The 140,475-nt window shown below is 46.2% G+C and overlaps 11 protein-coding genes across 16 annotated transcripts in view; 5 read left to right on the top strand and 6 right to left on the bottom strand.

The window, feature by feature from the left end:
- Positions 1 to 1,133, bottom strand: part of LOC108034701 (leucine-rich repeat-containing protein 15) — a 2,454-nt gene extending 1,321 nt beyond the window's left edge. The window contains exons 1-2 of the mRNA XM_017109642.2: positions 577 to 1,133; positions 62 to 516 (exon numbers count right to left, since the gene is read on the bottom strand). Of these exons, the coding sequence (XP_016965131.1) occupies positions 62 to 516; positions 577 to 1,133 (1,012 nt within the window). The remainder of the gene's footprint in view (positions 1 to 61; positions 517 to 576) is intronic.
- A 787-nt stretch (positions 1,134 to 1,920) lies between these two features.
- Positions 1,921 to 3,174, bottom strand: LOC108034835 (uncharacterized oxidoreductase YjmC). Its single transcript, XM_017109954.2, has one exon. It carries the CDS (start codon positions 3,172 to 3,174, stop codon positions 2,017 to 2,019), a length of 1,158 nt encoding a protein of 385 aa, XP_016965443.1. The 3' UTR covers positions 1,921 to 2,016.
- A 38-nt stretch (positions 3,175 to 3,212) lies between these two features.
- Positions 3,213 to 21,664, bottom strand: LOC108034833 (dynein heavy chain, cytoplasmic). Of its 4 annotated transcripts, none has more exons than XM_017109950.3 (14): positions 21,288 to 21,664; positions 18,755 to 20,164; positions 18,090 to 18,693; positions 17,930 to 18,035; positions 17,188 to 17,343; positions 14,477 to 17,131; positions 13,009 to 14,409; positions 12,680 to 12,706; positions 11,469 to 12,621; positions 9,295 to 11,403; positions 8,810 to 9,005; positions 7,403 to 7,520; positions 3,746 to 7,344; positions 3,213 to 3,686 (listed from the first exon to the last, which is right to left on the bottom strand). In XM_017109950.3, exons 1-14 carry the CDS (start codon positions 21,529 to 21,531, stop codon positions 3,521 to 3,523), a joined length of 13,944 nt encoding a protein of 4,647 aa, XP_016965439.1. In that variant the 5' UTR covers positions 21,532 to 21,664; the 3' UTR covers positions 3,213 to 3,520. The 4 variants fall into 4 exon arrangements, with proteins under 4 accessions (XP_016965439.1, XP_016965438.1, XP_016965441.1 ...); XM_017109949.3 differs by lacking the exon at positions 8,810 to 9,005 and adding an exon at positions 7,897 to 8,095; XM_017109952.3 differs by lacking the exon at positions 12,680 to 12,706.
- Positions 21,665 to 21,837: 173 nt separating this feature from the next.
- Positions 21,838 to 24,977, top strand: LOC108035446 (leucine--tRNA ligase, mitochondrial). Its single transcript, XM_017111081.3, has 4 exons — positions 21,838 to 22,007; positions 22,060 to 23,851; positions 23,906 to 24,147; positions 24,203 to 24,977. Exons 1-4 carry the CDS (start codon positions 21,918 to 21,920, stop codon positions 24,686 to 24,688), a joined length of 2,610 nt encoding a protein of 869 aa, XP_016966570.1. The 5' UTR covers positions 21,838 to 21,917; the 3' UTR covers positions 24,689 to 24,977.
- A 6-nt stretch (positions 24,978 to 24,983) lies between these two features.
- Positions 24,984 to 28,997, bottom strand: LOC108035445 (uncharacterized). The gene is made up of 2 exons (XM_017111080.3): positions 28,205 to 28,997; positions 24,984 to 28,130 (listed from the first exon to the last, which is right to left on the bottom strand). Exons 1-2 carry the CDS (start codon positions 28,995 to 28,997, stop codon positions 25,027 to 25,029), a joined length of 3,897 nt encoding a protein of 1,298 aa, XP_016966569.1. The 3' UTR covers positions 24,984 to 25,026.
- A 6,313-nt stretch (positions 28,998 to 35,310) lies between these two features.
- LOC108034583 (uncharacterized) lies at positions 35,311 to 38,151 on the bottom strand. Its single transcript, XM_017109515.3, has 2 exons — positions 37,789 to 38,151; positions 35,311 to 36,299 (listed from the first exon to the last, which is right to left on the bottom strand). Exons 1-2 carry the CDS (start codon positions 37,909 to 37,911, stop codon positions 35,913 to 35,915), a joined length of 510 nt encoding a protein of 169 aa, XP_016965004.1. The 5' UTR covers positions 37,912 to 38,151; the 3' UTR covers positions 35,311 to 35,912.
- A 10,683-nt stretch (positions 38,152 to 48,834) lies between these two features.
- LOC108034600 (uncharacterized) lies at positions 48,835 to 51,655 on the bottom strand. The gene is made up of 2 exons (XM_017109533.3): positions 51,614 to 51,655; positions 48,835 to 51,537 (listed from the first exon to the last, which is right to left on the bottom strand). Exons 1-2 carry the CDS (start codon positions 51,614 to 51,616, stop codon positions 48,973 to 48,975), a joined length of 2,568 nt encoding a protein of 855 aa, XP_016965022.3. The 5' UTR covers positions 51,617 to 51,655; the 3' UTR covers positions 48,835 to 48,972.
- A 10,582-nt stretch (positions 51,656 to 62,237) lies between these two features.
- Positions 62,238 to 103,407, top strand: LOC108035417 (dynein axonemal heavy chain 3). Of its 2 annotated transcripts, XM_017111039.3 has the most exons (52): positions 62,238 to 62,594; positions 62,650 to 62,853; positions 64,251 to 64,292; positions 64,371 to 64,640; positions 64,725 to 64,897; positions 64,959 to 65,059; positions 65,130 to 65,277; positions 65,881 to 65,997; positions 66,826 to 66,992; positions 67,049 to 67,340; positions 67,398 to 67,817; positions 67,872 to 68,037; positions 68,095 to 68,309; positions 69,507 to 69,697; positions 69,885 to 70,069; positions 71,349 to 71,466; positions 71,546 to 71,693; positions 71,981 to 72,138; positions 72,425 to 72,491; positions 73,534 to 74,424; positions 74,490 to 74,594; positions 74,651 to 74,821; positions 75,164 to 75,311; positions 75,712 to 75,810; positions 75,880 to 75,994; positions 77,175 to 77,343; positions 80,420 to 80,613; positions 81,396 to 81,598; positions 83,365 to 83,552; positions 83,868 to 84,038; positions 84,605 to 85,810; positions 85,868 to 86,011; positions 86,138 to 86,320; positions 86,921 to 87,126; positions 87,189 to 87,503; positions 91,990 to 92,221; positions 93,470 to 93,595; positions 94,031 to 95,418; positions 95,477 to 95,624; positions 95,894 to 96,104; positions 96,166 to 96,300; positions 96,361 to 96,533; positions 97,166 to 97,333; positions 97,980 to 98,539; positions 98,746 to 98,920; positions 99,003 to 99,175; positions 99,445 to 99,927; positions 100,241 to 100,420; positions 100,475 to 100,634; positions 100,690 to 101,099; positions 102,019 to 102,229; positions 102,715 to 103,407. In XM_017111039.3, the coding sequence occupies exons 1-52, from the start codon at positions 62,375 to 62,377 to the stop codon at positions 103,036 to 103,038; spliced, it is 13,167 nt and encodes a 4,388-aa protein (XP_016966528.1). In that variant the 5' UTR covers positions 62,238 to 62,374; the 3' UTR covers positions 103,039 to 103,407. The 2 variants fall into 2 exon arrangements, with proteins under 2 accessions (XP_016966528.1, XP_050742088.1); XM_050886131.1 differs by lacking the exons at positions 93,470 to 93,595; positions 94,031 to 95,418; positions 95,477 to 95,624; ... (11 more) ...; positions 102,019 to 102,229; positions 102,715 to 103,407 and adding an exon at positions 92,292 to 92,379.
- Positions 103,408 to 104,593: 1,186 nt separating this feature from the next.
- Positions 104,594 to 106,357, top strand: LOC108034692 (uncharacterized). Its single transcript, XM_017109633.3, has 2 exons — positions 104,594 to 104,648; positions 104,722 to 106,357. The coding sequence occupies exons 1-2, from the start codon at positions 104,646 to 104,648 to the stop codon at positions 106,165 to 106,167; spliced, it is 1,449 nt and encodes a 482-aa protein (XP_016965122.3). The 5' UTR covers positions 104,594 to 104,645; the 3' UTR covers positions 106,168 to 106,357.
- Positions 106,358 to 107,027: 670 nt separating this feature from the next.
- LOC108034568 (uncharacterized) lies at positions 107,028 to 108,964 on the top strand. Its single transcript, XM_017109499.3, has 3 exons — positions 107,028 to 107,182; positions 108,377 to 108,460; positions 108,524 to 108,964. The coding sequence occupies exons 1-3, from the start codon at positions 107,137 to 107,139 to the stop codon at positions 108,799 to 108,801; spliced, it is 408 nt and encodes a 135-aa protein (XP_016964988.1). The 5' UTR covers positions 107,028 to 107,136; the 3' UTR covers positions 108,802 to 108,964.
- A 3,574-nt stretch (positions 108,965 to 112,538) lies between these two features.
- On the top strand, positions 112,539 to 124,151 carry LOC108035513 (ammonium transporter Rh type A). Of its 2 annotated transcripts, none has more exons than XM_044094968.2 (9): positions 112,539 to 113,071; positions 115,121 to 115,289; positions 116,037 to 116,202; positions 116,791 to 117,052; positions 121,137 to 121,327; positions 122,195 to 122,389; positions 122,455 to 122,548; positions 122,723 to 122,825; positions 123,463 to 124,151. In XM_044094968.2, exons 1-9 carry the CDS (start codon positions 112,903 to 112,905, stop codon positions 123,620 to 123,622), a joined length of 1,509 nt encoding a protein of 502 aa, XP_043950903.1. In that variant the 5' UTR covers positions 112,539 to 112,902; the 3' UTR covers positions 123,623 to 124,151. The 2 variants fall into 2 exon arrangements, with proteins under 2 accessions (XP_043950903.1, XP_016966665.1); XM_017111176.3 differs by lacking the exon at positions 123,463 to 124,151 and adding an exon at positions 123,082 to 123,343 and having other exon boundaries at positions 112,556 to 113,071.
- Positions 124,152 to 140,475: the final 16,324 nt, after the last annotated feature.

Below are 140,475 nucleotides of genomic sequence, written 5' to 3'. Positions count from 1 at the left end.
CTAAAAATAATTTTCGTTTAAAGGCAGGCAGCAATTTAATTTTTGTATAAAACCCACTTACCTATTTGGTTCCAACCAAAGTCCAAGGTCTTCAGCTTGGCCAAATATCGAATGCTGCCCGAGCTGAGCTCAGTGATTTTATTCCTGGACATATCCAGCTCCTCCAACATGAGCTGATCTCTGAGGAGGTTCGGTGGAAAGTTCTGGATCTGATTGTCGCACATATTGATCACAGTGAGCCTCTGGGCATGGTAAAATATGGATTCGGGCAGCATGCCTATCTCATTCTTGCTCAGATCCAGGATGTTCAAATTTCTCAGCTTCCAGAAGGTGCGATGGTCAATGTCCTCCAGTTGATTGTTCTGAATGCGTAGAACCAGCAGACTATCCAGATCCTGGAACAAATCAAAGGGCAGAAAGTCCAGGACATTGTGTGATACATCCAACTCCTTGAGCACCGTCAGTCCGCGGAAGGTGTCCTTGTGCAGGGTGGACAGGATGTTGCGCGAAAGATCTCTGGGGGTTTAAGGGAATCTTATAAAAAATATATTCTTTAAAGGTATTCAGCTAACCCACATGTTCACCATGTTCATGGGTATCACCTGAGTGACCGGCACCGATTTCAGGTTGGTGTTCCAGCAGGTGAAGCTCTTGGTGTCCGGATTGCAGCGACACACGCCCGAGGTGCAGTGGTTCCACTCGATCTGGCTGCCGGTGGCCAGGTGCCAAATGGGCTGCTCCACGGATCGCAAGCGACTCTCTATTTGTCTCACCCGCTTGACCAGATCGAAATTGGCCAAGTGGGACATGACATTGACCTCGCCGCTGTTTCCATCCCCATTGCCCTGCCCACTGACCTTGGCCTGGGAGGGTTTCTGTTTGTTCGCTACCGTTTGGGTTCCATTTGGCATCGAGTTGATGAGCATCAAGAGCTGCGACACAATGCCCAGTGACTCACAGGCGTTCAGACTGCAGTTTCTGGTGTCCGAGGAGATGAGGGGCAGCAGATACCTCTGCCGGAACTCATCCAGACTCTGGGCGTGCAGATCCTGGGCCTGGGGAGGCCCTGCGATCACCTCGGCTGGATCCATTAGCAGGATGAAGCTCAGTAGTTGAAAGATTCCCAGCGACATGTCTTCGGCGACTTCCAGCGACGTTCTGAGATGTCTCCCAGATCTGCAGTCCCTTTTATAGTCCACTTCAGTGCGATTCAAATCGTAATTCAAATAATTTGCGAAAATTTGCATTTACTGCAATTACGCTTAAGTAGCTCACAGCGCCACATGGGAGCCGGCGAATTGCAGCGCATCTTGTGGTCGCCCAGGCCTCACCAGAATCACCAGAATCGCCGGGATCCAGAGTCCGGACTGAAACTGAAAGTCTCTCTTTGCACGCCTAACGATCAACCGAGTGTCTAATCAGCCGAAGAACTCGGTTGGGAAACCCCCCAGAACGTTGACTCGTCTTCCTCGTAATTGGACAGACATTCGAGTGTTCTATGGTGAATGTGTTATAAAACAGCACTTACAATATTGTAATAAAATTATCTAAAAAGATATCTTTTTCTGATCAAAGTATTGAAATTTAAGTAGTATTATTATAACAAGCAATAAAAATTACTAAATCAAATTGATCAAATCAAGTCAAATAGAAAACATATTTTTATTTTAAAGCAAGGATATTTAGATTCATAAACGAATATAATATTTAAATCATTACTATAATTTTATTGTAATACATTTTTAGTGAAGATTAATCGTCAAACGTGCAACTAGTTTATCAACATTGATATTAAAGGATAAAATCTTTAAAAATCCCTCTAAAAATCGCCATCTAGTGAGGGAATATCCATATACTTACAAGCAATCTGTTACCACTATTTCCAGTCTGCAAAAAACCCACCCTCACGAGTCGGGTATATTTGCAAACTCAACATATAGATGGCGCTTTTCGAAAACCACCCCCGAGATAAACCACGTTTTATTGAAATTTTCCCAACATTTAACTGGTATAAGACTAAAAGCTCTTCCTGGACTGACACCGGTCGAAAGCCAGCTCGATGGGCCTCACACACAGCCTGTCCGCCACATCCTTGTACTTGGTCAAAAGAGTGTTGGGATAGGGCAGGGCCCGCAAATCCTCCACGTAGTTCATGTGCATTCGCTCCAGTTCACCAGGCAGCCGGATGGGTACCGACTCGTCCGCTGGCTGGCTATTCTGGATCCGCCCACAAAAGTCATCCAGACGCTCCATAAAGTTGGGCAAAAAGAATTCCGGATCGAGGGCAACGAATACTTGACCCAGGTTCGAGGGTTGACTCTGGTCCAGGGGTATGTGGGTGGCATACTGGGCGCCGGAGAGCACGCCGCACAGTAGATCGATCATGGCCGACAGGCAGTATCCTTTGTGGCCTCCGGCGGGGAAGAGCAATGGTGTCCGTAGGGCCAAGCTAGGAAAGCACGTGGAGAAGCCTCCCTCATTGGCCGCCCAGCCATGCGGTATATACTCATCGTTGGCCCAGGCCCATTCCACGGCTCCTATATCCCTCACGCTGGTGGCCATGTCCAGCACAAAGTGGTACTCCTTACCCTTTACGCAGAAGGCCAGGCAATTGGAGCCGATACTGGCCGACTTGGAGTCGGGAGCCATCATCGTGGGAGCCGCATTGGACATCACCAACCCGGCTAGACCCTTGACAGCGGCTCGGAAGGCAAACCAGCTGGCCATTCCAATGTGATGGGACTTCTGGGCCACCACAAATCCAATACCCGCACTCTGCGCCTTCTTCACCGCCAGATCCATGCATAAGTTTCCCACGAGGACGCCCAGGGCGGAGTTGCCATTCACATGGGCGGTGGCCACAGTTTCGCTGATAATCGACGGCTCTGCATCCAGCCGGGCGTGCCCACGCTGCAGGTCGCTGAGGTAGTAGTCCAGCCGATTCAGTCCGTTGCCAAAGTTCCCTCGATAGTCAGCCACAACCAGGAACTCGCTGATGCAGCGCACCTTGGAGGGGGAAACCCCAACCCGCAGCAGGCAATCCTGAATGAATCGACGGGCCTCGTCCACCAGAACCAAGGAGGTTTCGTTCCGGGGCTGCGGAAAGGCCACCGGCATGTGGTAGCCACGCAGGGAGCTTCCAAGCCACAGAGCTGGCCGAAGGAGCGCCCACATTGTGAGTAGCCGGGTTTCATCCAATAGATAGATTTGACTGGGGTTGCTAAGAGTTTTTATATTTTAGAAAACTTTAAGGGGATTGGGTAACACTATAAAACAAAATTCAAAAGATACAGCGTTTTTAAAAGTAATTAAAATTTTAGGTTCGATATTGAAAGTTTAAAATTTTTTCAGTTTTGCGAAACGATTTGTAATCTCAAGATTTTTTTAAGTAATGACTTTAAATAAAAAATATAAAAGATTTCATTGACTTTTAGACACTTAAAGGAAGGTTTTTAACTGAAGCGCTGTAGTATTATGAGGAGTAACATAAGGGTCATATAAGATAGTTTGTGCTGAGCACTTAGTTCAAAGCTGTGGAGGTCAGAACGGCCACTCCGCGCTCGTAGAAGCTGTGCGAGTCCTGTCCTGCAGCCACGGCCAAGTCTACGGTGAAAAGAAGTTCTGTTCGCGTGGAGTTCAAGTAAACCGGCAATGTCAGCTTGCTGATGCGCGGCTCCGAGGAGATCCTATAAAGAATTTAAGCGTATGTAAGGAACGATTCTGTTATTGACAAGGGTAAACTCACTTCATCCACTTGAGAATAGTGACGGGCAGATCCATCATGATGGTGGAGGCCAGCAGCAACTCGTTGTTCTTGCACTGGGCGCCCTGCAGTTTCAGTCCAGTGACACCGAAGCAACAGTCCTTCTGATCGGTCTTGAGTCCAGCATCCGTAATGGTCACATCCAGAGCGAGCTCCTCCAACGACCAACTGTTCGCCTGGGCCACACACTGCCTGGTGGCCGTGATGTAGGCCTCCGGATTGAGCAGACCGCCCAGCCAGACGGGGAAGCCCTGCAGCTCCTTGGCGCCAGCCTGCGACACCAATTGCGATACCTTCTGCAGCTGCTGCACACGGTTGCTGAAGTCCGTGATCCACTGGATCACTGTGCATCCTGCAGGAACGGTGTAACGCTTCCAGCCCTTCGGGATAATGCCGCGCACCAACTCGGACAGCATGGAACGATGGTGGTTGGTCTGCTTCTTTTCGCCCTGGCAGATGAGAACCACGTCCTGCAGGTCCAAGATTACTGTCTGCAGTAGCCGGGAACCACTGGTCACCTCGCGCTCAAAGTATCGGTACAAGGGATCCTTGATGTTTTCCACCGTACGCTTCAGCACTTGCAGATTCTTCGGAAGCAGCTCCAACCAGGCGGTAGCCGAGTTGTGGAGCGCCTTCATCCACGATGGTCGTCCATCCTCGCCGCGTACTACTCCAGATTGCTCCGACTGATCCTCCACGCTGTAGGCCAACTCATCGTCGTCCTCCAGCTGCTGCATCTTGAGCAGCTTGCTGACCAAATCGGTTCCACGCGTGGTAAGCAGCACTTTCTCCGCATTGTTGGGCAGTCCCAGCCAAGATGGAGTCTGACGGTCAGTTAGGTTCTCAATCCACTTCAAGAAGTGATCGCGACGCGTGCCATCGGGCATGGTGATGTGACGCAGTCCTCCGGAGGCGCCATCAACGTTAGCCACCAGGGCAAAGTCTGCCTCGAAGCTGCGGGCGGTAAAGAGCTTCTTAAGGAAAGAAGTCAATAGGCGCTGATCAAAGTCGTTGTCGATCTTTCCTCCGTAAATGGACTGCGAGAGCAGGGTGACCAGGGCATCCCATGGCACCTTCTCTGGTGGCAGGTTGGTACGTCCCATGGCAGTGGTGTCGATCCAGGTATCCAGGGTATCGCAGGCCACGCGCAGATCGGATTCGTTGAACTCGTACTTCTTGGCCCAGCCGAGGGGCACATATCGAAGTCGCTCCTGGACGATGGCGTGGAACCAAGCCAGCAGGAAGTAGAGGCGAGCTCGCTCACTTGGAGTCTTCATCATGCGCGCCGCCGGCACCGTGGAGAAGGTGCGCAGAAGGTTGGCCCTGATGCCTGGTGGTGGCTCAAACACGAAGATGCGGCCAGCACGCAGTAGGTTAACCGGAACCTTGGGATTAATCTCCATAGTGAGGAAGAGCCGGAAGCCGGAATGAGGCTGCAGCGAATGCATCTTCTTCTCCAGCTGCACAAGCCACTGAGGAGCCAAGTGCACGTTCTTCAGCAGCACCCAGCGACCTGTCTTGCAGGCCATGTTAATGGCCCTTTCGGCTTGGTTGAAGCCCTCGGCGGAACCGATGGCAATGCTGGAAATCTGCTTGTTCTGCTCCGCAGCCAGGTCATCCACACGACCGGAGGCATCGAATCCAGGCACCGAGCAAAGAAGCGCTGGAGTGTTGCAGTTCAACTGCTTGTCCACCACGGAGGCGAAGTCCAGTTCCTGCTCGGCGTTGGGCATGAAGTCCTCGCCCAGCACAGTGTTGACCACATTATGGGCGGCGGCTATAACGCGATCCGGCCGGAAGGCCTGAATCAGCAGCAGCTGGTGCACGGAACTGGCAATTGGACTGAGTGCCTTGGACTCGTCCCACAGCTGGGGAACAACCTGTTCTGGCGAGCTCTGCTGCAACCAGGCACCCAGCTCGGGAATGGAGCGCACCTTCTCCAGAAGTTTGCGGAAGATGGGAAGACGAGTGGCCAGACGGTTGACACTCTCGATTTGCTCAGCGGAAAGTCCTTCCACATGAGTGGGATTGGCAAGCAGACCCTCTCGGCTGCGCAGGAAGAAGTTGAACTCCGCATCCAGGTTAGACTCCGAGGTGCCCTTTAGGTGGATCTTGCACATGAGCAGGGCAAAGGTCAAGCGATCGTTGTGGATCATTCCACGAGCCACCCGCTCATAGCACACCTGGAACAGATCCCTGGTCACAATGCCCAGACGCTCGGAGTGATCGGTGCGGCCTTCCAGCTTGGTGTTATTATACAGCACAGTGGAGAATATGTCCAAGAACATCTTCAGCGAGTACTGGTAGAGGAAGTGCACCTGGTTAAGGCTGTCCATGGTGAAGTAGATGTTGCTGCAGGCCACCGAAAGTGGCAGATACTGCTGCGACACTGTTTCGATCTCGGCTATGACCTTGTCGGTTTCGTCCACCTTCTGGTTGATGTCGTAGGCCTCCTTCTTAAGGGTCTCCAGCGTGGTAATCACCGAGTCGTCGTCCAGGATCTTGCCCTTGGCGTCGTTGAGCGCCTGCAACAGACTCTTCTCCAGCTGGCGCAAGCGCAGTCGGAACTCTCCCTGCAGCTTCAGCAAATCGGAACGCTTCTCATCGATATCCGGACGCTCGGCCTTCAGCACCTGGTTGAGGCACTGCGACTGCAGGGAGCTGCGTGTGACCGTAAAGTTCACGAACGTCACCCTGGAGCAAATGTCCGGCGGGAATTCCACGGTGGGATCGCGTGTGGACAGGAAGATGACGAAGGACGGCGACAGATCAATGTCCTGGTCGCCGAGGGTGATAAGCACACGACCGCCAGTGCGACGCAGCTCGCGGTTGAGCACCGGATTGAGGATAGGATCGTAGTTCTCCACATCCTGAACCAGCAGGGGATTGCCGAAACGCAGGGCGGACTCCAGATTTTTGCGGAACGAGTCATCCAAGAACGAAGTCTTCGTGATCTTCTTGCCAGCGTATTCATTGAGCAGGAAAGTGGTGGCCTGACCTGAGGGATCAATGATCAGCGGATAACGGTTGAAGCGCTTCAACATAATGGCGTTCTCCGTGCACAGGTCATCCGTGGGCAGGGCATTTGCCTGCCAGCGCAGTCGCTCGTCGGGATTGGAAAGGTATTCGGTGCGAGCGATATCCGCGCGGTACTGAATGCTGGCCGCCTGCAGATGCTGTGACCAGGTGGTGAACAAGTTCAACCGATAGTGCTGATCAAAGTAGCCACCGTAGGCGATGAAGGCGGCGGAGAGCAGCACATCGCCAACAATGGTGGACATTTGGGACTTGAAAGTCTCGCTGGTGGACTCCCAGCGCTCGCGTTCGATATTCAAACTCTTGAGTAGAGCAATGGAGCGATCCACCTTGGCCTGGACGTTCTCCAGATCGGTTTTGATGGCCTGGGCCTGGGAAATGAGCTGGGCGTACTCCTCCTTGTAGGCAGCAATACTGCGCTCCAGTTGCTCCACCAGGTCCTTGGTTTCCTTGGCACTGGCCAGATTTACATCGGCCTGCTCCTCCAGGGAGCGCAACTCCTCGCGCAGGGGCTCCACACGCTTCAGCATGTCAGCGTACTCGATCTGGATTGGCATAAATTGGGTTTTAGGATGCATTCAGCATATTTCATTTGAACATTACCTGAGCAATGGCCCATTTCACCATAGGACCGCAAGCCATACTGGCGCGATTAACCTTTTCGAAGTTGTAGTCCGGATTGCTCAGATACTTGGACTTCATTTTCTCGCGCACATCATCGCTGTTTCAACACAATTTTACATTAGTCAACGATACATTACCCAGTTGAATAGGTTATTTGAATGAATTAAGCAAGCAAAGCAGTCGGATTACTATGAAACAGCGATAAATTTGACCAAAACCAAAAGAGAAATCAACGAAGTTAGAGCCAATAACCAAAATTAGTCTGAAATTCAGTTAAATCATTGGAAAGTTCAAATATTTACAAACCACAAGGCAGCTCGCTTGAACAATTCAAACTAGAACTACAAAAAAAACGGAAATAAAAACGAATTTCTACACTCGAAACTAAAGCATAACATCAAAAACATCAACAAGAACAGGAGTTAAGGTCGATAACAAAATGGTTTGTGGGTAAAAATTTGTTTCATGCTTACGTTATGTTCTCGGTACCGAAGTTAGATACAATTGAATTTATGAAATTTTCGCGCATGATCACGGCGCGGATCGATTTCCAATCGGTCGCATTCTCGCCCAGCAGCAGGCAGATCGATTCGAGAGCCAATTTGACCACCGACGGCGGATTAGCCATGGTTCGCACCTCAACGAGCTGTTGCTTGCGGATCGACTTGACCGCTGCACGTCGCCGATTGGTTGATTGATTGGTTGGTACATTGATTGATCGATTGGTGGGTTGGTTAACATGGGGGATCAGAATTAATATACGGTTTGAGCACAACGTGGCACTTATCTTAGGCTTGTTATAAAATTAGGCTAGTTTACCATCTAAAGTTAAACACTAAGGACCGATCGGTTCCTTGCACCTGGACCTGGATCAGGGTTACGACTGCTGGTTAAAATAAGTGTACCCTTGCAAGGACTCAAAGATCGGGTTTCAAATGAATAATACGTCGAATATTATTATATATTATAAGATAAACTAAAATTTTGAATTTTCCCGCAAGAGTACAAAGAATCCGGGTAACCGAATATACCTAAACCTATATTAATCATATTCTACCTTCATATTTCTGTCCTTAGTTTCACACACACAGAAGAGACAACGTTATACACATCATATAGTATATCACCTATCAGAATATTAGGGATATCATAGGGTGGTTAAGGGTTATGGTAAGTTGGCCAGTGCATTGCGTATGCTTGGTGTTTGCTTGTTTATGTATATAGAGTATATTGTAGTTATGGGTGGTTCGAATGGAGATTATATTCAAATGACAAGGATCGTGGGATCCATCGATTCGATTAAATATGTTTAGACAACAGACTGATTAGGTTCGGTGGGTGAAGTGCTGGATGATATCGTGATGCTAGAGAGAAAGAGTTGCGTACGTGATCTTGTCTGTCTCCAAGTTAACGATCGAGGAGATGAAGCTGTCTTTAACGAGGATGCCCCTAATGGCCTTCCAGTCGGTGGCACTCTCGTTGAGCAGCTCGCAGACCGACTCCAGGGCCAGCTTGACCACGGCCGGCGGATTAGCCATCGACCGCACCTCGGCCAGGTGTTTCTTTTTAATCGAGCTAACGGCTGTCGGATTGCGAACGTGAATGGAGAGTGGATTGTTCGGTGGGGTCAAAATTAAACACAAGTAATTAAATTTAATGTATAGGTTCCCAGGTAACAAGATTTGGGTTCGGGTGGGCAATATATACATTTCTTTGGGACTTTATATAAGTTATATTTGCTGATCACCCAACCCCGACGCAATTGATCTTGGGTTTTTGCATTATCATTAGGTATAAAGAAATATAACTAATTCTAGAATTAACTAGTTTTAACGCCCGCCCTTTCAAGCACTTCCGCCCGATGGACTCACCTGCTTGTGCATCAATAACAGCCGGTTCAACCTGGGCCAAGTCGGCCATCACGTATTTGCGCTTCTCCTCGATCTTCACAGTTTGATCGGCCAAGCGGATCTGGATCTCCTGCGACTGGATCTTCTTCTTCTCGGCCTCCTGCTGATCCTGGAACATTTGCTTCAGCTTGGCGTTGGCAGCCTCGTTCTTGGCCTGCAGCTCCTGCTTCTTCACGGCCAGCGATTTCTGCATCTCCTCCACCTGCTCCACGGTTTCGGCGATCTTGTTAAGACCAACGTTGAGATGCAGCTGCTGCTCCTCGAGATCGCTGCGCTTCTCATTGTACAGCTTGACAAAGTGGTGGATAAAGTCCAGGTAGTGACGGGGAGTCACCGCCATGGTGCGACCGCCACGTTTGGCCAGTCGAGCGTTGGCCTGGTGCAGGGTCTGGTGGACATACACACACGAGTTGATCACGGCATCTCGGTGCGTGGGACTGGCCGGCACCAGGTGGCAGACGGACGGGAAGAAGTCGGGCGCATGCCAATTGGGCTTCTCCAGGTCTACACGAGTGGTGAACTCCTTGCCCACCTGGAACAGAGCCGAGTCCGACCAGTCGCCAAACCAATTCAGCACGCAACGATTGAACAGAGCCGGGGAAGTGGCAGCGCGATCCTTGAGTCCATCGGTAGAGGGATTCATGGTGAAGACCACATGCAGATTGCGCATCACCTGCTGAGTGAACCACTTGTACAGCTCGTCGCTGGAGTCCAGCATAAGACCCTCGCGCTGGGCGCCCTCCTTGCACTGGGTCATTAGAGTGGTGTACTCGTCACCCTCGAACAATCCGGGCACCTCTCCGTTGGCCAACAGCGTGTTCATGCGCTCCAAGAAGCCGGAGTCCAGCACGTTGGATTCATCCAAAATAAAGGCAATCTTCTCGTCCTTGCATCCGGAGCGGCGCAGCACGCAGCGCAAGTCCTCGTCGAAGTCTTCGCTCGTGTACTTGTTGTGCACCTTGATCTGGAAGATGGACAAGCCATTCATCCAGGCCACAAAGCGGGAGAGCGTAGTCTTTCCGGCTCCCGAAACTCCAATCAGCAGCAAGTGACCCTGTGGCTGGCGGAAGATACGATCGATACGCAGCACATGGTCGAGAACTTCGTCGAAGAGTACGAGAGGCACATCAAGCTCCTCCTCGTAGAAGACCTTCAACCGAGCGCGCACATAATCACGCAGCTCCTCGCGGTTCACCGGCATGTAGTCCTTGCTCAGCCAGTTGCTGTACAGGATTGGCCGCTGTAGAGCCTCCTCTTGGTTGATTCCAGGGAAGTGCTTCTGGCCCACCAAATCAATGTTTTCATTGGTCCATCGGCGCTCCGAATCATCCACCAGTCGATCTTGGAACAATCGCAGAGCTTCGTGAGCCCAGAGACGCACCAGACCTTCAACAGGAAGGGAATCCAAGGGACGGATGGCCTCGCAGATACCACGTACCCAGCGGGTCATCTCACGAGGCGAGTAGACGTAGTGCGGTTGCATGTCCTGCGTAAATCGATCCTGTGAGGCCAGGTAGAACTCCACCATGGCGTTGGTCAGAGGCTCTGCGTAGCCACGAAGAGCAGGCATCAATCGCAGCATGGCACGCGAGAAGGTGCCGTAGATCTGCTTCAGCGATGTCTCTCCAGGGTAGTCCACATAGATGATGGGAACGTGTCTCAGGAAACGATGCGACAACGGCTTACGACCCGGATCGGTGGGCGGATTACAAGCACCCACAAACTGAATGCGCTCCAGTGAAACCCATGCCTGATCGCTGGCCCTGTAGAAGCCCTTATGCTCCACCAGCTGGCGCAGGAAAGAGATAACGCGCTGTGTTCCATAGCTGTCCATGTCCGGCAAATTGATTTCATCGCAGAACAGCACCAGCCACTTTCCAATCTGCACCGGTGAGAGGACCACTCCGTTCGGTGTCTTGCGGTACTCACAGTAGTGATCGAATGTCTTGAGCAGCAGCTCCGGAGTGGTGGCCGAGGAGAAGTTCAGGCCCACCACTTCCATATCGGGCAGAGCTCGGAGAGCCGAGAACAGGGTCATAGTCTTGCCAGAGCCAGGTGGACCGCAGAGCACTGGAAGAGAAAAGGTTGGAAACATTATAATATTTTGATTGACTATGTTCAAGCAATAAACTCACCCAAAGGTTTGTGCTCGGCCAGCCAGGTGTACAGCAGCGACTCGTGACGAACGGTATCCAATGTGGGCACAACAATGTCCGGAGAGGCCACCTTGTGCGTCTCCACCTCGATGACCGGCACCTTGTTGCTCCACGGCACCCAATCGCCGCTCATGTTGACCTCGTAGTCGATGATTGGAGCTCCAGCAGCTCCCGGCAGTGGGACGGTGGTCACGCTGCGCACAAAGTCTCCCAAATCGATGCGAACCTTTAACTTGGCATCGCCAGCAAATGACCAGAGCACGGAATAGACCAACGCCTTGGGTATGTAGTGCTCCAACTGATCAGCGGAGCAGGGGAAATCTGGATGCTGTGCGTTGAAGGTCAGCACGTTTCGAGCCGCCTGGTTCAGCATGGAGAAGAGCGAACTGAGAGCCCGCAAACGGGTGAAGTCCATAATGTGCTCCTGGTCCATAGCGTACTCCAGGGTGCGCACCACAATGCCATCGGCCGAGAAGAATGGCAGCAGGAGCAAAGCAATATCTCGCTGCACCTGAAGGGAGGGTGAGACCTCCTCCTCCTTGTCCTTCGCCGGCTTAATGACGCCCACAAAGTCTTCGTCGCCATCCTCCAATGGAATGCTGCGCAAACGGGACAGATAGTTCTCGAATATCATCTCCGTGGAGAGCACATCCTCCGAGAACCAGACCATGCCGCAACGCGAAACAGTGGCCAAAGTAGCGAACTTCAGATCCTGCACCTCAAACATCACCCTCACGTTGGGTGGCAGCGAGAGACGCTCTCCATTGGGCAAGGTCAAGAGCTTGTTGTCATCCAGCACCGAGTTCAAGTTCTCCACCCACTCGGGATCCACATCGCCATCAAAGATGATCCATTGCCGCTTGTTGATCTCACCGCGCACATTGTCGATAATCTTGCGCAGAATATGGGTGAACAAACCGTCGGTCCACTCACGAGTATTCGGGTCCAGGACACCGTAAAGCGCCTCCTTGGAAATGGCCTTGGGATCGATAACGTGGGCCACGCCCTCAACGCCCTCGAAGCGCTCCAGAGCCTTCAGCAGGGTCTTCCAAGCGGTGGACTTACCAGATCCGGATGGACCGACCATCATAAGTCCATGATTCAGGTTGGAGATCTGGTACAGTTGCAGCACCTGGGAAAGGAGAATGGGGGTCAGTGCAAGTACGGATAATCCCTCTCGGATTAGTTACTTTGTCCACCCAGGTGGAGCCGAGTCCCTGACGATTAGTACGCATGTTCAAAGCGAATGGTTATGAAATGGATTACAACTAAATCCATGCTTAATTGGGTGCATCGATTTGGAATGGAAAACCATAAGGGCGGAAAGTAATCGAATCTTTGAATATTGAATTTAAACTGACAGTTTCGTATAATTATTCTTAGGAAAAATTAACTTGGTGTTAAAAACAAGCTGCCCAAAGCGAAATGGCTAAGCATAGTTAAGTGATTACTTTTCAGCTCCTCAGATTTCATGACAAATAAATCGACCCACTCAAAAAGCCCCATGAGCCCCGCTTACCTTCTCCATCCAGGCAGCGCCCTGCTCGTCACCCTCGCCGCAGACTAGGTAATCCTCCTGGCACACCTTGCGGATCTCCTCCTTCAGACCCTTCATCTCAGCGCGCGTGTATCCTACATTGGGGAAGACGTCGCTCAGAAGCGAGAAGAGCAGCGGAATGTCCTCGGCCACCAGTTTGGGCACCATGGTCTCGCACACCGACTGGATAAGGATCTCCTGCTCGGGCAGATTCTCGGCCACCGAAGCCTCGTCGATGTTTTCGTCGCCGCGTTGCTTCATCTGTTCCTTGATCTTCATGATGCGATCTCGCTTCACGTTTCCGGCAGAGATCAGCACGGACTTCAGAGCACGCAGACCAAAGTCGTAGTGGCTCTGATTGGACAGCTGTTCGTCGCACAGTTTGAAGAAGGGCACAATCTTGCAGGCCAGCTTCTCGGCCGAGCGGAATCCCTGCGAAAACAACATCACCTCGGCAATGAGCTGCCGATCTGGCGTGGTCATGGCCAGCGAGCGGAAGAGTTTCTTCAAGTTATCTGGCAGATTGGAGCGCCCGGCATAGCCAGGATTCATGGTGATGAAAATGGCCATGTCTGGAGAGACGCGCACCTGCTTGCCCACCAGCTCCACGGTGATGCTTTCCTTGTTGCTGTCCATCTCGTATTTCAATGCCTCCTGAATGGTCTGGATCTGCTGCGAGCAGGCGGAGAGCATACGCTCCTCCAGTCGATTGAACTCGTCGAAGCAGCCCCAAGCTCCCACCTGGCACAGACCGACAAAGATGCGGCCCATGGCCTGGAAATCGAAGGTTTCATCGCAATTGAAGACCAGCACAAAGCGTCCCAGTTGGTTGCCAAGTGCCTTTACGGACTCGGTTTTTCCTGTGCCCGCAGGTCCAAAAGGAGAGCCTCCAAGGCGAGACTCCAGAGCCTGGGTCATGGTCAGGTAGCAACGATCCGTCAGCGGAGTCTGAACCAATCGATCCTGGACACCCAGGTACTCAAAGCCGTAGAAGAAACGAGCGTTGGCCATGTGGATGGTCAGTTGCTTCAGCACCTCAGTCTGGCGGGGATCGAAGTAGAAACGCATCTCGCACAGCCATTGGAAGGATTTGGGCGATGTGACTCCGTTGTTAATAAGACGGCGAGTAACGGTACGTTTGTGCACAAACTCGTTGATCAGGTGCTCCAGCTTGCGGCGACGGAGAGGAGGCTGCTCCTGCAAGACCGAGTCAGCCAGCACGTTAAGAGTGCTCTCTACATTTCCGAGGACCAGCTGCATGGGCTTAGAGTTGTTGTTCTCAGAGGCCTGCTGAAGGGCAGTCTCCACATCCTCGGACCAGAGGATCTGGGCGGCGAGCACCACAATCTGGGCTTGGTACTTGTCGCACCACTCCATGTAGGCCTGTGTATTAAAAATAGTCATAGTTAAATTATTTATATTTATTATCAATGGCAACTTTTCACCATACCTGAGGATCGATCTTTCCATCGCGGAACTGCTTGATGTCCTGCACAGCCTGCGCCAAAAGCGAGGCCAAAGTGAAACGCATCTGCTTCTCCACCAGGGACAGCCACTCGTTGATCTTGGGGTGCTCAACGGTGGACACTGGGTTGATGAAGTGCACCTCCTCGCCCTCGCGAGATGAAATACCCAGAATCACGTTGTTTTCCTCGTTCAGTAGGATGGCAGCGACACCCGCAAACATTTTCTTGAAGTGCTTTTGCAGACGGGCAATGTTCTTGCTGTTGCCAATAATCTCCAAAAGATCTTCGTCTCCTACAAAGTAAAAGCGAGGGAACGAGGTTCTCTCCCGCTCCAAGTACTCGCCCAGAGCCTTCTGGATCTTGCCCAGCAGATCGGCCAGGCGTTCCAGGGATCTCTGCACAGCAGGAATGTTCAGCACATCCATCACCTTGGGAGACTTGGTCACCTTCTTCATCAAGCCCAGGAACTCCGAACTGATGCTCTGGAATCGCGAGGTCTCCACCGGGAGAAGCGTCTTGATGTCAGCGCTGCCCGAGAAGATACCCTCCAAGTACACCCAACGTCTTTGCACATCGATCCATACATCGAACAGGGCGTTGATGCGGTTCAGCTTTTCCTCCCAGGTCAAAGCCTCCTCCTCGAAGACCTTGTAGTATGGGGACAGCTTCATGGCCGCCACTGAGTTGATGTGCTCCTTCACCTTGTTGAACAGATCGTCCCAACCGCGGATGATGCGGCACTTGTTCTGGTAATTTATTAAGTCCAGTTCGTAGTTCTGCCAGGACTCGCGCACCTGCTTGAGGAACTCCTCCAGCGCCATCTCGCCCTGGGCCACCAGGATGATGTCCTTGACGACACCCTCGTTCTTCTGCAGATTCACATCCCACACTTGTCCTAGAGACAGATCAGAGATGACCCAGTTAACGCGCAGTTGCTTGGTCAGCTGCTTCCAGTGACGCTCCTTCAGAGCATCGGACTTCAGCTCCACAATGAGCATGTTCACCTTGATGTAGCTCTGGATCAGTTTCTTCACGTACTCATAGGACTCGTACATGCGAAGACGAGCGGGCAGCTCCTTCAGCTGAGCCATCATGGCTTCCAGTTGCTGGCGCAGCTTACGTGGCTGCACCGAGAGCCATGGCTTCTCACGCGTCTCATCGATCTGAGTCCACACCTTGGACAACTCGCTCCACACACCGCGCAGATCCTGCAACTCCTCGAGAGCCACGTTCATGCGCTCAGCACTGTTGTTGGGCACCGCCGATTCCTGCAGCTCCAGTGCCTCCTTGGCCTTGACCACGTTGTCGCGCTCCTCCTTCAAGCGGGAGTACTTGCTCTCGAAGATCTGCAGCTGTTGCAGAGCATCATCCGGCCGGATCTTGCCGCCGGTGGGCTTGGTCTTCTCCCAATCGTTGAGGAAGTCAACGGTGCGCGTCTCCACAGCCTTGTCCTCGGCCACGATCTTGGCCTGCAGACTGGCGACCTGCGTCTGGATGGCCGTGTCCTTGCGCTTGATAATCTCGTTGAAGGCAGACCACTCGCCCTCGATGTTGTCCACGTGCAGCCAGTTGTTGGGGAACTGGAATCGCTGGCGCTCCAGGATGCGCTGTGCCTCCCTGAACACCTCCACCTGCTTGTCCCAAGCAATCATGTCCTTCTTCAGCGACTGGACATAGGTGATGAAGCTCACTGCATCCGATGTGCTGGCCGCCTCGATGCTCTGCATCTCCAGATCGGTACGCGACTTGGACACCTTGCCGTGGAAGCTAGTCATCTCTGTGCCCAAAAGAGTGCCAAATTTGCCAAGTGCCTCCTTGTGCCAGGAATCGTACTTCAAAGTGACCTTAGCTTGCACCTTGGCGTAATCAATAATAATGGGCCCATAGGCTCTGCGAGTATCGGAAGTATCAAAAGTGGTGCGTGACTGCTTGATGTCGTTCAAGCACTTGATCCACAAGTTCACATCCTCGCCCAACCGTCCGTACAGCATGTCAGCCTGCAGATCCCACAGACTCTGGTAGCGCAGCCACTCGTCCACGTAGTTGCGCACCTCGCTCACCTTGTGTTCGATGGCTCCATAGGCGCTCTCCAGGATCTTTCCCTCGGGCAGCTTGGTCAGCAGATTGCGATATGTCTGAGACACTGGCTTCTCCAAGCCCACCTGGTAACGGGTGCTCTGCAGACGCACTTGCGAGGTGACGATTGCCTGCCAGGCAAAGAACTGCTGCATTATCTGGAAGCGGGCTTCCTCGATAGAGGGATAAAGATACATCTGCTGATTGGTGATGCGAATCTCGTGCACAGCGTTCTGAATCTGGGGCTCTCCACCCAACTTATGGGTGGGCTGGGCCGGTGCATCGGTATCCATGGAGGTGTCCACCTCCTTCTTGTTGCCGGTCAGTGCCTCAGTCCAGGCCTGAATACCCGCCTGCAGACGGAGAGCCAATTTCTTCTCCACCTCCTCATCCAGTCTGGTGACCCAAACACTCAAGTTGGAGTACTGACGCAGCGAGAGATCGTCGACGGCATGCTGAATCTTCGACAGAATCTCGACGAAAGTGGCGGCACTGTAGGGACAGGTCTCTAGCGACCGCACGTCCACATCGAGTTGCTCTTCCACAACCAGCAAGTCGTCGACCTGATGGGATTACATAACATTAGTAAATATTTTAAAATATTTAATTTTATTTTTACCTTCTCCTGGAACTGAGTGACACACTCCGACAGGCGGAGAACGTACGGATCTAGCTTGTACGACTCCCAAATGAGTCCAATGCCCTCGGAGACCAGATTGAGCACATCCTTACGCAGTCCTGCCACAAGTGGTACAATACTAGCGCGGTCTTCGATCTGTTTTGGATACAATCTTAAATTAGTCTTGGATAACAAAAGGATAACAGCTAGATACTTTCTTATGCATGCGGGAGTTGAACAAACTAAACTAGAAAATCAAATAGTGGTTGCAGATACGAATTACGGAATAAACAAACTTTTTGGGGGACAATCGACACTACCTTGAATACAGAATTTTGTGCTAGACTCCTATTATTAAGCTGCATGAAAGAAAGGTTGTTGGTTGTTCGATTGGTTTAGTTCAAGAGCGGATCTCGTGTCTAAGACTAGGGTGATCAATTATGTGCGTGTGGAGTGTTCAAAGTGTGGTGGATAGCAAAATTCAAGCTGCACGCCAGGAACAAAGCAATGCAAGAGAACAGAGCGAGTGCTCCAGCACGGTGACATCTTGTGAGGAGTGGAGTGACACGTGTGATATTGTAAAGTGTAAGAGCTGGGCAAGGGTGTCAAAGGAGATGTAAGGCTGATACTAGACAAATTATCATCGATTACATTGTATCAGAAGTCTATTTTATCTGAGCTCTTTTAATTATGAAACCTCCTTCAATTCGTCTAGTTACAGCCTTCTACAAACGAATCTTACCTTCTCCAAAGTGCGTTCGTACGTGCGAACGCTTTCAATCAGTGATATAGCATAGGGATAAATCTGGTTGGCCTGATGCGCCTTGTTCACAATGGTCAAAGGAACTCTGTGTTAAATTTAAAATTAAAATCTGGACTTTAGAAAGGAACATAAGCCATACCTGAATCCCAGATTCTTGATGTTGCGCACCTCCTTGGCCAGGGTGATAATCTCCGGTAAAAAGTTGACCCGCAGGCGCAGCACATTTCCGCGTCCAATGCGAGAACGCGTCGACTCGATGGTAAATATACGGCCAGTGCTGCCGAAATTGCGCTCCTGCACCTTGCGGGCCCACTCATGGAACACATCCGATATGGACAGCTTGGCACGGAAGCTATCGCCGTCGGCCTTCAGCTTCTGGCCCTCGATGTGGGTCTCCCAGCCCTTGCCCAGCACGTCCTCGACGCGCTTCAAATACATCGTCAGCTGGTTGTCGATCTGACGGGCCCAAATGATGGAGCCAGCCACCGGCGGCAGATCTCGCACCGAGGACAAGCGGCAGCTCTTGCTCTGCGGGTACTGCACCTTGAACTTCTCGTGCAGAGCCTCGATGTCGTCCTTGACGCGCTGAATCAACTGGGTCTGGTACTCCCGGATGGCGCCACGGATGTGGGGACGCACGAAGAGCGCATTGAAGCGCGAGAAAATACGGAACATCTCGTTGGCATTCTTGGCTGTACCCAGCTGGTCACGTAGATGGGCCGTGATTCGGGTTTCCACGCGATCTAAGAGTAGGAAGCTGCTATTAGTATCACCTACACAAATAGGATGAACTCCCTTAATTACCAATCTTCTCCTCGTATCGCTTGACAGCGGCCTCCCATGCCTCGGATCCCTCCTTGGTAATATCCAGACAGTCCACCTCCTTGACGTTCTCATAGGCCAGGTTCACCTCCTCGATGGCATTGGCATCGGCGGCGTCCAGGCTGTATGGCTGCTTGGTTTCCACCGCGTTGCCGTCATCGCTAACGGCCGGCTTGTTCGGCCGCAGGACACGCAGAATGACGGTGCGCAACTGCTCGTGCTGGCGTCGGAACTTGCGCATGTGCTCCATACGTGTCTGCAGCTTCTTGTGCGCCGGCGAAACGCGCCACACCATCTTAAGATGCTCGTCGCGCTTTTTCTTCACAATATCGCGCAGCAGTCCCTGCAACTTGTCGTACTCATCATCCCAGCAGCTGAAGATTTCGAAGCACTGGTTCATAACGCGCTCGAATTCGTCGAAGGGAATGTGCATTAGTCGCCGGGTACCCAGCACCTTAAGCAACTGCTGCGACAGATCCCTCGAGATGGCCTCGATGAGCTTGAGGCACCGCTGGATGGGGTACTTGGTGTTGCGCACCTTGCGCAGATGCGAGAAGATCTGCTGCACGGCAGGTCGAATCTTCTCCAGCTCGGTGGCGGAGAGTAGGTCATTGATGGGGAAATCCTTCATCAAAGGATTGTAGTCGGCTACCGTGGCCAGAGCTTGTTTTAGCCCGGTATCCGTGTCAAAAGAAACGGTGGCATGGAAACGCTTTCCGTGCTTCAGGATGTCCAAGGTCAAAGCCACCTCTGGCGACTCGCGCTTCTCCTGGATGCGGTAGAGAGCGCGCTCCAAATTCAGCCAGAAGGAGATTTCCTGGAGGGCAGTCCCCGAGCCCGGATCGCGGTTCAGCTTGGTCACCTTCTTGATTTCGGTGATCCAGCGGTTGACACCGTTCTGCAGCTGGTTCAGGAACGAGGAGTCCTCCACCTTGTCGCCAAAGTCGGCCACCTTGGCCTTGCGGTTCTCCTCCGAGCACTTCCTGATCACATTGTTGACGGTCTGGTGAGCCGTCAGCGTGATCTCCGGTATGTCGATGTTCTGCTGCAGGTGCAGCAGTCCCATCTCCAGCTCGGCCAGCTTCTTCTCCACGGAGGGAGCCATCTTGTCGCCATCGCGATCAGCGCGTCCCGACTCCTTCACGTACGACTTGAAGTAGGGCGCCAGGGACTTGCTGATGAACGCGTGCAGCGTCTCGTAGGGCGATCCGTCCGAAAAGTTGATCAGCCGCAGCTGCGAGTGGATCGACTTGTCCGCCTCCACGACCACGCCGCGCTTGATGCAGGCCAGCGAGGCCATGCGGCTGTTGGTGAAGTGGACATCGTTGCTGATCTGATAGGTCACCTGCTCCTTCTCGTCCTCGCCCTCGGGGGGCTGCTCGGTGTCGTCCTCTGGAAGTGGCAAAAGTTCCATATAAGTAAACGTAATCCACCTAAATGTGCTCATTCTCCAACACCGCATGACTCAAGGACGACTAATTTGCCGGCAATCACACCTCACCCACTTTTCGTACGGCCCATTTGGCATTGGACTCAATGGCACGGCACTGACATAATTTCATTATCAAGGCGACGACCTCCGGGATTTTAGCGGCCAAGGGAAAACCTTCGAAATTCGTGCGCTCAAGGCTGGACCTTGGCGAAGTCACTGCTCCCGCGCAGTTGGCCCCGGTGCCAATGCCACCGAGTCGGGTGGCATTGCCTTCGGCCAATGTCAATGTCGGCCCCAAAGTCAACGAATCGGGCGAAGGTGTGCGCAGCCTCCAAGGTCGCTTCCGCAAACAAACTTGTTGCTCAACTCGCACCAGCTGTGTTTTTCGCCGGCGATTTGTTTGTAAACAAAGGGAAGCCGGCAAGCGGCCAACAGCTGTTGCAGTTATCGCTGCAGGCGAGTCTATCGACCTATCGTTATCGGGGGGTGAGTCAGACGGGCTGACGTCATGCGCAGAAACTTGTTTTCATACCCTTTAATGGGAAGTGCTGGGTTTGCAAAGCAGTTTGTTGCTGCTAAAGTGATTTAGAGAACGGACAGCAGTTTTTTGTACATAGTACATTTTTAGCCTAAAAAACAGATGGTTTACAAAAAACACACATTAGAAATGGCGCCAAAAACTAAGAAAAAAAACTTAAATTGAAATTTTGTGTTTAAGAACAATTTCACTGACAAGCCTAAGACCTACATTGGCTATTACCCAATTACACAAAAAGCAAATACATAACTTGTAATTGTTAGGGTATCCAATCTTCGACTACCAACCAGAACACCCATTCCAATTGGAATTCAAACAGAAAACATCTGTCGCATTGATTTTGAACAAACTGGTTGCGTACTCAGCTGGCAAAAGCTAAAATGACTCATTTTGACCATAGAAATCTTAAATTAGGAACTCCTTTAACCAGAAACTAAAACCTCTAAAGCTCGACCACCATCTTATCTCTGCAGAAAAGACGCCATTTTGTGCCATTTTTTCACCGAATACGATTTTTGCCAACTGGGCGAAAGTTCTAATCTCACCTTTAATGCAGTTGCGTTGCACGTAGAGCGCCTGCACCTGGGGATCGGAGAGGAACTTCCGGATGGTGTCCTGGTTGACGGGGTCGTCCAGAGCGTTGTTCAGCGATGCGGGCACCACATCCTCCTCCGGCAGCAGGATGGTCACCGCCTTGCGGAGGTAGTTGGCGAATGCATCGTAGTTCGCAATGGACAGGTTCACGACCGGGTCCACCGATGTATCGGGGTTCTCCAGGGAGTCGCCCATGTCCCTCGATGGTTTTCGGCTGGTAAATTCACCTCAAAATTTGTGCAATTGGATTTTTTCACAATGCCTCGCCCTGTGAAAAATTACGTGTGGTTTTTTTTCGCGAAATGCAGCGAAGGCCTTGCCACCTGGTCAAAAAGCACAATGCAAAAGGCGAGGAGTTGCCGTGGTTGGGAGAGAATCAAAAATGCAACACTGGGCGAAGGGCTGCCAGTTCGTCGAGAATGCTTCCCGCCAAAAATTCTCAGAGCAAATAGCAACCAACTGAACGATATGGCAACGCTTTGCACTCAGTCAGCTGTTCGACTGTAGAGTGCAGTGGGTTCTTACGAATTGGTTATTTAATAATTGTGAAATGTGCAATTTATTCAATTAAAGCCGGGAAAATGCAAGCGCTGAGAGGTAGGCGCCCCTGGAGAGGGGCGTACTGGAGCAGTTGGAGGCGACTGCTCACCCAGAGCTGCACGGGAAATGAGGTGGGTACATAGATAGCCTTAAAACTCCAATGAAACCCATGAAATATTGCAGACTCCCGAGTTAACCAACGATGTCAAGCACCGGATCGAGGCCCACTGGCGGGAGCAGCTCAGTGGCGGGCAGTTCAACCCCAAGGACTCGCAGGACAAGTACTACGTGCTCTCCATGTTCCCCTATCCCTCGGGCAATCTCCACATGGGCCATGTGCGCGTCTACACCATCGCCGATGCGGTGGCTCGCTTCCAGCGGATGTGCGGCAAAAATGTGTTCCAACCCATGGGCTGGGATTCCTTTGGTCTGCCCGCCGAGAATGCTGCCAATCAGCGGGGAGTGGAGCCCGCATCGTGGACCGAGCAAAACATCGCACAGATGAAGGATCAACTCAAGCGACTGGGCTGCTCCTTCGATTGGAACCACGAGCTGTCCACGTGCAGTCCGCAGTACTACAAGTGGACGCAGCACCTGTTCCTCATGCTGCACCGCCACGGATTGGCCTACCAGAACGAAGCCCTGGTGAACTGGGATCCGGTGGATAAGACGGTGCTCGCCGACGAGCAGGTGGACGCCAATGGCTGCTCGTGGCGATCGGGCGCCAAGGTGGAGAAGAAACTGCTCAGGCAGTGGTTCATCCGGACGAGTGCGTATGCCAAGCAGTTGCTGGATGGCCTGGAGGATCCCACGCTACGTGATTGGAGGGACATTATCAACCTGCAGCGCCACTGGATCGGAGAATGCGATGGCTACGCCTTCAACCTGCTCACCTCCGCCTCTGGATTGTTACGGGTGTGGACAGCTCATCCGGAGCACTTAAAGGATCCCCACGCCTTCCTCGTGCTTCGCAATAGTCATCATCTGGCGAAGCTTGAGGACGCGTCCAGCCTCAGCGCGGAGAATCCTTTTGCGGGCACCACAATGCCTGTGGTCTTTGGCGACGAAGTGACCTTCCCACCGAAATGCGATGTTTACCTGGCGGCGCCCAGCTTCCGCGGCGAGGACAAGGAGCTGTGGGAGTCCTACGGACTGGCTTTCACTTCCTCCGACAAGGAGGAGTTCAGCTTAAGTCCGGCCAATTGGGAGCTGTTGAGAAAAGAAGTGCTCCAGGCAGCCGCGCGGCTCAATGTGGGCGGCTATCGGGTGTCCTCCAAGCTGAAGGATTGGTTGATCTCACGCCAGCGTTATTGGGGCACCCCGATTCCCATTGTACACTGTCAAAAGTGCGGAGCAGTGCCTGTGCCGGAAGAGCAGCTGCCTGTGTCGCTGCCGCCCAGGGATTCCCCCAAAGAAGCGTTCCTCTGCGAGTGCCCAAAATGCGGGGAGAAGGATGCGCGAAGGGAGACGGATACAATGGATACATTTGTGGACAGCTCCTGGTACTATTTGCGATACTTGGATGCCCAAAACTCAGAGCGCATCTTTGAACCCACGCTGGCCAACAAGTTTATGCCCGTGGATTTGTACATCGGTGGAAAGGAGCACGCCGTGCTGCATCTATACTACGCCCGCTTCATGAACCACTTCCTGCACAGCTGTGGTCTTTCGCCCACCAGCGAACCCTTCTCCCGCCTGCTGGTTCAGGGCATGGTCATGGGTCGCTCCTTCCGGGTGAAGGGCAGCGGACGCTATGTGCCCGAATCGGAAGTGGAGATTGTGAACGCGAAGAAGAACCAGGCGGTGCTGAAGGAAACCAAAGAACCCGTGGTCATGACCTGGGAAAAGATGTCCAAGTCAAAGCTGAATGGCGTGGAGCCCAGTGATATGTTCAATGAATACGGAACGGACACAACGAGACTGATCATCCTGGCCGACGTGGCGCCGACCTCGCATCGCAACTGGTCCAGCGCAAGTGAGCATTAACTGGTTTATGATGATCTTATTTAATATATTATTTATTTGACAGCATTTCCCGGCATTCTAAACTGGCAGAAGCGTCTTTGGCTGACCCTGCTGGATTTCCAAGAGGCTCGCGAGGATCAAACTCCCTCAGAGGTGGTGGCCACCAGCGAGGAGTTTCTAGCAGAGGATGCCAAGCTATTCGATGCCCGGAACTTCTATGTGAAAGGAGCCACCTTCAACTACCGCCATGCACATCAACTTAGTGTGGCTATCTCCAAGATGCAGGGACTAACGAATTCTCTGAGGGTGAGTCCCCAACATATATCCCTTTCCAATCTTTGCTCATCCGAAATTCTTACAGCGCACACCAAAGCATGTCCTGCGACATGGTAAGCAATTTGAGCGGGCTCTGGCCGCCCAGATCATCATGCTCGCACCCATGGCTCCGCACTTCGCCTCCGAACTGTGGTCCAAGTTCGTGGCCATACCTGGCAGATTGAACCCCGCCAGCCAGGAGCTGCAGTGGAGCGAGGATGTGTTGGCGCAACGCTGGCCAGACATCGATGCCGCCTACAATCTGGATCTTACCATCAAAGTAAATGGATTCGAGAATTGTGTAATCAAAGTGCAGCGCACGCACTTGGATAAGGTGACGCACAGCGATGCCCTGGACATTGCCTTCAACACGGAATCGGTGACATCATACCTTATCGATAAGAAAATACGCACCACCAACTTTGTGCTCTATCCGGGCATCGAGGCCATCCTGAATATCTATGTGGATAAGGCGCAAAAGGCTCAAAAGCCGGCGAGCAGCGACGATGCCGAGGCGCAGCCTGGGGCGTAGGACTTATACTTAAGAATGGGTCAGGAGGAGCATTAGAAGCAATACAGACCAAAACTCTATTAGTGGAACCGAACGGCTTTCGGAGCTGAGCGGGTTCGACCCGCCCAAATGCATTTCCCGTGTTGGCCAGAAAGACGCCATCCCAGATTGGTACTTTTTAATCATGTTTAATGTTAAATATTTATAAAAATTGGACTAGTTGTAAGCAGCTGCTTTACAGGATTGGTAAATGCCTAGGATCATAGGAATATAATGGTTGCTCTATCTGTGCGCCTCTATCTAAAAGCCAGTTCGACTAATAAGTTCTCGTTTATCATTCTCTTGTTTGGAACGGCTCCTCACTTCATCAGCTCGCACATGAGATTCCGCAGGTAGACATCCAACTGGGTGTAATCCAGCAGCGTATTCCGGACGATGTCGAGGAGCATGCTGGGCCACAGCGTTTCCAGTTTGTGCAGTTTCTCCACGGCGTTGCAGGTGTTCTCCAGCAGCAGGGCAAAGTGCTGACGACCTCGGTCTCGGGCACTCGGCGCCATGGCAGTGCTTCCCGCTTCCGTCGCTGGATTCAGATTCATGGAGGTGGCAGTTCCTGCTCCATTTCCGGCTCCTCCGGCGTTCTTCTTCCACTGGAGCGCCTCTTTCCCCACCACGAGACGCAGGGACTTGTTGTCCGGCCGCAGGAGCCACTCTTTGGGAGACAACTTGCTAGCCGTGCAGGTCTCATCCAGACGCAGTCTGGCCAAGAGCGGCTGCAGCATCACCTCCGGCATGGACCACAGCACCAGGTCCGAGAGTCCAACATACATGACATTGGCAGCTTCCACTTCAGCCTCGGTTACCTCCTGACCATTCAGCTGTTTCAATCCCCAGTGGGACAGTCGGTAAATGGCGTAAGCTCGCCAGGATTCCTTTTGGGTGATGCCATTACCCTCGGCATCGATAAGTAAACTGCTGAGGCCCTGGAGCTCGGCCAGTCCATTGAGTTGACCCAAGCAAGAGATGTTTGTTTCCCGGAAAACATAGTGCTCCGCATGGGGAAATCGTACCTTAATCCTGCTCAACACACAGACGATGCTGTTGAAGTTTATGTAGCTGAAGTTCAGCGTGTGGACATCATTGGCCTTGGCCGGATTCCACTGCTTGTCGATAAAGCGGAGGGCACCCTGGCCGTAGATGTTAAGGTACCTTCCACAAATCTCAATTAGGTAATCGCCACCCTGTTCTCTCTCCCGTTCAGCGGCGCTTGGCTTTGACACCGTGATGGCGGCACTGGGAGTGGCTGCTGTTGTCCCACCAGTTGCTGCTCCAGCGATGGCTCCTCCAGTTGCTACTCCCGCTCCTGCTGAAGATTGACCGGTAGTATTGTTCGATGGTCCCTTCGTTTGATTGGCCACCAAAGTTAATCCATTGTTGGTGGCCTTTCCGCGACCAGTGCTATTGGAGCTGCTGCTGTTACTGGTGCTGCTGCTCACGGTTTGGGCCCGCACCAGACTTCCCGCCATGTACCGCTTGGAGGATGCAGCTGCTCCGCCTCTCTGGTTGATCTGCAAGCCCAACTGAGTGATGGGCGCATGTCGGGTACGCTGTTTGCTGCTCGTCGGGCGACTTGTATTGGAGGATGCAGTGGTGGGCACAGGCAAGGTGGCAGTTGTGGCTGCTGGAGGAGGCGTAGCCGTGCCCCCAGGCACTGGAGTTCCAGGAGCAGCCGGCGGAGTCAGGGTCAAGGCGGGCGGCGAAGGTGAGGAAGCCACTGGAGTTGGAGGTGCTGCTTTCGCCACTTCTGGAGATTGACTGGCGCCTGGAACTGGTGAAGGAGGTGCCTTATCCGCCACACCCACTTTATTACAGTTCTCATCAATCTGCGGCGTCTGTGGTTTATGTTTGGCACCACCATCCTCATTATCTGAGCTGTAGCAACTGGAGCAGGAGTCCACATTGGGTCCCAGGCTGGAGGCCTCCGAGGAGGCGCAATCCTCCTCCTGCGGATTCCTTAAGTTCTTGGCTATTGGCGGCAGTTTAATCAGTGCCTGCAATTCGTCTATCAGCTCCTTGGGCTGATGCGACTCCTCGGATTCCGTTTCCGCCTCTTCGGCTGTGGGACCTTCGTTGGACTCATTGATCTTGGCCAGCTCGCTGGTGAGCCGACTCTTGGGGCGACCGACCACCGTCTGTTGGGATCGCAGCAGTTCCCAGTTGGTCCGGGCATTGGATATCACCTCCTCTCGCCGGATGCTGTGATAGGCTTCAGAGCTTCCGGGAGCAGCTTGCGCCTGTTCCTTGTGCTGTCGCCAAGCCAGAGCCGACCGACGCACCTGCTCCGTGATGGGCATCTGGCTGAGCGTCTGAAGCAGCGGTAGGTACGAGACCAGGAAGGACACACAGTCGCCAGCCAGGGAGACGGGATTATTCTCGATTGTAACCTCCAGGAGGCGAGTGGCCCTCGCTATACTGACCATGTCGTCCACTCTGTGCAGCTCGTTGTGGCACAACCACAGCCTTTCCAGAGCCACCAAGTGCTGAAAGCCGTTGATCCGCCGGAGTTTATTCCGCTTCAGATTCAGCTCCCTGAGACATCGCAAGCCAAGGAAATCCTGCTGGTTTATCTGTCGTATTTGATTCCCCGCCAGATTCAGGGACTTTAGTTGCTGCAGGCAGTTGATTCGACTGCCCAGACTGGTGAGCTTGTTGCCATGAAGATCCAGCACTCTTAAGGTATCCTTCAGCGAGGACAGACCACCAATGTCCGTAATCCTGTTCTTGCCCAGCAGCAGCACCGAAAGCGAAGGCAGTCCATCCAGATTGGCTATCCTCTCGATCTGATTATCGTAGAGATCCAGGAATACCAGCTGCTGGAAGATGTTCCCGTAGCTGGCACTCAGACTCAGCTGTTTGTTCTTAATGCTCAGCTGCTCCAGCGCGGACATGGAGGTCATCACACTGGGCGAATCCTCCTCTTCGCCGTACCCGCCGCACAGCGAGAGATTGCTGCTGTGCAGGGCACTGCCCTCATCGCAACTCTGGAGGAGATTGCTTGCAGCTCCACTCGGCGCCACGCCCACGCCGCCGCCTCGCGTGGCCTTAAGAAAGGCCCGCCTTTGGATGAGCTGCTGTTGGTGCTTCATGGCCTGCAGGCTGCTGCTCACAAAACTCTTGGACTTCTCCAATCCATAGCGCATGCGCAGCGCCGGCGGAGGCGTCAGCTGGGCCTGTCCGTAGTTGTAGCCTCTTTTGGCCAGCTTTGAGCGTCCGGCGGCGGTTCCTCCGTTGATGGCCAGTGCCTGGGTGGTCAAAGGACTGCCCGAATACGGACTACCACCGGATTTGGGCGATAGGCGATGGGAATTGCCGCCTGCATTGGTCATGGCACGGGTGAGTCTGCCTGGATGGTGGCCCCGAAGGCCAGAGCGTCCTCCTTCCTTGGTTCCGTTGCCATTATGGTATTCTAGGTGAGAGAGAATGGTTATAAGTTAGACATATCTAACTAAAATCTTAATTCTAGGATGCCAGGATACAAACCACCCAGCTTATTGTTGTTGCTCTCCCGCGGAGTGGCGATGGGCGGAGGAGGCACTGGTGGCGGCGGCGGTGGCAGCTCCTTGGGTATGTGGAAGGTGTTGATCAGGTTGTGCTGCAGCGACAGCAGGCGTAGATTCGGCTCCTGCTCGAAGATGGGAATGGCCGTGAGGCCCCTCTTGTCGTAGTTGATGCGATCGGGCAACTCCTCGCGCTCCTTGGGCAACCTCTGGATGCGGCAGATCCCATTTGGCTGCGGCGTGACGATGGCTCCGCTCACCAGAGTTCCGCCCGTGCTGCCCACTAGAGTATTGGGGGTCACAGCCGCCGTGGCTGGGCGACAGCTATTGGAGGCTGCCGAGGAGGAGGTGGACTTGGAGCGCTGGCGCTGGATGCCCACGCCTCGTGGTAGATTCCGCTGCTGCTGCTGTTGCTGCTGTCGGATTTGGGCGGCTGCAGCATAGCTCCGCTTCAGATGTTGCTGCTGGCCAACTTGGAGCTCCGATTGCTGCTGGATTTGCTGCTGCTGTGGCTGCACTGGTCGCTTTGGGATGACGTTGTGGCTTAAGGTGCTATGGGAGCGACCAATAGGACGCCGGCGTAGTCTTTGATTAAAACTAGGAACGAACGGTTCGATTTTCAGCAAAGATGTTTGAGGTAAGTAGTTCTGTTGTTGTTGTTGTTGCAGTTGGGGTTGCGGCGAGGGACTCGCAGGAGCAGGAGCAGGAGCAGGGCAGGATGCCTCCGGCGTGAGCGTTTCATCATGGAGTATGGAGCGACTGCGGCACTTGGCCATGGAAATCAGCTGGCGGCGCCTGGCATGGGTTGCCGCCGCCGTCGCCGGTGTCGTCCTTAGTGGCACTTGCCCTTGTCCTTGCACCTGGACTGGCACCTGAACCGCCACCTGAGCCGCCGCCTGAACTGGCACCTGAACCTGCCCCTGACCCTGCACCTGGCCCAGGCCCAGGCCCGTTGCCGTGCGTGTGGCACCTTCCACCTTCGAGTTTCATAATAGTTCGATGCGGGCGAGCGACTCCTGGAGAGCTTCGGACATGGTTAAGGGGATCTGGGATGGTCTCTGGGGAATCCTCTACTTCCGTTGCATAATATGCAAGTCCTGGAAGAACATGGAAGAATAATTCTTAGGTAAATTAACAAGCGTAGTTAACGAAAGATAAATGGCACTACAATAGACTAGTTGTAGTTGAAAGGAGATACAATTGATGATTAATGAATTTCAGATGATATTATATGATTTTAGGATTATAAATTTAACTAAGCTTATATTAAATAAAACCAATAGTCCCACACACATATTCAAATTATAGATTCGAAATGGGATCCAAGTGGTGTCACAGTTTCTAGTTGATAAAATAATGCCATTTCAACTCGGTTTTACACAGAATAAACTATTATCTCCTCAACCTTAAGACATAGAGGACTACACTTTATAATTACAACTGCAGTAATTGAAACTTGCTCACCCAGTTTTACGATAAATCCCCGAGAGTACGACTAACCAGTCCTGGTTATCTAATTTGCAATTGCATTCAGCTCTCTGGTCGGTCGGATTATGGATTAGTTTGGTTCTTTTTGGGGACACACAAATAGATACAGTGGGTGTGCGGCGAATGGAATTGGGAGCGACTGCTCCACTTGAGCTGCTTTTCCCTTCAGTTCTCGTCGATTTTTGGTGATTTTTTTTCCTGTCGATTGTTTGGTGTTCAGTCTCTTGGGGTGTAGAAGGTATAGATATATAGATACGTAGATATATAGATACAAGTGTGCTGCTTGTGGGCTCCTCGAGTGTTGTTGGTCGCCTCCGTGGCAGCTCTGAGCCAGGATTCGTGGACTCGCTGGCCCGGGCATGTGGGCCCGTTTTATTAGTTTGTTTATTCGGGTTATACATTCACGATTTTGGCTTGGCGCGGTTGCCATAGAATATATGCGGTGCATTTGGAAGACACTTGCTGTCCCTATTCCGCTCACTCTCTCTCTCTCTAGCCCTGACTCGCTCGCACCCCCGTGATTTGCGTTATTAGTTTGTTTATTTAAAGCTCTTTTGGGGCAATTGGAGGCCCAAACAGCCAGGCCGCCGACTGTCGACCCGCCTGGCCAACTGACTGACAGTCGGAAAGGTGGAGCGACAGGCGGGCAGACAACCTGCAGAACATTCGGCTTGTTGCTGCCACGGCCTGCGCCTCTAAACATACCAAAACATTGGGTATCTGGCAGAGTGGCGGTACACCGCACCCCGAGGAGTCCATGGGGACTGGGATCTCAGGCCTCATAACTTATACGATGTTCTGTTTTAACCATGTACTATTTAGGGAAGAATTAGTTTAGCTATCTGTTTACTCTACATTTTATAGGTACCAGCATAGTTTCAGGCCGAAAGTTTGTAAGTAAGGTTACCAAATTCTAATTTTTAGAGGTAAAATTAGGGTTACCAAGCCCAAATTTTATGAATTCAAACGCCTAAATAATTCATTTTTATAAAGGTTGTCACCAAACCGATTAAACAGCTCCCAATTTCCAATATGTATATGATAGATAATCTCAAAGTTTAATTTTGATGAATGTGAGTAGCAATAAAATAAGAAAATTAAGTATGCTTTAAGATAAGTTATATAATTTCGGTATTAAACAATTATGAAAAGGGAGTACGGTATTATCTTCCTTAACATCCCTTAATATCAAACTAGTTGGATCTTAAGCTCATATACAGATCTGAAATATATTATTTAAAAAGTGCTTAAATTATGAACGAAAAGAAGCTTATCTGCTTAAAAGCTTGTCATTCTTCTGCAAAATCGCTCACAGCTCTGGCCCAAAGATTTTCCCACCAGCCTTGCAATTTCCTTTCGTGGTCTGGGCCAGACTTTGGCTTTCGTCGGCTAGCGCCCTCAGCATTCACCTTGGCCGTGTGCAATTGGAGGGAAAGTCGTTTGCATTAAAAACCCATTTCGTGGCTTTTCATAGCCGCTGCTGTTGTTGTTATTGCAGTGGCTGGATGGCTGACTGGCTGGCTGGCCTTGTTGTTGCCGGTGGAAACTGTTTTGATTTGCGTATGGTATGCCCCAACTATCAGGAGAAGACAGTGGGGCGGGCCCAAAGAGACGGGGCCAGAGACAGTGGGGCGGAGCGGAAGAAACACGCACATAATTGCCTGCCATCGTAATGGATTCACGTGCCTGCTGAGCTGCTCTCGTTGTTCTGGCCGTAATGTTGTTGGAAATATGCAAAAGTTAAGCGCCAACCGCAGGCGAGACAGAGAAAGGCAGTGACAGGGTGCACTTAAAGAAAAGGAGTGGCCTTGACGTTTTTTTTTAAGAATATGTTGAGCAAAAACAAGACTTAAGGCAAACCTTTAAGAAAAAAAAAAATACAAAAATGTTGCGATTTTCATGTCTAAATACTCTTAAAAGGGTATCAACTGAATGTGATCCTTGCAGTTTTCACTTTAAATGTACTTATTTATCGCACCAAAATAAATTTGATATTATAGATAAATAATTTTTTTATGTTATCTTTTTAATTTTTCTGAGTGCACCCACACCTAAGCAATTATGGAGGAAAAGAGAGGGATGCGAAGAGGGATATTCGTCGTGGCAAATTGCCCCCTGCAACGGCGGTTGTACAGTGGGTGCAAAGGAGACGGGCTGCTCAATCGAAGACACTGCAACAATTCGAGTTTAATTGATGCCAGTCGGCGGCGGCAACAAAAATCGGAGAGTGTGCGTGCTTTGGCATTTATGAGCTGAGCCTCGCCGGAAAGAAAGGCTCCTTTTGCCACCTGGCGAACGGACAATAACTGAGCCGTTGATTGGCACCGAAGCCAGGTGCAAAAGCTCCTTTTCCTGCTCCCCGCTTTTCACCTGCCATCACACTTGATTCCAGCTATTAGTCTCGTCGCCGGGCATTGAACTGTTTCGCAGGAGGCAACAAGTAGGGGTGAATTTTCCGAGGAAAGAGTGGGGAACCCTTTAAAAAAGGTAAACTTTTTATACTATTTTTGACCAAGTTTCAGATAAAAGGTAGAAGTAAAAAACTAATATCCTTTTTTCACCCAAAAAATCAGTATTTTGTTCAAAGCAATAAAAGTACTTGACCAAAAGTTGAATGTCATACCTTGCCGAACTCGTCATAAAATTTCCTATTAACTGTCGTTCAAACCTACAAATTTCATTTTTGGCAATTTTTTTTGCAAAAAAAAAACGATGCCACCCTTTGTAAAAAAGTCAAAATTTCAGAATTTTTGTTTTTTTTTTTTTAACAGGGAGATAATGATTGCGTATAATTATCTAGCTTGTCAGCAGTCTAAAACAGTTCGGATATTAGGTTTCAGATCATTTTTGATCAAAATACAGCTAAAAAGGTTAAAGGCAAATATGGGTTTTTGGCCAAAATGCTAACATCCTTTTTTGACCCAAAAGAAACCAGTATTTTGGTCGAAACAAAAAAAGTAATGGTCCAAATGTGCATTGTCATACCTTGCCGAATTTGTAATAAAATTCCCAATAAAATGGCATTCACACCTAAAAAAATTTTTTTTTTAATTTTTTTTGCAAAAAAAAATGCGGTGCCACCCCTAGCAAAAAAAGTCAAAATTTGAAAATTTTTTCATTTTTTAAAAAAAGGAAGAAAATGACTGCGGATAATAATCCAGCTTGCTAGCAGTCGAAAACAGTGAGTCTTTTAGATTTCCGACCATTTTTGACCAATTTACAGCTGAAAAGGTCAAAGTAAAATATCGGTTTTTCAGCCAAAAGCTAAGATCTTTAGATTTTACCAAAAAACAGTATTTTTTGCGGAAACAACAAAAGTAATGGTCCAAAACTGGAATGTCATAGCATGCCGAATTTGTAATAAAATTCCCTATCATTTGTATCTACAAAAATTTTTTTTAGACCTATTTTTACAAAAAAATGGTGCTGCCCCTTGTAAGCAAAAGCAAACATTTCGGAAAATGTATTTGTTATTAAAGAGGTGCGGTTCAGATCGCTGGGAAATGCCAAGCCACGTTCGCTGACTCCCGATTCCAGACCTTTGTGAGCTTTATCAAAGCTGTTGCATCCTGCGATTTCGGATTCCTGTTGCACTGGGGGCTTTGCTTACACTGGCGTCCCGTCCGTCCCGCTGCGCTGATTGTTAGCCCGAGCGATATTTACCGACGCTGCGACGGCTGTTCCAGCTTTTGGTCCTCTTTGGCCGAATGCCGCTTCAGCTGCCATTGACATCCTTGTTGGCCATTAATTTTGCAGGCTTTCGCGCGGCGAAAATGGAAAATGTTCTAGATAAGGAGGGCAGTGGGAATCGGATGGGGCGCAGCGCTCGATAGCCCAGAGTTCAACCTTTGGCCTTCCCTTTGTCTCTGCGTCAGTCTTCTTCAACATTTTCACTCTTGTTTTCACTGGGCAGCACTGGGAAAAATTCTAGTAACATTTAATGTGTGCAGAAAGCAACGAAGATTTTGTTGGACAATGTTATTTGGAAAACCGCTTATTTTAATTGATATTTTTTGATCGCTTTTTTTAAATGTTTTATTAAATTCGCTCTTTTTGTTAATCAAACTAAAAATTAATTGGCCCGATAACCGTATTTAAATCACAAATATTACTTTAATAACTTAATTCGGCTTCAATTTGCGAACCATTAAGAACTTATTTACTGGCAATTATAAGAAATTGCATTCTTTTTAGTGCATCGTTGCACTTGTGCTCATTATCGCGATTGTTGCTGCTGTCGCTGTGCTGTGGCTGTTGTTATTTACTTTTTAATAATTACAGTGCTCTGCTGCAATTGTCCCTGACCACAGACTGAATGGGTCAGACGGAGGACCTGCGGCAGGGACAGGGCAGGGACAGGGACGGGGTCAGGGAAGGGTCGTGGCGGGACAGATAGCCGGGTGAGTTGATAAATTGCGCGCCCAACACGGAGACAAAGAATGCCAGCTTACGAACACCCACACAGAATCGGACACCTCGCTTATTAGGTACAATCGGGGTCAGCAGAATAATATCTGTACTATCAAATAATATTTAAATAACACTATACTTATATTTGAACTAAATATATTATTAAGAACCCAGATTCTATGTAGACAGGTATGAATATCTGCTCTTAAGCCTTTAATTTTTAATGAAAAATCAGCTAGGGATTGTTAATATTTCTCATGTATCATTATAAAGTTGAGGGTTATTTGGAATTTAGAATTTATCATATAAATACTGGACAAAACAGGAAATTAGAAAAGGGTTAAGTATCCAGTTACAAAAATTAATTCCTTTAAAAAATGGAAAATGTTTGTCAATTTTTAAAACATAAACTTTTATTTTTTAAAATTATTACAAAGTCATGTATTTTAGGTTTGAGTTTCAAAAACACATTTTTGGATCTAGCAGATTATACCTGGTAATCTCACATCCACTGTGGATCCCAGGGCCTCATGATAAGCCCGCCAACTGGCCGCCACTTTCGCCCACATGCAGCCCCAAACCTTCACCACCCGGCGACCTCGCATCCTTGGACTTTTCCCAGCGATGGTCGAGCAATTTAATCAGCCTGCAGAGCGCGGAAAAGCCGATAATACCGTTATGAATAATTTACCCACATACGCACACATTTGTCCAAGGGAAGCGAGACGCGTTTTATTATTGTTTCTGGAGCTGTCTTTTCTGGTTTTATTTATAATTAATAAAGCAACGCCAGCAAAGAGTGCACAAACATCAAATAAAGGCACTTGTTGTTTACACTTTTGCTTTCGAGCCTTTAAGGAGCTGCGTGTGAAATCGTTTTAATTAGGTGCGGTAACTTGTTGCGGCTCACCGGTGGAGAATGTAATTTTGGAGCGGGGAATCCCCCAGGTGTCACGTCCAGTCGGAATTTCCGCCGGCCCTCTGTCAAAATCAATGCAGACCGCCACCGCAAATATCATGAATGCAAGATGCCTGCGGTGGGGGCTAATATCGAAATGTAGCCGTTCCGGGCGACCGCAGTGATTGAAACAATGAACACAATACACATTGCTCTTAATGAGCTCACCCTTTATGAGTAAACATTTTTAAATATACTTATTTAACATAGTTTCTTAAAGAAAAAATACTCAGTTTGACCTTTTAAACGAGTCCAGAAAGAAATGATTTTATATAAAACCATACATTTTAATTTTTTGAGAACAACGGTGTAACACATAAGGCATACAAATGTCTTTAAATTTTGGTTAGACAATGTTTTAGGAATTTTTTAAGGCAAGTTGGCTTTTACATATTTAAATTTATATATAAATAGCTGAAAAAACTATACGCAAAATACTATTGTTTAATTTAAAAAGATTGACTTATCAACGAATGGTAAATGCACATCTTTACGCAGTCATTCTTATACATCTTGACTTAGTAGCTTAAAGTTGATAATTTTTTTATTTGTCATGAAAACATTTAAATATATACCTCGGACATTCAAACATTACTTGAAATTCCTAGTTAAACAAATTATTAAAACAAAGAGCTATGGTATCGATGTCTAGGTCGATTTGAGTTTAAATAAAATAGGTATAAATTTGATTTATTTTCACCTTCGGATGACTGTGTCGGCATTATAAACATGACACTTTAAAAGGAAAAACCTTTACTTATTTTAATAAAGTTTGGCTTTTTACAGATATTGATTGGCAGATTAAAGTTCACATGTATTTCGACTAGTTACAATCTCAGGGAGTCGTTTTAATAACTGACTGAGCTTCCTTTGCTCGCTCAGCTCGTTTTCTGCTGCTCCTCCTGGAGAACCACAGCATCTTGGGCCGCCTTTGCCTTGTGACCAAATCGGAGTCCAGATGGCGACAGTTCCCACCGCTGGACACCTTCACCAGCTCCTGCTCCAGCTCCATCTCCAACTCGCTGGCATTGAGTATTTGTGCGACGTGCGCCTCGTCGATTGTGCCCTTGAAGATGAGGGGGTAGGGCCACTCGTGGCATATCGTGGGTCCACTGTAGTCCCTCAGAGCCTCAATCATCCTGTCCAGACGGCGCATCTCCTCGTGGTCGTCGTTGAATTCCCGCACCTCATCCAGCAGAGCGGCCACATCGGATTCGAGCACCTGTGTTGGAGATGTGGGTGGAAATTGGATTAGCTGGAAATCGCTTATTTTGCTCGATTTGCATTGCGGTATTCGATGGCACAGTGACAGTGACGGCGTTACGGTCATTGATAGCCTTACTCTCCCTCTGGCTGAGTTATCCACCTCCCAGCCAACCCACCCCCTTCCATTCATCGCCATCGGCGATGTAGGATCGGATTTCAGCTACTACATCTTCTCGCAGGCCTCGTCACTGGCGTCTCTATTAGCGCCCAATTAGCAAAGCCTCGGAACCCATCTAACTAAGCTCATGTTGGGTGCATGTTTCGAAGGGGTGGGGTCTACTCCATACACCGCCTGGCAGAAATGTCGGTCTCAAATGAAAAAACTAAGTGCTCCGATGGGGAAAAAGGCTTTTTATTGCAGGATATTTAGGATTATCATTAGGATATGTTATATGGAGTATATTTTTATATACTATTATTTATATAATATTAGTATATTAGTATTAATGTAAAGTTTCTTTTAATTGTATTAAAATTTATTTATTAATTTTTTTGAAATTATAATCCAACGTTATATGTTTTAAAAGATTTTTCATATCTCTTCTTGATCTTAACTGGAACCTATTTGTTGGAGCACGACTGTGTTATACATTGCAAACCCGTTTGTTCGCCGTTGTCCGCACCGACATTGTCTAATTAGTGGTGCCAGTAATCACTGCCACCCCCAATAACCTCCCTCACCCTCAACCTGCCCCCAGCCGCCCCACCCGCCCCACTACCCTCAACCCCTTGACCAGCGCAACACTCTAACATTTCGTTCCCAATAACTGGCTATAATTGCATTAACATGTTCCAAATCGCCGCTGCTGTTAACAGAGTTGCCGGGCGGCTGTTAACATTCGTTTACAGCTTAAAATACAATACAAAATATAAAAAAAATAGTAAAAAATTATGTTTATTGTCAATAAACAATATATTTGTTATCTACTAGTTATGTTTTGTATTAGGAAATTTTATCAATTATGTATATAACATTTTAACGGAATAAGAAACTCAAATATTGCGTATTCGACTAGTTGGACGGTTTAGTATTTGCCAATGAAAAATTAATTTTCTCAAGATTTCCATGACAATAGTATTTCATTTCGAAATATTACGAAACTTTTTTATAATCTCAATAATGAAAACAATTATTTTTTGAGTGAAAGAAAGCATTTACAGAAACGGACTGATAACATTTCGTAAGAGATGGAGAGATAACAAAAGTGGCACAACGGCCTGATAAGAAGGGTAATATATACAAAGTGATGGAGGGAGTTGTCTATATAGAACACATCACAGATATATCCGATTGTCAATAAGAGTTTGGCACTTCTGAGCAATAACAAATGCAAACAAGTGTCAATCTGCGGCCAAGTGGATTACGCTTGTATGGTAAAAACACTTTGGGGTACAGGAAACGGAAGGGAGTGAGGTTTTCAGGGGGACTTTGTCCGTTCAATTACCAAAAACTCAATATGCAGATTAATAACACACTTTAGCACTTGGCGGGCGCGACAGCGGAGACTTTCAACGCTGTGGAGCAGCTGCCTCCTCCGCTGCACCGCCGCACTAATTGGCTCCGTCATCGCGGCATCGGCATCTGTGATGCCCTGAATAATTTATTTTATTCAACTCTTGTTGCCCCACCGACGGCGACACTTGTCCAATTTTCGCTTCGTTTTCGGACTCTCACATAGCGCTAATTTGTGTTTGGTTTCAAATTTTTGTTATATTTATTTGACCGCTTTTTGTTGCGTTCTATATATTTCCGCGGCAGCTGGAATTCCGCTCGCGAACAGCGCTCGCCGTTGACTGAGGCCTCTTCTTTCAATGAAAAAATTGTTTACGTGCGTCAATCAACCGGGCACTTGAGTGTGTGAGTACGGGTGTGTGTATCGCACACTCAGCCATCCACACACACAACCTCTGGGCAGAGAACAAAGAACCCACTGAGCACATTAGTCGCCGCGGAGAGCTCTTTATCACTGCAATTTTCAGGGGACGACAAAAATATAAAACAAGTTTTTTATTCAATAACTTTTTTATTTTGAGAACACTTTTTTAACACATACATCTGGTAGGATTAAAGCCACGTAACGTATTTTCCGAAAAAATGTATTTAAAAAACATTTTTATGAGACAATATACTCTTAGTATAGCTTTTTCAATTTCAGCCCTTAACTTTGTGACCTAAAGTTATTTAATATCTTTAAATTTTGATCAATGATAATGATTTAGTTGTTTTAGTTTAATGGAAATTGAAAGAGGGTCTACCTTTTGAGAATGTATTAAAATGCTTGAATATTTTCCTTAGTATATTATTTCTTCTTAATTTTAATAGCAATACATAAATTTTCATGTCTATAATTGTTAATCCTAACCAATCAGAAAATTTTAAAAAACATATAAGGAGTTATAAGATTTCTGCGACCGCCTCAAAGCAGGCAATGCAATTTGCGCCAAATTTTCCCCAACCTACCTCACGGAAGTATGCAAGATTTTCCGCGTTGCCAGGCAGCCCACAAGTATGCAGCACTTTTCCGTATTCATATGCAGGCCGCAATGATTTTAGAGCTGCTCGTTGACTTGGCTTTAATCGTGCTTTTCTTTGGCTCAGCTCAGCGCAACCTCATCCTCACCCACATCCACATCCTAGGCCCCATTCTCATCCTAGTTCCCCATCCTCAACCCATTCCGCTGAAAGCCAAACAAGCATCAGCTGCTAGCCATTAAAATTTTAATTTTGTGCACCATTTGCCACCATCTTGGCCCACTGGGCACCGATCCCATCTCGCCAACGCCATAGCCATCGCCATCGCCATCGCCATCGCCATTGCCATCGCCATAGCAATCCCGGTCCAAAGCCCTTGGCTTGAGCGATTATGTTGATGGCCAAGCCGGTTCTGCTTACCTGCAGGGCCACGCCCTTCTTGCCGCCGCCTCCTCCTTGTCGATAATACGCTCAATTCAATTTGCATATTCAGTTGTCCAATGAAGCGCACACCACACAGGAGCGTTGCGATCCACCCTTCTTTCCAGCTTCCAATTCAATCCCGAGAAGCTTCCTGCCCCAAACGGTGGCACGTCCAAGCAAATGGTCTTTTTCTGAGCCATCCAGGTTGTTGGCCACTTGAATGCAGCCAAAATGTGCCGCTGACAGCAGCGCACGCATGAGCTGCATGTACAGCTGTCTCACTGAGAGAAAATATGGCTTGAGAAACTTTAAAAAATTGTAATTAGTTTTATGACTTTGGAAAACTTAAGAAATTGTAAACTTGTTGGAAGATATGAAATCACTTATAAAAGCGTCAAAAAGTATGCAGTAAAATAATTTTCGTAAAGCTATGAATTTGAATTGTCTACAATTTTTTAAGACATTTAAATCACTTGATAAGGTGTACAAAAATATACTGTGAAGCATGAAACCTTATCTTTCAAAAAGAATCTGTCTACTTGTAAGCACCATTATATGTGATTCCGGAATCCTTGAATGTTTGTTTTTAAGTTATAGCCATGTCGAATTAATACATTTTTTCCAGTGCCCTTTGAGCTCCAGATCCAGCTCCTGCTCCTTGAAACCTTCTAGCGTGCAGTCGTCCTCACCTGCTGTTAGTCCATTACGTTAGCAATTTAACTTGCGCCACGTAAACATGATTATCATCTTAAGTGCAGCGTGTGTGGGCGGTGCACAGTGCGTGCAGCGGGTGGGAAAAACTTCGCCGCCAGCTGCGGATTGTAAGCTCGTTGGCTCGCTGTTTAACAAGTTTCAATCTGCTTAAAACTGCAATTAATTTAAACGGTTTTCCTCTATTTTTTCTCGCCCCATTATTGCCGAAAACAGTGGTTCGGAACGCCACCCAATCGAAAGCCGGATTGCAATCCGGTTAGAGTGCTCTGCTGCCCTAATTGAGCTTGTCAAAATCAGGCAGCAAGGTGAGCGTATTTTCGGCCAGGATTCAACTTCAACCTGTGAAGCATTCAACTCCCTGGCGGCACAGGTGCTCCGTACAGGACTCCGATGCGGACTCGGTCCTTGTCACCAGCAGGTGTTGGTGGTCGTTGGCATGGTCGGTGTCCAATCCCGAAGCTGATCCTGGCGAAGCAGATTGCAACAGATTGAACCGCATGAGGAGTCGCCCACACATCAGGCACACACACCCCTCGTTGGAATTGTGAGAAAATTGCAACAGCCGCTTGATTAATTTGGGGGCGGGCACCAGATAAAATTTGTGGGCGTGGCTGCAACGCAACACCATTTTATGGACGCGATATGGTGGGTGTGTAAGGGGTGGCAAGTGATAGAGGGTATATTGGACTGGCTGAAATTTGGACTAAGATCTAAAGATTCAGTATTTGCTTAATAATTGAATAAATAATTTTTATTGCATACTTTTGGATACTTAAAAAAAGTGTTTTCAAATCTGTTAAACTAAAGCTGTCGTATTTCATCACATATTTTATAAACAATCTTTTTTAAATACTCAAAGAATACATTATTTTAAGTCTACAATTTTATAACTAACTCATATTATCTTGAGACCTTATATATTAAAATAAGTTAGTATTGCTAAAGTATGTATATTTAAATATCCAGGGTACCTATAAGACCCATTCTCCCCATAAACCTATTTTTATCACTCTCACTTGCTCAACCGCTTGACAGGGTAAATACGAGCCCGAAAAACAAGGAGAGTTCATCTGGCAGACAGTGAAAAAAGGGAGAAGGCTCACTCACGACTACAACTGCATTTATGCAAATATTAATATAGATATACTCGCACACACACACTGCCAGGGGCAGACAGACAGTCAGAAAGAGAGGGCATCACAAAGCACCGTTGACAAACCCATTATCAGGAAAACAAACCGGAGATTAACTTGGCAAAATGTCTGCAGACGTCAAAAAAACAGGGAGTGGCCAGCGGGAGCGAGCGAGAGGGCAGTACTTGGATAACCACCAGATGCTGAATAAAATATGAGCAAACACACGCATTCACAGGGGAAAGCGTAGAGCGAGATGGCGAGAGGATGCAGACACACGCATTCGGTCCTGCAAAAGTGACACATGAGCGTAATAACAGCTAAGACCTTGCTAAGCATCCGGCAGTCAACAACCACTTGCTGGCTGCCCATCCCCTCCGCGTCCACTTCCTCCTCAGCCTGGTCCTCCGTCGCGTCCTGGTCGAGCACATCCAGCATCCCCGCCTGGTTTTCGGGCCGCCGCTGCACTCAGCATGATTACAAATTATAACGTCTGAGCAATCGCCGCCAGCTCTGCGACTGTGTGTGCGCATAAAGGGGCGGTCCCGGTTACCGCCCATAGGAAATATAACTCCTCAACTTTTGCCAGCCATACGGGGGAAAGTCATACCGGAGTTACTGTGGAAAAAGGCGAGGGATAGTAATAAAATAGTCGGGCACTTGGGTTCAAAAGGGAACTTTTAAATATATATAGTGTTGCCCTTGCTACTTATTATAATAATTTTTATTGCATACTTTTGGGTATCTTGAAAAGTGAATTCAAATCTTAAGTAGTTTTTGGTAAGTAGTTTCCCATAGTAGTTTTTGGTAACTAAAAGAAGATTTAAAATTTTAAAAACTTTAAAGTTCTTCATTTGTTACAAAAATATTTTAACTTATTTATTTGTGTTCTATAATGATCTTTAAATGCAAAATTAAATATATAACTTTATTGCTATAATTTTCTAATAATAATCCTAATAATCCTATTTTTCAGTTTAAAAATGTCTTATAAAATTGTAACTTTATTTAAGGTAAATTTTTAACATTATTTTATTTTTCTAAGTACATTTTTTGTTCTTATTTCCGTCGGCTTGTCTGTATAAAATATTCAATAACTTTTTCAAGTGCATCTCGATGCTGCCGCCGGCTGCCTTCTTAACTTTGGGGTGGGGCGGTGGCTGGCAAACGGTTAACGAATTTGTTGCACGCACCGCTCGTCCTCCGTCCTGATCCGCCGTGTGCCTCCTGGTGGTTGGCCAGACAGGATGCCAGGGCTGCCAACCTTGCCCCTGGTTGGTCCTGCCACCCCCTGCTCCTGCGATTTACCACCCTGCTCCTTCATCCCCTGCCGGCAGCCGCATCCGCTTCGCCCTAGCCCCTGGCCCCTGCTTAGATAATTCCGTTAGCTTGCAGTGTTTTCGTTGTTGTCCTAATAACTTAATTATGCATTCGCCAGCAAAGTGCTCTAAGCTCTTTTTTTGTGTGCAGCATTTAAAATGGCGTCTGCGTCCCCGGAAGGTGAAACTGGGCACCTTGTACATGGGATGGGGGTCACCTGGGTCATCCGTCTGGCGGCGGCTTCCCACTTAAAACCCAAGAGCTCACTGCGAATTGGGGGCAGAAGTCAAGGTGAACAAGTTTTCTGGGTGTGTTTTTAAAATCTCTAGAGCTTTTAAAACAATGGCTTAATTGTGTAAAACTATGTGCTCAAATATTTAGTAAAGACTCTATAATATGTGTTACTGTGTTTCTGAAATCTGAAAAGACTTAAAACTACAACTTTTTTACCACCATAAATAATACGAAATTTTTCATTTCTTTAATAAAACTTTTTAGTCAACAAAAATTTCAGAGGATAAGTCTTGAAAAATGTTTAGTACACTTACCCAGTGAAATATTTCAAGTCAAACATGCAGACATCCAAGTTATTGTTTCTAAATCTCCAGAGAACACAGCAACATAAAATGTTTTTACCTCAGCCTTGGGTAGTCTCTCCAAATTGTCGGGACACTCAAATGCTTAAACCCGCTTTCCCCATATTTGAATAATAATAGCACGAACTATTTCGGGCAGCAATTGAGCAACCTTTCCGCTATCAGGACATGATGTCCTGGCATCTACAACTTACTTTTACTACTCCACTAGGTTTATGACCACTTTCGCTTGGCAATCGCGGGGGTTTGGGCGGCTTTAAGTGGGGTGGCACGTGGCAGAGTGCGCGATTTTTCAAGTCGCAAGGTCAAGCCGATGTAACCCATTGTGGCTGCAGAAGGCGGCCCACGCACATCCTAACCTAAATCCTTTTTGATTAAATTCAATAGTTTATATCCAATACCCCCCCGAACATTTTATATGTCTTTGAAACGCATTTTTCTCGGCTGGATCCCATTTTCGTGTTGCTTTTCTGGCTAGCACACACACATGGCGTCACACACAAAATACACCCACTCACACACGGAGACATAAAACAAAATGGAGACAGTCGACCGGAGGAGAAAATAGATTGAAGTGTAATCATGGTTTTGAACTGCTCCTCGGTCATACATTTAATCCGAGCCAACGTAGCAGACACAAAATGGCCAAAAACGGCCAACGAAGTGAGAGAGAAAGTAAGCGTTTAGCTTGCCTCTCCTGCCGGTTTTCCCACACTCGAAGAAAATAGTTTGGGGCTTATCAATCACGTAAAAGTATATGAAATCTAGACACAAAAAGATTATATTTTTTTGTGGCAAACAAGCAATAACTTACTTTTTATCAAATCGAAAAACATATCTTTCGATTATTCGAATTGTAAACAAAGGTGCCTAAAAGTATGCTACAAAAATATATTTTAATCTGTTGTTAAAGACTTTGTCTAGGATGAGTGTGTACAAATGCTAGTTTATACAAATTTTAATTTAATGTATATTGATGCAATAATCATTATAAATGCATTTTAAGACCCTCTCTTTGAACTACATTTTAGATTTAAAATTTTCCAGTGCATCCAGTCACATATATAAAACAAAAGACATTGTAATTGGAGGATATTGGAATGGGCGAAGGGACGAGGAAAAGTTCGAGGGCTCGTGTGGTGATGCTTATTCCGCCTGACTGATTGGTGGCTCCTTTGTCTCTGCTCCCTGCTCCGGATGTCTCTGCCTGGGTGCCCCCATCTCCATTCCTCACCAGCTCCGGAGCTCAGTCTTCTTATTCTTCGAGTGTTATCTAAGTTTGTTTGAATAAACTTAAGCGAATGTTTTGTAAGAAGATTTCCTTTATTGCCAGAGAGTGACTTGGCTTTGCTTGACAACCACATATGGCTAACTAGCTGGATGGCAAGGGGGCCCTAAGTCGGGGGCGCTGCAGTTCCCCCAGAATTTCCCCCAAGCGAGACTTTTCAAGTTCGCTTTGCATTTTGTGTGCGGAATATCTGTCTGTTTGAGTTCAATGCTTTTCCCCCTTGTGATTGGCCCCAATATCGATTCAGTTGAAGTCGTTTTGGTGCTCTATAATTCCACCTTAAGCCAATTTAACAACACCGGCACTTGACCCGGCCATCAGTGTATCATAATAAAGGCTATAATTTCAGCAATCTAGAAACACCGGACACAAACAAACAAAGGCTTAGTGCGACTTGGTTCGATTTTGAAATAATACTTAATGGCCGTAAAATTATACGGTACAGCCAAGTGTCCTTCGGATGCGGATCCTGCTGCTTTTGTGGCCCCACATTTGGGGCTTATGACCGTAGAGAGTTGCCTCCATAATCGTTCTGCGGTTTGATGTCTGCCTTCGGAAAGATGATTACAAATAATCATACAGCAGGCCAGTTGGGAGCTCTGGTTTTCTGTTAAATGCTGGGCTGAATGAATATCTAAAACATAATTCACAGGTTGCTGACACAAAACGCACAAGGATATATAAACAGGACTTCGAGATTATGCACATTAGTTAATTGGAAATTCAAATTATTAGTTAAAGTAAAATTGGACTTAAGGAACTTACATATGTATTTTCTGGTTTTTAAAATGGTTAATAATTACTCATTCAGTTAACTTTATTCTTAAACTTAAGAAATTATATATGTTAAAATATCAGCTTCATATATGTTTTCCCCAGTGTAGGTGTTACTTAAAATCCCGTAAAACCCCAGCTGAAAAGCAATAATCTTGATTACTTTTAACCGAAACCCTAAACAATGAACCTTTAAGAGAGCGCCAAGCAGAGGTCTTTGCCGTATTATTTATGCAAAACGTTACATCAATTCATTAAGGATGTACAAACAATTTTCAATTTGGCCAACATCTGAGGAGAGCTCTTGAGTCGCACCATAAGCCCACCCAGAATGATTGAATATTCTACAGCAATTTTATATCAATTCCGTCTTATTTCGTTGACCCCGAGCAGTTGGCCCCTGTGCATCCATCATTTCCACCGGTCAGCCCAAGGAAACTTAAGGTTTCTGGCCAGTGTTTGATATGTGTCTGCGTCATTGTCTCAACCTTTTGTCAGGGGTGTCGATGTTTTCTTGGGCGTGTTGAGAATTTTCAACTCAGGGCAGACTCTTAAAATGGCCATAAAGCAAATTGTGAAAAATTATTGTGTGTATAAAATTTAATGACATGTCGAAAAGGATATCCGGCATACGCTCCTTGGGCTCCTTCCGTGTTGTTGATGTGGCTGATGTTGTTGCTGCTGCTTGTGGCCTGCGCCTGTGTTGCCCTGTTGACGAGCTGGACAAATGGCCAAGGTCCTGTGGCCATCAGATCCTCGTGGGCGGACGTGTAATGTCCTGTAAGTCCTGACAATTTTAGTCTAGTTGCCGGCGTATTTGTATTTACTTCTTTGTGTCCGAGGTCAACACATAATCAAGCGCAACTTTATTATTTTGTCCAACAACTACGCTCTGTGCCGGGGTTATTTTTATGCCCTGCTCAGCCGTCCCTATGTGTATGGTAGTACAACCATATAGCTGTCTGCTGTGCGGTCTTTATGCCCGTCATCATTATGCTCTTGCCTCGGCTTCGCCGTTTGCTATTTGCCAGTTGCCCTGGTCCGTGCTCCATGCTCCGTGCTTCATGTGCCATGTTCCGGGCTGCACATTTTATAGTTTTCAAAAGTCACAAAAATGTCAATTGCTTGTCTTGCCCTCCCCCGGTTTTATCCTCTGCCTCCTCCTTGGTCCCTCGAATGGCATTGAATAAATTATATTGTGGTCATAAAGTTGCTGCACCATGTTTACCACACAGATAGATATGGCCATGTCCATGTTCATGTCCACGTCCGTGCACAGAAAGAAACGGGGTGCTCCAGGATCAAATTTAATTTTTATACTGGGTCTTTAAAAACCATTATTTGGGGCTAAAAAAATTGTAAACAAAACATAACATAAAACATATGCTCAATAACTGATCTAGTATTTCCTTTTTTATCATATTTTTTTTGCTCTTTTTTAATTATTACACTTATAACCAACTAATACCCTCTATATTTCAGCTCTCAGTGTAGCTGATGTCATAATGGTTGGCCTCTGGTATCTCGACATCTTATCCTGCTCCCCGGAATAGTTGTATTTGCATGTGGCCAAAGAGGGGAATCAAGCTAATCAGCGACAGGAATTGATTTTGGAGAACGACTGTTGGATCAACAAATTACACCCACTTCAATAATGAGGGGCCATTAAGTGATAAATTATGGCCGAGCATGTGACCGAGAACTTTTTGAATTTTAATCAAGCTAAAATTTGAGGCAGTTGCCAGCGGGTCAGGGTCGAAAGCCATAATTTCACTTTCATTACTCTCGCTGCTGCCTGGAATGTCCTGTTAATGGGCCATGCTCGAGTGGAGCATAAATCTATTTATGCGGTCCTCCGCAAGCTTTCGACACGGCTTGAACCCTTGGTAATTGAAAATATTTGAAATAATTCATAAAATTTTTATGCGATTTCTCCCCCGAAAAACGAAACTATATCCTGGGGTGGGGAGTCTTGTCGCGACTTATCAGATCGTATAATTTAGCGCAGATAATTGTTTTAATGATGTCATAATTTCGCCTTGATGGCGTGCTTACAAAATGGCTTCAACTGATTTATGCTCCATTCCGATTCGAGTGCCCAAACCCGAGTACCATGCTCCCAGAGTGGGGGCGTCAGCCCGGGGGCTTGTGCACTTGTAGATACCGCAGATAGTGGCATACGTAACCAGTTTGCCGCTCGACAAAAGAGTAAATAACGGCATTGCATGATTTATGTGGCCAAACAAAACGCAGCAAAACGATATACCTACAGTGAAAAAATATGTGTAAAAACTCTTTAAAAATGTTTGATACAAAAAATGCATATATTTGTAGAACTTATTTTCAAATAAAAAATAATAAATAAAATTTTACCTAATAAGATACACCTATATCTGTTCTATTTGTTAGGTATTTAGGTTTTTTATAATTTTATTATCTTAAGATCTTAAAATACAATTTTTTTTGCATCGGTCTGTACGGAAATGTAAATAAAACGTTTCGGTGTTACTAAAGCTTAACATTTTTATCAAATCAAATATTTATAGTGTAGCACAAACACCTGCCCCCGGGTAATGAGAGCCTGGCCACCTGAGTGCCCCAATCGCTGAGTGACTGTCCCTGCTCCACATATCTGGCAGGGCGAGATTGTGTGGGCGCTAACCACTTGAAAACGTTAAATAAGTTGTCTAACCACACATTAAACCAATTTGGCACTGCGCTGGCCGCCAGTCTGGCACCTTGGACTGTGCCAGCGGGTCCTGCCAGCTCCTCTCCCTCCGACCCGCCCCAGGATGCCCGTTTTGGAACCGCCCACTCGAGTCCCTGGCCGCCATAAATCATAGGGCGACCCACGTATGTGACTACTTGGGCTAGGGGATCGATAAATTATTATTAGTTGGTCTGTCCACCGGTCCCCGGGCCGAGTCCTTCCGCTTTTGGGCCAACCTCCTTGTTGGAGGCGCGTGCAAAGGAAGTTGTTAGATCCCAGAAAGGAGCGCTGACCGAAATCCTTGGCTCGCTGCGGTTCAAATGCCTTTTAACTTAACAACTTTTTTTCTGCTCCTGCCAACACCAAACAACGACCCACACCCGCACACCCACTCTCGCAAATCAATGGGTGGACTTTGTTCCTGGCGGGAGGAGGCACAGGGAGAAAATGTTTAAAAAATATTTGTTATTATATTAAAAATAATAAAAGGTTCTATCATAGGTATTATTTATATCTATAAAAACGCCTTTGAATAATACAAATATTAGTATAATTATTTTGTATTACTCTTAATAATATGTTTAAATATCATTTAAGATTTATTTTATACATTTTGTAAAAACCTTGCACATTTCTCTCACTGCAGGGATAAAGGGTCTGAGAAGGACATGGCAGGCCAGGGCAAACCCTTGGCGTTGTGTGTAAAGTGGACTTGACATGAGATTAACATCTTCAAAAGCATAGCTTAAAGTATTTGTTAGAGTTCGCCGAAGTTGCGCCTGGCAGCGAGCAAGGTGCCAGGACCCGGGACCAAATACAGGACCCAGGTCGAGTCCTGACCAGCCCGCTGACCCGGCGCCCTCACCCACCTCGTTTTTGGATAATTGCGTTCTTGTGCGCTGAGCCATGAGCTTAACTGTTGCTGTCATAACTAAGCGAAAAGGTACACAATTTATGGAATCGAGTCCAAGTCCCATTCCCAACAGGTGCCCAGCCCTCTGGAGTGGGCTCCCCGGAGTCGGATAAACACAAAAACAGCCGGGTTAGGGTATAACAATTTTTGTTGGATTTATTCGTTGATTTCGATCGTTAAATAATAGCAAAACTTACGGCCTAATAGTGCTTGGTGGGGGTGAGTGGTTCGAGTCGTGAACGAGCGGTTCAGGTACAGGTATAGGTATTTTGCGCTAGTCCTTTCTTACAGGGCTCGGCGATGACGCAGCTTCAGGCGGCGCACGGTCTTGTACTGGTAGCCCTCGTCCCCAAGGATGGCGGAGTCCTGGGACACTTCCTCGACGGGCGCATCGGCCACCACCTCCTCCTCGGCGGGGGGCAGGTAGTCGCCGGCAATCTCGGACACATCGCGGCGCTGGCGGTACTTCAGGCGACGCACGGTCTTGTACTGGTATCCATCGGCAGCCAGGACGGCGGAATCCTGAGAAGCTTCCTCAACAGGAGCCTCCTCCAGAGGAGCCTCGGTGACGACCTCCTCGGAAGGGGGCAGGTACTCGTTGGCGATCTCGGAAACATCCCGGCGCTGACGGTACTTCAAGCGGCGGACAGTCTTGTATTGGTATCCATCGGCGGCAAGGACAGCGGAATCCTGAGAAGCAGCCTCGACTGGGGCTTCCTCAATGGGGGCTTCGGTGGCGACTTCCTCAGTAGGAGGCAGGTACTCGTTGGCGATCTCAGAAACATCCCGACGGTGACGGTACTTCAAGCGACGGACAGTCTTGTACTTGTATCCATCAGCAGATAGAACAGCGGAATCTTGGCTGGCTTCCTCAATGGGAACCTCCTCAACTGGGGCATCAGCAACCACCTCCTCAGTGGGGGGCAGGTATTCGTTGGCGATCTCGGAGCCATCGCGGCGCTGGCGGTACTTCAGGCGGCGCACGGTCTTATACTTGTATCCATCAGCGGAAAGGACAGCGGAATCCTGGCTAGCTTCCTCAATGGGAACCTCCTCAACCGGAGCATCGGCGACAACCTCCTCAGCGGGGGGCAAGTACTCATTGGCGATCTCGGAAACATCACGACGCTGGCGGTATTTCAGGCGGCGGACAGTCTTGTATTGGTATCCATCGGCGGCAAGGACAGCGGAATCCTGAGAAGCAGCCTCGACTGGAGCTTCCTCAATGGGGGCTTCGGTGGCGACTTCCTCAGTAGGAGGCAGGTACTCGTTGGCGATCTCGGAAACATCACGACGTTGACGGTACTTGAGGCGGCGCACGGTCTTGTATTTGTATCCATCAGCAGAAAGGACAGCGGAATCCTGGCTAGCTTCCTCAATAGGAACCTCCTCCACAGGGGCATCGGCAACCACCTCCTCAGTGGGGGGCAGGTATTCGTTGGCGATCTCGGAGACATCGCGGCGCTGGCGGTACTTCAGGCGGCGCACGGTCTTATACTTGTATCCATCAGCGGAAAGGACAGCGGAATCCTGGCTAGCTTCCTCAATGGGAACCTCCTCAACCGGAGCATCGGCGACAACCTCCTCAGCGGGGGGCAAGTACTCATTGGCGATCTCGGAAACATCACGACGCTGGCGGTATTTCAGGCGGCGGACAGTCTTGTATTGGTATCCATCGGCGGCAAGGACAGCGGAATCCTGAGAAGCAGCCTCGACTGGAGCTTCCTCAATGGGGGCTTCGGTGGCGACTTCCTCAGTAGGAGGCAGGTACTCGTTGGCGATCTCGGAAACATCACGGCGTTGGCGGTACTTCAGTCGGCGGACGGTCTTATACTTGTATCCATCAGCCGAAAGGACAGCGGAATCCTGGCTTGCTTCCTCAATGGGAACCTCCTCCACAGGGGCATCGGCAACCACCTCCTCAGTGGGGGGCAGGTATTCGTTGGCGATCTCGGAGACATCGCGGCGCTGGCGGTACTTCAGGCGGCGCACGGTCTTATACTTGTATCCATCAGCGGAAAGGACAGCGGAATCCTGGATAGCTTCTTCAATGGGAACCTCCTCAACTGGAGCATCGGCGACAACCTCCTCAGCGGGGGGCAAGTACTCATTAGCGATCTCGGAGACATCACGACGCTGGCGGTATTTCAGGCGACGGACAGTCTTGTATTGGTATCCATCGGCGGCAAGGACAGCGGAATCCTGAGAAGCAGCCTCGACTGGAGCTTCTTCAATGGGGGCTTCGGTGGCGACTTCCTCAGTAGGAGGCAGGTACTCGTTGGCGATCTCGGAAACATCACGACGTTGACGGTACTTGAGGCGGCGCACGGTCTTGTATTTGTATCCATCAGTGGAAAGGACAGCGGAATCCTGGCTAGCTTCCTCAATGGGAACCTCCTCCACAGGGGCATCGGCAACAACTTCCTCAGTGGGAGGGAGGTACTCATTGGCGATCTCAGAAACATCACGACGCTGACGGTACTTCAAGCGGCGGACAGTCTTGTATTGGTATCCATCGGCGGCAAGGACAGCGGAATCCTGAGAAGCTTCCTCGACTGGGGCCTCCTCAATGGGGGCTTCGGTGGCAACATCCTCGGTGGGGGGCAGGTACTCATTGGCGATCTCGGAAACGTCGCGGCGATGACGGAGCTTCAGGCGGCGCACGGTCTTGTAGCGGTATCCATCATCTCCCAGGGCGGCGGGGTCTTGGGCCAGCTCGGCACCAACTTCCTCCGCCGGCGGGATGTACTCATTCACGATCTCGGAGACGTCACGACGGTGCCTGGCTTGTTCGACAGGAATCACTGCAGCCGTCGCGGCGGCAATAAAGATGCACGCTAAGAAAAGTTTCTGCAATGCGGAGGGAAATCGAATATTAGACGAAGTAATCCTGGAGGTCGGGGCATCCTGCTGCGGGGATATTCACCATTTTGCTATAGATCTCCAAGCTAATTGCTTTGACGATGGAATCTATGGGTCGAATGATTAATCGTCGCAATTTGTCGGCATATTTATACGCTCCAATGTTTGCCAGCTCCAAGCCAAACAATGACCAGCGCTCTCTGTTTGCCGGCAAACAGCGGCGGAAACCGAAATCGAAACCGATTCCGAATCGGTAACAAAGCAATGAATCTGGCCAAAGCCCCAACATGCGCCACTCGAGCCCTCAAGTGCCCCCGCCACCCTTGGCGTCGCCCAACTTCATCTTCACGTGGAGATTAAGCCCAGCTGGGAGCCGGTTTGCTCCGGAGCACAGTGGGTAAAATCGAAAATAAAATATTACGTGGTCATATTCGGAAACATGCACAATGGGGAGTACAAAATACTTATTTTTTTATGATGAAGGGTTTATAGGATTAATACTAGGCTATATTATTCCTACTAACCCTTTATCATAAAAATCAAATTAAAGGTAAGGTGAAGTAAGGTGAAATTGTTTCTAAAAACTATCATATTTTTGAATTCTTCTAAATCAATTTCTTCCTCTATAAAGTAAGCCTCCCAAAAAATACACTTATGTCAACGTTTTTTCCAATCCTCGGAACACGTAAAGTAAACTTTGTTCGGTATATTTTACTTACCCTTGAACCTAATTAACTTAATGTACCTATTTATGATTTATATTTAAAAAACCTATTTTAAGAGCAAAAGATGTAAAAAAATCGTTCTGCTACTTTGTATTTCACATAGTTATTTTAAGGATGTGTTTAAAAATATATTTACATTGTTTGAAAGTTATTTATTTTAAGCAGTGGGAATCATATATGGTCAAAATTTCGATAACATATCCCATAGTGCATAGGTGGAGTTGCCCGAAGATTGCCCAGTGCGGAACTAAATGCTGTACGTTTCGCTTTCGTTTGACGTTCGCTGTTCGATTGGATTCGATTGCCTTTGCCGCAGCTTAAGATACAGCTTCACGGTCAAGAGCGAGCATCGGACCTCTTAACAAGATCTAATGCAAAAACACAATGGTATTCGAACCTTTTAATGGCGGCGTACGTTGGCGCTCGCACAGCTCGGGCATTTATTAATAGTTTCGAACGTTAATTTCTAAGTGGCTATCGGTAATTTGCGTACTACTCGGTTCGGAGTTCAACGAACCGCTCAAGATTGATGGTTGGCGAAAGGTCGCATGGGCAGCACGACGTATTTGTTTAATGGGTTTCGCTAATAAGTTTTTGAGTTTGTTTTAATTTGTTCCGTTGTGCGATTGGTAAATGATTTTTTTGTTGTTACACGTTGGATATTTTCGGATAGTTATTACAAAGTACAAGTATTACAAAAATACCTAAACGAGTTTAAAAAGCTGATCCCTAAATTATAATTTGGCTATTTTGCCTTTAATTTATACGAGGTTTTCCTTCAAGGCAGTAATTAAATTAGCAATACAATTTATAGGAAAGCAAATCTAGTATCAGGAATATGTATGCGTTTGATAATTAATAGTTGACTTTTAAAAATATACAATATTCGTGTAGTTTATAATGTTCAGTATTGTTGCTGAGGGAACTGATTTTCTAAAAGAACATATTAAGTAAAATCCCAACTTTAAATCTTATAAACACATCAATTAACAAATTGTCACCTTTAATTTTTCAAATGACAATTACCTTATATTAAAATTTTAATTAAATAGTTATATGATTATTATAGACGATAACTTGTCCCTACTTATGACAGTAAACCCATCGATAACCCATCCTGTTGTCGTAATCGGCTAATTGTGCAGTGGGGAATTTTACGGCCCTAGCAGTTGTTGTAATGAAGCGGGACCCGCATCCCGTTAACAGCTCCTTGCGACGAGGATATCAAAGATTTCGCCGAAAATATGCTGCACGCGAAAAGGACGAGGACGAGAAAACAAGGAGCAGCTTACAAGTTGGGAGCATGTTATGCGCTGCCGAAAAACTTTGGCTATGAAATTCATAAACTTGGCAAAACAAGCTTGCTGGCGGCGGCAAGAAGGACGAGAAGGAGTCTCCTTCCGGGAGAAGAAGAGGGAGGGGAGCTGAAGCTGGCTGGGGCAACTTTTCACAAATCATGCATATGATGTTGGGGCACTTTCACTTGGCGCTCCCGTGGGTCTTACGAACATTTCCCCCGCCCCGCGGCCTTGGACTAATTAAAGAGACAAAACTGCGTAAGTTTTTTGGGTTTTTCAAGAGTCATCGTCATATAGCCATCTTGAGTTTTCGCCCCAAAATGTGTGTCAAGTGGCAGCGAGTGCAAAACAAAGCAAATGGGGTGTGCAATCTGCTGTAAACAACCATAAATTTTGCCCGCCTTGGGTTTGCGACTTCGGCTGGAGTTGCTAGGGGAACTATCGCCCTCATAAAGGGGCCAAAAATATATGTGAAACACTCCCGATCCCCGGACAGCGGCGTCCTTATCGCAATCACTCACATCAGCACTTGTGAAAACGTGGCGGACCACTGAGATGTGGATGCAAGTACAGTGGAGCTCCCATAAAATGATCTTGGCTTAGTCAAGTCAAAGAAAGTGAAATAAAATACTCGTATCTGTAAAGAAATATATGAAATATGACATAATTCAGATCCTTGAGTTTAACTAGATTTAAAGCCCCAAAAAAGTTAATACATTCGATTTTAATATATAAATGAATTTCATGTATTCTTAAAAATATTTAGGAACGAACATTATATTTCAATAAGCAGAGACTTCTTTAATAATATTATGAGTATATTATACAATCCTTTTAATATCAATTCCCATACTTCTTCTTTTCCCGATTGAAATTTAAAATGTGGCAGATGTTGGTATGAGCCGTGTGAGCTGAACTGTATACTTTTTGGCGGTTGGGCTCCGAACCAAAGGCATGAAGTGAAGCATGAACATCCTATGACACATTATAATATGTATAAACGATGTTTTATGACAATCAATTTGTTTCAATCCAATAGACACACCCGCCGCCTGTGCCGGCCCTCGTGTGGTGCTCTCATTTATGTGATTATTTGATTTGTGTTTTGACGTTGATACTCGCGCACAGAACAGATTCGGAGCCAGGATGGGAATCCCAGCTTTTGGCATAACGAATTTTATGATCTAGAAAGTATCATTAATTTAATACGCATTCGCATACGCAAACAAGCCGATGATATGGTTGGGCATTTGGGGATGGCGCTGAGGATGGGATGGGATGAGGCTGCGAGCCGGCGGCCCTTAGTTATGCTCTTCTGATCATTGTAATGTAAATACGGGCCGAACTCCCCGGCCGCGTGCAATCATAAATAAACATTCGACACAAACACAATAAATGTCAAAAAGTTTCGCCATTATCCGCTCGCCAGTTAATGTCCTTGTCGCCGTTGTCAGCGTCGTCGTCATCGCGTTGTTGTCGTCTTGAAAGCGCACACAGCGCTTTATTATTTTAATGATTTCGCAGTGCCAGCGCCCCGGCCCCCATCCTGTCAGCACTCGCCGGCATGTCCTGGAACGCCTCTCGTCCTCCTGCGCTGTCCTGTGGCATTGTGTTTACATTTGTAATTCAATTCGCGACCGCTCCCCCTGCTCCGGCTCCGAAAAAGCTCTCCATCGCCGCTCCATCTCCGTCCGCTGGTTATTATTTTACATGTCGTTCGCTGGCTCACTATAATTTATTAGCAATTTGCATAATTTTCCTTTATAAAGCATTGCCTCTGTTTTCCGCTGGTTTTTCTGCTTTTAGTGCTGACACCGCGCCGTCAACTCTTTTGGGCCAGTGTTATGCAAATGGCCCGGTCGTAATGCCCATGGGTTCAAGCGTTCGCCACCCCACTTTACGGTTATACGCGATCGTCATCAATGGCCACTTTGTTGGCCCGATTATTATTGTCTGCACAAAATACGCACCGCTCGAAATTTGCATTCACATCTGCTCTGAACTCTGCTCAAGGCAAGGTCTCAGTCTCAGATCTCTGGGTTAGTTGGCTGAAAGCAGCTGCCGTCTATGGTTCTTCTACAGGGTCAGGAATTCTAAAGATCGGGGTATGTTAGGAGATCCGTCTAAAGTTTAAATGAGTTTTTTATATATACCAAAGTAAGACGAATTTGTGTGTAAAATAATGAGTATTTATTTATTCTTCCAGCTCCCCTTTAAAGTTATTTCAATTCTCGCAACATGCCAAATAGACCAAATAGACCATTCGAATTCGAAATAAATCGAGTTTATAAAAGTAAAAAAAATGCATACAATATTTAATTTACATCTTCAACCCGCTAATTTAGGCCAATAAGGGCCTAAAGAAAATTGGTTATTTTGCAGCAGGTCCTTCGCGAAGGCAGCACAATACAAACAGGGAACAAAAGTATCTTTATTGTTTCTTAGAGCTGCAGGAATTGTTTTTATTTTTCCCGCTGCCTTTCTCCTTTTATCCGATGCTGAACTTTTGCTGCATAAACAATTAAAAATTAATTTTAAAACTTTTGGCCAAAGATAAACGGAGGATGACGGTGAGCGAGGAATCGAGAGAATCAGTTAGCTCATTAAACCCGCCACATGGTCCTGGTCTTGGTCTTGTGGTTCTGTTTTCGGGCCAACTTTCGGTCGGAGGAGCAGCGTCTGCCTCATTACGCAATCTTCTAAAGGGGTTTTCGGGGGAGTTTCCTTGGAGTGGCCTTTAAATGGGGCTGAATGAAACTAAGCGAAACTACTTAAAATACCATTTGCTGTGGAATCAATCGCCAACGGATGAGTTTTGTAATTAGGCGGCTCACAGAGTTCGAAGGCAAACGAACACGCCCAAGTACACCGACTATAGTGTATAGACCCGGCTCGAGTCAACGTTATTTCATAAACACGCTCAAGTGATTTGGCAAACTTGTGGGCGGGGGGGCCACCAAAGGCAAGACTTTGAACCAGGCCCGGTTTGATCCACAGATCCAGTGTTTGCCCTGCCGGCTGTCTGTTTGCCCTGCCGGCAAAGGTCTCCGGGTCCACTGTTTGATTTGAAGGTATTAGAAACTAATTTGTACAGCAGCCAAAGCAGCCGCAGCACGGTATGGGGATGAGGATGAGGCATCAGCAGATCCCTGGCCAAAGCTAACCAGGATACAAACAACAATTGTTTGCCTGTCCATCCATCTATCCCCGGCTTTGGTCCTAGTTGGCCAATGGCCATCCACTTTGGTCTCGCTGTTTTCGGGCTTTCCCAAGACAATGAGTAAAAAATCCGAAGGCAAAGGCAAGCCAAATCCCCAACAATGGCAGCGACAACAACAGAATGGCTAAATCATATGGCCCGACTCGTCTGGAAAAGGACTACGACCACTGACAAAAAGGGACTCTGAGTCTCGTCTCGTTTTTAAGTCGCCTGCGGCTTAAATTTTCTTAAATGCTACATTGTCTCTGGCAGCCACAGAGCAGGGAACTGAGGGCTCAGTCCGAAACCCCGAAAGCTCGGACATGCCAGTCTTTTTACGGTTTAGCTAAACAATCTCCACCTCCGCACGAGTAAATATTTTCGGGCATATGCAAAAGTTTACAATGAACCGACACCAAAACGACCAACGTCCTCTCCTGGCTCCTGGCTAAGTACATTTATCTTTAAGACTAAAAACCATAACAATTTAGTGTTGGAAATTTTGAGCTACGCACTGCAGAATTTATTCACAGTTCCCCACACACACACATGCGAATCACGGAGAAAATCACCAGCACACGGACACACATAGCTGAGCTTCATGGTTTTCCGGCAGAAATTCGCACAAATATTTACCCGGCTTGGAAATTTTATCGGAGAGCGGCGAAAATGCTTGGCTAGGCGAATTGTTATTCCAGCAGCCGCTGCCCTTTAAGTTGCTCGTCCGATAATTCAATTTCAAAACTAAATTTCGCCATCTATTCTCATCAAAATGGGAGCGAACGGGGCAACATGCATATGCCAATGCATTTTTAACCCAATTTTGAGGTTTTAGTTAAAGAAATTTGACACTCAGCTACCAAAAAGGGGAACAATGTTGTGCTTACTTCAGTGTGTTCCCAGGAAGAGGTGTATCTTTTACAAACTAAAATCATTTTGTTATTAAAAAACTAGGAATGATATAAAAAATGAATAACAAAATGATTTCAGTATATTTGTTTATTTTTTTTGATATTATTTATATGACCTTATAAACTTCCCACTCGTTTCTGTATCTTTCAGATTTCAAAATTAATTTGAGTTTGAAAACTAAACCCTGACTATATAATTTTTGATAAATATCTAGCAGCTCGAACTAAAATTATATCTAACTACTGTTACGCTATTTCGAATAGCAATAAGCTCAGCTGAATAGGTAAGGCCTTCAGGTATCCATATATATCTGTATCTTTGACACCGTTGCGGTTTCCACTTCGATTCACATGTTTTCCCTCCATCAGAAGCCACTCGATCGCAATTGATGCGACGTTTCGAGGATAAATCAGGAATGACTGGCTATATTTGCAGGGAATTTGCATTGATGACTGTTGACATTTAAAACAAATATGAACATATAGTGGGCGGATTTCACTAGCCAAATGGTTTCGGCTTTTTTAGCCATGTGAAATGAGAGATGCCCCGGGGGTGGGCAGAGAAGAGTTGCAAATTGTTATGATTAATGCGAACATGAGATGGGCCGACTTTTCATTATGGGCATTAAATTTTTGCACATTTTATAATTTAATTGAATTTCGCTATATTTTTTTATCGCACTTTTGCAAAGCTAATTTATGATTGCTCAATGCGGCATGTAATTGCATACAAAAGCCTTTAATGATGGCCCGGTCGCAGTATCTCACTATCTGTATCTGCATCCGTATTTCACCCGTTCGCTTTTTTTCGCCTTTTTTGTTTCGCATTCTACCCACTTTGACATTCCATAATTATATTCGTTATTAATGATAACATAAAGCAAGAGGAGAAGAAATATTAGCGATAAAAATTGATTAAAATTTAAGCGAATGTCGATAATTAACCAGCCATAAATATAGCCGTGATTTAAGCGGGCTTTAAGCCCAGAAGATAATTCACTTCGTGTGCCGCCAATCGCTTGACTTCCGAGCTCGATCATCCCAGTGGTGCGTGTCCTCCTTGGTACCATCGTCTTGGAGCCAATTAGCGACCGGGAATTAAGTGCTCATCATCAGACGTCTGTCCAGACTTAGGTGGACAGGCCACCGTTGCTCTCAACCTTTGCCCCCAACCCATTTCCAGTCCCATTTCCCATTTCCCACTTCCCAGCCGAGCATAATGGAGTCCACACAAATTAGTCAAACGCAGGGCAAACTTGCTCGTAAACAGAGCTGCAAATGCGCCGCGACATGCACGGTTCCGCCGGGGAAAGGACGATCCCAGACAGTCGGAGTCGGATCCTGGCCAGCAGGGGGAGCAGCAGCAGGAGGTGGAGGAGCAGGAGCTGCCAAAGGACCGCACCACTGGCAATTGTAACTCCCAGTTTGGTCGCACGATTAATCGTCGTTGCAAATTGTTGGCACGTTTTCAATTGACAACCGAGTGCGTCGCCTGCACGGCAGCGTCAACCCCTAATTTGCACTATGACCCCAACCCCCTTTCGGAAGCGCCTGCCAGCCCAATCCCCACCCCCCGGGGGTTGCGTGTAAATCACACGGTGTTTGCTCTCGCTCCTGTTGCATCTTTTACGTGCGTCAGGACGAGTTTTGCTGCCTGATATGCGACACTGGCCGCCTTATCCTTCGTCCTCCCACCGCCCATTATCCACCTCGCGCCCTTTGACCCGCTTTCGCCTCCCCTTACCACCCCCTCCACGTGTGACGGGCCGTTTTAAAACGCCGACCACGACGCCTCTGTCGTTTATTTTGAATGTAATTTTTCAAGTCGCGACGTCTTCCAGCACCGGCCATTAATCACGTGGACAAAATGCGATTCGCCATGGCAGCAAACAGGAAAAAATACAGAATCGAGGCAAATAAACAATGGGGAATGGGCAGAAAAAAGAGAAAACTTTGCCTTGACGAGGCAGTTCTTTAATTATACCCTACCTCAAAGGAATCTGCGGAACATTAAACACGTTTGCTTAAAAATTAAATAAAATGAAAATACAATAATTTTATTTTTCGGAACCTTTAATTAAAATTCATTCGTCCAACGGTCCATAATATTTATAAGAACTAAGAAATATAGTTTCCAAACAATTCTTTTAGAATATCATGAAACACCAATCAAGTTTTTATAAGAAATCCCCTTAAGGTGCAAATAAAGCTCTATACTAAGCCTTTACTTCCTACTCTTTAAGTTTCGACGCAAGTTTTCATATTTTCCTATAGTACAGTATCGATGATTTATTTCCTGCTTTCGAACCAAGATTTATTCCTTCTTTTGTGTTCGAGGCAAGCGCATATCCAATTTCATACTTCCTCACTCCCGAAAACTGGGCACCACATCCTCACCCACAGCCACATCCACTGGGAAGTTAAGCTTCTTAGGGTATGATTGGATTCGACTTATTTCCGTTCTGGTGAAAAGTGTTGCATACTCGCAGGCTGGAAATGATGATGCTCCTCCGGACTTTTGTTGCTGCTCGTTGACTTTGTTAATAATGATGTTGGCCCACCCCTTTGTGTGTATTTTCAGCAATGAGGTCACGTGACTGACAGCCGTCGCATTACGGCCCTTTGTTTGCCAAAGCCCAAAGACCGAACCCGAGCCCGAGCCCGAGCCCGAAACTCCCCCCAGCAAAACCCACCCAAAAGGCCAATGACAAACTAAATGCAATTTGATGCGTGTCATGCCCCCAGGATGGGGGTTCGAAAATGCGTGGTAATCATTATTTGTGACAATTGACGAAGTCGGAATCAATTTTATATTAGCTCCCTAATGCTCGGATCAAAGTCCTAAGCTGACGCCCGCTGTTCTGTGGCAGTTAATAAATATTTGTCACGCATGGCTTTGGATGCGAGGCAGTGCAGCCACCCGGCTCCCTGGGCTTCCATTCCCCGAAGGACCTGTCCGTGGCACCTGCATTGCGTTGGCCAGGCGTGGCTTAGGCACGTGACAGGCAGATGACCTGGATCCTGAGTCCTGCCTCCTGCCTCCCGAATCCTGGTTTTGCCAACCTCCGAAGATGGCTTGGATTCCCACGACCTGTCACCTCCAACCCAAGCACACACACATTATAACTCTATCTCGCATTTGTGGCAACCGCATTGACTGCGCCCTCAAAGTTGGTCAAAGTTGACTGCCATCACGACAAGGAGGCACGGACCACAAAGGAAAGGCAACCGCATACGCCTATTAATCAAATTTCCAATTAATTGGCCACAATTAATTGTTGCGCTAATTGCAGACTCAGAAGGTCAAAACACCAGAGCCTAAACCTGGCAAAAGACGTCATTGTTAAAGCCAATACGTCTGTGGTCCAAAATGCAGTGGGTTCTGGCATCTGCTTGCGAAATCGGCTCATGATTATGTTGCCTCGCCTGGGAGTATTATGGATGGGATTCCCATTGAGCCGCATCCCTACTAGGGAGCTCCAGCTCCTCCGAACGGGTATTATTATTTTCCATCATTGTCAACATATCATCAGGTTCAATGACGAGCGCCGGGCTGCTCCTTTTTCCAGACAGATGGGATAATAAATACACAGCATGCCAGCAGCAGCGGCGGCAGCACTGCGACCAGCTTTCCTGCAGTTGCAGCGCTTTATTGAAAAATGTGTGCACAATTCGAGAAAAGCTGCCGCGCTACCTGCCTGATCCGAATGCTTTGGGGTGCACTTGGAGAAAGTATTTGAGGAATATTGTAGTTAGAAGAACTATTTTAGAATCTCTCAACAGAGAAGAAAGACAGACACTTAAGTTTGTTGTTATTCTTGTGAACAGCCTTAAAGTGTCTATGTTTGAACAGCCCGCATCATTAACGTGCGTCGAAATGTAGCCTGTTCAGAATATTTGTCCATAGGTTCAACTACGGTGTATTCCTATAGTTGCATACAAAGTTTAAAAAAATGTACAAATATATTTTAAGAATGACTGCTAAAGCAAATTGAGTATTCTTCAAGATGGATTTGTGATTCAGAAAACCATAAACATTATTTTACCCTAATTTAACTATTTATTTTATGAATAGCATTGAGTGAAATTTCCATCTAAATTTATAGGATTTCTCTCTATTTTCCTCCGTGTGACTGCGAATGCAGTTGAAGCAGTGGGAAGCCATCCCTTCGCCAGACACAAATATCAAATATTATCGAGCAGAGCGGAGCACGTTGAAAGTCGAGCATTGACGGGGAGTCGGGGAATCTCCAGCTCCAGCTCCAGCTCCGGTAGCGGCTTTTGCAGCCGGCCCCGGTTGCCGGGGTTACACGTACGCCCCCGCTTGCCGGGTTCCTGGGCCAGGAGGCCCCGGGTCCTCCGTTGCCATGGCCGTGCCTTGCCCATTGCCTGGGCCTCGACTTTGTTTGTAAACATTTCACGTTCATCGCTGGCCCGCAAATATTTCGCTGCTGCTACTGCTGCTTCTGCTGCTGTGCAAACTTTTGCCATCCGAACTGTGGGTTTTTCGTTTTTCCATTTTTCTCGAAGGGAGAGCAGAGAAAAGTATGCCCCGCACAGAGTGAAACAAATGAAAACAGACTAGAAAATCGTGTTTCGTTGTGTTGTTGGCTTTGAATACGATTCGTTAACAGGCCGACATCGAAGGAGGGATCACGCGCACACACACCATCCGGAATCCATGTCCTTAGAATGCAAAAGAAGGTAGCGCCCGAGCGACGTCCTTACTGCGATCCTCGGCTGCAGGATGACAAGCTGAGGAGAAAGCGAACCCTGCATCTTCCTCGAGTTTCGCAGGCTCAGAAGAAGGGAGATAAGCGCCAGCTCAACGACTGCCCCTTCTTCAATCTCCAATATGGCTTCGACCAGCTGCCCCTGGATCCGGTCAAGGAGTTCCTGCAGGAGAAGATATGTGAGTGGTCCTTAATGGCACCCTAACATTCTATATTTTAAATTTCTTTTATTAGCCCACATGCAAACCGACAAAATTGTGGGACGCTGCAACCGGGAGTTCGATTTCCACCGCTACGATTTGGATAACGTCAAGGAGGAGTACGACGAGTGCGATGATGACAGTCTGCAGGAACTGCAGCTGGAGGACATCGTAATGCCCGAGCAGTTCGAGATGCTGCGCGATGCCAAGGATCACAAGTACAACTTCGATTCCACGGGTAAGTGAGAGTTGGGGAAAACCACAGCCAGGGATGACAATTAAGTGGTACAACATTTGCGCATTATGCCAGGTGGCGGTGGCGGAACAGGGGGAGCAGCCCCAAAACAAATTGCCACACATTTTGTGTTATTCAATGAGTGCGAACTTTACCGCAAAAACATAACACTTAATACTTTATTAAATGCGAAAACATGCCCCGACTGGAGCTGCTCCCTCGCCCAACTCCCAGTTTCTTCTTGGCAGCTCCCCCACTTTCCCGCTCCGCCCGCCCAATTTTCCTGGCTCCCACAGCGCAGCTCGCTGGAAAATTGTTCACCTGTAAACATAAAAATTCCAAACATTATCCTTTTAACATAAAATTTTATAACCGAAATGAGGAAAAAAAGGTAAAACCAAAAAACAAATGCGTATGACATTTATTTGAATATCCTTTGGGAGAGCAGGGCACTCAGCGGGTGGAGAGGGGGTGGTGCAGGGCGATGTCGAAGGACTCGTCGAGCGACTCTACAACATGTTTATCATAGTGTTTTATTTAGCATTTACATGGAACATTTTTATGTTCTCGTTTTTTGCCGTGGCATACTCTTTAGGATATAGGGATGCTCTGAAGGAGTATTTTATTTATGCACATACAAAATATTCCTATTTTACTTAAATGTTTTTATAACTTATCCACAAAAAATGTATGTATTCATTATTAATTCCTGACTTGATAGGGATAAGAATTCACTTACATGTAGTTAATATATTTCATTTAATCCCTATTAGAAGTTATATTTAATGTAAATATATATCCCATATTTAATGATCCCTTGGTAATAAAAGGGAACCCAGATATCGGCTATCGCCACCAATAATCCCTATCTCTCTGCACCCACAACCTTTGTCGCCAGTTTGTAATAAAAATGTTTCATTTTTGTGTCTAGTTTTTTAATATTTAATGCCGAAATGGATGGCGCGGTCTAATAAGGGATCCGGTTACACAAGAGCACAAAAGCGTGTTGCCAATAGACATTAGCATGCAAATGCGACAAACAAACGAGTGAAACTCGTGTGTGCGGCGGCCACAGATAGCCAGAGATGTCCTTTCTGCCCGGGGGAATTCCGTTTGTAAAGGCCCGGAATGGAAATTAATTCCAGTTTAATCAGTTAAAAATCGAACTCCGGCGCCGTGACTTTTATTTAAAACAATTTCATGTTGCACAAACAAACCTATTTGATCTGCCTTTCAGGCACGGCAAAAGTCACGAAAAAAGGGGAAAAATCAAATTTGAAAAGCGCAGACAGACCCATGTCATATTCGTGGGCAAATATTAAATGCGATTTTCAATTTCATTTTTTCGCCTTTTTCGCATTATTTTTTACCACCGGTTTGTTTCGTTTTTTCGCTTGCAGCTTGTAATCAATTTCCCTGGATTGACAAATGGATGACTGGCGGTAATAAATAAGCGTTCATGTTTATTCAGTGTGCATTATTAAAAATTTGACACCCTCCCCTCTTAATGCACTTGTCAGTGCGGCCCAGTGAGCAGGAAATCTATGAAATGACCAGCCAGCTTCTGGAAATCTACTGCAACAGGAGGGTAAGGATCTTCTACCCGAGCTGTGGAACCCGTTCCTCCTTGTGGACCAATCAGCTGCGGCGACAGCACGGCTCTCCTTCGGAACTCATTGGGGCCTATAGGACACCCTCCGCTCGGCACATGAGGGTTAACAATATGAAAGGTCCCCCGAAGAAGGAGAAGTTCACTGCCGGCGATCATTACGCATTCCGAACGCCTCAGGGTAAGTGATTGTCTTCCGAATTATAATTACATTCAACTCCTAACCCAATATTTTACTAAATTTCTTAATACACCTCCTTCATAGAATGTCGCAAGGAGCTAATGAGAGTCGGTAAAATAATTGACGAGCTCATCGAGCCCGTGCTGAAGGCAGCCGAGCACAAAATAGGCCACGGACTCACCCAGTATCCCGATCCATTGTCCTGCAAGGATAAAAAAAAGAATTTGGTAGTCCTTAAGTCCGTAGGCCTCCTTGCGGTGAGTATCTTTTAACATTTTTTTTTACATAATTTTATTAGTATCATTTATTTTTATTTAGGGCAAGAAAAAGACCTGCTGTGTGGGAAAGAGTCGCATCCACCGTAAGGATTTCGCCACCAATGAGGATTTCCTGCGCTGTCTCAAGAAAATGGAAGCCACGTGAATATAGCCTAAAGTTCTCTAAAAATTAAGAATTTAATGTATCTGAAATATTTATTTCTGCTCATAGCCACTTTCCGTACATGCAGCCCCTGCAGCCGGTGGATCCTGACGAGCAGAAGAGGCAATTGCTGGCCAAATACAAGGTGGAGCGGGCCAAGGCCGAGAAGATGTTCCCCCTCAAGATGCAAAAGCGTTACCAGTGCCTCCTGAAGAGTGTGAGTTTCGATGGGGGATAGTTTGCTGTTTGCCCCACGTGTCGCTCTGTAATTCTGAATTATGCAACTGACCAAACATATGCTAAATGCAGAAAAAGACAGCTCAGTATGAAAAATGAAAGCCAAATACCGGCCGCAGTGACTCCCTGACCGAGACCATAAAAAACCCATCAAAAGTGAGCACCAGCGTCGGGCGTAAATAAATTTTATCGTTGCCTCCGACTTGTACTCCGTGTTCGCATCCCACTCCTCCGCCGTGTCCACATCCACATCCATACCCACATCCATTCCATGTCCGTGTCCGTGTCCGTATATCTGCGACGCTGTCCATAAAAAATGATAATAATAAACTCCACACAAAGTAAACATGTGTGCGTGAGCGTGCGAGTAAATTAAGCTTCGTTGGCTTCGGGAAACGTGCTTATAAAAATTATATAATTCATACCTCGTAAATATTATGGTCCGGGGGGCGTGGTCAGCGTTATGAATAACGTGATTAGTTGTTAAAAAGAGAACCACTTGTGAGCTTGGTGTTGGCGTGAATCACACCGCATTTGATGGCCCCACCTCCTCGCATCCCTATCGTTATCCATATGCTTGCAGATGTCCATAGTGCAACTGGCGACGTATCCCTCTCACCTTATACGAAAGGCCTTCAGACGCATCGATCCGAGGAGTGCCCTGCTTCAGGATGCCTACCGATTTATACTCAAAGAGGAGGTGAGTAGATTGATCTCCCTGTTTCATTAGTACAGCACAAATTTTATTAACTAAGATACATTTTTACTTATTATATATAAAGAAGCTGAATCATAAGAACTTTAATTGGGAGAACCATAAGTAAAAACTTAATTTACCAAAATAGTCTTATAATTAACTGTTGATTTTAAAATTGGATGTCAATACATATATTTTCCATCCAGTAATTAAAATCACATTCAAAAGCAATTATTCTCCTAAACCACATTTGACTTTATTTCAAACAACCACAGCTATCCATATCAATCTTTGTGGCAATTATTATTCCTAAGCAAACAAAAGTAAATGTATTGGAGGTTGTGGTTTAAATTTCTATAGCAAAATCAGCTAGTAAAGCAGCCATATGCGCAACACAGCTTAATATATGAGAGGAGTTCCAGACTCAGTGTACAGTAGACATTATTAGTAAACTTAACTGGCTCAGAATTTGGCGGAAGTTTTCGTCGAAAAAGTTTGCCGGCAGTGCGAGCATATTAAACATGCTCCCAGGATTGGATGGTAGATGGTAGATGGGAGATATGGGGGCAACTGGGATGACAAGTGACGGGGCGCGTGTTGATGTTTTGACGTGAGCGCCAAGCAAACTTTGGCAGGGATTTAAGCCAAGCACTTGCCATCAGCACCGGCGAATCAGTGCCGGCAAAGGCGGCTTAATGAGCAGCTGAAGATGTAGACAATCCCCCTTTCCCCCCGAAACAAAGTAGCCCCAAAATCGCCCCTGAGCGCCTGCAAAAGTTTGGGCCACCTGTCGTCCCCTTCTCAACCCCGTGTCTAATCAACTCATTACAGAAAGATTGGCCCAAACTGCCGCCAGAAGTTATATTAATGGATTATCTGTTCGTGGGCGACCGCGGAGTGCGTCAGGACTTGGCCATCCTCATCATCGTGTGCCTCATCGATCTGCAGGAGGATTTTCGCCACCATGTCAAGCGCAACTTCCTGAACTACCTCCTATCGTGGGTCATTCTTGTCTGGCTTATTATCTTGATTTTGATATATCTTGAATGCACAGATCTAATATGGAGAGGCGGCGTCTGCAGCTGGAGAGGGAACCCCCGGACTTTCCCAATTTCACCATCTATCCACCTGTTCCCTGGCGTTCCAATCTCTTGAGGGCCAAGGCCCGCATTGGCGAGGTTCTCATGACCACACATCCCACGGTTCAGGCTGTGAACAGGTTGTGGCATGATCTTTACGAGGATTTGGTGGTGGTGGATATGGCTCAGCTACTCCTGGCCCAAAGACCCATGGATGCGGACACTGTTCAGGGGTTCATTGAGAAGAGCTGTGCCGAGGTTCGAGATGTGAGTATATGACTTGTAATATCCGGAATCCCTACTAGAAATTCTTTATTACCTTAGTTACTGATTAATGATTGGTTGCCCCGCTGTGCCGATTTGATGAACGAGATGCGTGGCACTTGGAAGGATATGGTGCCCATGTCGGGAAAGTACGGAGGTCGAGCGGCCATACTATTCCGGTGCATCCACTCCGCGATGTCCCGGCACCTGAACAGCCTCATTAGCAAGAGCATCAACTACCTTTTCAAGGTGCTGTGCGCCTACAAGGGGGGCAACCGCATCGACAAGTACTCCATGTTCGATGCCAAGCTCAAGAGGATTCCGCTGATGACCCTGATTGCCTCTGTGGTCGGTGCCCACTTCGATCACGAGCCCATTGACATGGGTCCTGGCGTCAGACCCTCCTCGAACATATATGTTTACGATGAGGACGATGCCGATCCCTTCCAGCAGCCTCAGGGCAACCAGTTTGTAGAGAATGTAGGTATCTGAGGATTAAAGGGAACCACTATACATAAAATGTTTGCATCGCAGTTCCCCGACATTGATGATGTGGCGCAGTTCGAACTGGATCATTCGAACAAGCTTTATATATATCCCTATATGCAGGAACTGCCTAGGATTTTTACAGAGCATTTTAAGAGTATTTTGGCAGTGGGCTATGAAATTCCCCGATTGGAATTTGTAATGTCGGGAGGAGGTAGTTGATGATTTTCCAAAAGGTAGTATAGTTAATATAACACATTGTCCCTTATAGAACCAGAAACCCAGGGCTACCTTCACTACATAGACGAGGAGCACGTGGATTTCCTGGAGCTCTGCGAGAAAGTCGAGCAGATCGTGAAGGTCAACTGGCGCGGAGTGCATGTGTACCTGAAGCCCATCTACAAGTACTACTTCGGGCTCTTCCAGAAGTTGATAATGCCCATGGTTCAGAAGGTCTGGACCGAGAATATTCTGCCGGAACTTGGGGTGAGTTTGGCGCTCCTCGTGGCAATCAGCGGCCTGAGCCCGCGGCTCGTCTTGAAATGGATTTAATTATTTATTTCGATTTGATTACACGCAATGATGCGTAGAATTAACATAAAATTTCATTACGGAATATTAATAGACTGCTGACAGACAGACAAGTGGGCTGACAGGAGTTGGGACATGAGGCGTTGGGAAGTGGCTGGCAATTTGTGTAATTTGACAAGTTCCACCTCGCCGGAATCCTGAGTCCCGAGTCCCGAGTCCGGAATCCGGATTTTAACGCCTCCGCTGTCTCTTGTTGACTCCCGACAGTTTGTTAGCTATGTGCAGTGTTTAATTAGTCGCTGTTTGGCTTCGCCAGCCTGTTGATTTAACAAAGTTTGGCATGTCGTTATACTTGGGGAGTCCCCCGAATTACCGAACGTACATTATATGCTCAATTTACTTCCCCAAACCACCCATCCCACATCCCCCCACCCAGCAACCAACAACCATTCCCGTTGCAGTCGCATTCATTAAGTTTTATGAAACGACCAGCAATTTCCTCTCCTCCCGATTCGTTTGGTTCGGTTTGGATTTTTTGCGCAATTTATATAAAATAAAAATTACTTCCGACTGCGTATGCTGCCTGCTGCCTGTCGATGCATGAAATGCGAGTGCATCTCATGGATGCACCACTGGTGGCGCAGGGGTGGTGGGGTTGTGTGACTGGGAGGGGTCCTTCAGATGGCTTTAAATTGCAACATTTTTCAATCGAAACAAATAGGAATGTCATTAGAGTTTCCTAAATGGTCATTAGGTATTATTAGTATAATTTGCCAAAAGTGCACACTCATTTTTCCACATATCTAAAATGAAATAAGATATACATTTCATCTTTTCCATTTCAAAGGAATTCGTTGAAATTTCCCATATAGTTTATTCATTTAATTGAATATTTTCAATGTAATTAGTTCCCAAATGATGGCAGCCGAAATTAAAAGGGTTCACAAAGCGCATTTAAATTAAAATGGTGAACTATTTGAAATTCTAGGAGCATTTCAAAAATTCAAAATATGCAAAATGGGTATCATATTAAAGTAGCTCATTAAATCCGTTTATTATGGCAGCAGCACTGTTAGAATTTAAGGAGTAATAAAATTCGGCAACAATGAGTTTAATAAGCCCCCTCTACCATGTGACGCCCCTGTCTTTCAGCCCGTCCAGGAGCTGCTGAAAAAACTGCAGGCGGTGAGCGATACGACCTATTATCTGCGCGATTTCATTCCGCTCAACCTGTTCATGCTGGATAATCGGCACGTGAAGCTATCGCTGCGGATGTATGTGCGCGAAATCTACGATTTCATAATTGATTTTTACAAAGCCCTCAATTGGAACGAGAACCGCGCGTAAGTAGCCGGGTGGCGGGCACAGATTGCATCAGCATCAGCTAAATGAAGTGCGAGTGCTCTTTCACTTAACTTTTATGCTGACTGCCCCCCAATGCCACTTAATAGATAACTTTGCACCGCATATATATGTACAGGGCATATATGGCTGGTTTTTCACCGAACACTCTTTTTTCTGCCACTTCAGCATCTGCGAGGAGCTGGAGGAGATGTCGATGAAGGCCGGCGAGCGACCGGAGGAGACGCCCGAGGTGGTGGCCCTGCAGAACTACATCAACGAGTGCCGGGAGATGCGCATATTTGCCATCAAGGATGAAATCAAGAACGTGTTGAAGCGCGTCGTCTTCCTGCTGACACACACCTACCTGTCCAGTGAGTGATGCAATTGGTTTGGTTTGGCCAGGAGTTCCCGGTCAGGACTCGTCGGTCCTCGGTCCTCGGTCCTCGGTCCCCGGTCCTCGGTCCTCCCCTCCGCTGTTTGTGCAGCTGCAGTTGCCCAGCGGAGCGCTTTCTCCTTCAATCCTGGCCAAAACCCAGGCACTGGGGGAAAGATGTGATATCAATTCAAAGATATTTATGTGGAATGATAGATATTTCGAGCTCTTAAATCTCACATTTGAGAAGTCTTCGAACTTAAATACTCTAAAATATGGGTCTAAAATTTGTATAACTTATACCCTACTAATTTACAAACTCAAAATACCAAAGGCATTTAGAACCATATTATGAGAACCAATTCAATTATATTTAATGTTAATTTACTTTTAAATATAATTGTAATTATTTGTTCTAAAAATGAACTATTTCAAAAAGTTCAAGACAATGATGTTTATAGCTTCAATATACCACCAATACACTTGGTACTGTACTTACTGGAAATGTATGTCTCTTTCCTTTTTTTTTTAAATCTTAAAATCGAATATCCTGATGGTATACCCCATTTTCCCCCAGTGCAGCTAGTGTGTTTGCTTTGCGCTGTGTTTGGCTTTTCGGAGCAGAGGTGATGCGGAAGGGAATGGGCTGATAGGAAAGGCAGGAAGTGCAGCTTCGCTTAACATAATTAACCTCAACTAACAAGCTGAGTCTACTAATTGGTTTTATAATTACTTGCGGTGAGACACCAAACATTGAGCTCCGCTAAAACCCCGAAAATGCAACTTAATGAGCTTAACAAATTCATGAATGTGTGAAAGTTGCTTTGACAACCGGCAATTGCAGACGGTCTCACACCCGCAGCCACATCCAAATCCACATTTACATCCGTACTCGCATCCAGAGAAATCCACGCAGACAATTGCCAGTTATCGTCAAGTGTCGTGTGTATCTTTCGGATAGCTACAATATTGTTCTTTAGTCCCTCTGCATTTGCGGCTCCATCCGTCTGCCTGTCTGTCTGTTTGCCCCCGTCCGAATGTGTGGCTTTGTCACACCAAATACTCACGGATACAGCTTGTCAGGGCCAAAGATACTCGTACCTACTCGAATAATTAATTAGTTTGTACCCCGAAAAAGAAAGACTCGCGCAGCCAATTAATTAAGAGTTAAGCGCAGTTAATTAGCAGCGAGTACAATCGAGAGTCATCTGGTGGTCTTTTCTGGTCTGGTGTTTTCTGGCATCACTATCGCTCTCACTCCCAATCCGCATCCGCAGGCGATGAACTCCATCTCAACTCGCGCACATTCATCCTGCCCGGCGAACTGGAGGAGGTCCTGGATCTGAGTGCCGCCCGATTGGCGGTGGTGCGTGATAATCTGGAGCTGGCCTTGCGGTGAGTGAAATGCCGATTAGGGCCCTGATCCCGTACAGATCCCAGACCAGATACAGATGCTAAGCCGACATACTTGCAGGGAGCGGCGCATGGAGTTCGAGAAGCTGCTGGCCCAGGAAAAGCGAACGATGGACGGCTTTCGCATACGGGAAATCCGGGATGTGCTCACGCTGGAGGAGCTCAAGGAGCGGGTGGATACGGTCGATTTGCTCTTCACCACCATTGAGGTGAGGGATTAGCTCAACTTTGCTGGTATTTATTTAGTAGATTGGCTTTGATTCAAAGTGGTGGAAGCTTGATTGCTAAATAAGAGGTATTAGCTTAAATAGCTGTTGTTTAAATAAGAATATCTGTGGAGTTTTGGAAACACTTTAAAATGCGTCTAAAAGTATGCTATAGAATATGAAAACATCTGTCGAATTTATTGTAGCATACTTTAAGACACCTTGTATTACAATTTTTATTAGTTCTAATTTTAAATTAAGCTGTATCTATCCCTACTTTTCCTCCACAGAACCTCAGTCGTGAGGCCAAGGCGATTAACACAGAGGAAACCTTGCTCCAAATTGACGTCTCCGCCTTTCCACTCCTCGCCGAGATCATCGAGAAAATGGAGCCCATCGAGAAGCTGTGGAAGACCTCGTACGAATTCGAGAAGGATTATCTCATTTGGTAAGCAGGGACAACGTTTAAGCCCATTGCAATTATACTTCTGTCAGCCGGCGGGCCAGTGTCACACTTCCTGGGGGCCCGTAATATTCCGAATTGAAATGGCCCCAGTCCGGCAGTCATTCCCATTGACATTGCTGCACGCAAATCCCAATACCAATCGTGGTGGCCCCCACTCAATTCCCACAGCTCGGGGCCGAATTCCAGCAGAAAGCTGCCGCTTATGATGAGGACTCCCCTCCTCCTTTTTTTCGTGTATTTCTATTTACATCTCCTCTGGTGCTTTCAGGATGTTCGAGCGCTTCGAATGCCTTAATGCGGATGGCGTGCGGGAGCAAGTGGAGAATATGCACAAGGTAAGTAGTTGCAAAGTCGGAAGTTGTCATTCCAGGGGGCTCCACTAGCTTCAGTAGCCTCAGTGGCTGGCGGAAATAAAAACGAGCAGCGACCGACAAAGTTTGAGCTGTTGTCGGATTTCTCCTGCTCAACTGCCCATGCATGGGCTCCTCAGTTCAGAGTGCTTCGTCCTGATCCCTCGTCCTGTGGCCCCTCCCTTTGTGTGCCATCCCTGTGTCCGCTGTCTGTCTGTAAGCCAATGTAGCAACTAAAATGCAACTAAAAACCCCAAGCCACCTAGGGCAGCAATAGTACGAGTAGTAGCCATCCAGCCAGTCGGCAAGGGACAAACCCAAACGGGCTGCAAAAAGAAAGTTCCACTTGGCAGCCGAAAAGTATGCATGGAAAAAATGCCCAACATATTTGGCGGCTGGCTGGCATAAGATGAGTAGTCGGAGGAGAGGGATCCCCTGGATGGGGTGGGGGATGAGGATGTGACCCCTACGGGGTCAGCTGGGAAGCCGTTCGGAGCCACGCAAAAAAGCTGCACAAAGGCGCAAAAGGAAAGTCAGTTGAATTGAATTTTTCGGCACAGCTGAAGCGGCAAAGTGGGACCCAAAAAAAAAATAAGGGAAACAATCCACCGACGAAGACTTGAATACCCTAGTGAAATCGAATTATTTGATGCCTTTTAACTGGGCCATAGTTTCCTTCATTGATTTTAACATGCAACTTCCTTCTTTAAAGTGGAATTTATTTAAATAAAATTGTTGAAGTGCAATCAATGATGAATAATGGGGGAACTTACAAAAACTTGTATCTCTACTATATCGTCTTAAATATTAAATTGTTTTATTATTTTAATATACCAAGTGTTTGAGATAATAAATCTCTTAGAAGGTCTCAAGTAGAGTAAAATTCAAATTAGGAGGTATCTAGGGTATCAAACCAGGTCGATCTAATTAAACGCATTTTTGATAATTGCCAGGTAGATTGGAAGTTCTTTGAGTGGCACCAGGGATTGCTTTCAACACACTAAGCCCATTTCCCTTCTTCCCCCAGATAATGTACAAGCTGTCCCGCCAGTTGGCCTACAATCCAGTGGCCAAACGAGCCGCCGAGCAGATGCGCATGAAGATCGAGAAGTTCCGTGTCTATCTGCCCGTCCTGGACTCGATTTGCCGCCATGGGTTGGAGAAGCGGCACTGGGACCAGATTTCCAAGATACTGGGTCGCAAGGTCAACCCGAAGCTGTATCCCACGCTGAAGGACATGATTGATGTGGACATCATGAGCATACTGCCGCAGCTGGAGGAGATTGCGAATGCCGCTGGCAAGGAGTACGACCTGAACAATGGCCTGAGGATCATGCAGGCGGACTGGAAGGACGTGATGTTCGAGGTGCTGCAGTACCGCGACTCGGACACGCACATCCTGGCCAGCCTGGATGATATTCAGACGCTCCTGGACGATCACATAATGCGAACACAGGCCATGAAGAGATCGCCCTTCATCACGGCCCTCGGCTCGAAGGCGGATGACTGGGAGGCGCGTTTACTACTCATCCAGAACATCATTGATGCCTGGACGCAGGTGCAGATCACCTGGATGTACCTGGAGCCGATCTTCAGCAGCGAGGATATCATGCGGCAGATGCCTCTGGAGGGCAGAAACTTTAAGGCGGTGGACAAGTTGTGGCGCAAGATCATGAAGCATACGCTCAAGGATCGTCATGTGATGGCCGCCACCGAGTTTCCGGACATGCTGGAGGTCTTCACCAAGGCTATTGAGGATCTGGAAACGGTCACCAAGGGCTTGAATACATATCTGGAGCAAAAGCGTCTGTTCTTCGCACGCTTCTTCTTTTTGTCCAACGACGAGCTGTTGGAGATTCTCTCGGAGACCAAGGATCCCATGCGGGTGCAGCCACATTTGAGGAAGTGTTTCGAGGGAGTGAGTTCCAACCATTTATTAAAGATAAATTATTATAGTGAAGCATTCTAATGATTTCCTTACAGATTGGCAGCCTTACCTTTGACGACAACATGGAGATCGTCGAGATGGTCAGCGATGAGGAGGAGCGAGTGGCCCTGGTGCGCAAGATTAATCCGCAATTGGCCAATGTAAGATGGTAACACCTAAGACTTTGGTTCCGCAAACGATTCACTTTGCCTTCTAGGGATTGGTGGAGATGTGGCTCAAGGAGGTGGAGATGGTGATGCTGGACAGCGTAAAGGAGCAGATGCGCGAGGCCTGGGAGGACTACGCCATGGTGGAGCGCATCTCCTGGGTGGTCAGCTGGCCCGGCCAGGTGGTTCAGGGCATCTCCTGCATGGCCTGGACCTACGAGGTGAGTTTGAGGCTACGAAACCGCGGTAACCACAAGGACGGAACGTCGTTCCTGGGACAACAAATGTCCATCAGTCGGTTGTCAGAGGAGAGCTCTCTGTGCCGCTGACAGTGAGATTAGTCGGAGTTCAGGGCCCCTGACCCGCGGGGTCCTCCTTTTTGTGAGCTTTTCCCTTTTGGGCTTTGACTTTGACTTGTTCGAGGGAGTAGAAGTTTTCCCGCGTTTGGCAAAGCAGCGAAATTGAAAACCATATTTCGCTCTTTATTTGCTTTCGCTTCGCTGCAGTTTCTCAGACACTTTATGCTTTTCCCTGGCACCTTCTTTTTTTTCTACCTCCGCCAGGTGGAGGAGGCCATCGAGACGAAGGAGCTGCCGGCTTATTTGGAGAAGTCCAATCTGCAGATTGCCGACCTGGTGCAATTGGTGCGCACGGATCTGCAAGCCGGAGTCCGGATTGCCGTCGAGGCCCTGATTGTCCTGGATGTTCACGGTGAGTGGGCTGCTTGGGCGCCAGGAACAATAAGTAGAATTTGAAATGCAGATTTTTCACACAACCATGCTTCAAAACCGAACGAACTTGACCGTATTTTAACGCTCTTTAACCTGACCACAGCCGAACACGTTTGCATAATTAAATAATGTACAAACCAACAAAACCGCAAGGGATTCGGTTAGAGCTTTTACATTTTTTATCAAATTTTTATTTGTATTTAAGTTTTAAATTATTCAGGGGTTTGTATTTTATACAAAAAATTATTTTGAAATTATAATTTATAGTAAGAAACCCATGTAAATATGTAATCACTAACCAAGAAACCTCATAAACATAGATTACTATGGAAATACTATCCTTACCCGTGTTTTATTACCATGCTATTTCTAATTCGCAGACCGCGATGTGGTTAAGTATCTGACAGATTGCAAGGTCTCGAACATACAGGACTTTGACTGGATCTCCCAGCTGCGCTACTACTGGAAGGTCAACGAGAGTGAGTTTACTTGGGGCTTACCCCTTTTTACCAATGGACCACAACCATAAATCCCCGAATATTCCCCAGAAAACGAGGATTGGGTGTGCGTCAGCATGGTGGTCACAGATGTCGAGTACGGCATGGAATACCTGGGCAATCTGCCCCGCCTGGTGGTGACTCCCCTCACCGATCGCTGCTACCGGTGGGTACTATGCCATCCCCATATATCTTGCACAAATCCCCGCAAACCCCTCGCACACTCCGCACCCGTACACCTGAATATGGGAAATATTAATTGACAAACCGTTGCGAAAGCCCCTCCTTTCCACACACTGTGTGCATCTAAAAGTCAGACGAGAAGCCAGCCACGTTTATTGGGGGAATATTTATTTTATTCGGTGCATTTTAAATTTATTTTCATTTTTCAAACAAAATACGCAAAAAGAGCTGAAAACCTTTTTGATGTTTAAGCCGCCTGCGACAAACACACAATAACAGCAGCAGCAACAGCAACAAGGGGTTATTTTCAGGATCCAAAGGAGGAAGGACACACAAACTGGCAGCAGGCTGGCTGGCAGGCCGTCGCTGGCAAGCCGGCAGAAAGGACATTTTAATGGGGTTTCCGATAAAACTTTTATATTAAACAAATAAATCAATGTTGGACAGTTTTTCACACACACACACACGGCACACTAACACTCATGCTTGGATAGTTAAAAAGGAAGGACAAACAGACAAACAAAAAACGTAACCGAGTGTATATAGATATTTGTATGGTTATGCCGGAAAGGCTAAAAAATATATGCACAAGCTACCAAAGTGGGGACACTGCCAATATGATAAAAATATGAACTTGCAAAACAAGCGGCAAAAAATGAGCAATGTAAGAAACGGTAGTTAGTCGAATGGAAAAGTATCCATGCCTGGGTAAAGAGATGGAAAAAGGTATCTCTATAGTTATTTTCATGTTGAAAAATGTAAAATAGGAATTTATTTCGAAAGTCAATTACCTACTTAAAGGTGTTTTTACATGATAAGACCTTCAATTAGATACAAGTTAATATGGCAACTTATTAAAATGATAGTTATACCAAATATATATTACTTTTATAGATGTCCTTCCTTCAAATAATTCCAATTCCCTACCTTTTACCCTAGTCTATACACCCAGTACCCTTAAAACTTCTATTTGGGTCGGAAAAAGCAACCATAAATGGCAATTTTTTAAGCTGCTGCCGTGAGAAATGGGAAAAAATACCAAATAGATATTAAAAGAGTGCCCACTCCATTTGCTGGTCCCATCCATCAACCCTTTGCAGCCACTCTGTATTGAAAATAACCGATTTTTTTCCCACACCCGATCCTAACCGATCCCCATGCAGGACTCTGATGGGCGCCCTGAAGCTCTGCCTGGGAGGAGCACCTGAAGGACCCGCGGGAACGGGCAAGACGGAGACCTGCAAGGATCTGGCCAAGGCGGTGGCCAAGAAGTGCGTCGTCTTCAACTGCTCCGACGGCCTGGACTACAAGGCGCTGGGCAAGTTCTTCAAGGTGAGAGCCCCGCACTGCTTGTGGGATTTAAGTATATAAAAGTAGATAGAGATACGAGAGGTTCCAAGCGTCCCGCTGTCTGCGATTTGCTGCCCGACTGCTTTCTAATTGATGGCCCCCAAAAAGCCGAGTCGAGTGGAGCCCATTAATCTGGCAAAGAACCCGTCTTGATGCGGCGGCACACGCAACAATCGTGACTTTCAATACCGCACGAGCATAGTTAATTGGACTCATGTCAGACACACTGGAGCCGCCTCTCGATGCGCCCTTCTCCGGCCTCACCATATACGATTATTGAAATTTATGCAGCTCCCAGGGGATAATTCTGGCCCCCTGGATTTCGCCGCTGTTGACTAATTAGCCAGTTTGCGAAAGTAATGGCCGAACATCCCTTCGACTTTCGTGCGCCCCCACTTAAGTTTATGCAAATTTTTATTTGCAGGTCGTTAACCGTGGCCTCCTGGACATCCATCCCGAAACCCCGTTCCCCCAAAGGCACACGCACATCTTAAGTGGGTGCTGAAATCTTGTAGTAAAATTTATGCTGCCATAGGCTCTAATCGCTTAATACGCTCACACGGCTAATTGCATAATAGTTCCTAAGCCCCTAAAACAGAGTGAGGCCATAAACACGGTAGCCATTCGATGAGATGATGGTGTTCTGGGGAGTGGGAATAGGAGCTATAGGGGGCCAAAGTGATCACCCAGCGTTCTTGTTCATTTGCATGGGATTTGTATTAATAACGACCCGACCGGGCAACTTTAGTTCAGTTGCGTCGATTGGAGAGCCCATAAATTGCCATCGCGCGCTGCTCAATTTAAATTAATGAATTTATGCGATTGGATCCACTTGAGTTCGGACATTTGTTTATGCTTTTTATTGCTTAATTTGGGTCTCGCCGTCGGGTTTTAGAAAGTCGTTCTGCGCTCTTTGTCACCAACTGGATTGGCATTTGTTCTAATAATCTCTAGGAAGTCGTAAATCTCCAGCACACGATGCTCGAAGTTCTCCCACCACTCGATTTGGCGGTGCGGTTTTTGATTTCTAGTTGCCGGGCTGGGAATGCCGGCCAGGGCAACAATATTGCGACAATAAAATAATTTGCAATTGACAAAGTATGCGGAATATTCGAGAGTAATTTCTGCAGCAGCCAGAAAGTAATCGTAAATAAATTAAATGTAAATAAAATGGCCACAACAATGGCTGTCGCACCGAACAAAAGACGCATCCCATGGATGCTAAAAAGTTATTGCAGCAGGATGGCTTCATTTCTGGGCTACCAGATGGGATGGGAGGGTGTGCGCGTTTCTCATAGCTTGTTTGGGTACACTTAGCTTGGATATTAATATTTTTAAAAGCTGGCAAGTCATAAAACAATATAAACCTTTTAGTTATACACTATAGATACTACAAGGAGATCTAAGGATCTTAAGACTTAAAGGTTTCCATATACTGAACAGTATTAAATGAATTGGGTTTCGTAGCCCTGTAAGGTTTTAAAAGAGGTATTTGGATGCTTTTATCCCTCTTGTATCTATCTAAATTTACCTATCCAGATACTTCCCATCACTGTTGCCATCGGCGCCGAACCACTCTCAATGGAGTTGAAAGTGTGCAAAGGCAACAGCCACCTTTTTTGCGAGCTCCATCGAGCTGCGTTGCTCTGGCCAAACAAGCTCCTAACACAACAGCTCCACCTCCAGGACCTCCTGCACCACCGGTGGCGCGGGGCGCTAATTGTACAATGGGCAGGCCAAGCGGAACGGCAGGAACAGCCGCGTCGGGTGTATGGACAACAGTGCCTGCAAAAAGCGTGCGAACGCGCAGCAGAATGTAGACTCTTTGGGTGGCGGGGAAAAAGGGGACGAGTCCTTGCGGCAGGACCCACAGAAGCCACTTGCCATACAGGCACCTCTGAGGTGGTCAAGTGGATGCCCCACGACCGGTCAAGAGCAACAGCTGTCCAAAGGTCCCTCCATTGACAGCGTTTATTTTGACGGGGAGTTCAATAGTAGCTAGTCTAGTTGTTTATATGTTTCATCCGGTTTTAGAGAGACTGCATAAAGCAAACTAGTTCTATTGGAGAAAAAATAATCTACCAACCTGGAGAGCTTTATGTTTTGGTTCCATTCGGTGCTTAATACCGACTTTAACTGGAGTTATTAACAAATTAGCTCAATTTGGTTTTTAAATTTTAAGGAAATCATTTCCAACTCAACCATTTTCTCATTTTATTTTTGATAAATCTGCCGGAAGAAGTTTATGTCCTGTTTCCATCATTTTGGACATTGGCATTTTTCAATAATTGAAAGCGTAAGGAATACTGAAAGAAGAAATCAGTTCGTTAGGGTTCCCTTGCCCATATTTGCTGCAGCAGTTCTCCACAAAGGATTTCCCTAATTAGGGGAAACTCGAACCTTTTCTTCGGCCAGCTATGGGAACTCCGGTGCATGACCAACGGGCAGCTCATAGGGACATATCACTGATAGATTCCGTCCGACCAGCCACACCCACTCCGGCACCGATCCCGGCATAGGGATGGTATGATATGGTGCGCTATGGTTTGGTACGGCACTTGCAGTCGGGTCAGCTCGCTGCCTTGGCGTTCTATTTGTGCCGGGGAAAGTGGAGTGGGGCATGGGGATCCCAGCTGGGATAAAACAGCATATTTATTGCAACATGCAAAAGGAAGCATATCAAAGGGTCGTAGTCGTAGTCGTAGTCGCTGTCGCCTCCTCCACCACCTCCTCTGGCCCCCAGGAATCAGAAAACCTGAAAACAGAAACCGAGCCATGAGAAGGAGAAAATAATGTTTATGCTGCTGTTTGCTTTTCCCACTCCTCGCCATCGAGCCCTGGCTGGTGTTTGGACATTGCCCTTGCACTCTCGTGTCCAGGAATTTCTGTTTCTATTTGTGTGCCATTTTTTTGCAGCCCCATTCGGGATTGTTCCCCCGACTGTGTGTGTGTGCTCTGACTACCTCCTCATCCATAGCCACTGCCAGTGCCACTTGCACACCCACATTCAACCATTCACCCATTCACCGATTCACCCATTTCTCCGGATTCCTTGCAGGGCTTGGCACAATCGGGCGCCTGGGCCTGCTTCGACGAGTTCAATCGCATCGAGCTGGAGGTGCTCTCCGTGGTGGCGCAACAGATCCTGACCATCCAGCGGGCCATCGGACGCAAGGTTGTGAAATTCTTTTTCGAGGATACAATGCTCAAACTGGATCCGACTTGTTCCATATTCATAACCATGAATCCCGGGTGAGTGGCGGGGTTTTTCGGGTTGGGCTGCCGGGATGCCGGGATGCTGGCATTGCTGGGTTACTGGGAACAGCAGCTGCGGTTTCACGCATCGCATTTTTTGCGCACTTCCTGCTCGACGCTTTTTTCCTTCTTTCTGAGGGCCCGGGCATTTGAAAATACATTTAGTTGCTTTGTAAGCCTACCATACGGCAGATAGGGCTGATACGGGCGACACACCCACCCGGAGGTGGACGCACTGCGTTCCGATATTGGTAGTTATTGCGTTATTGGAGATTTTCCCATCGGGATATTTATTGCTTTGGCATGCATGTGGAACAGCTGCGACAAACATGCATATTAGCCCGGCTCTGGGAATCCTCCGGCTCGTTCTCCTGCCCCTGCTCCAGCTCCAGCTCCAGCTCCTGGTACTCGTTGCAGACCTCTCCGGCCGTAACTGATTGCGCCATTCAGCGAAGGTCTTAATTTCGATTGGACGTCGCTTTTGCTTTGGCTTTGCCATTCCTGCCGGCTAGAAGCATGCTTTTTTAGCCCTGCTCTGCTCTGCTTTTTCCTGCCTGCCTGCCAATTTGTCACGCAGCCAGACGTTCTTAAGAGCAGTCACTCATATTGGTTATTGGCCATCGGGCCTGGGCATGGCAAAATGGGAAAATGGTAGAACTGGGGAGGGAGGGCCTGTGTTTAGTATTTATGCCATTAGCACTTGCACTTTGATGAATTTGATTGCCCAAAGGGCTCTAATCCCGGTGTCTCTGCCCGTTCATGTCCTTTTTGCCCCACAGCTACGCCGGCCGAACGGAGCTGCCGGACAATCTGAAGGTCCTGTTCCGCACGGTGGCCATGATGGTGCCGGACTACGCCATGATTGGCGAGATCACCCTGTACTCGAACGGATTCGACATGGCCAGGAATCTCTCCCAGAAGATTGTGCAGGCCTATAAGCTCTGCTCCGAGCAGCTGTCCTCGCAGTCCCACTACGATTACGGTGAGTTGGAGTCCTTCAAAATTCCAATTATTACTGATGGTGTATAGGATAGTCCACTTATATAGTTTATAGTTTATTTTAAAGAATATTAGTGTTCTTTTTAAAGAAAAGCATTTCATCCATTAAATGGGATATATTTTTTTATATTAGAGTAAGAATTTACATAGAATTTACATACAAGTTAGAATTTAAAAGATATTTTAGAACGCTCAAGGATAAACTTTTTATTTCTGGAAATTTTTTCAGTTCAGCTACTCATTTCTTGGCCATCAAAAAATATTGGTTGTCAAGGGGTAACTTACATTTTTTTTGAGTAAAAATATTATTTAAAAAAAATTAAAGCTAAAGTTTAAAGAAGGGAAATTCAGTTAATAAGCCATTCTCATAAACGAATAACAAGGTGAAACCCAATTATATCAAGATCTTAATTGATCCTAATTGAAAGGAGAACATCACTTCTGCCCCCTGACAGCGCAGCAATGGCTACTTTATTTCCACCTTTTCCGGGAACTCCTGTGCAGTGAAGCACAAAAGTCCCGAGCATAAAGCTGGTATTAGACCTTACCTGGTCAGGGGCCAAGGGTAGCCTGCTCCTGCTCCACCTGGCTAATAAGGCGCAAAAGTAGTCAACAACACGTGTTTTTTACTCCATCTGTGCAGCAGAACTTTGGGGGAGTACGGTATGGTTTTCAAGGGGCTCTGAAAGGGGGTGAGGGGGGTTTCCGGTTCGGGAGCTGGGAATACAACTTTCCGGATGTCTCATGTCCTGCGTGCGTGTCTTCTTCTCTCGCTTCTCTCGCATCCTTCTGCTTGTTTCAAGGCAAAGATATTGGTCCTTTTACGACGTAACATGTCATATGACATTACAACATGTCTGTGTTTGCCACTCCGTCCGGGTTCTGGTTCTGGCTCTGGCTCTGGCTCGGCTTTTCCAGCTCCAGTCCCTCAGTCCTCGGGGCTCCATGGGTGGTGTGCGTGTGCATCTTGGTCCGGCCGCTGGCTGCAATTGCAGGAAGGCAGCTGTGTGCAAGTTTATGTGCAAAGTACATTTGATCAGTATCTTATTTTGAGTTTAAATTGAAAAACTTTCTTGCAAGTTTCGCTGCGCTTTTGTGTTGCGTGTGTGAGAGACAAATGGCACATAGACACACACACATTGTATTTGCCGCTCTGCCAAGTAATAATAAAAACTATTTGTACATTTCGTTGCCCACCCGCCCACTGGCACCCTTCGACTCCTGTCCAGCTGTTTTTGCAACGTTGCGAAAGTTTAGCATTTGCCCGGCTCCATAATGAAGACGGGAATGGGTATCGAATGGGGCACAACTCCAGGTATTACACCCGCTATGACACCCCGCCTCGTCGTCGCCATGGGCCACGGCATCGCCATCGCCAAATACCTGAACCTGCTGACTCCAGGTTGAGTTATGCGCTGGCATAACTGTCAAGCTAATGCCCCAAAACCTCCGACTTCCCACGCTCCCGAACTTCCGTAGATCTCTAAGCCTCGGGAAAATACAGAGGAACCTCTAAGTACCCCAAACATAGAAAAAATTAGGATCTTATGAGATGATTAGGTAGTCCACCAAGGGAAAATAAGGTGATCTACTGAATAATAATCTTAAATGATGTTCTACATGAAAAAGTTTTAAAAAAGACTGGATATTAGCTATAAAATATTTGCTTTTAAATTTAGTTTTGGTCATTTTATATAAATTTTTTACAAGTAATACTTACTGAAGTAAGACTGTGCCTTTATTTGGCAGGAATGCGCGCCGTAAAGTCGGTTCTGTTGGCCTCCGCATCGCTGCGACGGCTTTATACTGACCTGCCGGAGCCGGAGATTGTGCTGCGCGCCATTGTGGATGTCAATTTGCCAAAATTCCTGGAGCAGGACATCTCCCTGTTCATCGGCATCTACATGGATCTCTTCCCCGGCGTCGAGCTGCCCATGGTAAGCAATATTATCCGTCAGCTGTTTAAATCAATTATCATTCTTCAGGTGTAATGACCTGCAAGCGCCGCCAATTAAGTCGATAATGGTTTAATGATAAATAAATAAAAAATGGTGTATACGATGGGGAGGGGCTTAAACGAAACTATAACTAGTTGTCTTTATTCCTTAAAAAACTATCATAATATTAGAGCTATAAGATTTTCTTTGTGATCCATTGTCAGATACGATAGCCCTTTAAAACGTGCATATACAACATTTATTAACTGCCGGCATAATATTTTCCACTTTTCATATTTTATTTACGCCGGATAGCCGCAACGTGGCGACATACTCAAGTGGCTGCACATCAACCTGGCGGATCGGAATTTGCAGGCGACGCCCTGGTATTTGGAGAAAATTCTGCAGATATACGAGATGCTGCTCGTGCGGCACGGCCTGATGATTGTGGGTGGCTCGATGGGCGGCAAGACCACTGCCTACCAGGTGAGAGTCTGACATTCTGGAAAAAAACTCCACCCACAACGCTTATTACTTTTGCCGGCCAGCCAATTAAATGGGCTGGAATTAATGAGTTAACAAACGACTTAATCTGCACAAGGAAAAAATAATTACAGATTATTAAGTTTTAATGTATATATAAATTGAAGGGCAGGTCTGCTAAAAAAAACTTGGTTTGTTTTTCTTTTATTAAAAATAAGCAATAAAATAAAACCTGTAATCCTGTAATTAGCACAAAACTTATAACAAATATTAGTAATTTCTATAGTTTAAAAATTTTTAAAAAATAATTATGCTTATTTAGTACTATCTTAATATTATTATATATATTATATTATTATATATTATATTATACTACAATATTTTATTTCTATCTATATTTAAAAATTTAGGATATTTAAAAACTAAACTATAATAACTCATGATGTTTACAGGGGCCTAGTTAAAAAAAAAAAATAAAGTGTAGAATATAGAATTCTTAGAAAATCCGCCATAAATATGATATAATAAATACAATTTCTTTACGTGTTCCTATTATTTTTGTACCCCAGGTTTTGGCCCAGACGTTGCGCAATGTTGCCAACGATGAGGAGGCGACGCTGAAGGAGTTCCCGGTCACGTTCCGCATCATCAATCCGAAGGCCATCACCATGGGCCAGCTCTACGGGCGCTTCGATCCGGTGTCCCACGAGTGGTACGACGGAGTGCTGGCCAAAACCTTCAGGGAACAGGTCCAGGGACCCAAGGGCGAGAGGGCCTGGGTGATGTTCGATGGGCCCGTGGATGCGGTGTGGATCGAGAATCTGAACACCGTGCTGGACGACAACAAGAAGCTCTGCCTGATGTCCGGCGAGATTATGCAGATGACCAAGCTGATGAACATGATGTTCGAGCCGGCGGACCTGGAGCAGGCATCTCCGGCTACAGTGTCGCGTTGCGGCATGATCTACATGGAGCCATCGCAGCTGGGATGGCGGGCGCTCCACAAGAGCTTCACCAATGTCCTGGTCAACAAGGTGGGTCTCAGTGAGATCTACATGACCCTGTTCGAGGACATGACCGAGTGGCTGGTGCCGGCTGCCCTGGACTTCCTGCCCCAGTGCAAGCAAATGCTGGAGCTGTCGCCCATCTATCAGTACCAGACCTTCTCTCGGTTCTTCCTGCACTTCCTCGAGAAGCACAAGATGTTCAACCAGGCCTGGTTCCAGCAGATGTTCCTCTTCTGCTTCGCCTGGGCCTACTGCTCGGCGCTCACGGGTCAGGGTCAGAAGACCTTTGACACCCTGCTGCGCAAGGTCATATACGGCTCCAATGACAACTACCCCAAGCCGAAGTACTTCTCGCTGAATCGCGGCCAGATGTTCCCCGAGAAGTTGGTCTTCCTGGACTACAGGTTCGACGAGGCCGAGAACTGGTGGACCTGGCAGAAAAGCGACGACAGCACGGGAACCACAGCCAACTTCCCGGAGAATGCCCAGATTAGCGAGCTAATCGTGCCCACCAAGGAAACTGGTTACATATCCTACTGGCAGGAATTTTGCATCTCGAAATCATATGCCATGTTGGTGGTGGGTCCCACGGGCACGGGAAAGAGTGCCATCATCACCAGCAATCTGTTGGCCATGCCCAAGTTCGCCAACCTAGTCAATGTCATCAACTTCTCAGCTCGAACCTCGGCTCAAATGGTCCAGGACACCATCATGAGCAAGTTGGACAGGCGTCGCAAGGGGGTATTTGGGCCCTCTTTGGGTAAAAAGGTTTGTAAATAATAGTGTTAAATAATAGATAACATATACTAACGTCCATTTTGACAGTGCACTGTTTTCTGCGACGATGTGGCCATGCCCTCGAAGGACACCTATGGCTCTCAGGCTCCTCTGGAGCTGCTTCGCACTTGGTTGGATCATGGTTATTGGTCGGACCTGGTCGATACCACCAAAATCGAGCTGGTGGACATGGTAGGTGAAGTTTGCCAGTTGACAACTTATTACGGCCATAAACTGGCCATAAGTTATCTGTAAAGTTTTCATCTCTGCCCTCTTGTCTTCCCATTCCATCTGTGCGAACCCGGAATCGTTGGACAGACTCTCATCTGCGCCATGGGCACTTTGGGTGGCAGTAACTTCATTTTCCCGCGTCTCTATCGCCACATGTTCGTGGTGGCCGTCGATTCCTTTGAGGACTCCACCATCGTTCGAATATTCACAACGATTGGTGATTGGCATTTTTCCAAGGGTTATCCGGAAAAGGTGGCTCTGCTCTCCCGCGTACGTATCTTGTTCGAGTAGCCCATAACAACAGTATGCACTGAGCGAAACAGTTTTGAGTTTTAAAGTGGTTTTTTTATAAGTAATAGTAACAGAAATATAACCATTACTATAAACGAAATATGGAAGTAATCGAAAGATACTTAATACTTGAAGAACCTAGTTAACATCTTGAGTACTTAATTAAATAGTAAAAGGAATATATTATATTTAATATTTCAATATTAGAATATTAAAATTTCGAAAAGACAGTTTATTATTTGTCAAAAGGTTTCTTTTAAACAGTTTCTGCCTTTAAAATTAATAATTACAATATTTTGCCACATCAAAACCATATTCCCGGCCAATTTGTGTTGGTGTAAAAACCGCAGGCAGAAAGCGACCGGAGGATGATTGTCTGGTCAGCGGAGTCAATGGTCCATCCGTGTGTCGTCTGCCGTGCTTGGCTCGCATCCAAGCGCCGGGTACATAATAAAATTAAAATGGCGTATTTTATAGCTTCATTTCCCCAAAAACTTCGACTGTCTCGCTATCCTTTAACTGTTTGTGTTTTGGGGTTTTTATTGCACCTTTATGTGAGAAATTGCTCTCCATTCGCAGGGCTTATCGGAGGCCATGGTCAGTGTGTACCGCGAGGCGATTCGCAGCTTCCTGCCCACGCCGGCCAAGTCGCACTACTCCTTCTCCCTGCGGGACATCACCCGCGTCTTCCAGGGCATCGTCATGGTCCCGCCCAAGCGGATGCCCGATCCCGAGAAGCTGGGTCGCCTGTGGGCCCACGAAACCTATCGCGTGTTTTACGACCGGTGGGTTAATGTCCTTATCACACAGCTGATAGTTCTATCATATAAATAACTCTTGTTTTCAGTTTGGTCGACCAGAAGGATCGAGATCGTCTGCTCCTGATGGCCGTGGATGCCTGCAAGTCCAATCTGAGATTCCCCCTGGAGCAGGCATTCGGCGAACGCATCGAGCCGGGCGAAAAGCTGACCGACAACGATCTCCGCAACCTTTTCTATGGAAATTACATGGAACCGGATGCAGAGCCAAAGTTTTACGACGAGGGCGAAACCTACGAGAAGCTAGAGAAACTGATGAAGTACTACCTCAGGGAGTATAACTCATTCTCGAGCTCACCCATGGATCTGGTCATGTTCCGGTTTGCCATCGAGCACGTGAGCAGGTAAGCTAAAGAGTATTCTTCTGCGATACGTTTTTTAGGGTTTTATAGAAATATTACACTTTGAAATCAGAAATGTATTACCCAGATACAAGCACCTATTTTAAAAGCAATTCAAAAAGACTGTGGTAAACTTTTGAAATTTGCATTTTTGAAGAATTCAATCGCAAATCAAAATCGGGATCCCTTCACCCAAGTCATGAAATCTCGAAGCGAAGCTTTGAGTGCCCTTTCCAAACTCATAGAAGTATAGAGTTGCAATAACTCAAGTTATGGAATTTAGAAGTTAAGAAAAATACAACATGAAAATGGGATAAAATTTCGACCCTCTTTCAAAAGGAAAATTTAAATGTAGAATGTTAGAGAATTCGAGGTTCTTGCCACCAATGGCTTTGAAGTGCCTCCCTGATTCATTTGTTTCGAATTTAATTAAGATTGTTTTTACTGGCTTGACTGTTTTGGGTTACTGGTTGACTGTTTTCAAGTCCATTATTTTTAGAATCTATAAAGCATACACCAATATTACAAAGGGCTGATATGCTTACCCTCTTTAAGTCAAAAAATTGTAATGTATAATTTTAATAAATTTAACTACAAAGCGATAGATGTATGCCACATAAAAACCGGGTTACAATAACTGAATTAAAAATTCAGTTTTGGGTTCTTATTCTATTGAAAATAAAGAAAAATCCAACGTGAAAATGGGCTAAAATTTCGACCCTCCTTAAAACAAATAATTTAAATGTAGAATGTTAGAGAATTCAACCACAAACTCATAGAGGTATGCCACATCAAAATTGGGTTTCAATAACTCAAGTTTTGGAATTTAGAAGTTCAGTTTTGGGTGCTTGTACTGAAAGCCGTTGGAAATAAGAGAAATTCCAACATGAAAATGGGCTAAAATTTCGACCCTCTTTCAAAAGAAAAATTTGAATGTAGAATGTTAGAGAATTCGGCCACAAACTCATAGAGGGATCCCACGTTAAAATTGGGTTAAAACAACTAAAGTTATGCAATCTGGAAGTGCAGTTTTGGGTGCTCATACTGGAAGCCATTGGAAATACGGAATAATCCAACATGAAAATGGGCTAAAATTTCGACCCTCCTTAAAACAAATAATTTAAATGTAGAATGTTAGAGAATTCAACCACAAACTCATAGAGGTATGCCACATCAAAATTGGGTTCCAATAACTCAAGTTTTGGAATTTAGAAGTTCAGTTTTGGGTGCTTGTACTGAAAGCCGTTGGAAATAAGAGAAATTCCAACATGAAAATGGGCTAAAATTTCGACCCTCTTTCAAAAGAAAAATTTGAATGTAGAATGTTAGAGAATTCGGCCACAAACTCATAGAGGGATCCCACGTCAAAATCGGGTTAAAACAACTCAAGTTATGGAATCTGAAAGTGCAGTTTTGGGTGCTCATACTGGAAGCCATTGGAAATACGGAATAATCCAACATGAAAATGGGCTAAAATTTCGACCCTCCTTAAAACAAATAATTTAAATGTAGAATGTTAGAGAATTCAACCACAAACTCAAAGAGGGATCCCACGTCAAAATCGGGTTAAAACAACTCAAGTTATGGAATCTGGAAGTGCAGTTTTGGGTGCCCATACTGAAAGCGGTTGGAATAATCCAACATGAAAATGGGCTAAAATTTAGACCCTCCTTAAAACAAATATTTTAAATGTAGAATGTTAGAGAATTCGGCCACAAACTCATAGAGGGATCCCACGTCAAAATCGGGTTAAAACAACTCAAGTTATGGAATCTGGAAGTGCAGTTTTGGGTGCTCATACTGGAAGCCATTGGAAATACGGAATAATCCAACATGAAAATGGGCTAAAATTTCGACCCTCCTTAAAACAAATAATTTAAATGTAGAATGTTAGAGAATTCAACCACAAACTCATAGAGGTATGCCACATCAAAATTGGGTTTCAATAACTCAAGTTTTGGAATTTAGAAGTTCAGTTTTGGGTGCTTGTACTGAAAGCCGTTGGAAATAAGAGAAATTCCAACATGAAAATGGGCTAAAATTTCGACCCTCTTTCAAAAGAAAAATTTGAATGTAGAATGTTAGAGAATTCGGCCACAAACTCATAGAGGGATCCCACGTTAAAATCGGGTTAAAACAACTAAAGTTATGCAATCTGGAAGTGCAGTTTTGGGTGCTCATACTGGAAGCCATTGGAAATACGGAATAATCCAACATGAAAATGGGCTAAAATTTCGACCCTCCTTAAAACAAATAATTTAAATGTAGAATGTTAGAGAATTCAACCACAAACTCATAGAGGTATGCCACATCAAAATTGGGTTCCAATAACTCAAGTTTTGGAATTTAGAAGTTCAGTTTTGGGTGCTTGTACTGAAAGCCGTTGGAAATAAGAGAAATTCCAACATGAAAATGGGCTAAAATTTCGACCCTCTTTCAAAAGAAAAATTTGAATGTAGAATGTTAGAGAATTCGGCCACAAACTCATAGAGGGATCCCACGTCAAAATCGGGTTAAAACAACTCAAGTTATGGAATCTGAAAGTGCAGTTTTGGGTGCTCATACTGGAAGCCATTGGAAATACGGAATAATCCAACATGAAAATGGGCTAAAATTTCGACCCTCCTTAAAACAAATAATTTAAATGTAGAATGTTAGAGAATTCAACCACAAACTCAAAGAGGGATCCCACGTCAAAATCGGGTTAAAACAACTCAAGTTATGGAATCTGGAAGTGCAGTTTTGGGTGCCCATACTGAAAGCGGTTGGAATAATCCAACATGAAAATGGGCTAAAATTTAGACCCTCCTTAAAACAAATATTTTAAATGTAGAATGTTAGAGAATTCGGCCACAAACTCATAGAGGGATCCCACGTCAAAATCGGGTTAAAACAACTCAAGTTATGGAATCTGGAAGTGCAGTTTTGGGTGCTCATACTGGAAGCCATTGGAAATACGGAATAATCCAACATGAAAATGGGCTAAAATTTCGACCCTCCTTAAAACAAATAATTTAAATGTAGAATGTTAGAGAATTCAACCACAAACTCATAGAGGTATGCCACATCAAAATTGGGTTTCAATAACTCAAGTTTTGGAATTTAGAAGTTCAGTTTTGGGTGCTTGTACTGAAAGCCGTTGGAAATAAGAGAAATTCCAACATGAAAATGGGCTAAAATTTCGACCCTCTTTCAAAAGAAAAATTTGAATGTAGAATGTTAGAGAATTCGGCCACAAACTCATAGAGGGATCCCACGTCAAAATCCGGTTAAAACAACTCAAGTTATGCAATCTGGAAGTGCAGTTTTGGGTGCTCATACTGGAAGCCATTGGAAATACGGAATAATCCAACATGAAAATGGGCTAAAATTTCGACCCTCCTTAAAACAAATAATTTAAATGTAGAATGTTAGAGAATTCAACCACAAACTCATAGAGGTATGCCACATCAAAATTGGGTTTCAATAACTCAAGTTTTGGAATTTAGAAGTTCAGTTTTGGGTGCTTGTACTGAAAGCCGTTGGAAATAAGAGAAATTCCAACATGAAAATGGGCTAAAATTTCGACCCTCTTTCAAAAGAAAAATTTGAATGTAGAATGTTAGAGAATTCGGCCACAAACTCATAGAGGGATCCCACGTCAAAATCCGGTTAAAACAACTCAAGTTATGGAATCTGGAAGTGCAGTTTTGGGTGCTCATACTGGAAGCCATTGGAAATACGGAATAATCCAACATGAAAATGGGCTAAAATTTCGACCCTCCTTAAAACAAATAATTTAAATGTAGAATGTTAGAGAATTCAACCACAAACTCAAAGAGGGATCCCACGTCAAAATCGGGTTAAAACAACTCAAGTTATGGAATCTGGAAGTGCAGTTTTGGGTGCCCATACTGAAAGCGGTTGGAATAATCCAACATGAAAATGGGCTAAAATTTCGACCCTCCTTAAAACAAATAATTTAAATGTAGAATGTTAGAGAATTCAACCACAAACTCAAAGAGGGATCCCACGTCAAAATCGGGTTAAAACAACTCAAGTTATGGAATCTGGAAGTGCAGTTTTGGGTGCCCATACTGAAAGCGGTTGGAATAATCCAACATGAAAATGGGCTAAAATTTAGACCCTCCTTAAAACAAATAATTTAAATGTAGAATGTTAGAGAATTCAACCACAAACTCAAAGAGGGATCCCACGTCAAAATCGGGTTAAAACAACTCAAGTTATGGAATCTGGAAGTGCAGTTTTGGGTGCCCATACTGAAAGCGGTTGGAATAATCCAACATGAAAATGGGTTAAAATTTCGACCCTCTTTAAAACAAATAATTTAAATGTATTTTGTTAGAGAATTCGTCTACAAACTCCTAGAGGTATGCTATATCAAAATCGGGTTTCCATAACTAATGTTATGGAATTTAGAAGTTTAGTTTTGGGTTCCATATCTGGAAGTCTTAATAATGAGTTCCCATCTGACCTCTTTCCTTTCCAGAGTGTCCCGGGTGCTGCAGATGCCGCGTGGCAACATCCTTATGGTGGGCATGGGCGGATCGGGCCGGCGGAGCTCCGCGCGGCTGGCCGCCTACATAGCCGACTGCCGGCTGATGACGGTCCAGGTGTCGAAGAGCTACACCATCACGGACTGGCGGGACGACCTGAAGAAGATTCTGATGGCGGCCAGCTTCAACTTGAACCACACCGTGTTCCTCTTCTCCGACGCGCAGGTGAGTTAGCTGGAAACCGATTGTCGTAAGAGGCAGATATGCTAATCCGCCAGAATGGCGTTTTAATAAGGTTGCAAATCGGCTCGAAATCAAAACTGAGCCCGGGCTGGGAACAATAAACCCATAAAGACCCCGCCTCGACTCTCTGACTTCTCGGTAAACTGAGTATGTAAATTGATAAATTAAATTGAAATTAATTTGAATACTCTTGGATATAAAGTCGAGTTCAGGGATCCGTTGTCTGGCCAAAATTGTGTCGCACGAGCCGGGGGACAATTAAATTTGGCTCAAATCAGTTTTCAATACGGAAGCTCGGCAGCACTCATTGTTTTGCCAGAATTTGCATTTATAATTAGGTTAATTGTTGAACTAACTTGATTATTGCTCAGTAATTTGCATAGGCAGCGGCTCAATTTATGGCAAATCAAGAGCACATGAGTGGGCTTCAGAAAATTGCCAGCGAAACAAAGGCGGCGTGTGGTGAGCTGCGATCTCAGTCCACATTAAATGTTGGTCAATAAATTAGCATGGCCAAAACCCAATCGATACGACATGTGTGCCGAACAATATGCAGGTGTTTACACATTGTTGCCCGACACATAGTAATAATAATGCTCCGAATTCGCCTAATGCGCCCTTTGTCCACCGAAACCATTTGACCGTGAAGCGTGACCAAAGGTGGAGATCCATAAGAAGCCATTTGACCGGCTTAAAACTGCTTTAATTCTGTTTGCCGCAGCTCGACAGTGATTCGAAATCCCAATCGGATTGGAGGCCACATCATCCCCCCTTTCCTTCGATGAAAACTTTTCGATGCATTAGAATGTTTTTGGATTTCTTGGGCCGTTCAATCAATGATTTATCTGGCCCCCTGTTCGTCTGTCTGGGCCCCATGCAGATATTAATTAACAATTACACCGAAAGCCGGCTCCTCCGGCCTAGTGCTACCTGCATTGCCAGTGCTCCGGGCTCTGGTTCCTGAGTCCTGGGACAAGGCCACTTAGGCGAATGCAAAATGCATGTCCCAGGATCCCGGGGCAGAGCAGCCCTTCCCCGGCTACATAAAAATGCGTTTGGCCAGCAGCATAGCTCAACTTCAGCTGCAACTACCTTTCACATACTGCTCCCAGCTCCCTTTCTGCCATGCCAACTTCCACTTCAACTGCAACTCGAACTGCACTCCGATTTGCATTGCACAGCTCTGAATTCTCCTTTTCTGTTTCTGTTTCTCCCTGTGGTCGATTGCAGGCAACGGATGAGGGCTACGTGGAGGATATCAATGGCATACTTAATACCGGTGATTTGCCCAATCTCTATCAGCTGGAGGACAAGGCAACCATCATGGAGAACATGGCAAATGTAGCCAAACAATTGGTGAGTGCGAACAGGAGGAACTGTCAAGCCAAGGGTAAAAAGTAGCCAAATGGAGCATTAAAATTGCTAATCATAAGGATCATTATAATAGTATTGTAAAGGCTTTCACAGTTCTAAATATGTTGCTAAACAAATTAATGGAATATTTTATTAAGTAAGATAAAGGTACAGACGTTTATAAAAATTTTTGTTTTGTTACCATTAATAGCTTAACAATATTTTAAAAATATTTCAGAAAACGGAACATGATTTAAGAGCCATTTTAAAAGATTTAAATATAATCTGAAGTTTTTTTTTAATCCTTAATTCAATCAGCACTGAGCAAAAAAGTAAAGGTACTTTTGCCAAAATCACAATGCCACTTCCTTGGTCAAATCCCTGCCTCAACCCGATATCTCAATATAATGCTAACTAACCCCTCATGAATTACCGCAGGGCAAGATTCTGGACACGCTGCCCAGCGAGGTGTACGCCTACTACATCGATCGCATCCGGGAGCAGCTCCACATCGCGCTGGCCTTCTCGCCCATCGGTGACTCCTTCAAGGAGCGCATCCGCGTGTATCCCTCGCTGATCAACTGCTGCACCATCGACTGGTACATGCCCTGGCCGGAAGAGGCGCTGTCCCGCGTGGGCGTCTACTTCGTCACCTCGATGCACCTGAATCGCCCGCATGGCGAGGAGCCGCAGGAGCAGGTCCAGACCAAGGACCCCGCCGATCCCGACCAGGAGGAGCAGGTGCGTCGCGAAACGGCCGACGGGGAGCGGGAGCTGACCCAACTGGAGGCGGACCTGGTCGACTGCGTCATGTACTTCCATCAGTCGGTGGTGGATGCCAGTGAGAAGTGCTACCTGGAGTTGAATCGCCGCAATTATGTGACCCCCTCTGCCTATTTGGAGTTGCTAAAGGCATTCCGCACTTTCTACACCAGAAAGCTGGACGAGATTACCAGACTGAGGGATCGGTATACCACTGGCCTGGAGAAACTGGACTTTGCCGCCGGGCAGGTGGGTGAAATGCAGACGAACCTGTATGATCTGCAGCCCAAGCTGAAGATCCTTTCCGAGGAAGCGGATCGCATCATGGTGAACATAGAACGGGAGACGGCGGAGGCGGAGAAGAAGAAGGAAGTGGTGGGTGCGGATGAGGCGGCGGCCAATGAAGCTGCGGCTGCAGCTCAGGCAATCAAGGATGACTGTGAAACCGATCTGGCCGAGGCCATTCCCGCCATGGAGGCGGCTTTGGAGGCCCTGAACACCCTAAAACCAGCTGATATATTCATTGTGAAGTCCATGAAGAACCCTCCGTACGGCGTCAAGTTGACCATGGAGGCGGTTTGCGTGATTAGGGGCATTAAGCCCGATCGAAAGCCCGATCCCAGTGGCCACATGGTGGAGGACTACTGGGGACCCTCAATGCGCATGCTCAGCGACATGAAGTTCCTGGACTCCTTGAAAACCTTCGATAAGGATAATATACCTCCGGCTATTATAAAGAGGATTCGGGAGAAGTACATAGCGGATCGGGATTTCGTGCCCGAAAAGATTAAGGCGGCGTCGATGGCCTGCGAGGGCATTTGCCGCTGGGTGAGGGCCATGGATGTCTACGACAAGGTGGCCAGGATAGTGATGCCCAAGAAGGCGGCTCTCGCCGAGGCCGAGGGAGAGCTTTCCCAGCAAATGGAGAAGCTGAATGCCAAGCGGGCGGAGCTCCAGGTTATCCTAGACAAGCTGCAGAAGCTGAACGACTTCTTTGCGGAGAAGTCAAGGGAAAAGAAGCGACTGGAGGACGAAATCGACAACTGCGAGAAGAAGTTGAACAGGTAAAATCTTCTAGGGAGTTATTAAAATTTTTCTTTAAAATATTTTCTCCCTTTGCAGAGCTGAAAAGCTGCTGGGCGGCCTTGGCGGCGAGAAGACGCGCTGGTCGGAGGCGGCCAAGAATCTCCACGAATCCATTAGCAACATTGTGGGCGATGTCCTGCTCGCCGGCGGTTGCACCGCTTACCTGGGCTATTTTACCACGGAGGTGAGTTAACCAGACTTTTTTGGTTTGTCCATACATATGTCCTTGTCCAGCGATGACAGCTAATGGTCCTCGGTTCTCGGAAAGCTGCACCATAAAGGGTTTTAATATGCATGAGCACGTGGCATTGATTTTTCTCTTCGTGATTTTTTCTCTACTCCTTTTTGCCGTGGTCTTTTTCAATTTTCCCGCTTTTAGACAGCTGACAGGACATTTTCCGGCTCTTTAGATATTTAGCATATTTAGCTGAAACCTCTGCACTTCGTTTCTAGTACCGTGTTAATATTCTGGACGACTGGAATGCGCTGTGCCTGCGCAAACACATTCCCAGCAGCGAAACCTTCTCTCTGGCCACCACTTTGGGTCACCCGATGACCATTCGCGCCTGGTCCTTGGCTGGTCTGCCGGCGGATAACTTTTCGGTGGAAAATGGCATCATAGTGACCAACTCCAGTCGTTACTCCCTGCTCATCGATCCACAAGGTAATACTATATCATACCCCACCTTATCATGCCACGTCATTATGATCCCAATCCCTTCTAGTCCAAGCCAACAAATGGATCAAGAACATGGAGAAGAACAACGGCCTGAAGGTGATCAAGCAGAGCGATGCGAACTACATGCAGGTTTTGGAGTTGGCCATCACCTTTGGCCAACCCGTGCTCATAGAGAATGTGGGTGAGTTCCGGTGGGCACTTCTTGGATACACGAACCTCATCCCATCTGCCCCCCACCAAGGTGAGAAGCTCGACTCGAATCTGACGCCCATTCTGGAGAAGAACATCATCAAGCACAAGGGCGGTGTGTTTATCAAGAGCGGCGACCAAATGATAGAATACAATCCCAACTTTCGTCTTTACATAACGACCTGCCTCCGCAATCCGCGTTATCCGCCGGAAGTGATGGTTATGGTAAGTTGTCCAAAAAAAGAAATTTATAATAAAGGGAGAGCTGCAGTCTGGTGTCTTCAGTCTGCGGCAATGATGACGTTAGTTGTGTAATAAAACGAGCAACTTAAATTGATATTTGGAGGATGCGATGCAGCGCAGCAGGCGCTGGGAATATGCAAATTTTCGTTGGCATTGACGATGATGTGGATGTGGCTGTGGCTGTGGCTGTGGATGGGGCTGTGGATGGGGCTGTGGATGGGGCCGTGGAATGGTGATGTACGTGCGAGGTGGCTGCATAACTAGCAGCCAAAGCCCCGACATCGAGGACATCTATCCCAATGCTCGCCTGCTCATCCTGCTGCTCCTGCTCCTCGACGTGTTTATAAAATTTTTCCAGCTTTTCGCTCCTGCTGCCGTTTGCCATCGCTTTTTATGCTGCAACTGTTGTCAGCAGTTTTCCTTTTAACCATCTCTATTTTAGCCAGCCCCCAAACACCTCCCAACGCCCACACAATTTTTCTCTTTTTGTGGCACATTGTGTGTTTATTTTGAGTTTTCCTTCCATTTTACGTGCCACTCTCGGTGGTGGAACCACTATGCCACACCACCACTGATCCTGTCGTGCCTTCCTCCATTTTGTCTCCTCTGTTTAGGTAACAGTATTAAATTTCATGATAACGGAGCAGGGATTACGCGAACAATTGCTGGCGATTGTGGTGGCTCACGAGCGTCCCGATTTGCAAGAGAAGAAGGAACAATTGATTATTGAGTCCGCAAGGAATCGTGATGCATTGTACACCATCGAATCGAAGATATTAGAGGTAAGGCTCTTTGGCTGCTGCTGCTAGTCCTGCTGATTCTGCTCCTTCTGCTGCTGTTGGCATAATAAATGTTTTTATTCCGTCGCATGCTCTTTGAGCACTCCGGCAGTTGCCATTCCAATCCGCTGGCCATGCTCCGCAGATTCAATTAGAGCTCGTCCAGCAATTTATGCTTTTGTGCCTGGCCAATGACAATTCAATTAAGTGGAAGCAGGACACTTAAGTCGCAACTGCACAGCAGTTTTCTGCGGAAAGCATAGATCATAACTTATTAAGTTTCCTAACCAATACTTCAAATAAAAGAGGTTATTTTTCTTAAATTCCAAAATTAAGAAATCAAACTTTTGTTTCTAGCAGAGCCCTCGTGCAAATCATTAAAAGCTTAATAATTTTAAAATTGATTAATAAATCCTATAAAATAGGAAGCAAAGAAAAGCCAAGATCAAATGATCTCAATTTTATATTTTTTATTATTTATTTATGAGAATTATTCTTGAATTCAGGACGAAAATACTCGGAAATTTGCTTTTTGACTGCAGAAATATTTTCAATGAATAAAAACATATTTATGCCACTTAGCTTTGCCTTTTTTCTAGTTTTCCCATTCCATTTTCCATTTTAATCCTTTGTATCACACCACTCCCAGGTTCTGTCCACCTCGGAAGGCAACGTTCTAGAGGATGAAAACGCCATCAACATACTTTCATCAAGTAAGATTCTTTCAGAGGACATCCAGGAAAAGCAGGTAATTGCGGTGGCCACCGAAATCGAGATCGATGCCGCCCGGCAGCAATATATTCCCGTGTCCAAGCACTCGGCCATCCTGTTCTTCTGCATCAGCGAACTGGCGAATGTGGATCCCATGTACCAGTACTCCCTGTCCTGGTTCCTCAATCTCTTTGTCAATACGATTCTGAAGGCCCCGAAGTCCGATCAATTGACCGAACGATTGAAGAACCTCAATGACTACTTCACCAAGTCCATCTATACGAATGTGTGTCGCTCGCTGTTCGAGAAGGACAAGCTGGTCATCTCCTTGGTCATGTGCCTGGGCATCCTGGTTTCGCAGGGCCGCGTGGAGAAGGCGGCTCTGCTCTTCTTCCTCACAGGAGGCATTGGGTACAAGAAAATTCCAGCGAATCCTTTGGCTTCCTGGCTGCCCGATAAATCCTGGGCGGTTATCTGCAGAGCCGCTGACCTGGACGGGTAAGATGTTTACAATTATATGCAGAGTAACAACCTCCTAAAATTTAAACCCATTTTTGAATTTAGAAAAAATACATATTTAAATGTTAATAATTTTATACAATTTTATTTGGATTTTATTTATAATTTACAATGCACAGTGGACACTTATTCTCACTGCAGATTGATGCATCTTTTTAATTTCCTCTCCCAATTTATTCGGATAGCCTCAAGAATCTGCCCCAGATGATGGAGACCCATGCGGATGCCTGGCACGACTTCTACGATGCGAGCAATCCCGACCAGCTGCAGCTGCCGGCTCCGCACAACACGGTGAACGACATGTACTTCCTGATCGTCATCAAGGCTCTGCGTCCGGACAAGTTGGTGCCCGCCGTGCGGGTGAGTTGAAGTCCAATCCCCCCTGAATCCCCCTGTAGCCCCAGGGGCGGAGTGCACATTTAATGTCGCCCGGTTTTGTCAGGCTTTCATTACGCGCAACCTGGACCGCTCGTTTGTGGAGCCGCCACCCTTCGATTTGGCGGCCTCGTTCGCGGACAGCTCGCCGAAAATTCCGCTGGTGTTCCTGCTCTCGGCCGGATCGGATCCCATGGCCAGTCTCTTCATGTTCGCCAAACAACGCAACATGTACGACAAGTAAGTTAATTAACGAGAGTGGCTCATATTTCCCGTGTCCGTGTCCATGGGTGATGCTGCCGGTGGTGCTGGTGGCGGCGGTGCTGCACGTGGTGGTGCAGGTGGTGGTGGTAATGGAGGCGGTGAAGGTGGCTTGTTTTCGATTAAGCGCGACATGTGCGCCTTGTCGATATGTGTCCGCCACCCCCCGCTCCCGGCAATACTGACACCCTCAGCAGTATCTCGCGTCCTTAAAGAAACTTATGCTAAGCACTACTCGTCCCGAACAGATTGAAAACCATCTCGCTGGGTCAGGGCCAGGGCCCGCGGGCGGAAAAGATGATTGTGGAGGCGGCGCGACATGGCCAGTGGGTGGTGTTGCAGAACTGTCACGTGGCCATCAGCTGGATGGGCGACCTGGAGCGGATTTGCAACGACACCACCTTGACGGATGGCGCCCACCACGACTACCGGCTGTGGTGCACCTCGTATCCCAGCGCCGTCTTCCCCGTCTCCGTGCTGCAAAACTCCGTGAAGATGACGAACGAGCCGCCCAAGGGGCTGAGGGCCAACATGCACCGCTCCTTCACCTCGGATCCTCTGATGCGGGACAAGTTCTTCACCAACGCCTTCCTCTTCTCGGACAGCGCCAACAAGTGCTGGCTGAGGGGCGTCTTCGCCCTGGTCTTCTTCCACGCCGTCGTCCAGGAGAGAAGGGAGTTCGGACCCTTGGGCTGGAACATTCCCTACGAGTTCAACGAGTCGGATTTGAAGTAAGCTCCTACTGCCACGAAAACCTGTTGAGATTATGAATCTAAATCATGACATTTTTAATTGATTTTTAAGGTTTCTTAGCCTGAGGTATAACTTTAACATTTATTGCCCCTACTTAAAAGCAGAGTTTACCTTTTATTGCCTGGTTTTACGGTTAATTTTTATCACTTGAAAGAAACATCATTCGGTTAAATGTAAATTAAACACTATCAGCATTTCAAATGAGATAGACTTGCGATATGAAACTGGTTTTTGAAACACTGTTATTTAATTATAGCGAATATTTTTTATAACCCCCTATTTTCTCTGCAGAATTTCCCTGCTGCAGCTGAAGATGTTCATCAATCAAAGCCAAAGTATTCCCTTCCGCGGCCATGTCTATTTGACCGGAGAGTGCAACTACGGAGGTCGGGTCACTGACGACAAGGATCGTCGATTGATACTATCCCTACTAAATATGATATACAACCCCAATACCATAGAACAGGATAAGTGAGTACAGTTTATATAAATACTAAGATCTGTTACCATGTTATTTCCTCCTAGCTATGCTCTATCTCAATCTGGAAACTATCTGGTACCCTTGAGTCCCACTCGCTTGAACTCCATAGAGTATGTGTCCAGTTTCCCCTTGAGTCCCCACCCCGAGGTCTATGGACTGCATGAAAACGCGGACATCAATCGCAATGTCAAGGAAACCAATGCGGTAAGTCCTTACACTACTAATCTTACAGTTTACTAAGGGTTTTTTTGTTTTTCAGCTCATTGGTGGCGTTCTGCTGACCCAGACGGATCTGATGGCCTCGGTGAAGGCCAGTTCCACGGGCGGAGCCAAGGAGGACCCGGCCATTGCCATCTGCAAGCAGGTGCTGAGCCAGCTGCCCGACGAGTTCGACATCGACGAGGTCTCCAAGTCCTATCCCGTGATCTACACCAACTCGATGAACACCGTGCTGCGCCAGGAGCTGATTCGCTTCAACCGCCTGCTCTCGTACATCCGGAAGAGCCTGGTCAACGTGGGCAAGGCGGTGGTGGGCCAGATTGCCATGATACCCGAACTGGAGCGCACACACGCCTCCATGGTCATTGGCAAGCTGCCGGCGGACTGGCTGAAGAAAAGCTATCCGTCGCTTAAGCCATTGGGCAGCTACGTGAGCGACCTTCTGGCCCGGTGAGTCCGCCAGTTCCCAGGTTCCCCAGATTCCCGGCCCTTTGATGCAGTCATGTACAGTACACTGAGAGAACTGCCCTTCTTCTTTTATTTGAATCTTAAAAATGTTTCACCGAACTATCCTCTAGGTAATACGTTATGGCTTCATCCTGAGACTTACTTATGTTTTTCATAAACTACTTGATTTAAATTTATAGGACTTACATTAGTTCCTGAAACATTTCTTTTTTCCCTTCTACTTTTAGGGCTTGGTATAGATTTCTTTAGTGCTCCTAGTACTCCTAGTCATTCGATCAGCCAACAATGGCATTATTTTTATTTGAGATAAACTAAACAAAAACTATTATATATATTTTAAAGTCTTGTTCACTAGTAATCACTTGGACATTTGAACAGAAAATATAAATATTTTAGACCATGGTTTCCGTTTCTTTTTGTAACACTTAATACCCATATCTTTTCAATATATTTTTGTATGGTTCTTCTAATATTTTTTCAAGTGCCCTAGTAGTATTCCTAGCCTTTCGGACAGCCATCAATGGCATTGTGTATCGAGCTGAGTTGCCAGTAATGCCGCGTGCGCCCTGCTCCAAGTTCCTTTCGCTCCTTTCGTTTCTTTGCCTCAATTGTGCAAATATAATAAATGTATACGGCACACACATCCGATGCTCTTCCTCCTGTGGTTGCCACTGCCACTGCCACTGCCATTCATGGCAAAAATCTTATTTGCTTTTGACATCAAAGGACGATGCTGTTTGTGTGCTCCTGCCCTTGCTCCTGCTCCTGCTCCTGACCTGCTGCCAAATGCTTTGTGTGCACTCGCATTCGCATTCCCATTCCCTGGCCCATGCCCATTGTTGTCGCATGTTTAATATTTATTAATAAATTGAAAAATAAGATAACTCGTCGCCATTCGCAGGCTGGCCTTCTTCCAGGACTGGATAGACAACGGCGAACCGATGGTATATTGGATTTCCGGCTTCTACTTCACCCAGTCCTTCATCACGGGTGTCCTGCAGAACTACTCCCGAAAGAATCGCTTCCAGATCGACATGATCTTGATCGAGTTTGCGGTGACCAAGTTCGAGACCCAGGTCCCTGGAACTCCCGAGGTGGGGGCCTACATCCGGGTGAGTTTAATAGCAGACTTATTATGCGATTCTAAAAACACAGTTGAAAGTCTGCCGAAACGAGTTTATAATTTAAAACATTCCCACACACGCAACAGGAACAAAAAGAGGTCAACGATGAGACCAAGTTTATCCAAGTAAGACTGTTTTTGAATCACCGACTTCCTATAGTGCTAATTGGAGAGTAGCTATAGATAATTTATTCTTGTTAAGAAATAACCTACTTTATCAGTGGCATAAAATTCAATTTGTTTTGATGGTAGATATTGCTAGTACTCTCGAGTTTATTTTTGGTTTTTTTTTTTAAGTAATATATCATGGGATGTAGAAATATTATATTTTTTTAGTTGACTCCCTTTATTGTCTTACTTTTTTATAATTTCGGTTATAAAATAATAAAATTGAATATTTTTATGAGATAATATTTATTTATTTTTGAAATATTTAATCTTCTTTCTTTATTTAATGAAATATTTCTTCTCTAGGGCATATTCATTGAGGGAGCTCGCTGGAACCGCAAGACCAAGGAGGTGGACGAGTCCTTTTCGAAGATCCTGTTCGACACGCTGCCGGTCATTTACCTGCGTCCCGTGCTGAAGGCCCTGGAGGATCTGCCCCGATCCACCGGCGGCGGTGAGCCGGAGACCATCTACGATTGCCCCGTTTACAAGACCAGCGAGCGCAGGGGCGTCCTGTCCACCACCGGCCATTCGACCAATTTCGTGATGTACCTGCAGCTGAGGTGCTCCCGGAAGCCCATGCACTGGATTAACCGGGGTACGGCCTGCCTCTGCCAACTGGACGACTGATTGGGATTGGGACTGGCAGCGGCCATGGGCCAGGTGGTCCAGGGCATGCCCAGATCCCGAAGCTGTGCCTATTTACTTTGTTTTTTCTCGCCGGCACAAAGGGCCATCTATATGCAGATATACATTTTGATTTTGTTCCGTTTGAATCCGCATCCCAGAAGCCCCGAAAGCGAGCTGTCCTGTTTGTTTTGTTGGCCCCCGTTTGCCGCATTCACCGGGGGCACTGTGGCAAGATGGCGGGGGCACGACGATGATGATGCTGATTGCCAGATATAAATTAAATATGCACGGTACTATACAGCCAGGCTGGATATATATTTTTTATGTGCGCCATTTACAAATGAATAAACGAAAGCATTAAGCCCCCAATGCCGTGTGAATATATTTGAAATTGAGCCGCCGTTTTTTTTCGGCGAGCGGAGCTGATCAGGAAATAAAGTTAATGAAAGAAAGATTTCGGTGCTTCGTGCGCAGTTTAAATCAGAGTTACAAGAACGCTTCAGTTACACACACAGCCTACAGGGGGCTCAACAGGATGTAATACACGAATGGGTATTAAAATCACGTTCCATTCTATTCTTATAGCTCATGTCTCGTAGCCCATCTACATATCAAACGCTTTTGGGCAGACAGACCACTCGAGAGGTGCTCCATCATCCGTTCTGATCGCCAGAATGGATTCCTATGCCATCGACCGCTGTGAGTGGGAGATTGCTAAGCCATTCGGGCTTATCCGCGAGATTAATGGCCTGGCCGCCGCTCAATTGGAGCATCTACGCCATTTAAATTTGAATTAAAAACTGAAAAATGGAAAAGTCGAGGCGATCTCTTAAATCATGCCTCTATTAATAGCCAAATGCCATAATGGAGCGTGGCGAGCGAAAACCGAAAATAGCAACACTCGAGCCTCAAACCTCAAGTCTCAGGTCTCGAGTCCATCAATCGAGATGGCGTATTGACTTTCGGCCGATCTTGGCCTTAAGCGTTCGATCGAGAGCCTCCAAAAATACATCGGCTTCGTCGAAGAACGGCGACTTCCGCTTGCAATTACCATTGGTAATGGATTGTCACACATGTATCCGTTCTATTGAATACCAGATGCCATATAGCATAAGGCAGACATGAACCGATGCAAATAATCGAGACAATCGAAGAGCCCTCGACCATTGTTCCACCTGCCCACGAATCTCCAAGTCCACGAATCTACAAATCTACGGATCCGCCGGCTCCGCTTTGTTTACTTTCGTTTTGTCTTCTGGCAGCTGGCCACGCTAATCATCTTTTATGGCCAGCTAGAGTTCAATTGGTGCTTGAGACACTTTTTGACAATAGCAACTAGACAATCTACGCTCGGAGCTCGGGGCTTGGAGCCCCAGAAGAAGAAGCCATCGATCGATGCGGTAGTCCGTCGCTTGCCAACCGGTTTGCCCGGCGATCATCGTAGCTCATCTCATCTCATCTGATCGCAAAGTGAATGGACATCGGCCGGCCGAGAACTTTTCGCGCAGCTTGTGTATAAATAGTGTCGTTGGGTCTGGTTTGGAAACAGAATCAACTTTGGATTAATCTAGCAGACATCTAGCAGTCGTCTTGGATCTTCTGGAAAAATGGTTAGTTCTCCGGCAGCTCGAGCATCCTGCAACCAGGACTAACCCCTCCCCATTGTTCCTTGCCCACTTGCAGAAATTCTTTGTCATTGCCTTTGCTGTGATCGCAGCTGCCTCGGCGGCCTCCATTGCCACGGATTACCTGCCGCCGGTGGACAACAACCTGGAAGCCGCCTCCGAACTCGTGGAGCTGCCCGCCGAGCAGGGAGTTCTGGCCGACGATGGTTACCGCTACAAGACCGTGCGCCGCCTGAAGCTGCGCCACCGTCGTGATGTCAGCGAGCTGCCCTCCGGCGAGTACCTGCCCCCCGTGGAGGGAGCCGCCTCCGAGGCTGTTGCCGTTGAGACTCCCCTGGCCGATGATGGATACCGCTACAAGACTGTCCGCCGTGTGATCCGCCGCCGTCGTGACGTGAACGAGCTGCCCTCTGGCGAGTACCTGCCCCCCGTGGAGGGAGCCGCCTCCGAGGCTGTTGCCATCGAGACTCCCCTGGCCGATGATGGCTACCGTTACAAGACCGTGCGCCGGGTGATCCGCCGTCGTCGTGACGTGAACGAGCTCCCATCTGGCGAGTACCTGCCCCCTGTTGAGGATGCCGCCTCCGAGGCTGTTGCCATCGAGACTCCCCTGGCCGATGATGGATACCGCTACAAGACTGTCCGCCGAGTGATCCGCCGCCGTCGTGACGTGAACGAGCTGCCCTCCGGCGAGTACCTGCCCCCCGTTGAGGATGCCGCCTCCGAGGCTGTGGCTGTGGAGACTCCCCTGGCTGATGATGGCTACCGTTACAAGACCGTGCGCCGGGTGATCCGCCGTCGTCGTGATGTGAACGAGCTCCCATCTGGCGAGTACCTGCCCCCCGTGGAGGCCGCTTCTGAGGCTGTTGCCGTCGAGACTCCCCTGGCCGATGATGGATACCGCTACAAGACCGTGCGCCGAGTGATCCGTCGCCGTCGTGACGTGAACGAGCTGCCCTCCGGCGAGTACCTGCCCCCTGTTGAGGATGCCGCCTCCGAGGCTGTTGCCATCGAGACTCCCCTGGCCGATGATGGATACCGCTACAAGACCGTGCGCCGAGTGATCCGTCGCCGTCGTGACGTGAACGAGCTGCCCTCCGGCGAGTACCTGCCCCCTGTTGAGGATGCCGCCTCCGAGGCTGTGGCTGTGGAGACTCCCCTGGCTGATGATGGATACCGTTACAAGACTGTCCGCCGTGTGATCCGACGTCGCCGTGATGTGAACGAGCTGCCCTCTGGCGAGTACCTGCCCCCCGTGGAGGCCGCTTCCGAGGCTGTTGCCGTCGAGACTCCCCTGGCCGATGATGGATACCGCTACAAGACCGTGCGCCGTGTGATCCGTCGTCGCCGTGATGTGAACGAGCTGCCCTCCGGCGAGTACCTGCCCCCCGTGGAGGAGGCCGCCGCTTCCGCCATCATCGATGTGCCCGCCGAGCAGACCGTCGTGGCCGCCGATGGCTACCGCTACAAGACCGTCCGTCGTCTGAAGCTCCGTCGCCACTAAGCCGCCGATTGGGCCCACTCCCACCGCAGCATTTGAGATTGTCGAGGATGCTTTTCCAGAAGAAGTCCTGCCCTTGAGGTCTCACGATGAAACTAACCATAAGTCGAGCGTATTAGTCAATTTGAATCCGTTATGAACCAACCCGAGTACAAACCCGAATTAACAATAATAAACATTTTTAAAACAAAAACTTTGCCACGCCTTTTCTTTAAGTCCAAGACAAATTCATAAAATCAATTCGTATTTAATATTGCCCTTGAATCAGAACTTTTCCTATAGCATATTATTAACCCAAAGCGTCATATGTTGCAATTTGAGAATACCTGTTCGAAGCCAAGAACACGATTTTGAATCGAAAATGTGTCCATTAGCAACAATGAAGTCTAGATGTGGTATTATAAAGCCGAATCCATTTAGAGCAACGAGTCTAGTTTTTTTAAGAAAAGAATACATTAAAAAAACTGGCTATAAATAAAACAAACCTGTATTGTTTTGATTGAGATATTATAAAAAATAAAACTATACAAAAACTCTTTAGTGTTTTTTATAAATAAAAAGGAAACTATATTATGTAAATAAATGATCAATTATATGTAAATCTACAGAATATATAAATATTATAATTTTGTTTTGTAAGTTTCTACGATTCTCCATATAAATGTGGGTTTTGGTTTTCAGTTTATATTTTTTAAATAAAATTATTAATTATTGCAGTCCTCCACATAAATGTATATTTTTTTGCAGTGTTGCTGACCTCAGATCGTATGTGTATCGGAGAAAAAGAGAGCCTCTAATCTTATCGCTTGCAGATAAGGAGCCCTGCGATAAGGAACGAGCACCTGTCGGTGAGTGCAATCACGCACAGGTTTTTAGTTCCACTTTGGAGTTGACGACGTGCGTTACAAACTTGGCTAACAGCTGAAAGCGAACAGAAGTTTTTCGAACGACGAACCAACGAAAGCGACGGAAATGAAGTTGGCTAAGAAGTGCTCCACCTACTTGGTGATATGCCTGGGTAAAGTTCTGCATACTCGTTTGAATCTGTTGGGTTTTGAGTGCGTATCTGCGAGATACGTACTTTTCGTGAGTGTGTGGACCGAGGATTGTGTAGCCGTGGGACCAAGCTGCATTGTAGTTCGCTGCTGCAGCCAAAGTATCTCGGAGGTGTGGGCTTTAATGACCCAACTTCAGCAATGGGAGACTTTAACGATGAGTAACTAGGCCAAGTGTGCGTCACACAATCGCCCACAAGAAAACTCTACAAAAATGTGTGCTTATCAGTGCGGTTTAGATAAGCACTGTTTACTCATTGTTGCCCCATCCAAGGGGTGTTTACTTCAGGGCGTGGTGAATCAGAAAGAAAATCCTCAGAGCCAAGGCTTAGTTGTCAATAAATAAATCCGAAATCATTGCCGTTTCATGCAATTTTGATTAGGCCAAAAGTACAATGCCCCTAAGCCGGAAGTGGCCAAATCTCGGTAATTATTTCGCATATAAATTATGGAAATATGTTGAGCAAAAAATGGCTGAAAACAATTAATTTCGGTTAGCGGCTGGCCAACGCAACTCGGTCGCATTCTAAGCCACATCCATTTGGCGGATTGGTTTTTGTCACAGGCCTAGTCTCCAATGAATCACCGCCTAATCGAATCGCGGGGGGAAATCAATACAACTAAATCCATTTAATATTTCATGCGCAAAATGTGCCGAACGAGCTGAACCAAAACAAACAGATATAAAATGTTATTAATTAAAAATGCATTTTGATAATTTTACGTGAAATCGAGTCTGACATCCGCAATGGGGAAACAATGGGGAAGATACAAAAAAAAAAAAAAACACAGAGCTCACATTCATCAACAAAGTTGGCGCGCGCGCGATTTTGGCTCACTCAGAATCAACCTTTTTTGTGGATTTTGGCTTGGCTCTGTTGTTAAACATTTTCTCAATAATTAATTGTTAATATCTTAACAAGTCTGCGCACAGCTGAAGATCTATATGATGAATGGTCTTGTGGTTATTTCAATGAGTTCCGTTTGGCTGCTTTGTGGCTTGGGCTTGATGGATGCTTCAAAGCCAATGCCGCATTCTCGACGGGCCACCTTCGGCCACACGCGGCGGTTGGGTAAAAAATTATACAAATCACTCCCAGAAAACATGCTCGAGTGCCCCCACCTCCAATGTATCTTTTTCGCTTTTTATTTCGCAGTTCTGCTGGCTTGCTTCTTGCAGGAATCGGAGGCCACGCGCCGTGTGAACCGCGGTCGTCGCACCCTCACCCGCAGATACTTCAGTAAGTGGTGGCGTATACGTGATCGATTCTGAGACATTGCTAATCCGCCTCGTTTCCCCACAGCTGGCCTTGCCATCCCCGGCTGGGCGCTGATCGTGTGCGTTGCCCTGACTGAGCTGCTCGTTGGCGGAGCCCTCTACTTCGTCCTGAAGAAGGTGATCCTGGACAAGGAGCCCGAAGATACGGCCACCTCGTATACTCCCGCCCAGGGACATACCACGGCACCCACCTACACTCCCGCCCAGACCCATGAGACGGGAGCCACCACCTACACGCCCGCCCAAAACCATGAGACGGCCAATGTGACTCCCACGCCCACACATGCCACTGCAATCGCTTAGGAAGGAGTAGTATTCCAGCTAAAGAGTTCAAATCAGTTTAAATTCCGCCATAAACTAGCGTTATGGCCATTTATTCAACACCCACAGAACACATGTGCCCTTTGTTTGCCTTCGATTTCGAATAAAATCATTTGTCACTTGGCTGGCGCCAAACTAGTTCATATTTGTGTGGCTAAACGCTTCTCAAACGATGGATTCGCTGACTCTTAACGTTTTATTGCACCCGCTATGTATCCGCCCAATATCGATCCAGTTTGTCTACTGATCGTCTGCATCACACGCAGCTCTAATTTAGTACTAATTAAACTAAACTGGTTTCGTTAGAGGGAGCTTGGCATAGTCTATCATAGAGATGAAGATCAAATATAGTCAGTGGCTAGAAAAAATATGAAGCACACTTTTGGGGATTTGTTAGAAAAGATCTTAGCTATTTTCTAGCTAGTTGGTTTATCTATAAGATACTGAATACTTGAGTGATTTCCCTTGACTAAGAGTTACTTTTTTCCATTACTTTTCTAGTTTATTGCGTTTTTTAAAGCACTTCCGTAGCCCTACTGCAGTATTTCAATAGCTCGCCAAGACTGCATTTGATTATCCCGCTCTCAAGCGAATCATTTTGCCCCAGATTCCAGATTCGGGAATTGAGCTGTCCCCGCTTTGTGTGCTGGCATCCGAGGCTATATCGCTGACTGATTTCGGTGCCACTTGGGATGCGGCGGCCACTTGAAGCCGCTCCCCCGTTTTGCCGCTGACAAATCGAAATTTATTATAAACGCAATTGAAAAATCCCCAGTGCGCCACTTCAGCTGGATCTCTAAGCTGCTACACAGTGCGCTCTGGATGGATCCCGGCGAATCGGAATCCCGGCCAAGTCAAGGGCCCGGCAGCCAAGTAGCCAAGTAGCTGTAAATGCCAACAATTGGCGCAACCGAAAGCCCTTCCGAAGCTCCGCGGCGCGGTGAGGGGGCGGTAACCAAAGCGGATTCCAAAATTGACACAAAACAGACAAAAAGCGAATCGCTTAGGCGCAGCCACCCAAAACCACCCTGTACCATCCCATCCCGATCCCCACTTTCAGACATGAGTGCAGTGGCAGCCAAAAATTGTGCAACTGGAGCGACACTGGAATGCTGCACTCAGAGAAATATATTTATGTTTGAAAGGTTTTTCAATTCAGAGGTTTATGAAGTTATTGAAAGCAACATTTCAGTGGATCAACAACGTTATTTTTATTTTATCCCCATAAATTTGTAATAGTTTTTGCTAGACAAGGGACCTTTCTAAATTAAAAATCAAAAATATAAAGAAAACTTTTTTGTAACTTAAAGTAGCCTAAACTGTTCACTGTAGGTTAATTTTGAATTTGAGGTGAGTACTTAAAAAAAATAAATATATAATATAATATATAATATTATTCCCTAAAGTAAGAGCTACATTTTTTGCAGTGCTTGTGGACCAGCTAGGATTCCTCGCCATATACTTGGGCTTTCGCAGGAAAGCCACACAAAACAGTGCTGTTATGTTCCCGAAAGGACTTTCGCCCCGAATGGGAATGCAAACACGGTGCATATGGCCAGGGAGCGGCGCTCGGGCAATTGTTGGGGGTCAGCTGGGGCAGTGGCTGTAGCCGGAGCTGTAGCAGCAACTGCTGCAGCCGGAGGTCCTTCGACGAGCGGCAGTCCTGGCAGCCACTGTGCACTGCTACTCCGGACACTTGGCCGGGCTTAGGCGAGTGTTTGTGGGGTGTTAAAGTTTATCAACATATCGTCAACGTTGTTGTGCCGTTGTCTGACAACAGTGGCTCATATTTATTTATGGCTCAGCTGGCACCTCCCCACATGACCCGGACTGGCCGCTCGGAGGGGCACTTGTGGCCGGAGTTTGGACGCAATCCTGACAGTTTGGCAGCCGCTCGGCCGGGTTATCGCCTCTTTTCCTGACGCTCTGGAGCGCCGCTTTTCTGGGATTTAGACATGTACGCTTGTTGTAAACAACAACATTAACAAGGGTTTGCCAGGACACTCATAAGCATTCATTGGAAATCCCTTTCGATTTATTTGCGTATTCAAACGGAAACATTTAAAGTGATTGCGGATGCAAATTTCCCTCCCAAGTAGGCAACACGGAATCGCTCTGATGTGCCACCGCCACCTGCCCTTTCGACCCCGGGATGCCTTTCCTTTCTCTCGCTTCCCTGCTTTCTTTGCTTTCACTGTGCTTTCTTCCTTTGTCGAACTGTGTGTGTGAGTGTGTGCGGATTTCCAAGATATGAGCGCGTGCCTGGCAACATTTGTGGTTTTTGCGCAAACTTCACACATTTTCTTATGTGGGGCCTGCTTTGCCTTGCCTTTTTATTGTTGCCAGCGCCATGAGAATTTCAATTTTCACACAGGTGCACTTGTGTTTGTTGAAAAAATAAATATCAATCATACGCCCCAGTGGCCTCTGTGAGTTTTGGCCCCCCACTTTTATGAGTTCTCTTTATTCGATATGGATATTTGCTCGAGCAATTAGCAGAACGCTCCCCAGATTTTCAACTTCAACTCGGTTATATGTCAGTAGATGGATTTGCTACCTGCTCCAGTTGCAACAGTAGCTTAGCTTAAATAAAAGTATTTTTGTGATATTCTGTTGATGATGTTAAAATTTGTTGTTTTCAAGGAATGATTTTGTATTTCGATTTCAATATTCAATAAAATACAAAATACTAAAGTAATTTCATTTGAATTGTTTTAATGTATGCCATTTTAAGTTTGTTTTTCTGATACTGTTAGTCTGAGACTAAATTAATTTTTGCAACAATTTTTCCCCCAATAGTTTGTGGCCGCTTCAAACATTCGCAACTGGAAGCTTTTGGCACTTGTGTGCTACCCGTCGCGCTTTTATATGCCCATTAAGTTCGCACTAAACCACTAAAAAAGGCTGTTAATCAGCTGAAATTGCTTGAACAAACCGCAAAAAGCCGAGTGCAGGGGCTCATCGATGAGCGGCGATCTGCGATCGAGTCAGCTGCTCCAGTTGGGCAGTATTCCACTTTACGACCCTTCATTTCGGCTGTCAGCATGTTAATTACCCTGCGGCAACTACTGGGTATGTGGTGTGATTAATTGGTGTGTAGACAGATCCCCAGCCGAATCGCCTCTGTTGACACATGCACACACTCACCCAGGCCACGACAAGTGCCACTTGACCAGCACCGAGATTGCGGCCTATCAGTCAACGGGAGAACTCCTCCTAAGTGGCTCAACCGATTGGCCCAGAGTCAATAACAACACGCTCAATGGGGGGAATTCGTTAAAGTCTAAGCCACTTTCACCTTCCGGGCCGGGCCATTCAGAGGCGTTTATGCAAATCGGCCGGCTGCAACAGCTCCAAAATGCAGTCTGAGGATAAATTTGTAACGAATTACCAATCAATTGACCAACGAAACAAACAAACCAAACCGAAACGAAACCAGACTTTTGGGTGGAGAGACCGCAAAGGAGGTTTCTGGGCAGCCTTGTAAAACGATTTGGATTTGAATTCGGCTTCGGAACTGAAATTGAAATTGCAATGCAGCTAAAACAAAAACAATTTAAATATAATGGAACCGCAACGACTCGGTCTCGGTCTCCGGAGGGGCAATGTGAATAATTCAGCAAGAGCACCGAGGCGGCGGCGACTCTGCAAATTAAATCAAATAGTTATATCATGCGAGTAAATCGCTGTGGATATCGCACATACGCCCCGTTGACCGCAGGCCCCACTGGCAGCTACTTACACGCCGCGCTCATCGCTCCGGGCATCAGTACGCGCCCAGTGCTCAGCCGCAGCAGATCGTGGATGTGAACGGATGTGTATATATCTGCCTGTGTACATCTGGAGATAGCTCTAGCGTGCATCTGTGAGATACGAGTATTTGCACAGCCCGCGAGGGGGAGAAGGACTTCCTGGACCAGCCGTACACGTGCTGCATCGTCTGCGGCCGGGATCTGAAAAGCAAAAACTCCGGTTGCGACTGCGAGACAGAGTCTCCGTTTTTTACTCGAACTCCAATCAGCCGTTCCGTCTAGTTTTTGTGTTGTTCTCTGCCCGGGTTCGAACCATATTCCTCCTGCCACCATGCACTCGCCGGCTGCCAAAGTGTCGGGCTACGTCGTCCTGATGATTGTGCAAATAATCTTCCTGGTTCTATTCTGGCTGTTCGTGCGTTACGAAAAGACGGCGCTGCCCCGGGCCATCGACGACGAAGACGCTGGATCAGCAAACGAACACGTTTCCAAATATCCGCGTGAGTAGCTGGGATTTTCACCCCATCCTTTGTGGCATCCCCCAACGAAGGAGTCATGTTTTTAGCCTCTAAAATGAAGCATAAATGGGGTAGTATCTCTTTTTTATGGGTAAAGCTGAGATGCTTAGCCTTAAAAGTAATTTTATTGTAAATTTCTTATCAAAAATGTAAGACCTCCATGTCAAAATGTGTATATATTCGGCTTAATAGTTTTTGTTCTCTCACGAAACACTTTAAACTTAATTAGCAATTCATTTTAAAAATCTGACTAAGCTGAACAATAGTTTATATCATAGCAACAGTCAACTAAGAAACACCCACTTTTTTAAATCTCTAAATATGATTCTGAATAAACCACAAATATGCGAAAATATTTGTTGACCAAACTGTTTTTATAGGCCCTGCATATCAAGTATTCCTCTTTTGTTTAATTAGCCAGGCTGGGCTAATAGCCACTAAGTTTAAATCCACTCGGCCAAAGCTCAAACCATTTTGCTAATCAAGTTATTATTTATTTACGGCTTTAGTCAAGCTACCATTTTATTGTTTGTATTTTTAAAATATGTTTCTGTTGGTTAATTAGCCCGCTTTGTCTAATAAAAGTCACTTAAACCAAATGTGCATGGCAACAGTGCAAACATTTCATGCTGACAAATCAAATACAAAAGTTTTTTCATACGTTAGTGAATTTATTTACATGGAACCCCTGAAATTGCACCTCTTGTGTGGGCAGAATGGTTATATATTTAGATTCACCCCACTAAAATAATAGCAAACGTGCAACAATATCAGTTTCGGTATTTGTACACGTTATTTCTGTATTATTGTTGCTTTGTGCGCTCGGTAGTTTTGTGCAATTGAAGTCAGTGCATTTCATCAAATATCATCCAAATTATTTTTAGATCTGCCCTTTAAAAGAAGCCACAAAAAAGAGAAAACTTGTATTTTTAGCTCTGTTCCTATAATTATTTTCTCTTTGTTAATTAGCCGCGTAGGTCTAAAAAGACACTAAACCCAAGGGAACTTGGCAACAGCTCTCGAGCATGTTCTTATTTTGAAATACAGTTTGTTTTTCTGCGGCTCGAAAAAAGTTAACAAATTAATGATCAATAGAGACTTTATTAATTCATTGAAAAAACGATTGATCTTATGCCGTTTCAATGGCTATGAATTAAAGGCGTAGAGATAAGCTCCGAAAATAGAAATGTATCTACAATAAAAATTAAATTACCCTCTTGAATATTCTGCAATTGAAATGTATACATCCCATTGATAACCAAATAATTAAAAGAGCAGAAAGAGAATGGAGGGAATTTGGATGCAAAACGGTCAAAAACAATTAAAAGGACACCAAGTTGGAGCTCTAAATCAAAGCCCACATAAAGCTATTACCCATGCATCGGCGGTATAAACTCTAGTCCTGTTCTATTTCGGGGGAATGGGGTGGAGGCGGGACAAGGGCAGGACCCGCATTGTTTGCCAAGTGTTGGCGGGTCATAAATAAATGAAGTTCTTTTTCGCACAGTCTCCGCAGTCTTTCGGGTCCCGTGGCACCAATTCCATTAATTACTTCAGCCACTGTACAGGGCACATAGTACATTTTGCCGAACTGAAACGAACCGAAAGCGAACAATGGGACATGCGACACACACGCGCACAAATGAATAATTAAAGTCATTAATTTCAATTTATGCAAATGCGTCTGTAAACAACTTGTTGCAATTCATAATAAATAAATTAAACCGTATTTCACACTAATTGCACCCGCGCGGGCACACATACGCACACAGGGGATGTTTCTGGGGGGCTGTGGGTGGTGTAAAAGTGGGTGGCAGGCGGTGGGTATGTGTGGTTGTATCCACACCCCACTATGGGGCAGCCGCCGCTGCGTCTTGGTGCCCTGGTGACATCAATCTCAATGCAATTGACTTTTGGCAGCAGACAATTGGGCGGTTAATTGAAACGACTTGACTCTATTAATTGGCAGCCCAGCTGGCCAGGACAGACTGCCCCTCCTCCTAGCATCTAATCCTGCTGATTTCCCCACAGACTTCCAGGACATCCAGGTGATGATCTTCATCGGCTTCGGCTTCCTGATGACCTTCCTGCGCAAGTACGGCTACAGTGCCACTGGCTTCACCCTGTTCATGGCCGCCTTGGTGGTCCAGTGGTCCGTTCTGATGAAGGGGTTCCTTCACCTGGAGGACGGCAAGATCAGGTGAGCTCCGGCCAGCCGGCTTCAATTTATTAATTGCTTGACTTCGAGTTCAGAGCCAAGCTGACAGCCGGCCACAAAGCAAATAAGATTGCGATGTCAAATGAAGAAAAATAGCCCGAAGCTGAAAATGAATTCAAGCAATTACTTTAAATGAAGAAGTCAACCTGAGGGGCAGGAACAGCAGGCAGAGGCTTCGGGTGGAGTCCTCTACTTATGCTAAGTGAAATGGGCAGCAGTCCCAAGTCAAATGGCAAACAAAAGGACGAGCAGCTGTAAAAAGAGCCAGTGGAGCTGACAGTCAAATGTACTGGAATAAATAAATTATCGGAAGTCAAAACATTTTGAAAGTTGATAAACAAAATTGAATTTTAAAAATTTTATTAGCTTTTTGAAAAATAAATTAAGTAGTGGTAACCAGTAGTGTTAAATGCAGTAAACATATTTAACTATTTATTTATCAGTATATTTTTAGAACATTATCCTAATGCTTTAAGGGACTGAAATATTTTGTAGTTTAAAAAATCCTGCTTATATTAAACTGACTGTTTCTCTTCGAAGCTGAATTTCTAAATTCCCTTTTATATTTTCCTGTGTAGAAACATAAACCTTCTTCAAATGCTTTAAAATGTATTCCATTTCATTTGGCGACCATTTCTGGCAGAAGTTGCAGCCATTTTTTATGCGGCCGAGGGCGTGTCACCTGTCGCACTTCCTGCTCATCGCAATTCCCACCTTTTCCGCCCACAGCCTCTCCCTGGAGAACATCATTGATGCGGATATTGCCGCCGCCGTGCCCCTGATTAGCATGGGCGCCCTCCTGGGCAGGACCACGCCCATCCAGCTCCTGTGCATGTCCATCTTCGAGGTGGCCCTCTTCGCGGCCAACGAGTACCTGGCCCTGCATGTTTTCAGTGTGAGTAGGGGCTGAATATTTATTATTGATCAACCAGCAAGCATATTTCCTAATACATTTCCGTAAATTGTGACCAAATATCTATTATTTGCCTAATACTTATTTATGAAAATGAATTTAAACAGGTCGTGACAAATGGGTCATGCCATATGCAAGCCGAATTAAAATGCATGCCGAATTGGGGTGATAATTTTATGCAGTTCGGGTTGTTAGAAAAACAGGCAGATAATTTCCATAAGCTTATTCAGAGCAGCGCAATAAATCCGAAAATAAAATGTGCACAATATTACGAGAAGGAATGACATTTCGCTAATGCCTCCAATGGCATGGGCATTATAATTACATGAATTTTAAAATATTTTATAAGCGTGAGTGTTAACTTAATTAGAAGGACTAAAGAAGCATTTTTTCATATTTTTTGAACTTTATTATTTACTTTAATTCTATTAATACTAATACACATATATTTAATTAATACATTTCATTAATCAATGGTCAAGTGGCCTTCTTTCTTTCCCTAAATAAGTATAATTTTATTAATATATTTATTAGCATGTGTATGGTTCCCAACTGGTTTATTCTTGACAGATCTGCGACTGCGGAGGCTCCATCACCGTCCACGCCTTCGGCGCCTACTTTGGCCTGGCGGTGGCTCTGATGCTGAGGCCCGCCAGCGACCAGAACGAGGCGGGAAAGCTGGAGGGCGCCAGCTACACCTCGGACATCTTCGCCATGATCGGCACCACCTTCCTGTGGGTGTACTGGCCCAGCTTCAACTCCGTCCTGGCCGAGGGAGCCGGCGGCGAGCGGGCCATTTTGAACACGTTCCTGTCATTAGCCGCGGCAACAGGTGAGTCACGTGCCCCGGCAATTAGCCGGCTCAAGTGGAGGGCAGCTGGAGGACATTCCACCAGCGTCCATCGTCCATCGTCCACCGTCCATCTCCGGACATATCTTCCGGCCATCTTCGCCCACTCGCACAGGCCTACACGCCCGACCGGGCCATTCCTATGGGCTCCTTAGGCCTTGTTAATTATAATGTTGGCGGGCCTATTAGCACGGCTCCCGATGAAATTGAAAAGGCTCGCAGGCAGATCTTCGCCCCCGCCCAACGACCCTTTTCAGGTCCTTTCGCATGCGGCTCACAAACTAATTAAATGTCAAATAGTTTCGTTAACACATTTGAAAATTTATTTTGAGCACGTAGCGCACATAAAAACGAGTCAGCCTGTCCGGCACTGGCCTGGTCTGGGTCTGGGCGGGTCAGTAGTCGGTAGTCACAGGCAAATCCCATTCAGGTCCAGTCCTGACCAGGCACATATAGAAAATGTGCTAAGAGCAGCAGCCCGGGGTCGGGCTTTGCCTTGGTTGACTCGCTCGGTTAATGTAAATAACAAAACACAAATTAAATGTATACAAAGGACGCCGGCAGCAACAAGAGGAAGGGCAGTAATAATAGTAGGGCCAGCAGCTGAGATAAGCCAGCCGGGGATGGGGCGACACTTGGCTAACTGTGGCCAGAGTCTCGCCGGCTTTCTGCTCCGGCTCTTCTGGCCATGGTATTAAAGCCCTCACGTTACGGTGGCCGAGGCAACACCTTAAAAGGCGCATGAGTAGCCAAGAGTTGCGTGAATTTTAGGATGAGTAGGTCGTCTAAAAAATACCCTGAAAAATGATGTTACTTTAAAATATTTTAAATAATAAAAATCATTTCTATCATTAATAATATTATATATTTTGCAATATTTACTAATAAAATGTTTCCTTTAATATTTACACATTGCTGCTTACATTTTTGTTCTGCAACAATGAAATAATTTCAAAAACCCAATGAAAGCCATTTCCTGTGCTCCACTTTCCGAATCAAATACAATTTTTATTTGAACTAAAGATTTAAATTATTTATTCCACTGCCAGCAATTAAATAATGTGTATATTTCCACATTGGTTGTTAAATATTTTGCCAATTTAAAAATTCTTTTGGCAAAGTTCATTAACTTTATATGCTGAACAAAGAACACTTCACAGTGATTTTCGCATTTTTAATTGCCCGAATGGAATGCATATCGTACATATCAAGTATAAATGAATCGAATTGCATGTTTTCGTGAGTACCACTTGTTAGTATTTCATTTTGCTTTTTCGCCCATAATTTCTTTGCTCTTTGAAAGCACTCTCAGCTCAGCTATACATCTTAATTCGAGTTAAAAATTCTCGTCCCAATAAAGTGCATATTCAGATTTAGTTGCAATTCATAACCAGGCCAGGAAAACCTTAATCAATGGATTCCAATCTGGGCGGCCGAGTGGGATGACCCCAACCCATGGATGGGCATCATCCTAGGGTATCCGAGATGGGGCCTGCCGGGGGTGCGGGGACGGACATTTTATCCGGAAGGATGTGCGATTAGTTGAGTCAACGTGCGGCTCCGTCCGTTGCAGTGGCCTAAGCCCCTCACCCACCCACTCCCGCATGTCCTTCCCGGCGTGTCCTTGTCCGTTCGCTGGCCGGTTGCTTGGCTCACTGGTTGTTCCCTTAATTAAACTAAAGCTGGGGTTCAGTTCAATGCTGAAATTAGAGGCGGTCTGGTGGGTGTGGCCACGCCGGCCCATGTCGGCCATGCGGGCGGACATGCATGGCCTGGCCAGCAGGATTGGTTTTGGCCTGGAGCAGGAGTAGGAGCCGGTCCAGAAGGGGTCCGGATCAGACGACGCCATTTGGTGTCCGAATGCGGCGCCAACAGCAAAAATACGCCCCAGTTGTTGTTTTCACACCAGGCACAAAATGAGCCGAAACGGCGTCTGGACCTTCTACTAGGAATGCACAGTGAAAAATAATGATATAGGAATGTTTTCACAAAGAAACTTCAGTCAATACATATATAATTTTTATTAAAAATGTATGCTTTAAAGCAGAGCCCAAAGCAGTGAAGATATGAAGTTCATATTTCTACAAAATGTTTTTCTACAGTTTGGTTTCTGATTTATATTGTTATTCGATGAGTTCTTTCTAGAAACAAATATATTTAAAAAACTTATTTACTAGCAGTTATTCAGGAAAGAGTACCTAGTTTAAGGCACCTTCACTTAATATATAAAGTTTATTGTATGTATGTGGGTATGCAAATTATAAGATAAAATAGTTACTTAAAATGATATGCACCATTAAAATATTAATATTTAAATGTTCCATAGCATGAATTAAAATGTCAATATACAAACCAGGAGTTTAAATATTCATTAATTATTATTAGTTGGCCATGGGAGATTATACCTTCAACACAGTAGTTATCAAAAGTGTTTATCTTTGAGTAGACAGGCAAATTAATTTATTTTCTACTGTGTGCCTTTTGGTTTGGGTACGTTTAGAGCTCCAGTCTGGTCAGCAGGGTGGATTTTTAGGGGTCGAAAGAGGGCCGTCAGAGGGGGAGGCTGCCCGCATTGGCCAACAACGCTAAGCACAAAACACATTTTACAGTCGCAAGTGACACCATTGGCGTTAATTTAAATTGTTTAATGTTCGGGCAGGAGCAGGCAGCAGCAACTAAACAAGAGCAACGGCAGCAGCTGATGTCCTGAATCCTGAATCTCGGATGCCGTTGGCTTGGCTTTGGTTTAGTCCTCGAGCAGGACGACGAGGACAGGCAGGACGAGCCGGACGGGGAGCGGCTGTAAAAAAGCTGTTTAATTGATTTTTAAGCCAGAATTTGCTGTTCTCGTTGTTTTGCGTCGCCCGGACAACGTCAAAAGCTGTTTTGAAATTGTTGCGGTCGGAGTTCCCCTCTGCGGACCCGTCCCTGCTCGCCCGACGGCCGGTCGGTTGAGATTTGCCTTACTTATTTGCAGTGGCCAACCGACGCCTGGCCCCAACTAATTTATGCAAATTATTATGGCTGCAACATATGCTCCGCCATAAAATGGAGATTTTTAAGTATTTAGTGTTATTCAGCCGAGATTTATGCTGGCTGCCGGTCATAAACTGAAGCGTCCTGGTTTTGTTATTTTGCCGTGCTGTGGCCACTGGCCAGCGGAAAGGCGACATAATACTGGGATGAGACCGGGGGCACCTCCCCCGGTTGCAAAACCCCGGGAAATCCAACGGGATCTTGCCACTGTCGTGTTTACATTTTTATTAGTTCTGTGTTTATTGCAAAAGTGCGGTTCAGTTGCTGTCGTTGTGCTGGGTGTGTCATTCCTGCTGCTCGAGTGATTAGCGATAGCTGCTCGTTGGTCTTAGAGAACCTTAAAAGGAAGGTTTATGAATGCGGGGGATTTTAGCATGCAACACGGTTTGCTTACTAGAGAAACTAGCAGTGAGTCTATACAGAGGAATTGCAGGATTTGCTGTGCCACAAGTCGTATACGTGATTTTCCTGTTTAATGTATCATTTGCAATTGGTTGAGTTTTTACAGACGACTGTTTGTAGACTGATTTAACTAGGGAGCGACAGTAAAGAAGACCACTTTCAAGATATATAGGTTGTTCATTATGAAGTTATATAATTGTATCTCAAAATATTGATAATTTTAGCCAGCCATTAAGATATTTACTTAAGGATATATTTTCCAACGTGAAAGGAAAAGAAATTGAATTTTAAATGTAATTTATTAATAATACTCCCCACTAATTCATTAGAAAATTTAAAAAACAACTAACTCCCGACCAAGCTCCCCATAAAGAACGCCACACTCAAGCCATCCCCAGTACCTTTGCGCACCCTAATGAACCTACCTGGGACTCATTCAAAAATGCATTAATATCATGTAATTAAGCCAGTCCATTCGAAACTCACTGGCCGGGCTTCATTCAATCCGCCCGCCAACCATAAATGCGAGCCGCAGCCTCCCTTCCTGCGTGTTTTAGCCGTGTTCTGCGCTGTTCCCTTCCTGGCAATATCATCCTAACGCCCCGCACTCCCTTGGTTTATTTCGCAGTGACCACCTTCGTCGTATCCGCGCTTGTCAGCCACGAGAATAAATTGGACATGGTGCACGTGCAGAACTCGACCCTCGCCGGCGGAGTGGCCGTGGGCACGGTGTGCAACCTGCTGCTCGGCGCCCACGGAGCCGTCTTAATTGGCATTATCGCCGGCACGGTCTCGGTGCTCGGCTATCGCTATTTAACCGTAAGTTTGGCAGGCTGAAACTCGCCGCAAAAAAAGGAGAAAAACTGAAAACCCAAAAGGGGCATTCTATGCGCTCCACAAAACCCGACATGCAAGCATAAGCCCGCTATTCAAATCGCGAACCCGGAATGGAACCAGAACTATACTCATCTGGCTGGCGGTGGCTTCGCTTTAATTAGTGCGCCCAGGAAAAATGCGACGCTAATGAGTAAAGTTTGTTGCCCGCCGGTCAGCCGCATCCCGGAATCCGGCGGACTTCCATTTGCATTACGGCCACGCAGCACCGAAATCCGCGCGGGTTCCCCCTGTCGGTTCCGCTCGCTGGAGCAGCAAATAAATTTGCACTTTTCAGATGACACACTGACTCCCTGGCCGTGTTTCACTTTTATTCAATTTAATGCCGGCACTGGCCATAAATTACTATACTTCGAATACAGACAGCAGATCTAACTTGTTGAGAATTTAAGGGAAATTAATGGCTTCCGTCTTATACATATTAGGTCTTAAGTTGTTGTGGTTTCAGCATGAATGGATTTATTACAAATAAATCAAATCAATACGTTAGCTCACCTCTATATCAAATATTTGATAATAAATCCTAAAGGCTACTTAAGAAATAATAAACTGCTTTTGAGTATGATTACGTAGTACATTTGCAATGACTTAAAAAAAGTTAATTTTCAAAGTAGTTTTCTTTTTTATTTTATTATAAAGAATAAGTTCTTCCTAAGTGTTTTTGAGGAGAGAGATACTTAAATTGGAAAAGTGACATATTTAAAAAAAAAATTTTATTAGCATCTTTAGGTTATAAAGTTTCTGTTATTCATTGCACATAGTCCACTTATAGTCCCTTGAACTGCTTTCCAGCCCTGGATGACCGCCAATCTGAGGCTGCACGACACCTGTGGCGTGCACAACCTGCACGGCATGCCGGCCCTGATTTCGGCCATTGCCTCGGCCATTTACGCCTCGATGGCCTCCGTGGGCGAGTACCAATCCGAGCTGCAGGACATTTTCCCGGCCATGGTGGGCACCAACGGAACCGAGACCAAAATCATGGGCGTGAGTATCCGTGCCCGGCTGTTCCGGCGGTGGGTGTTAATCCTTTTTGGAACCGTTTCCCACAGGGCCTTGGCCGGAGCGCCACTTCGCAGGCGGGCTACCAACTGTTTGGCATTGCTGTCACTCTGCTTATAGCCATTGGCGGCGGGATTTTGACAGGTTAGTAGGGGACATATTTAAAAAAAATAGAAATTGGCTTGAAATCGAAATTTTGAAATTTTAGTAAAATTAGAAATACCGATAGATCATAAATTATTGATTATTGCTTTTTGTTTGTTTTCCTAAATGAAAAATGTGTGTTTAATCTCACCATCGTGTTTAATCCCGCCACAGGGGCCGTGCTGAAGTACACTAACTTCCGGAACCTGAAGAAGGACGAACACCACCAGGACGAGCACTACTGGGAGGTGCCCGCCGGAGAGAGCAAGGAGGAATAGTTAAGTGTGGCGCCTGCCAGATTGATTACAGCTCACGCGTCTCTAATGTGCCTTGTCTAACCACCTACGACTACTTATTATTATTTTACTTTATTTACATTACAATTACTACTGTACGAAATGCACGCGTTGCCATTGTGCCTGCCCTCATCAAAAATAGCTGAGAAAGTTTGCCAAATTGTTTGCCATTTCCGTTTTGCCTTGCCTTGCATTTGCATTGCATTTCGCTGATTTGATTTGCCGCCTTTTTTGCAGTGAACTAGAGAAAGTTGACGAGCTTTTGCTGTAAGCCAAACAATGCCAGGCCAAAACAGCAGCAGCCATGGGGAGGGACTGCTCCCAGGACAATGGGGTCCGGCCAATCCTTTCGCTGTCCTCGCCTGCTTCGCTTAATTTTTGTAGACATTTGTCGCATTCAATTAAAAACTCCAACAATTTACACATTTAATTAGCGCCGAGCACTGAAAAACAGTAAAAGCTGAAAAAAGTATTAGCAATAAAAATATTTTAAATGTGACACTCTGCTTGCGACCCTTTCTCCCCTTAACCCTTTGTGTATTTCGCATGCCGGGCGCAATTTTTAATGGAATTAAAATCATACACATAAAATGCAACAACGAATGTTGGCGCAAAAAGTTTAAATATGCTCGCCAAACTTTTGGATGACGATGCCGCCGTCGCCGCCAACTCGAATTCCCAGTCTGCCGCCAACTTTAATTGGCGCCCATTTCTGTTGCGCAACTGGAATGCAATTGTCCCCGCCAACAATTTGTATGTGCGCGGAGCTCTGCACTAGCAGCCGGCTAATTAAGTGGCCCAGGACAAAGTGCCAGCTAATTAGGCGACTTTTGGCAAAGACACCAGGACACCAAGACACCAAGACAGCCAGTAACCAGGCCACCACCTTCGCGATCAGCTTTCTTGGCTTTTCCGGCTTTCCACGGGCAGCTCAGCCGGCGATTAGCGCACCTGGCGCCGAAGGCCCGTAATCGCCGGACAAAGGCGAACCCGGAATAATGTCTTTCAAACGACTCACAGTCTTGGGAGAGAGCCACCACGGGGACCACTGGGCGATAAGCTGGCGGCCAACTACTTAAGTTGGCTTTGTCACCGGCCACAGACGCACAAACAAAGCCCAAAAGGCAAACAATTACCGGCGAAGAGTTCAACAAGTTTCAATAAAAATTGTCAGCCAATGTCTTGGCTTTAAGCCATATATATTGTAGGGCCATCGTGTTAAGTTCCTGGTTTTAAATTCACAAGTTGTAAATAAAATAATTTTTAAAAGCTTAAGAAATAGTTTTCACACATTGTTTTCTCTCTTAAAGGAATGTAAAATTGTCTGAAAAAGTGGAGGTATTTAAAAAAATAATAAAATAATATGGCGTCCATTTATTTTTCAATTCAATTAGCCTCAATTATACTTTTCCCGTTTTTCACTTTTAAATAGATGGCTTTTAATTATTTGTAAGCGTTTTATGACTCATAACAATTTTTACCAGTTATATGTGAAAAATCCTCTTAAAATATGGAAAATGTTAAAAAAAAAATATATATTAAATTTATACTTATAAAATCTTAGCTAAGGAAGCTTGCCTTTTAAAAATTGAATGTGAAATACAGAACACGCTTTTAGCTTGCTGAAAATCATTGAAATTTTATGATGGCTAATAAAAGTTGTCTACGGCAATAAAAAGCGTTTTCCAGTGAGAACAGTTCGATATAAAATTCCCCATAATTGGCTTTCCCAATTCGTTCTGCCATTGAACTGCCGAAAGTATCTTCCCTTCAGATCAATGGTGACCGAAAAATGCGATTCAAGCCTACTGTTTTCCGGGCTAAGCGGACTGAGGTTCCACGACGACAAGGCCGAGTAGTCAAATGAGTGGCCAGAGCTGCTGTCTGACCGGACTGCCAGACCAGTCTGGCCAGGACCTGGGCAGGAGGACTCGGAAAGGAGTCAAGGGTTGGACACAGGACGGGGGACAGGAGACCGAGTAGATTGTGCAATTTGGCAAAGTATTCCCCGGTGCACCGTTCCACTCTTTGGGCGGGCCAGCGCTGACGTCTCCGTCTCCCCATTTGCGGTTGAGTTTGTGATTGCACTTGGAAAAATAACATTTATATATAACATTTTCAAACTTTTGGTATATTTTTAAGCATATTTAGGAAATTATAACATTTTATGAGAACAGTTCTTTATAACTTTATCTTTATTTTAATCTTTATAAATATTTTCATCCCAGAGGATTATATATAGATAAAGGGGTAATAAAATATCTAAAAAAACAATTCATTAGTCTTATTTGGTATTTTATTTTTCACCTTGGGCTAACTAAAATACATTTATTAGTTATTTATTAGTATGAATGTTTATTATTTTATTGGTTACACACCTTGAGTATTTAAATACCAAAATAAAATACCAACTTAACTGTTGGTTGCGCTTTAAAGTGATAAAAAAAATAGATCAAAATTGCTTTTACATATTTTCTATCGTTTTATTGGTCGCCTAATTTTCTTGCAGTGCACGTCTGCCTGTGCTCCCGTCTAAGTGCTGTTTTATTGCATGTGGTTGACTGGTCCCCTGCCTTCCTTCGCTTCCTTGGATGGCCGTGCGCCGTTTGCCGTCCAGACGGGCGGACACTCACACGTCTATAATAATAATTAACAGCCTGAAACTGAAAGGAAAATATGTCGTCAGTCCAAATTTCGTCCCGTATTCACATTCGCCCCAGAATCCCCGCTGCGGCCTTTGAGCAGTAGTGCGCCCCTTCCTGCGCCACGAAGTATGCTGCATATTTTATGCATGCCCGCCGTAAAGGACAACTGTCGACCGAGGACTGAGGACTGCGGACTGTCGCCCGTGACACGGCTGCCATAAAAAGTGCAGGAGCCGGAGCGGGAGCAACAACAAGGACTGCAATTAAGGCAACTTTAAGCGCGTTGACAACTCTGCCGGCAGCCCGACATTGACTTTGTACTTCCTTCTGCCTTCGACCCTCTTTTTTAACCTCACCATTTGGCTGCAACAAATTGTTGGCCATAGTTCTTCCCATTGTAGCTGGCTGCCTTTTGCTCCGGAATGTTGGACGAGCTGAGCAGCTGGGGATTTGTTGGCGTTAGTGTTGGTTTTAGAGCTCCTTGTTCTCGTTGTTGCAGGAAGCCTCGGACTCGGATTCGGATTCGGAGACGGAAGCTTGTACAGCATTTTGCAACAGTAATTTTTCGGGTGTTGTTTCCACCGGCGCTGACAGTTCCCCCTTCTTTTATGGCCCGACAAATGTCCTGGTCCTGGCCCGATTTGAAAGGGTCGCCATTTGGTTAATGTTTCATCGAGGATCGGGGCTGCTGCCTCGGCTGCCCTTGTGGGCCGCTTGCAAAATTCATGATTTACGTTTAAGTGTCATTGGTGTTTAATTATTTAACCAGCCACGGGTCGTTTAAGCTGCCTGTCAACCGGGGACAACCGGGGACTGCGTTTCAGGTGACCCAAGGAGTCCATGATGCAAGCCCACACACGTGCGAGTTGTATTCGTTCGCCGGGGTCGTGGAGTCACTCCGGTTGGACTCCTGCTGCTCCGCCTGGTAGCGCTTTCCATTTCATTGGGAGTAGAGCACTCGAAGAAAATATAACTACTTGGAGTTGGCAAAGGAAACCACAAATGTATATAATATTAATAATAGATTTGGGTACGTTTCTTAAAATTAAAAAAAATATATATATAATCGAGGTTCGAAAATGATTTATTTATTTTTTATTACATAAACAAAATGTTTTCGATTCATATAATTTTAAAAAGTTACTAAAAATATTTATTTTAAGATGAAGATAAAATTATTTTTTTTTATATCTGCGTAATTTATTAATTGATTTATATCATTTTGATATTTTTGGGCTCTATTTTTTTAGTGTTTTTGCTAGCATTAAATAGTGTTTTTATTAAAAACCCAGTGCTACTCATTATTAAATTGTTTTTTTCTGTGTGTGATGGCTTTATTTGTGATTGGTTTTTTTTCGTGTGTAGAAGCAGACGACTACCAAAAATTCGAGCGTGTTCCTTGGCTTGCTTACATAAATATGCGCACTGGGCACGCAACGCCGGGGAAGTGGATGGGCGGGCCAAAAAAGGGGATTCAAGGGACTGGGGGTAAGAGGCGACCCTGCACAATTTGCAATACTCCAGGGACTTTTCACTCCGCTGCCAGTTGATATGGATATGTCTGTGCCCGCTTTCGCCTTGGGTTTTCCGGGGGCGGAGGTGGGCAAGTACATATGGGAGTGCTGAGTGCGTCAGGTGGATGGAAATCGGGCAGGAAACCGGGGTGGCCCTTCTCCCTTTTGCATGCCCGGCGCACATTCCGAGGGCCAGTGTCAGGGCAACAAAACGTTCAGAAAAGTGAAATTAAATAAATTTTATAACATAATTTACGCTATCAAAACATGCACTCCCCTGGCGCCCCACGACCACTGCACTTGTCTGCCTCAAATATGTACACACACATATATCCTGCCAGTATCCTGGGACCTGCAGTTGGCCCCGCTTGCCCCACGCCCCCACCACTTTTTTGGCACTGCCGAAAGCGCTGAATTGTAGGCTTCAATTAAATGTTAATTTTACAGAGCTTAAGCATGAAATTCGGTTTTATCCGGCGGTGGTATGAGATGGGATGGTAATGCAGGGGGATTCCACTTCTTGCCGGCTGCTTTTCATTAAGGCAATGTGTATAAAATTGTGTATTTTACGGCTGCATTTTAATCTTTTTTATTGGCAGCTCACTTTTCAGGCACACGAGCTCATTTCTTTGCTACCGGCTCACCTGGCGGAAGGTGGCTTAAATATGGCGGTGGCTTGCTTTCAAATGCTGCCAATAAATAACAAGAAATTTTTAATAGCCAGGGGCTTTTAGCGAAAAATATGAAAGCTAATCCACGGTGCATTGTTTTGACCTTTTAAATTTATTTATCACTTTTTTCTGACTTTTTTGTTTAGACTTTAAACATAAGCGAGTATAGCGTATTTTTGATTTTATTCACCCACCTAATGGAACCAGTTGAAAAGCTTTTTCGAAAATTGAAGCTCCTGGTCTCTTTGAATATATTTATATTTTCTAGATGACAAAAATCCGGTGACCCACTTGAAGACGGTCAAGAGCTCCGCTTTGCACTTGACTTCACCTTTTAGCTCGGGAATTTTTGGGCATAAAACATGTTGCAAATAAAATGCATTTGCCACTTGTCCATGTCGTTTGTTTACTTGCCAGTGGGCGTAATCCTCGCCCGCCCCCAAAATACATTCAAAACACGCTGCGAACTTGAATACGCTCGAGTGTTCATAAAAAAGCAGACCCATAAAATCCATATTGAAGGGGCATGGATTCGGTACGTTTCAGTGTGCTTCGGCAGGGAAAAAAAGGGAACCATTGTAATAATGTCCAAAAATATGTTACCAACACGTGTAGCCTGGCATGCGAAAAAATATGGAAAATAAACGAAATGTAAAGCATTTTGGCGTTGAGGATGCAGCAGCAGGAAGGGGATTTTCTGCCAGCGAAACCCCCTTTAATCGATACAGCCTCTGTGTTTTATATGGAGCGATATTTTATTTAACGCCAGCAGCCAGCCAGACGGGCAGACCGAAGGCTCCAGGACCACCCCAGACCAGTTTCGGTCCCAAACAACCCATGCCATGCGACCATCCAGCCAGCCAGCCAGACAGACAGACAATGTCAATGCACAGGCCGCGTTCATCATCGCCCAGGGGACGTTAGATGGGGACCCTGAGCCGGCATAAAAATATAAAAAATATGCTGACAATAAAAATTTGTTGAGCGGCTCAGCAGCATGCAACATGCTGTTGCACGCCGCCGCCAGCAGGTCAGACGGAAGTCAGCCACACGGTTCACCTACATATGAGGAAAAAATGGATGTGGGACTGCTGGGATAGGGAAAGCGCACGAGGGATACCCTGGGACACTCTCAAAATGTATAAATTTATGTGTTAAAAACATATACATCATAAACCCACAGTAGTCAAAATATTCCATAGAAAATTCTTGATCTATTAGATATGATAAATGGCTAAGAATATTATATGGTAAATAATATTTGCCTTGATAGATAATAATATTTTAATTATATATTTTATTATTTTATTCCGCAGGTAACTTTTGCCTTATTCCCTTAGCTGGTAAATATTTTTAAAGCCAATCTTTTTGGGTACTCGAACTTAAAATTCTAGATTAAATTAGACCATTAAATTAGACTTTTCCCAACTAAAACCCTCTCCACGTGCCTGTAAGGTAGCCTTTCAGGCCCAAACACCGCTGGTTCAGTCAGCAGAGTAATCAGCGGCATCCTGTCCTCGCAAGATCATTGGAAAGAGTCTCACAGTTCAATGGCTGGCGGACTTCAATGGAGTTGCAATAAAAAGCGCGGAATTCGGCAGTGCAATAAAATAGAAACAGCCGTGCCTGAAAACCACTCAAGCATACACTCGGGCCTGGGCAGTGGGGATTTGATGTTTTGGCGCTTGGAAGGGGCAATCCAAAGCCGAAAACCTCCCATTTGGCGTAGTCAAAAGTTACGAAATCGGGCCGTGAGTGAATGCCAGGGAAAACAGACATTGACTAGGTAGCGAAAATAAAGTCGTAAACCTGAAATAAGCCATCAATGGCATTAAAACCCCTGCTGCTGCTGCTGCTGCTGCTGCTGGCGACACAGCCCTTTTACGGCGCTCATCATGTGCTCCGTATCCGTGCCACGCCCCCCGAATCCCGTGCGGATATTCGCCGCCTTACAGGGCTCGATTTTTGGCTTTTTTTCTCCGTTCGGCAGGGCGACGCCGTGTTTCATTTGTCAAAGTGCTTGGCGGCTCAGTTCGGAGTTCCCGGCAGCATGACTGCCGCTTTTTGTGGCTTTTACGTATGGGTAATCTTATAGGCGGGCATTACTCATACGCTCAAATCACGCCGACTTGCCCCCAGCCCCAATAAACCTCCCCGCACATTTAAAGTTTCCTGATTACATTGCAAATTATATAATTTCGTTGTTGATTTTTGGCCAAAGAAAGTTTTGACATCCGCTTGGAGGGGCAGGAGGCATTGGAGGAGTGGGCTGGCCCACTTTCGTGGCGTCATCTTATTTAAAAATCAATATTTGCGGTGATACGTGTGCGGCATATTAATCATACGCAGCGTTGTCCCAGCCGAGTCGTGTCTGTGATTTCTTTTCCAGTCTTTTCACCCAGCAATTTTCATCCTTGCCATCTCTACCACCCCCAAGAAGAGATATCATTTTAGACACTAATAAAAAGTTTCGACGGCAATACGTGTGCGGCTTTCGGGGGGTTGGAATCGAGACCCCGCCCGCCACTATTAGAATATGAAGAGTCGCCGCCTGAAAACGAGATGAGATGGCGCCCTCACTTTCGCATAGTTATAATAAGCAAAGTTTTCTGCTGACTGGAGGAGGAGCACTCCTCCTTTTTTCGGATAATCAAGTCGGGTTAAGTGCGAGTCAAGTCCGGTGTCAAGGCTAAAGAAGTAGGAATCAACAGCGGTAATCTTGCACTCACATTCCCCCAGGGAAATGAATCCTGTGAATAATGTTGAATGGGCCAAGGGAAACATTCCATTTATTTTCCTTCAAGGCAAACGCTGGTCTACCATTAACTATTTTCAATATTTGCCGGAGCATGTACTCCTGGTCACCTGTTCGCCGCTGGCACAACTTCATATGGATAAATGAAGACATTAGCAGGTGGCCACGGCTGTTCTGGTTCCAGGAAAATGGAAAATGGCCACCACCCACGCCCAGATTCATAATTGCCAAGCCGCAAATTAGTTTTATGCAATGCCGCGGCTTGGGCGCGTCACTGGGGAAAAATGGGGGGCTTAAAATAATATTTATTTAAAGGACAAATATAAATAAGCAAGGCACTGGATTCTTGATTTATATCTTAATTTTCCATTGAGTGGTTATAGGAAATACCTCTGCTCATTTTCTGCCGCCACACAGAAGTATACAAGAGAAAGTAAGAGCAAGTATATTCATCGTGATAATTTAATCCAGTATTTGAATAAAAGTATTTGTATAAGTACTTTTATTCTTAAATGATATATCAATCTATATCTTCAGATGATATATCTATCTGTTGGTATAATGTTAGAACATTTCTTAGATAAATTTGCGATACAATTTTAGCTTGAAGGTGTACTTTGTTTATAGAAACTTCCAGACTGAAAGTGGTCTTTCATAATGAACAAACTCTGCTGAAAATAAACAAACCAGTGCCAGGACTCAGATTCCTTTCAGTGCAGTACTGTCCCCATTTCGTCCTTGGTGCGCACCGGTGTCTGCCTGCTTTCGCCCCCAAGGATATTAACTGCTACTCCGAGTTGGCTCAGCCAGTTGTTTGTGCAGCCAATAACCCGTGCCACCGACTGGCTGCTCCTGCTCCTGCCCTCTGCTGGGTCTCCAGCTGGAGTCCTGCGTCCTGGCGTCCTGGATCCGCCGCTCCACCTAAACCGCTGCCCAGCTCATGAATGTTTGAAGAGGCCGCGCTGCGGCTGCGGCGTTTTCCGGCTTTTCCCGTCTTTTCACGTCTTTTCCCGCCTGCCTCTCGCTTCCGGCCTGGCGAAAATTAAACATGGCGTCAGGTGGGTGGCTTGTTATTGTTGTCTAGCTGCGTTTTTGTGTGCATATTAATTGGATTATCTGAAAGGAGCCCCGCACTCAGGAATGCGTGTGTGGCTTTTCCTCCGTAGTCACGTTAATCCCCGGGGACTCTGCTGCCTGGCATGCAATTGTTTAAAAAGCATTTGGCCAAACTTGCCTTCTGCTGCGGCATTCGTGGTTCGCTGGCCAGTGAAAAGACGCAAAATCAACATTAGATGGGATGGATATTGGCCCGTCCACCCCCTGCATAAATCACTGGCCAAAAAGGGGGTTAAGTGGGGGGCGAGGGTAAACAGCAGCTGCTCTTCGCGCTGTCAAAATATTTACACAATGCCAATGTAAATTAAAAAACAGACAGCGGGCAACAAGTTGACTACACAATACTGGCAGCCCGGCGATAACAATAACTCGTTTGCGTTGCCAACAGGGAAAACAGCGGACAGAGATGAACGCCGAGTTCGCTAGAACGCCCAGAAATATTTCCAGCTGAAGTCCAAATCCAAATACGGTATTTTCATTAGCCGAAATGACTTTCGGTTGCCGTATGCAAATGCAAATTATTGCGTAGACTTGGCTGGAGAGATCCACTGGAGCGTTAACCAACGATGAAGCTAATACAGGCGGACCTAATATCAAAGCCACACCGATTTACACTGGGGAAACATTAGCAATAGTAAATTAACAACTTTAACCACAAAACATTATTAAAAAATCTCTACTTGGTAATTTTTCAGTAAGTTAGAATCATTATAGTGCTCAAATAAAGGCCATAAGATGTTATAATTTAAATGACTTATTAAACCTAATGGGTTTCCTTACTATTATTATCATTTGTAACAATTTTTAAACTAAGATATAGCACATTTATTAAAAATTGGTTGACTTTTACTAATTGTTTTGGTATATCTATAAAATGGCAGCACTTTTCCTATTTTTGATAAGACTACACTCCAAAATGCATTCCTTTTCTTAACCTTTAGATCAATTTAAATTAAAACTGATATTTTTAAATGCTTTTCCAGCTTCTATGGGTTTTTCCACTCTAATTTATCTCATTCTTGGAGTGACGTGCGGTTCATTATCAATTCATGACTGCCCTGGTCCAAGCATTTAAATCAAATAAACTCTCTCACTCTTTCGGGTTTTTAATTTTTTGAGTGCATGCCATCCTTGGCCAGGCATCATTAGCCGCCTGTCTGTGGACTAATAAACTGAGCATTCGGACCCGAACGGTCCTTTGGCAGAGGCAAATAAGTCCGTGGCCACCACTGCCATCCAATACGGGCAGTCATCCGCAGCGGATTACACAAACCGACAAACAAGCAGCTTAAAAACCCGGCCCAGGAGTTTCCATGGATTTCAGGTCCTGGTTCCCGGTCCTGGCTTCCGTACCCATTCCCAGCACCTGATGCCCACTCCCTTTGGCCGGAGTAACACACCTGGCCCGAAACCAAGCCAGAAGAAGGGATGCCTTTGTTGAGTCCACATATTTGATGCTGTGTGCGTAAATTAACAAATAAATGGCATTTTTGTTTGGCTCAGTCCAGTTCGCATTCAGCCCTTTTGTTTGGGCTACCCTTAGTGGAACTGGAGCTGGAATTGGCCATGGATCTGGCCATAGATGGGGACCTGGTCCTGGTCTGGGAGTGGCCAATGATTGGGCTCGCTGCTTCTTTGAAATTTCATAAATTTCCGTGCAAAATGCGTAAAATGTGGCCAGAGGGCCCCGATCGTCGCATGGCAATTGACCAAACAAACTGAGCCGGGGCCTTTTTGCTCTAAGTCACTGGGAAAAATACTTTTTAGCCATTAGGAAGGTACAAAAAATAAAAAGGAATATGTTTCTAAATGATAATTATAGGTACAAATGGAAATCATGGTCTTGCTATGCATCTTACAGTACGTTTTTGTGGCATTTTTTAGATAACTCTTATATAGTAGTATTAATTCTACTTTTTCCAGATTTTCCAAATGTCTGTTAAAGCTAATAAATATTTTCTTTCCCCCCTTTCTTCCAGTGCCAGTTTGATTTTGTGCCTTGAATGTATGATAGGGCTGGGCGTGTGTTTGCCCCGGACTTTCTGTCTCTTTGTGTTTGACCACAAACATTGCACTTTTCTTTTGTTGCATTTTTGTTTGCCGTCTTTTGTCGAGGCCCTCCTTGGCCAAATCCGTGCGGGTGTGCAGCTGACATAATACTTTTGCTTCATGCTCCGAGGCACTTGTGGTCGACTTGACTCTTTGGCTGTGACTTGGAGATGCACCGCAACCTGGCTGCAATCATAACCACCTTGGGATCTCCGGATCACCTGACCACAACAGATTCTCTCCATGTAACCAAATACAACATATTGCTGTGGCAATAGGCCACTCTGCCGCTGGCAGTCACTGGAATAAATCCTCGGCTTGGGGTAAACAAATTTCTTATTGATTGCGAATTTCCCTGACCCTCACCTGCAGCTGGCGACATCCCAGCCCAAGGACTGAGTGCGAGCGAGTCGTTTTGCCAACTTCTCAATTAAATGAAATGAAAGTGGGCATTTTCCCCGCCGCCTTTCGGGGGCGCTGGATATCTCGTGCAGGGAAAACTTTTTAAAATTAAATGACAAGCACACATAAATAACTTTCGTGCGAGCCCTGCAAAATGCATTTAATTTGCAGCAAAGTGGCCCAGGACGAAAGCGAGCAGGCCCAGGACCTTCGCCTGGCTCCAGTCGCCTCGGCACCGTCCTCGCAAGCGGCCTTACCAGCGGGCGGCCTCCTGGTTGGGTGGCTCAGCGGTGGGGGCTTGCCAATGGGTGGCTGGGCGGACCGGGCGGCTTTTAAAATGATAAAAGTCGCCGCTTGTCGCGCCAGCGAGACGCCGACAAAGCGGCGTAAATTTCAATTAAATGTGAAAGCAAAACAAATTTTAACTTTACTCGCACTCGGCCCGAGAGTTCATACCGGTATATGTAGTTTATGCATGGGGAGATCGTGAATAAATATCTTATAAAATACGGCACGTAGGAAAAAGTGGATTGAGTTCGAGTTCACACACAATATTTATAAATATCTATAACATTTTTATTATCATGTTTAGCTGAAAAAGTGATGGACTATGATAATATATTTATTAAAACCATTCACAAAGTGAGGAACTTATAATATGTATGGATATTTTATGCAACAAATGATTTTAAAATATTGCAATAAAAAAAAATCGATTTTCTGGATCCTTGATAGTATTCAAGTAAAAATCCCACATTTAACCAACCATTACTATTTATCCGTTCGGTTTTCGCCTGAAATAACGTTGATTGAGTGTCTTTAAATAACAAAACTCGGTAATCCTGTTATCCCCGCACGCGTAAACCCAAAACTGGGACTTATTTGCAGAGTACTCGTGTGCCTAAATGTAATTGTGAATTCCATATTTCACTGCGTCTGAATGTGTGCTGCCATGTAATTGCCACTGCCTCGGCTTGCTGTTGTTTTTGCGTTTGTTATAATAACAATTACTTGAAAAATACTCCGCTATCAGCGTCGACAGTGCCAGCGAAATTATTTAAATGCTTGGCTGTTCGGGGATTACGAGTGCACAGTGGGGATTTGGGATTGCGAACTGTGAGATTGGGTGATTGGGTGGGCGGAGGGCTGAACACTCAGCTCACACAGATACACTCGCACACTCACCGTCATCCGCACACCCACACCATCCACACTCAGGAGCCTTGTTAAACAATCACAAAAACATACAAGAGATCCCATTATGCTGCCGTCAGAGTTTCAGGGAGGTGCCAGTAGTCCATGCACACTGGGAGAATATGCACACTAGTAATTGGGGATTAAGAAAAATATTTTTTTTTTTTTCAAAGGTTTTCTTTTAATTTTGAGATTTAAAATTATTATAATAGAACAAGAACTTTAAAAATAGTGGTCGCCAATCACTAAATAAGTAAGAGTAAAGTAAAGTTTTTTTAAAGGTAGAAAATATTAAAACTATAAGCTAAAAGTCAACGATATAAACGTTTATACCTATGAACTTGATATATTGTAAAGCCAGGGTTATTTATGGAAAAACCAAAAGATTTCCTCTCAGTGCCTGGTCCTGTATATGTGCCCGGCATGCGTGTGTCTGGCAGAGTTCCGGACTCGGCCCGGCGCGGCCGTCAGACAATTTGGTTTAATTGATAGTTTGGATAATGTAATTATAGACAATTGCGTTTCATGCGAAACCGATTTGCCGCCGTCGATTATAATGGCCAACAATGCTCAAGTGAGGTCCAGTGGCGGATAAGAGAGCCTTTCCGCGGCGGGGTGAGCGATGTCCGAGTGCCAAGTGGATTGGACTGGAGTGGACTGGATGGCCGATGGAGTGGCGGTGGTGCGGAAAAGTTCCACTTGCTAAATGAAAATGGGCGCCAAATGAAGTGCGTCGCCATCAAGTGTTATTAACTTGTAAAACAAAGAGATATCGCCGAAGGGCTGGGGCCTGGGCAAGGGGATGACTAGTTGGCCAGGTCCACTGTGATGGTTAGCCGGCTCTTTGTGCCCGGCGCATCAATCAATGTGGAATGCGGCAAAAGAGCCAAGCGGACTCTAATTGACGGGACGAGCCCGGATGGGCTGGGCAGGATTCAGCAGGAGGATGACCCGGTCGCCTGGCCGCAGGTACATGCAATTAATTATGGTCATTTCCAGGTGCACACACAGACACGCTGGTCTGGTCGTTTCCACTGCAACTCCGCGTTGCACGTTGCACTCGTCAAACGAATAGCAGCGAAATAACAAAGCCCGAATGACTGTTGCATACTTTTCTGGGGGGCGAATACCGAAAATGGCAGACCGCCTAAAGAGCGGTGAAAATGCGCGCAAACAAGCGCATAAACGGGCAAACTTCGAACTGTGACCTCTGACTCCGACAAGCCCCCTTCCGCGCCATCGGAATCCCCAAAATTAAAACAAATGATGAGGTTTTTCGGCGACTTCCCCGGCCATTACAATAACCGTTGTTGTCGGCGGGACGGCAAAATGGCGCCCAATTGGCAATTGGCAATTGACGCTTCCGGCGGCTCATTGGCTACACCGTCGAATGGAAACGCATCCCGTATCGATGACAATCGACAATTGGCCTGCCAAATGCACAGCCACCAACAAACACTGAAAAAATAAAGCTTAGTAGGTAAAAAAATAAATTTAGAAAAAAAGTTTAAGGCACTCAAAAATGTAACTCTGCTTAAACTACATTTTAATCAAATATAATCTTTATAAATATATAAAATATCACCTAAGGTGTCTAAAAGTATGCAGTGCAGTTTGCAGATGAGATTGTGTAACATTGTGTTGCCTACTTTTAGACAGCAATTAAACAATCTTTCTTATATTTCGAGTTAATTAGCCCCTATTTATGAAAACGCACAATCACTTGCCTCAGTGCACCAACGATGCATCCTGGGCAGACACAGTGGCAGCTCTTCTTGATGCATTTTTATGATGCGGTGTCTGATTTGCGGAGGTAAAGTGAAAATCGCGCGGAAATCGCATTGCCCCCGTACGGAGAGGCATTTTAAATATGCCCCAAAGGCATTCGGCAATGTACGCAATTTGCAATTTGCAGCTGCCGCAAGCCGAAAGCCGGCTGATAAAGAAACAATTCGTTCGTGGAACTCCCTAAATCCGGGCCACTTCCTCTTGTGTCGCAGGACTAATAAAATTAATCAACTTTAATGCACTACCGTTGTCCTTGCTTCCTGGCAGCCTTGCTTCCCGGCAGCCTTGCAGCCTCCTTGCCATCCCGTCCTGCAGCTGCAGCGCAAGTGTTGAATGACTGAGATAACAATAAATGGAATCCGGCAATGCCTCCCTCTCGGTCCATTCTCTCTGCAGCAGCACTAAATAATTTCTAATAAAATAAAATAAATAATGAACGCAGCAGTGGCAGAAGCCCCGTCCGGCCAGACTTTGCCAATACGGTCTAGCACCCACGGATGACCCCCTGCCCGCCATTCTGTCCTCCAGTCTGCCCCGATCTCCATGGTTCTCTGCTGCCATATTGCGCAAATATTGCAGTAAGTTGCTTTGGCAATGTGTTTTACTTTTATTGCACTCGAGCCGCCGGGCGCTGCACATTTTTAGCGCCAGTCATAAAATCCGACGAGCTTTCTAGCCGGAACTATGGCCTCAGTCTCAGCCTCAGCCTCTTCCTCGGCTCCAAGCTCAGAGCTCCAGCTCCATCTCGCATCCTGGCCAGCACATTTTTCCAATTTTAAGGCTGAGTAGCGCGCACGGCGAACGCCAAATGACCGTAGAAATGATTGCCAATGGGGGAGTTGGGTGGCGGTGCCCCTACAGCCGGTTGCGTAACCAGGCAACTCGGGAGCGCCAACAACAAGGGTCATTCGTTGAGTGAAAAGCGTGGGAGCGTGGGAGAATGGAGCCGGGGGCCGAGGGGGCTCCACAAAGCCTTCCAACGCCAGGCGCTGTTGTTATTTGCCTCGGCTTATTTGCTAAAAATAAAATCAAACTGCAATGCCAGAGTCCACGACATAATAAAAGAAATTGCGTGAAAGGCGGCTTAAAGAGTTGGCCAGGAGAAGGCAACGACCCTGGGCAGGAATGTCTGTCATTTAATGGTCTCCGGTTCACTGAAAAAAATTAAATAATATGCTAAAAAAAAAACAGGAAAATATACTTTGTTTTCTACACAGGTTAATGGGAAAATAATATAGTTCAGGTAAGAAAAATATCACCACATAAGGAATGGAAAGATGTCAGATAATACCTGAGAATGTGTAAATAGATTAAAGAAATATCTTTAAAATATTTTTATTAATACTTTTTTAATTTAAAAACCAGAAATACAATTATTTTTAGATATTTTCCAAAGATACCTTATAATTGAAAACAATTTTCGAAGTGTAATTCCTCAGAACAGGATCGCAGCTCTGGCATGTTCTTAAGGTGTCGGTGGGTTCACGCCGGCAAGAGATTATTTAGTGCAATTGCTAGTAAATAAGAGGCTTGAACGGTACGTACCTCTTTTTAATTTAGTTAAATTAATGGAAAGCCTGGACAATCTAAGCTTTTTTTCTGCCCCGCAAGACTTGTATGGCTTTCTGATTTTATTTTTCGTTTGACGCGTTGTCAACGCAGTTTCAATTTATGTTTACGACCTTTTAAGGCAATTTTATGAGCTGGCAACCTACACAACCCCGCAGGAGGGGCATTTGGCGATTTTAAAGTAATAAAACAGGCCCAAGTCCCTGCCATCCAGGGAGGCCATTTAACTTGCAGGGAGTTCGAGGGACACTCCTCATCGAGGCTGCTAGTTTTCGGAAATTGGCGCCCGCTGAGTGACATCTATTAATCGTTGTAGGTCCTGCAGGAGCCTGCGGTTCGAATGGAGTCGGAGATGGCGGAAATGCCGGGGCCATAAATCACCGGAGAACTTCATTAGACACATTTCATGTTCGGCTGTGCCGGGATGTGCAGATGTGGTCGCAGGACAGCTGTCCTGTCACTTGCTGTGGGCTAATTAAGACGCCGGCTTCGATTGGTCGGCCCCGAAAAGGTTATTAATAATGCCGCTACTTCGATTCCGTCCTCCCTACCCTTTTTAGAGTGTAATGGATTTTTGTTCGGGCAATAAAAAAGGAAAGCCACGGGCTGGGGGATGATCCTTCGGCCGGGACTGCGGCTCTCAGCTGGCCACATTTCGAACTGGAGTTGTGGTCGAGTTGTCGTTTCTCCGAATTCACCTTTAACCTCCTGTCCTTTATTGGGTAAACACGAACTGGTCTGTTGCCAAACAGTTTGCGGTCTCCTCTCAGACGAAAAATACCAGGAATTCTGCATAAAAACGCATTCACAAATCGGTTTATGGCCCGCCCTAAGTCATAAGTCCGATGAGCAAACTTTGTGACAATGGCCGGTGGCAGTAAACAGCAGTCGCATTGTGACTAAGTGAGGAAAGTGGAAAAAGCCGGCGGACGAAGTTGGCTCAGCAAAGTTGGCCCACAAAAAACAAATCCTTTTATCACTGTAATGCATGTGATGAATGCTATTAGTTGGGCATATAAATTTTAGCTGTTTGACTCACGGCAAAAATATTAATATTGAATATAAATACATTTTATTACATTTAAATACTGCGGGATAACATTTCAACGTTAATTAAGAATAGATTTCATTTTGTGCATTTGACTGCCAAACATTATGCATTCTCAGTCCATTTAAATACTTAACTATAAGATTGAAAATAGTCATGCTTATGCGGCCGTAACTGAGATGTTTATAATTAAATTCAAGATTTTACTCTACCTAAATCGAACCTGGTATGCCAGCTATCTTTATTACCCCAAGGGGATTGTCTATAAAAAACGGTGACCATCTCCGCTGTCATAATTGAATAATAAACGCTGCGCTACCGAAACTAAATTTCGAGCTGCCATTGGATGCACGCTGATGCAGTCTTACCCAGTACTCAAGAAGTTGGGTAGGTATAATGGGTTCTGGGAGGGGTTTTGATTAGTGACAAACTTTAAGGTGTCAGTTGCGAAATAAGTTTGTTAAAACTAGGATTTTTTGAGCCATGATGTACGATAAATTCCCCGAGACTCCCACTTATTAGTCGGTACCTCCGAGTCGATTCTAGCCCAGAGGCATCACCTCTTCTTTTTTCCGTTTAAGTGCACGGTTCACTTGGCTGGAAACCTTTTACCAATAGCTCTGCCTCTACCTGCGCATCTATTCCGCCATTCGTGAGCTGCCTTTTTGCCACTTTTTTGTTTTCTGCTTTTTTGCCAAAAGCTTTTAGCTGGACGCATCGCATCCGACGGAGCGTGGCGACGTCGTCATCGTGTCGCTGCATCAAACGACATTTAGCTTGCGCATAAAGTTCACATCATTGCCGAGTTGTTTGCCATGTTAACTTTATTAGTGTGCACGGCTCCCGCTCCTGGCTCCTGCGTCCTGCGCCTGCATCCTGG

The sequence above is a fragment of the Drosophila biarmipes genome, chromosome 3L (genome assembly GCF_025231255.1).
Source record: "Drosophila biarmipes strain raj3 chromosome 3L, RU_DBia_V1.1, whole genome shotgun sequence".
NCBI classification, from domain to species: Eukaryota; Metazoa; Arthropoda; class Insecta; order Diptera; family Drosophilidae; genus Drosophila; species Drosophila biarmipes.
The sequence above is the reverse complement of the archived record's forward strand: the minus strand, read 5'-3'. Positions and strand labels throughout refer to the sequence as shown.

Bases quoted from the DNA above. Each gene is read 5' to 3' on its own strand.
- LOC108034835 (XM_017109954.2), bottom strand. From the start codon at position 3,174: ATGTGGGCGCTCCTTCGGCCAGCTCTGTGGCTTGGAAGCTCCCTGCGT.
- LOC108034833 (XM_017109949.3), bottom strand. From the start codon at position 21,531: ATGGGCGACTCCCTGGAGAACCCCGATACATCGGTGGACCCGGTCGTG. The intron at 20,165-21,287 runs GTGAGATTAGAA...TGCCACTTCCAG, and splicing joins GCAACGCAACTGCATTAAAG to AGGACGACACCGAGCAGCCC. The intron at 17,344-17,929 runs GTAAGATTCGTT...TATCCAAAACAG, and splicing joins ACGAACGCACTTTGGAGAAG to ATCGAAGACCGCGCTAGTAT.
- LOC108035446 (XM_017111081.3), top strand. From the start codon at position 21,918: ATGCAAGCGCTGAGAGGTAGGCGCCCCTGGAGAGGGGCGTACTGGAGC. The intron at 22,008-22,059 runs GTGGGTACATAG...GAAATATTGCAG, and splicing joins AGAGCTGCACGGGAAATGAG to ACTCCCGAGTTAACCAACGA. The intron at 24,148-24,202 runs GTGAGTCCCCAA...AAATTCTTACAG, and splicing joins GACTAACGAATTCTCTGAGG to CGCACACCAAAGCATGTCCT.
- LOC108035445 (XM_017111080.3), bottom strand. From the start codon at position 28,997: ATGGCCAAGTGCCGCAGTCGCTCCATACTCCATGATGAAACGCTCACG. The intron at 28,131-28,204 runs GTTTGTATCCTG...TCTCTCACCTAG, and splicing joins CAACAACAATAAGCTGGGTG to AATACCATAATGGCAACGGA.
- LOC108034583 (XM_017109515.3), bottom strand. From the start codon at position 37,911: ATGACGGAGCCAATTAGTGCGGCGGTGCAGCGGAGGAGGCAGCTGCTC. The intron at 36,300-37,788 runs GTAATTGAACGG...TCTCCAACACAG, and splicing joins ATCTGCATATTGAGTTTTTG to GTGCTCGAATCCGATGTGGC.
- LOC108035417 (XM_017111039.3), top strand. From the start codon at position 62,375: ATGCAAAAGAAGGTAGCGCCCGAGCGACGTCCTTACTGCGATCCTCGG. The intron at 86,321-86,920 runs GTACGTATCTTG...CTCCATTCGCAG, and splicing joins AGGTGGCTCTGCTCTCCCGC to GGCTTATCGGAGGCCATGGT. The intron at 98,921-99,002 runs GTGAGTTGAAGT...CGGTTTTGTCAG, and splicing joins AGTTGGTGCCCGCCGTGCGG to GCTTTCATTACGCGCAACCT.
- LOC108034568 (XM_017109499.3), top strand. From the start codon at position 107,137: ATGAAGTTGGCTAAGAAGTGCTCCACCTACTTGGTGATATGCCTGG. The intron at 107,183-108,376 runs GTAAAGTTCTGC...TTTATTTCGCAG, and splicing joins CTACTTGGTGATATGCCTGG to TTCTGCTGGCTTGCTTCTTG. The intron at 108,461-108,523 runs GTAAGTGGTGGC...GTTTCCCCACAG, and splicing joins CCTCACCCGCAGATACTTCA to CTGGCCTTGCCATCCCCGGC.
- LOC108035513 (XM_044094968.2), top strand. From the start codon at position 112,903: ATGCACTCGCCGGCTGCCAAAGTGTCGGGCTACGTCGTCCTGATGATT. The intron at 121,328-122,194 runs GTAAGTTTGGCA...ACTGCTTTCCAG, and splicing joins TCGGCTATCGCTATTTAACC to CCCTGGATGACCGCCAATCT. The intron at 122,826-123,462 runs GTTAAGTGTGGC...TGGCGCAAAAAG, and splicing joins GGAGAGAGCAAGGAGGAATA to TTTAAATATGCTCGCCAAAC.